A 124,281-nucleotide genomic window follows, 5' to 3' on the forward strand; every position below is an offset into this window, starting at 1 on the left:
TGAGCAGGATTTTGGTTCCCTGCAGTACTCACACAAGCTTGCCTTCCATTTAAGTGTAGCCTGTATTTATTTGTTTATGCTGGCAGCCACTGGACAGATTACGGTTATTTTATCACACAGAGCCTTGCTATGATTTTTACATTGTGAGTTCAGCAAAGCATTAAACATCTAATCAACTGCTATTGGCTTCAGGGAGAGGGAAGTACTTGTCTCCCATTGAGGAGTGAAGGGAGAAATCCAGAGGCAGGCACTCCCTCCCTCTGAGAGGATGAGTTTAAGCATATTACATGGAATGGATTTAAATACCTACTAAAGTTGTCACACGCTTTGCTGAATCAAGACTGAATATTATCAGAAGTATTTAAGTGGCTCTGGAATCTATATCTCCTTTTAAACACTTTCATAAACTCTGAGGACTTTGCATCTTGGGATTTCGACTTAAAGGTGCACAAGCTCTTCTAAAGGGTGCCCTCCAAAATCCCAGGCAATTTCCCAGCTGGGGAATTGGATATTCAATACTTGCTGGGTTGCAAGCATGAAGATTTCCATGTCTAGGACTGGATTGTTTGGGATTTAGCTCCTCTTTTTGTGCTGGCCATTTGGAAATCTGTTTCCAATGGCATTCCTGTAAACATCAGAAAGTCCTTTGCCTTCAGCAGAAGAAGAACTAAGTTCATCATCTGGCTCAGAATTCTGCCTGGAGCCACAGGCATACCTTTGAGCAGTGAGATTTTACCTGAACACAGCATGGGAGTGCTTTGCCTGCAATGAAGTTTAAGATTCAGAGAGACACTCACGTTTACGTTGACTTTCCAGGGCTTTGGACAACTTGAACTCCAAGTCCCGGTTCTGTTGATCCAGATCAGGGGATTTCTTTGTTTTCATCTTTGTCCATGATCTCTGTCACTCGAGACAGACCAAAAACTCCAACCTGGATTTTCTTCATGTCCCTTCTCAGGGTCTTTTGTTAAAAATATCCAACCTGTGTGAAAAAGAAAATTCTCGTAAAGGAGCAACTGGACAGTGCTTGTTACACTAGAAGGAAGGAACACGTTGGGAACTCTGGGTTATTTTGTGTTAGTTAGGAAGTGCACAAACTTTCTGTTCTAAAATCTGCATTTCAGCAGAGGTAAAGCATGTTTAAACATTCTTACACACGGAAATTTTTTGGAAGTTGCTGTTCATTAATTAACCCTCGTGTGGAGGGTGGGACATTGTGGTCCTTGGAGAAGCTCAGCTCCTGCTGACTTTGCCCAGGAAAGGGGCAGCCTCTCTGAGCAGGCATCTGTGTGCACGAGTGCTTGTTCCATATGCACACACATCCATTATGGATGAGACACAAATGCTGCTCCTGCTTCCCGAGCAGCCTCCCGTGGCAGGGCTCCCATCCCACTGATCTCACTGCAGGCCTTAGGAAGGGAAGCATTCAGAAGCCTCCCAAAATGTGTTACAAACAATGTATGGAGAAACAGCTTCCTCCAGCTCTGAAACAGAGCCATTGTCATGGCATGATGGAGGAGCTGTTAAACAGACACGGCAGCAGCACCGGAGCTGGACTCAAGCCAGGGCATTTCAGGCAACTTGTAAAAAGTTCACTGATTCTTTAATGACTCCACCTGGCCAGAGCAGGACCTCTGGTTTATGTGCCTTCCAGAAGATGTGCTGCAGGAGCAGTGTGTCTGAGCTGATATGAATCAAGCCAGTTCCTCCAGCATCGTGCTGGTCTGGAATAGCTGTTGACCTGATGGAGTGTTAATGGGAACATTTATTTGTTTCTTTATCACTACAAAGATGTCATATATACTTACCCTGCTGCTGCCACTGTTCCCAAAGGGCTGTCAGCACCAGAGCCATTATAACACAACTGCCAGAGGTAATTTTTTTTCCCCCTCACACATTATTTCTTCAAATGATTCTGCGAAGAGAGAAAGAACTCGGATACAAAAATTGCTGGTTAAAAGAACAGTACAGTGTGATGTGAGCCAGAGAAGCTTTCCTAAATGCCTGTCAGTCTCTGCCTTCATTGCTTACAGAGAGCAGCACAGGCACAGCCTGGATCTGTCCTGGCACAGGGGGTGTGTGCTGTGCCTGGCACTCCAAGGATGGGATTTGCCACTGGAGCTCTCCAGTTCTTGGGGACAGGTGACAACTGCACGGCCTGTGGGACCAGGAGCTGCCCTGTGCCCAGGGCACTGCACCCCACCTTCATATTTCTTCAAATTTCTCACGTGAGAGCACAAAGACTCTACCAGCCTGTTTTGGTGGCACAGATCAGTAAATGAAAATCAGGCAGAAGCCCACTGCCTTTACCTGGGGAAGAAAAACAATCCCATTGCATTTCATTTGTGTCATGCCACGACTTGACAGTTTAAGGAAATTGCTAATGGGACCTTTTACTGCGGGGTCACGAGTTCAGCCCTGGCTCTGTCGGTAATGACCAGCAGCATCTGATGAATGTTTGATGGCCTGAGATGAAAATATGGCTCTCAATCCATTTATCAGTAGGAAAACCCTTCAACAGCTCCAGCCCCTTAAAGCTAATCCCGACAGAAAAGGCAGCGAGGCTGGGCTGGGAAGGAGCCCCTCCACAGCCCCACGGTGGATCAGGGTCAGGATGGGGCCATGCAGATGGAACAGCTTAGAGCAGAGAGGGCTGGGCAGCACCTTCTGTGCACAAACAAATCCACTACTCAATGACTGCATCGCTCCCACCACGGCTCGGGAGGAGAGGGCCAGACCCGGGATTGCTCTCAGAGGGACAACGATCCCGGCATGAGGGGGAGATGCAAACACTGGGAGATCCGGGATCAAGAGCTGGCTGAAACTAGTGCCAAAATGCAGGAATTTGCAATTTTGCAAGCTGAGGAGTTCTATTTGAATTTCTCAATATTATAACACCAACATAAAATTGATACTCAAATATCAAGGTAACAGGTGAGAAGTTAGTAAATGGTAACGGGTGAGACATTAGTAAATGTCCTTTTAAAATGGTTTGTTGGTTTGTTGTTTTTTTTTTTCCCTGAGATCAACAGAAAAATAAATTATTGCCTGATTCGGTACTTCCCAGGCTGCTCCTTGCTCTCAAAGAGTGTAAAAGCACCGCTTTTACTGAATTTGGCAGGCGCTGAGCGGCACAGGCCGCCGTGAGAGGGAGGCACGGGCGGAGCCCTGCAGAGCCCAGGCGCAGGTTGGGGTCGGGTCCGTGGCCCACACGAGCGAGGTCCAGCCCAGCCTCCAGCACCGGCCCTGCAGCCGCTCCTGGGGCTGCTCCCGCGGGGCTCAGCCCAGGGAAGGGCGCTCGGAGATCGGGGGCGTCCGTCCGGCACCCCCGGCACCCCCGGCACCCCCGGCGCTCGCGGAGCCTTTCCGGAGGCTCGGAGGGAAATGGGAAAAGCGTGAGGGCCATCTGCTGGGAGCGGGGAGCGCGTTCCGCTCCGCCTCATTGTTCTCCGCAGCCTCGCCGGGGGCCGATTCCAGCTGCAGGGACCGCCGGCCGCACTCCGGGAATTCGGGCGGTGCCGGAGGGGCCGCGGCGGCGTCGCTGGCATCAGGGACACGCCTGGCACCCAAAAACACCCGTTTGAAGGGAATTCCAGCTCTGCCGACTGTGCCACCAGGAAACACAGCACGTGTGGGTGATGGAGGAGGCTGCTGGGGCAAAACCACACGGGAACAGAGGCTGCAGAGCAAACACCGCGCAGGGATGGGAAGTGTGGAGCCACAGGGGAAAAAGGGATCTCAGCAGCGTCTACAGGGTCAGAGCAGGAGTGGTTTTCTGCCCAGGAAAGCTCAGCACTGAAATCAGCAGCCTCCAAACCTTTGTAGCTGCGAGTGTAGAAAATAATTCTCTAATTTTAGTGTTTTCCCCCATCTGTATGACATTTCTACATAAGACTTTATTCCTGTTCATCTTTACACTTCCTGGGATTTGATCCATATTGATCCACGTGTGCTTCCTTCCAGGATTTTTTAAGGCTGCAGAAATGACAATTTCCACACCAGTTACAAAATAATTACCCATAATAATTTAATAATGAGCTTTCCCTTTAAATTATTAACATAGGTAGCCAAGAAAATCGTCAATTTTAACAAGTTTAAATTCAAATGATAAATGCCAAATCTGTGTTAAATGAGACCAGCAAATTAGTAATTAAAATATTTATGCAAGAAGGCAAAAGATATTGTATTCAAGGAGCTGCAGAGCAGCTCCCATCAGGGTATGTGACAGTGGCCTGTGCTTGCACATCCCAGTTTTAAAATCCTCTGCAAAGGGAAGAGGGGAAAATATCTGACCCCATAATTGCAGCTGGACTGTTGACTGGCATCCAGTGGGATTTCACCAGAACCCAAGCAGTTCTCAGAACACCCCTGGGTTTTACTGAGCAGAAATCCTGACCCAAATGAAATGATTTCTATCATACAAATCGTTATCTGTGGGAATCTCCAAAGGAAGGAATTGCCTTCGTGGCCCCTCAGAGCTTTGTCACTGAGAGCAGACTCAACTGTGCTGCTCTTTAAGAAAGGGGAGAAAAAAAAGGCCTTTCAAGCTGAAAGAAAAGTACCAGTGCCAAATCAGATTTCTGATGCCCTGTGAATGTAAATCCCAATTTTCCAGCAAACTCGGCAGCGGGTCAGCACTGTGGAATGTGCCAGAGCAGCTCTGCTGCCGATTTTGGTGGTGAAGAATAACAATAGAAATAGAAATAATAATAGAAATAATAATAGAAATAATAGTAACAATAATAGAATAACAATAATAGAAATAATAATAACAATAATTGAATAAAAATAATATAAATAAGAATAACAATAATAGAATAAAAATAATAGAAATAATAGATATAATAATAACAATAATAGAAATAATAGTAATGATAGTTATAGCAGTAGTAGCTACAATGGGAATAGCCATAGCAATATTCTGTTCTTCCCCCTGTGCAGCTCCCGGCCCCGTTTGAATCCGGAGCCGCTGCCGGCGCTGCCGGGGCCGGTCCCGCACTGCCCCGCCGCGGCAGCCGCCGGCACCGGCTCCCATCCGCCTCCCTCGGCCTCCTCCCGCTCACCTCTGGCACCGCAGACCGGATCCAGGCCTCCGGGAAGCGACCCCGGGCTCGCAGGAAAGCGAGAGCTCCGCTGCACGGGCCGTGCCTCCATCCAGATGTTGCTGCAAACATCTGCAGGGCAGGAGTTGCAGAGCTGCCGCCTCAGAAGGGATGCCCGGGGAAAAGTTTGATCCCACAGAGTGAGAGAACATCAGAGGAGCCAGAGGTGCTCGGCCAGCAGCGCCCGATGCCCCAGAGCACAGCTGGGTGTGGAGCACACCTGGGTCCAAAAGCAGAGGGAACAACCCCAGACCCATCAGGGCACCTGATAAAGCCCAGGAGAATGAACCTTGCGTTTCCTGCTGAGAACAGGCCCATTTTTGGTGAAAATGTCCCTGACAGCATCAGCGCACCCTCCCTGCCGTGTGAGAGAGCTGGGCACGGGGAAGGCACAGCCCAGAGCCCCCCAGCCCAACAAGGAGCTGACACACTCGCTTAAAATCAATATTGCAGCACATCAAAGCAGGATGAGGAATTCTAGCAATACTCCACCATTGTGTCTGAGGTTCTCCCCCACAGATTGTTTCCTTCCACCTGTGCTGGTGGAGATCATTACCAGCCTTTGACCAGATCAGCTGTACCTCAAACTCAGCCACAGCCATGCAAAGATTTTTATCTCAAAAACAAGATGTATTTTAGCAGGTTACAATTTTTCATTTTTCTTTACTTATCAACACGTACTTTCTAACACAGAGGACTTTTGAGAAATTAATTTCCATCTGAAAACAAACAAGGGCTGAAACAGTTTACAAAGGAACCCATCTTTCAAGGACATTTCCTTTTAAATTGCACAATGTGGCTCTTAGCAAGGAAAATAAATAAAACTTAATCTCTCTGCATTCCAGCTGGCATTTTTTCCCCAAGCTAGAAGGGAACAATCAATTTAAAGAAAACTCAGACTATGGTCAATTAAGAAACTATATATAATTCCATTTATAAATACCAGATACCTATTCAATTGATTATTTTAATCCAATTAAGTCAGTTTTTACATTTTAAAATTCCTAGGAATGAAGTAGTTTATCCACATTGCAGACCTGGGCTTTTCACATCTGTTGCTGCAAAATTCTGCAGCTCGCCTGGTCTTTGGCTGTGCTGTTAGCTGAGAGTGTTTGAGCTACCAGATTTATTTAAGGATGTGGATTGTAAGCCTCCAGGAAATGGCAACTACTGGGGAAATTTGTGTCTAATTACTTGTAACACAAAGAAATCTTTTTTTTTCTTTTCTTTTTTTTTTTTAATTTGGGTTGGTTATGTATTTAAATTATTTTTTTACTATGCCTTCTCTCTTTAACCAGGATGGTCTCCCTTAGGTTTGTGTGTCAGAAGTTCTCTGAGTGTTGTTTAATGAGCTGCCAGCACCCAGCCCCTGCTTCTCCCCTTCCCAACCTCCCTTTTCCTCTTGACTCTGTCATCTTCATCCTCCTCTTCTCTGCCAGGGAAAAGGAGAAGGAAAAGGAGAAGGAAAAACCCTCTGGAAAACAACCTTTGGGCTTCTGGGGAGGTTGTACAGAGCTCACCAAGTCTAGCAGACAAGCTTTTCTCTAAAAGTGGGGTTTTTTTGAGAGAGAATAACCAATACCTTAGAGCCACAGAATGCATTTGCTGTGTGGTTTATCAGCTGGATTACAACTTCCCTTATGAAAAGGGATGGAATTTCCCTGGCCAGGCTCTCCCCACTGGCACTCAGCATTCCCAGGCACAGCAGGGCTGCCCCAAGGAGAGGAGCCACCACACCTGGGTGTCCAGCAGGATCCAGGGAGTCAAAATAGCCAAAATTAACAGAAACAGGCATTGTCAAAAAGATAAGTGGCATCTTTGGGGTGTGGGGCTGTGAGCTGTGATCTTCAATGTGGCTGCACATGCATGTCACAAAAATGGGGACCAGCAATACTGCCACACTCAGCATTGTAACACTGAGAAAAATGGAGTTTGAGGTTGCATTTACTGACAACTTCATGCCAGCAAAGCCAAAGAGATTAGTGGGGAAATGTATTTGTCAATCTTTCCCACAAATGTTTTTGTGGGGCGACATCGCAGGCAAGGCTTAGAATGAGCAATCAGGGACAACAGCTCCAGGCACTGCAGAGAAGGAAAAGCTGAAAAATTAAAGGTCTCTTCATACAAATTTAACATGCAGGAGGAGAAAAGGCAGCACCAATCTCTGGCCACCTCCCCAGCCCTCCTGGGAGCAGCACAGACCTGCAGAGGGCCGTGGACTGTTCCTTCTTGAGTCCTTCCAGCCCTGCACTCTGCACCATCCTGCTGGCTCCAAGCCTGGGAGGCCTCCTGCCCTGACCCAAACAAAATCCAGTGACATCAGATCCACCCCCCATTGGTTCCTATCGTTCTGAATGTTTCCCAAAACCAGAAAATGCTTCAAAAGGCCAGTTCTCCCCAAAAGTGTGTGTGTGGGACAGGTGGAGCTTACACACTGATATCATTATTCTTGTATTTGTATTTTATTTGCCAGAGAAAATCTGAATTTTATACCAATTGAATTCAAACTCCATGCCTGTCCCTGCCAGTTAGGAAAAATGTACAAGTCTGTTCTCAAACATTCAGACAGTTTAAGCCCAATTATTTTCGTCTATATTAGAAAAGGATTGAGGCAACTTAGAAATTTAATTTAATCAGGAAAAAGGAGACTCCAAAAGAAGAGATTTTCCCATGGTGAAAAACCTTGTGCATTTCAAGAACTCTCAGCCTTGGCATAAATGAAGTGTTTCACTAGGAACAAGGAAGGAAATAGATTCCTCTGCTGCAAAACTGCCAAAAACCCAAGGAGCTGAGAGCAATGCAGCTCAAAGAGAGGCTTTCAAATCAAACCCTCACCACAAACTTGTTTCTCTCCTCATGGAGCCATCCCACCTTGTGTAAATCCATTTATTTCCCTGAGCCCAGGGCTGGGACAGTTGATAGGGCTGACTAGACACACACCACCACACCATGTGATCAGCACTCCTATTTCCAACAAAAAACCAACCAGCCATAAAATCCCCAACTGTTCCCATTATATCACCTAGCTGGAAGCATCTTTTTGAGTCCAAATGTTCATCAATCACACCACCATCATGAGTCCACATGAAAACCATTTCAAGCCTCAGCCTACAGTTACACCCTGACCATAAACACTCCAAAAGCATTTTTTTCCCATTTACTCATGCACAGCTGCAGAGAAATAGAAAATCAACTCAAAGCAGTGTCCAAGAGGGAGTTCTGCACCAGACAGAGCACAGAGGTCAGGAGTGTTCACCCAGATGCTCCACAGAGCACTGAGACAGACGGTTCATTTCATTCCTCCAGAGCAGCCTTCCTTTTTTTCCTCCTCTTCAAGTTTATTTCTCCTGCAAGATCTAAGCTGGCCTCAGTTTTGGCAGTTCTCACTTCATCCCTGAACTTCCTGACCTGCAAGATATGGCCTGCTTGGCTTATCAGTATTTATTTCCCACCCACCCCCATTCTTTGCAGGCATATTTTTAAGTTTCTCCTAGAGCTAGCTGTCCCTAGTTTTCAGAAAATGGTATCCTGCCAGCATTTCTGAGTTGCCAAAAACCAAAAATGAAGCAAAGAAAATGAACACACTCACCACTTCCTTTAAATTTTCCAGTCCAGCTTTTACCAACCAGTTTGCTGTGCCTCATCCACCGTGCAGCACTGGACATGCTCCACCTCACTTTGCTCTTACAGCTCTTTTCATAAAAGTGTTGGCAGCTCATGGAGGTAACTCACCTTTCAAGCTCTGTTCCTGTGAACTCTGTAAACCTCTCTCTGCTCCCCTTCCTCTCCCTTGCCTCTTTAAGTACCATTTTTTCAGCAGGAAGTGCATCAGAGTTGTTTCCATGCCCCTCTTTGCAGGGTGCAGGGCTCCCTGAGCCTCCGCGTCTTGCAGCACCTTCCCCAGCACAGAGCAGTCACCTTTGGGTCCCTCCAGTGGGAATCCTGCAGCATCGTTTTTCCTGAAAGATCACAAACCTTCCTGCTCTGCCAGGCTCCCCTCCAGGGCCACATCCACGTTTCCATCCTGTAATCCTGGCAGGCAGGTGTTTGTGGAACCTGCTGCTGCTGGCCTCGATTCCCAGGGAGCCTCCAGGTGCACTCACCCACATTGCTGGAAATCCACAGTCCTTTCCTGCAGCTCTGCCATTACCAATTAGCTATGAATAATTCAGGTTGTAAATTAAAAGGTCCATGGCCAAAAGGCTCCTTGGCATCAGCAGGGAAAGCAAACCTCAGGGGGTTGTTACCTTTTCCATGCCGCTTCCTGCATTTATGAAAATGATGTGACAGTGTGGGATGGGAATGGACCCCGTGGTTCCTTCCTGCCCTGCTGCCCCCAGATGATCCCACAGGTGAGTTCCTCTCCCTCCCTTCCCTGGGCTCACCTGTGTGTCCCACAGAGCCCTCCAGCCTCCCTCCCCAAGGCTGACCAAGCCTGGCTCTTCCCCTCTTCCCACGTGGGTAACACTTGCTCCTTACCATGGAACTGAGGGGATGCCATCCCAAGTTTCCCATTACTCAATTATTTTTCCACATCAGGGACAGCAAGCAGAGTTCAGGAGAGTATCCTTCAAACACATCCTGTGAATTAAGGGAAAGCCTTTTTCCCACCATACTAAGGAGAATACTGTAACAGCTCTGCCCTGAAAATCCCCATTTCCTGACTCCACAGACTTTTAAAGTGTGGCAAGAATGGAAACAGTCTAAATTATGTAGATGGAAAGCTTGGGCATGGAGAAAACATCCTTTTGAGAAAGATTCAATTCCACAGAAATGCATGCATGGAAGAGCAGGACCCAGACCATGGACTGACAGGAGAGAAGAGTTCAAGAAAATATTCTCAATTTTTCTTCCCCCTCCCCAAACACACCAAGCTGCTAATAAAAGTTTTGGGATGATCAGTGAAAGGACATGATAATTATTATTATTATAATTTCTGATTAATAGACAAGAAAACAAAATTGAGATACAGAATCAGAAGATGGTGTAACTGATGTTCCCATCCTGTCAGGGGGAAGAAATAGATTTGGGGTTTGTTTGGGGCTCAGTAGCAGCAGGTACAGCCTCCAGGAGCAAACGTGCATTTGCCAAGAGTTCTGCATTGGCCAAGATCTGCTGACAAGAACAGAGGAGAGCAAGAGGTACCACCAGGACACAGAGCACTGAAATGGAAATGGGGGAGAACACAGGCATAGGGTGTTTCACTCATCAGGGGGAACAGAGGGCTATTACTTGAGTCTCTCAACATGTACTTGTGGAGTTTCAGCACAAGAATCACATAACCAGGTGTAAAAATCTTCAAATGTAATTTATTAAGACATTCAGCTATGTCTGTCAGTCTACATCCAAATTTACTACTAAAAATAAAATAGTATCACATTTCACATTAGGAATACCGACTTTGAAAAACACTTGAGTCAAGCCTATCGTATAAATAAGTGACTAATTTCTCTTCATATCAAAATTCACATAAAAAAATTGCCTGCCCCCTACTCCCGCCTATTTCCCCACCCCAGTCCCTTGCTCTACTTGAAGCCATGATGAATGTAAAAATTTAAGTATGGACATGTCCTTGTCAAAGAAAAAAAGGTGCAAACCTATTAACAGCTTTTAAAAGTGGCATTTGCGGAGTCTGATCATACACAATAATGTACTCATTCCCAAAGTGCAAATATCGCCAGAGTTTAATACTGTTTTAATTCAGCTGCAAGGGTTAACATTACACAGCACAGTCCTGCAAGGCCTCTATCCGTGCCCTAAAGCTCATCCCACTTTCCTCCTGCAGAGGCAAAGTGTTCATGAGAGCTTTAGTTTACTTCATGCAGCCCACACTGTGCCCATTATGAGCAAAAGTTTCATATACATCAAAATATTGACGACTCTGTCATAAAAGTCAAGAGTCACTATAGATTACATAAATTCAAATGCAACTGCCCCAAGAACACCCAAAGCATACACACGACGTATTAAGAGTGCTTCCACCTCCTGGTACAATCACTGCTGTTACATCTTTGATTTTTGCTTACGTGCCGTAAAAAATGTCAGCAACCAGAGCAGCCCATCTGCCAGAGACGGGCCCCCAACGCCCCTCAGGAGCTGGGACATGGCTCTGTGCAACTCCTCTCCCTGACCACAACCAAGGCAGCCTCCTGTCCCTCTGGCCACAACGTCTCACAGCCCCCTCGCTCCTCTCACCCCTCAGCTACATCTTGAAAACACTCGAGTACTGCTACTTATTCCCAGACATCCTTCCTATGCCCACAGCTCAGAGAGCTTCTGGAGTCATTTCTACTACATCTCACTGGAGTTACCACTACCAAGCAGCCCATAAAAATCAACATGGGAGATTACATTTTGACCAGCATTAATAGCTACACTTCTTTCACAGCTGTGCAAGGATTGGTTTTCTTCTGAGTCAAACGTGGATCTCTGCAATGTGTTTGTTCCCACGTCATCCTCTGTAGCCTCAGAGCTGGACACAAACCCTCAGATCTCGAGCAGAGCCCCCCTGTGGGGCTGCAATGAGTTCTGCAGCACAGGCTGCTCCCTGGCTGGCCTCACAGGGGCTGCTGTCACTGTCCATGCTCTGAGGCCCCCCTGGGTGGGCAGAGGCCTCGGGGCTCTCGTGTCCATCGTGGCCCCTGCTCGGGCTGTCCTTCACGCTTGGCCTCTGGTCACATTCAGCACCGGGCTCAGCTGCATCTCCAGGCCTGGTGTTTTGCTCTGCACTAGGATTTGGCTGCTGCACTGGCTCTGGTCCCAGTCCTGGGTGCTGTGAAGGGCTCTTCAGTTGGCAGTGGCACAGAGGGCAGGTTTCTTGCACGTACAGCCATTTCTTAAGACAACCCGCATGAAAAAAATGGCTACATGGAGTGATTACAGCAGTTTTCATATCCTGAAAGACACACAAAAAAAGAGGAAAAAAAAAAGAAATACATTATTATTTGTAATCCCATTCCTCTCCTCTCACCTCACACATCTAATGGGTTCACCAGGTATGGAAGAGACAGAAGCAGTCCACAGACAAGAAAGGGAATGTTCCTTCCTTCACACCCATAATGTTTCATATGAGGAGCAGCTGAGGGAGCTGGGAGGGCTGAAAAAAGGAGGCTCAGGGGGGACCTTGGCTCTGCACAGCTCCCTGACAGGAGGGGACAGCCAGGTGGGCTGAGTCTCTTCTCTCAGTGATCAAGCAACAGGACAAGAGGAAATGGCCTCAAGCTGTGGCTGGGAGGTTTGTTCTGGGCATCAGCAAGAATTTCTTCACAGAAAAGGCTGTCAGGCATTGGAGAGGAGGTGGTGGAGTCACTGTCCCTGGAGGGGTCCAAGGAAGGCCTGGACATGGCACACAGTGCCATGGGGATCAGCCACAGGCTGGACTTGATCTTGGAGTCTTTTCCAACCTTAATGATTCTCTGATACACACACAGTTCAAATACAGGCCAGGCCTTGCTTTCTTTATCACAGGCATTAAAAATGAGTCAAAACCCCTTGGTTTGCAAGGTATTATTAAACAGGACCTTTTCAGGATGAGAATAACAGGATTGGTTGGCTCAAGAAACAATCATGCAACTCAAAACAGCCCAACGACAGATACAACATGTAACAACACCACAAATGAAGTGACATCATGAACTCTGCCAGCTGAGACCCACATAATACTAGTCTGGTGTTTTGAACACTGTCATTCAATCTGGCAGTTTTACTCTTCAAAGAATTTCTATCAAGTTTGGAGCCAATCCAAATCCACTCTTAACTGCACACTACTAATGTTAGGGTGATTCTTTCACTGTCACACATAACTACAATTTCTATTCAAGAGTAAGAGACTTTGGAGCTGGAAGTGTGATAAAGATATTACTTTCAGCATTAATGTCTAAGGTCCTTACATCTGCTGGCTTATGTTAGCAAGACCCTTAACCTTTTGCTAATTAGGTTTCTGCTGCAAAACTGACACTGCACATGAAGCAGCAATGTCTGTAGAGACTGAGCTGCTTCTACAGAATAGTAACAAATCAGCTACCAAGAACACTTTGTCTTTCACTAACAAAATCCTCCAGTAACGAAGAAAGGGAACATTTGCTGCTACTACTGAAACCAGCTCAACCCAAACATGAGAGGTGTCAAAGCAGCTTAGGGACAGAGTCTGCTGTGTAACTGGAGAAAAAAAAAAGGCAGTTTAAGCACATCCAAGCTCTTCATTCCTAAGAATTATCTTGGTGACAGCACTCCAAATCAATTTGCACAAAGCAGAAAACTGGGTGATTCCAGTAACTTACTGAGTTCAGTATTATTCACTACACATAATTCAAGGCACTTATTTTATTAGCTGAAGACTGAACTTAGTCTGGGGGTATTTCCACTCGAGCCAATCCTTTGACACTCCCATTCCTACCTGGTAGCAGATGGCACAGATGTCATTGTGCTGCTCCAGCTGCTCCTTCGTGGCCACGGGCAGAGATTTTATCTTATTCACAGCATCCCTGCGAAGAAGGAAACTCTTCCAGCCCAGCTGGGCCCGCAGCCACACGTTGTAGTAGGAGTGGATGAAGATGATGACAGAGCCCATGACAGTCCACTCTCCAAAGATGGTTTCTGAGACTCCATAGGCCACCACACACAGAGCCACCAGGAACTCCAGCAGCCGGTAGGTGCCGTTCACGTAGTAGATCACATCGTCCATGTTCTCCACTGGCTCCTTCCTGAATTCCTCCACCATGAACAGAACATAAATGAAGAGGGTCCCAAGCACCTGTAACACAGTGCAAGACCATGAGCTCAGCTTTGTGAACAGTGCTGGCCACCAAGCTCTGTCCACACAACGCTCCCAAGCTGGACGGAGGGCAAGCTCAAAATAGTGGAATTGTTGCTGAACTTCAAGGCAAATGAAAGTTGCTCTTTCTTGCAAAGCATTTAAGCTTGTTCCCAAGTACTTCCCCTTCTTCACCTTCCTGAGTCCAGAATACAGCTGAGTTGATTAAACAAGAGCACTGAGCATTTTAAGGGGCAATTAAAAAAAATAATAATAAAAAGCCCAAGTAATAACAAATACTTATAGCATGAAATATTTCCTCTGTTACACTACTGTGTTTTAAACATCAAATTGATTTCAAAGAGTTATAGCTAAGTAATGACACATAGATGAGTACTCTGGGAAAAAACCTTTTTACTATGATAGTTACACACCCTCAAAAGCCTTTTGGCTTTACAATTTGAAGCAGACTTCCATTCACCTCTGTTTTCAGCCCACCCAGGAGCTCCTCAGCCTCAGATACAGGACACAGAAAGAGATTTTTTTATCACCCCTTGTAAGTCTGCCCTTCTCTCATCCCTGTTCTTTTCTTATAATGTATTTTCCCCCTTAGAATAACAGGATCACAGTTAATGCAGGGCTTCACAGGGCTGATTTCTTACCTGAAGAGAGGTTAGAATACTGCTGGAGATAATGATCAACAGCCAGAAATCCATGTGGAAAAACTGACAAATCATGTAGGCCATGTACGCGGGGAACACGAGTAAGAACAGACAGAGGCTGACTGCTCGGAAGTGCTTCCACAGACTCCTGCAAAACAACACAATAGGTTTTTATTTTTCCAGTCAGATTTGAGTGTCAGAATAAGAATAGAATGACTGCTGGATGTAGGCACGTTAGATTAATTGCTCAAGGCTTTAGCTGGTTGAAAGGAGTTCCTATTTTACTTGGGCACAGTCTCACCCCCAGCTTGCACACATGCCTACAACTGTGGAAAGTTCTCTCACATCTGACCTTTGCTGTTTTCAATAGAAAGACAAAAATTATGGGCAAAATAAGTACTTGAGATACTGAACGTTACAGATGGAAGTCCATTAAAATAAATTATTAAATGTGTAACTGTTTGGACACTTCTCTAAACAAACAAGAGGTCTCCAAATTAAGTAATTCTTGCATCTATTCTTCATGTTTTTGCTAATATGTGTGGGGCAAAGCTACTTCCTTTCATCACCAGATTTAACCCTGCTGCCTTTAGAAGTATATTCCCCAATTCAGAGATCACTAAAGAAAAAATGTAGCAGGACTTGAGCATTTATCTCTGCTAGTCCTTATTTTGCTCCTATCACCTACTTCTTCCTAATCTTCTCCCCAGCCTAAACACACCATCAATCTTTTTACAGCCACCCATTTGTGAAGGCTTTCAGAATATCTCCAGTAATTTACTATACTACCTCTACTTGTTCCTCAGGTTGTATTTTAACCTCACTTAGCTCTGGAGATGAGGTACAGAAAAAGTCAAACCATTTTGGGGCACAGGACAGCAGCACAAACTGATTAATTCAATACAGTCTGAAGGAACATCAGAGTGACTTTGAGGTCTGCAGTTTTGTGTCTGTGGGTGAGGGAGGAAGAGAGAGCTGAAGTGGAATTTATCCTGTTTCTTGCTGATTTAGAACTCCCTGGGAGATTTGGCAGAGGAGTTAAAACTCAATATCCCCACAGTCTGCTTGTTTAAGCTGGGCAGATGCTCCTACCCTGGCTCTACTCCCCTTCCCTCTGTTTCTATCCTGGAAGTCAACTTGCTGCACACAGAACATCTCTAAGCTAAACAAACTCTACACATAAACAAACCTCCTCTGTTCATTTCTTCACTCACAGGTTACACAAAGGGAAAAGACAAATGCAATTGGCAAAGAACAGAACAGATTAATATGAGAACTCCACATAGCACCAATACAGCTCTGCAAAACACAAATGAAACTGAACAATCCCACACAATCCAAACATGTGGGACACTAAGGCAAACCTTACACCTCTCATTTTGTGCCAGTAAACCATATCATTTTGGGATCACAAAAAAAATAGGTTTTACAATATCTAACACAAGGTCACTCCTAGAAACTTCCCACTCTCAGTAGCTGTGTGAGATCACTGCTTTAGAGGGAAACTCACCCAACTGCAGAGGAGGTTAAGAAAAACCATTCTGCAAATCCACACAATAGAGTGTGGGTGGGGAGAGCACAGTCCTGGATTTGCTTAACTGGAACCACAAAACTAGAGAACTTGGACTAGAAAAGAAATCTGCACACAGAAAAAAAACCAAGGCAACTTTACAAGTACTAAAAGCCATCAATTACTAGTTTATCACCTCCTAAAAGAACATTGAGTAACTCTCAGTTTAGCAAACCAGTCTCTTACTTGTCCCTTGAGGCTCCCAGTGCCAAGACAATGGGATCAGCAATTTCCAGCATGGACTGAAGGATGGATGCCACCACAATGAAAAGAATAATACTGAGCAGGAACGCCCGATGCACAACTTGGAGCTCAATCAAACCTGTCTGCACAGCCAGGATCAGGAGTGTGACTCCTTCAGTCATCCCCCTGCAGATCAACACAGTCAAAAACCAAACAATCACATCTCAGTGTCAATGCTGGTTCAAAAGTACATCTAGAAACACCAGGAAATAAACTGCCTGTTTCTGTCACAACCTTTCATATGTCACTGGTTTTAGGTTTCACTGGTGGCCCTTGGAAGGCCTGAACCAGGGAGGGATGTTTTCAGAAATGCTGAAGTGCTGGGCTTATGAACCAGCAGATTTTGCTCCTGACAAGCAGCATTTGGGCTACATCCAGCTCAGACACCACCCAGCACAAAGCATTTTAAGGACCCAGTTTAGGCAAATTACCAATTTTGCCATTTTTCAGTTTATTCCTCCTGTACCTAAACCTATCCACTCCTTTCTGTCTTGGAACCTCAGAGTGACTTTAATTCCTCTGAGGATCACCACAACTATTTGATGCAATAAAGTACACACTTCACCAAAAGATGTTTTTATATAGATTACTCTTATGCAGCCCCAGTTTATACCCTTTTGCTTCTACATCTTGGAAACCAAAATCTAAAACATTCCTTTGCAAATGGTCTCAAATGTCTACAGAGAGTTATGGGCTGGAGTAACAGGAAAGGCAGTGTCAGGATCCCAATTTCACATTAGACAAGTTGAGACAAGCCTGAGAAAAAGCATTTTGGCTATTTCCCATAACAATTTACAAGCAATCCATACAATGCTGTGCTTTAAATCTCACAGATTAGTAATGTTTCATACATGATTAGAGGGGACATGAGGAAATGAAAATACAAAGTGTTTATATTATGCAAGCATGTGAAAGTTTTTCAGTGACTCATGAAAATACAAGTGATTGTAAATCCCAACAGCCCTGAATTTGTGCAGAAATGAACCATCTTCCCAAGAAGTCTATGACAAGTATTTTCACCTCATATCTTTTCAATGCATACACACTGACATACAAAAAACCTGTCAAAACCTATCCACTCCTTTCTGTCTTGGAACCTCAGAGTGACTTTAATCCCTCTGAGGATCACCTTGTCAAAAGGTCAAGAGTCAAAAAACTGCAATGCCAGCCCTTGATTTGTATATAAATCCCCTTTCTGTTTCCTTTCAGACCCTAGGCACAAGGAGGCACTCACCTGTTCATAGCAGGATCGTTCATGAACGCTCGGTAACCCTGCAGGTAAAACTTGCAGAGAGTCAGAACTCCCAGAGCAACAAAAGAGACCGTGAAAACCAATCCCAGCAGTGAGTACGGAGTGCTACAGCATTCGGCAATACTGCCAGGAGAGAGGGGAAAGGAAACAAAAAGAAAAGGTTAAAACTACTGGGATGAGCTCTCCCCTTGTCCTGTTAACTGTCAGGCTGGTTTTAAAGCAAATTTGGACTGGTTTAATGAAAATGTTAGAAGTTCTACACTGCCATTAAGTCTTCCAATAAAAGAAAAAGATGAGTGGATTTTATTGCTTCTTTCCAAGATGTAAGTTGATTGTAGCTCCCCCTTGGAGGCAGGGCTGTGCTGTGACATCCTGCAGTCCCCTCAGCACAGGGCCACGCGGTGGCACTGTCCTGCTGCCGCTGGGGCTCGGAGCCACAGCCCAGCCCAGAGCCGTTTGGCCACAAATAGGAAAAGTGTAACAACTCGATGTAGGAATAAACTCAACTTCAAGGAAAAGGACTGCTTCTCCTCTATTGTAACAAAACTTAAAACTGCAGAAGAAATGAACTGGAAGAAAAATTTCAGACTCCAGTGGTTTAGTTAATAAGCAGGAATATAGTCAGAGCTTCTGCATAATGCAGGGTGACACTATAAGCAATTTTAATGCTATATGCAGTATAAATCCTGGCATTTCTTCTTAATGATAATTAATTTTGACAGCTTATAGGATGGCACGAGAGGCAGATACAGCAAGGCAAGAAAAAGCCCAGCAACTGGAAAGTCTGATTGGAAAAGTTAGAATCAAACAGCAGAACTAATGATGTATGATCCCTAAAGACTCTGTCCTGTGCTAGCTGGCTGTGTTTAGACAACTATTACCCCTCTTTTCCCCATCCCACTAGGGCACTGCACCTAATCTGCCCAACCCAGCCTCTGCAGCACCCCCAGCTCCTCTCTGCCCTGCATTCCTGCTCCCTCTGCATGTACAAAAGCTGAAAAAGGCATGCAGGTTCCACCCAGGAGAATCCCTCAAATGCAGCCTTTCAGTGACAGCACCAACACAGATCTCTATCCTTTATATTACAACCTTTAAACTTTATAAAACTTTATGGCCTATAAAACCTTTTTATGTCTTTAGAAAGCTTTTACAAATCCAGTATCTTTCTGATCTTTACACCTCTGCCACATTAACCACTGGGCTCAAAAGTTGCTTTGGGAGTTGGGTGCTTTGGCTGCTTGGATGAACACAAGAATGTGTCCCACACAAGAATGATGAAAGCAAGACATGTAAAGCTCAGAAAGCAACACCATCATGAATAAGATATCAGATGGACTGAACTTCAGCTGAAATATCTCGGACTTAAAACCTATTTATATAGTGAAAACAACTTCTGGACCAAAGCTTTAATTATGGCTACTCTTTCCTCAAAGGAATCCTTTGCTTTATTTGGGAGCTCTCCCACAGTTCTATTAATGTCTGCCCTGAATGGGATCCATGCCTTTGCAGGACAAGCTTAACAGGGTTTATATGCATGGTCACTGCAGTAAGGACAAATACTTGTTGGGTATCCAAATACAATAAAGCCAATATCCACATCTCATCTCTAGAAGAGCACAGATACTCATTTCAGAAGACAGTTCAAACAGAAAACCAACTATCTGCAGGCTCCTGAATTACCTGGTCAAGAAGAGGAAGAGGAGCCTCTCTCTGGAGGCAGGCTGGTCCCGTGTACTGAAATAGGAATAGATCTGAAGAGCAAATAAGACGAGCCAGAAGACCATGAAAAGCACTGGGACTACCAGCTGGTTCCACAGAGACATTCCCAGTGCCAGGAGCCCATACACCTCCACCACCTGGCAAGACACAAAAAGACAATTTGTTATTGAGTCATGGCACCTGGGATTTGATAACAAAAGGGAAGACAACAACAGAGTCACAAGGAAGGCAAGGATGATCCACATGACATCAGCCATCCCACAGGAAGAGAGGAGGTACATCAAAGCACAGTTTGTGACAAAGGCAGAGCTCAGGTTCAGCAGTGACATTTCCAGTCTGTCTGGCAGGAGGCAGAAGTACCTGACTCCAGCAGCCAACCCTCAGACCAGCTCAATGTCCCTTCCTACAAACACCTGGCTTGGGGCTGCTCCCTGCAGCCCACTCACAGCTGGAGGGATGAGGACAAGTGGCTCTGGGTCATGCCAGCCCCTCAGATCCTCTTGCCCAGTTTAAGTCACAGGAATGCTGTTTTCTCTGTAGCTACTGCCGAGTCACTGCAGACATTAGACACTGAAATGAGTCATACCATTAAAAAAGTAGTAAATCTACTTTGCTGACCTGTTTTTAAGGAAAAACTTAAACCCTCCCACATTTTATGCTGAAGTATCTCAAAAGGATCACATACCTAATCCACCAAGTGTTTTGAAATTCATGCTTAAGACTTATATTGGAAGACTGAAGCTCAAAGTACTTCCTTTGCATTGCAAAGACCAAGTTGCAATCATTTCCAAGATGCTGGAACTTCATCTAGCTGGACTTAGGTCAAAAGGAAACTGCTCATAACTATTAATTCTTCATCACCTGCTTCCCACAATGCCATAGAATCCATCATGGCAAGGAAATGTTTGGAAATGCTAAAGAAGCTGACAAGCATGAGGGCTATGACACTCACGGGACCTGCTGCAGCACTGGGGCTGATGGACAAGCAATGCTGCTGGCAGGGACACAGTGCCAAGCTCCTGCTTTGCTCACAGACTTGTCAAGGAATTGCACCTGCCCTCAGACAAGCAATATGCTGCTGGCCTGGGAGCAAGGCAAGCAATCCTGTGCAGCTCCTGGCACAGTGCTCCACCACACTGGAAAAGGGTCACGCTACGCTCATAATGCAGATTCATAACCCTGAGACATTTCTGGCATCTTCTGCTGCAAACAGGCAGCCAAGGTTCTGGGCTTGCTTTTAAATTATACCCCTGGGCACAGCCTAACATACACACAAACACAAAAAGCTGCCCTTGTTCACCTGTTAGGGCTTTCAGGAAATGCTCCTGGTGTTTAACATCCCAATACTCACTAAGTTTTGATACTGATATCAAACCCACAATCAAATCCAGCCTAAAATAGCTGGACTTGTGTGTAATCTCACAAACACCACGACAGCACTGAAAACCAACAATTGCTCAGAGTTACAGCAATGGAAATACAAGCACAAAAATATTCCAGTTGGAATGGCAATATCCTTCTCTGGAATAAACATCCAAGCTTGATTTGTAGCAGTTACAACCAGGTACATGAACACACCATGAGCTGATGTTTATTTCTGCTGTTTCAGGAACACAAGTGAAGAGCAGCAAGTTCTTAAAAAACAAAAATCCCAGGTTTTGCCAGTACAATGTGAAAACCACTCCCAACTATTCACTGCAACTCTATTACATGTATTAAGAAAAGCACCATCCAACATTCTTACAAACCCAGTGCCACATTATAAATTTTCTGCCATTTTTTCTGTATTCCTAAGGGAAAAACACTTTATGCCCACTGCACAAGAAGCCAGGAGAAAGAGTATGATCAGTGTCCAAAGGCCAGGGATACAAGGAATTCTTCCTCAGGATTACTGTAACACAGCCTGGCATGGAAAGACTTGAAATACTGGGACGGAGCAGGAGGGACACAAGCAATTCTAGAGAGGAGGAGACTTGGGTAACAGCAATATTTAGAACTCAATTCTGACACACAAACAAAAAACCAGCAAAAAGCAACTATTTTCCCCCATCAACCTGGAATGTATTTGCAATTAAAACATTTGTAAGATTTTAAAGTGTTTTAAATGTTTCTAATAAAAAATAGATACAGGTCCCAAATCAACATCTAATCTGAATTTGACTTCAGGGAGCCAAACTGTGCATCCATTCATGTACATGGAAAATGGAAGTGAAGTGCTGGTTCCAACCTTTTGCAAGGCTTTGAGCTGTGCAGACATGCAACTGTTTTACCCCAAATGTTGCCACCCATGCACAGTAAGCATGGTATTTCTGTTCTCACTGGAAAACAGGATACTGAAGCTTTGCCAGTCAGCTCCCAAATTAATTTTTAAATCAGCAGATCTACAAGCCAGGGGAGGATTTGATTGGATATCAGGAAAAATTTCTTCACTTTGAAGGTGGTCAGGCATTGGAAGAGTCTGTCCAGGGCAGTGGTGGAGTCACCATCTCTGGATGGATTTAAAAGATATATAAATGTGGCACTAAGGGACATGTTTGAGTGGTTGGACTTGATGAGCTCAGAGTTCTTTTCCAACCTAAACAAATCTGTGATTCCATGGATGAGGCCAGACCAATGCTAGGTGCTGTACAAATACAGAAGGATAATCCTGCTCTAAAGACCAACTACATACAAAATAAATAACCAGACACCAATGATCAACATGACAGGCTGAGACCTTGGCACAGCACACACCTCCTGCTGCCAAGTTTTCGTTTGTGTATGACAGATATGACAGCAAACAAGAGCTTTAAAGAAGGTTTTGAAAGAACTTAACAAGTTAGTTTTCAGACTGCTTCTGGACTGAAGAGCAGAAGGCAAAAAACCCTGAGTGCCTTGGTTTGAAAAAAAATCCAGGCAGTGATAAAAGCTGAAACAGTGGCTCAGTCAAAAGCCAAGCAAGCATCAATCTTTTTCTACTGAAATATACAGAGGGATATATATATATATACACACACACATATTTTATATATAAAAATACAGGAAATGTGATGTTTCTGTACCACTGAGAAAGTGTCCTTTGAACTAAACATTTATCAGATGTCAAAGCATTAAGAAAATGGACACGTCAGATCAGTCTTCTTGTCGAGGTCTCAGTAATGTGTCTGCTCTAAAGAAAACACCACAGACTTTTCAAATCAGAGATTATTAGAGTCAAAATCAGCATCAGTGTCACTTACAATTTACCACTTCTATAATTACAAACACTTTTCATACAGAAAGTGTTTCTTGAAATGAACAGCTACCACAATGAATGCCCAGGGATTACCTTCCTCACCTACTAAGGCTGTAAATAAATTCCAGTGTGACACAATCTTGTCTTTTAGCCCGGATTTGGGAAGGAAGAAGCAAAGTCCAAGCAAAGTGGCCATGCTCAGCTGGCCAGCAGCATAATTCAGCTCGTGTCTTAACTGCTCACCCATCCAAAGCTATCATAAATTAAAGAAAGAAGATGCTATGGATAGGAGCTTATTCAGTGGCTAAGAAAGGATGAGTTAGCACACAAACACAGGTGCACAGAAGACAGCTGAAGTGGTTTGTGTTTTTTTTTTTACTTTTTTCCTGCATAAAAGGCTCAGAACACAGAACGGTTGCATCCAGCATCCTACCTGGACAAGCTCTCTGTAGGCAGACTTCGCCAGGTTATAGGGCACCAGAAGATTCGATGCCAGGAAGTAGAGAACTTCCAAACCGGTGAAAATCATGGCGAATTTGTTGATGATGACGATGGTCTCGAGCGGGACGAGGCAGAGCCGAGCCAGCAGAGGGAGCATGTGCGCGGAGAAGAGCCAGATCTGCTTGGTCTTCATGACGCAGGAGCAGAGCGTGCACACCACCAGCTGCCCTGGAAACGCGACACAGCAGTTCAGAACCAAGCTGATTATCCCCTTCAGGAAAAAGCGTATTTTTAATACGTTATCTTTCCAGAACACCGTTATCAACATCCAGCATATTATGATGGTTCTAACTAGGACATCTCTGTTACGAAACCAGGCTCCTCTCCGTGTCTTTTGCTAGGTCACTAAAGTTACCCTTTCCAAAATGCTTTCACTTCCCAGATTAGCCAGCTGTAAAGCCAAAACACATGCAGAATCAGATTAATAAAGCCCCAGGAATAAATCATACAGAGGATAACTCAACAAGCCAGCCCTCTTTTTCCTCACCACCCCCAGCTCAGCTGAAATCCCATCAGTATCTGTACACACAGCAGCTTTTCTGAAGCCCAGCTACACTATTTCATCCTGACCTACACAAAAAAGCAATCAGAGGTCCCAAATGGCATTTAGAGCAACAATATTTACACTGTCAAGAGGAATTACTGACCAAGAACAGCAACAGGAGAACAGCCAGGTCAGCAGCTGAGACTTCAATAATTTCATAATGCCCTGAGGCAGTTGCTCAGAATGATCACTGAAGCTTGCAAGTGACAGATAATTAACAACTAAATTCTCTTTAATAGCTGGTGGGGACACAAGCATGAGCACATCTCCCCCACACACCCACAGATTTGGAGGGTGGTATTTCTAAAGCACCAGGACCATTTCAGTACAACTGCTCCCATCAGAGACACTGAAGATGTACCCTCGATCCCAGAGGAAACTGAATGGGGTAAAATGCACATTGCCTGGATAAGAACAATCCTCACTCATCATTTTGCAGTAAGGAAGAAATTTATGACAAATTTGAAATTTGTGGCATATTATTTGAAAACAGACCCTTCTTCATCATCTATCTAAATTTATATCCAAATGCCACAAAATGTGGTACTAATTTCAAGTGCTAATGCCCTGGTTTGGAACTACTCATGTTTGCATTTTGTAACTTTCCCTGAAACCAGAAGCTGGCCTTAGGAAAAGAGAGGAACCTGACCAAGGCCAGTAACATCTCTAGGTCAGCATGAGCTCCATGTGCTCACATAAGCTCACTGACCTTGTAAGCCCTTCTGGATGGGCTGGGGAGAGAAGCTGCCAGAGGAGAAACAGCAGTGGGGTTGTGCTTTCATTCTGCCAAGCTTCCCTACCTAGGGAAGGACTTCTGCTTTCAAAATAACTGCAACTGAGCTGAAAGCAATCTCTAATCTCTACCCCTTAAGCATACGAAGTTCTCCCTCCTTCACACTGTCCCCTTTCAAGTTCAATTCCTACTGTCAATTTGATAGATGTATTTCTGAATTAGCAGATGTCTCTGCAGAACAAGCACCCTTGCTCTCAGCACGACACTATCAGCATACTGGGTCTTCTGAGCCTCCCAGAAAGTTACTCTACTCATCTCTTTAAATGTTCAGCAGACTCCAGCTCTGAAGCATTCTCCCTCTGCTTTGTTGTTCTCTGCCCACACACACGTTGCTACAAGCCTATTTCAGACACCAGCAGCTCACTGCTGTGCTGTCATATTCAGGAGCCTGGCAGGCAGCTTGTGAGGATTTCTGCGACTCACGGTAACTACGGCAACTCAGCCTCACACACAAAGGGACACAAACAGCAGCATCCAATGTGCTCTTCAGCATTTAATAAAAGTGTTGTCATCTGAAATCAAATACTGCAACAGCACCACATTCAACAATCCAGCGCTCTCTCTGGAGCTCTCAGATCACAAATTAGAGCCCGAGTTCAGTCTCAGTAAACAGCAGAACCTGCTTTCCCCCAACAGCCATGTGTGGAGTGTGCTGCTCATCCCTGCTCAGCTCTGGCCCTCCCACCCTTTTAATTTAAGCACTTGTCCAAAGTTACTTGTCATGGGAAGGAGAATTGTACACACCTCAAAGGAAATACATGGAGCAGTTTCTCTGGAGGCTCCAACCTCCTCCCTGAAGCGTGCACCTTGTCAATTCTCAACCCCTGCAGCAAAGGCATGAATGTCTCCAATGGAGCTTTGAGTGATGGTACTTCCCATTTTAAACTGAGGTAGCAGCACCTTAGTTCAGGACAGCCAATCTCTCTCTGCAGTAAATCACACTTTATCTGCAGGTGGGGCTGCACAGCATCAGTCATCAACATCACACAGCAGGATCAGCCAGAGAAAGTAACCTCACATCAAATCACAGATTTGAACACTTGAGGTATCTGCTATGGCTATCAAACCCAGGTGAATGTTTGCACCCTGAAAACTGAAACGCTGTGGCCTGAAAACTGACAGACACAGCTAATGAACCCAACAGCTGGAACAGCCCTGGAAGACACCAGCCAGGGTCCTCTGCTGGGGAATGAGGCAGTGAGGAAGAAATCCACTGTGTGAACTTCCTGCCCATTCTTTTCCCTTCCCCAAACCTCCACAGATATATTAAACATTGCTGACAGGGAGCCAGAGCCTCTCAGTGCATAAGCTAATGGAAAATGTTCAACAAGAAAGCTGACATGGTACAGCCACTTGGAGTAGAGAAGCATCTTTGTTTCATTCACAATTTTAGAAAGCTGATGTTAAACTCCCTGGCTACATCAGTGACTTACTCAAAAACAAGGTATCCTAAAGTTAATATAAAACCCCATTACTGTGCCATAAGAAAAAGCAAGTCTTCATGGTAGCATCACTTGCAAAACCACGAAGCAGCTTTGAGAAGCTGACAGCTGATGTGCTCCAAAGTGGCTCACTCATCCAAGGGGCCATCTCCAAAGAGATTTATTTGTCCCATCCAGCACTTAAGAACACATTATTATCCCTAGACAATAGTCATCAGACTGAGTTAAATGCAGGGGAAGAAATGACTGTGAGATCCCATTCAGAAAGTATTAATGAATAAAAGCATAAACAAAGGTTACTTTTGTGAACCAACTGATGCTGTACATCATTCCCTTAATTCTGACCAGAACTTCAGGAACCAGAGCTGTACCAGCAGCACCATTATTCCATTCCCTCATGCACCTGCTTTGGTGCCTGCCAGCAGTGCTGCAGCACAACACCCTGTCAAAATGTGTGAGAAAAAGATGGAGCAAAGCACCTGTACATTCATTTTGCTGTGAAGATGGCACCACTCAGTGCTGGGCATTCCTGAAACTCCACTGAATAAATAACCTTGTATACAACAAATCTTGTATACAAGAAATGAAAACATTTCATATTTATACAAAACACTGTCAAGCCTCACAGACCACTTTCACAAGTCTTCCCCAAAGATGACTGCTTGTCATCAAGACAAAATTACATTTTCAAGTTGGCTTAGAAAGAATAAGGAAAATTAAGAATGGGGATATTAAATATGTTAGCACATACACATATGCTAGTACAGTCACAAACACCTATTTCTGAAATACAATTAAAGTAAGGGGACACTTTAGTCTGATACCCACTATAACCCAAAACTGTACTGAATAAAACCATTATGTTTTTCTCATTTTAGTGCCTATTAAAACCCAGATGTGGCATGCTGGGTTTGACTCTTGGTTTAGTTTTGAAGTGTTACTGAATGACACAATGCCTCCTGATCTCTCCCTGCCCAGGCCTGCAGGATGCTTTCTGAGGGATTCTGCTTTACCATGGAACCCTGCACTGCACCTGGCAGAGATTCACAGGACTAATTACAAACATTTCTCATAAAAAACACTCCAGAAGCTTTAGCTTTACTTTGGCATCATTTGACAAGACAGGAAACTATACCTAGACATTCAGAAGAGAGAGGAAATTATATCTAAATAATCTTTCCTTGAAAATTACCTGCATTACTTCTATTAAAAATATTAAAATCAAAGACAAATGCCACATTTGAAAGTAAGGATGCAGGCAAATGGGAGATGGGTAAATTCTGTCAGACCTAACATGCTGTAAAGTGGTAAACCCATTTTTATCTGCCAGTAGCAGCTGCAAGTAAACAGAAAGCAGCTGAGTTTTGCCAACAGTAGTACATGGCTGACTAAATCTGTCAATAATCTGATGGAAACCATAGATCTTAGTGAAAGGAATTAAGGAAGATTTTTTTCTTGCAAGCTTGTCTCAGGCTTCATTTTAAAATACACATGGTGTGTGTGTTTATGTGTATGTGTATTCCAGTATTCTCTCAGGAGAACATGTGGTTTGGTATAGGAACCTTAACAGTGAATTTATTCTCTTCCAGTCAAAGTTCAAAGGGTAAGGAAAGACTCTGGGAAGTCCAATTCTTCATTATTTATTTGGGATTTTTAGGTAGGGAAGTCACCTCTGCCATTAATCAAACAATTTAAATATGTTTGACTTGTTATTCCTTAACTCTTTAATTAGAAATATCCTGACGACTCTGTAAGCAAACCACTAGCCTGCAGTCCCATGCTCACACCCATCAATGTATTTAATCAGATTTTGTAAGAGAATGACATTGTTTAGCTATAAAGCCAATGAAGAATTTATGTGTGCAACACCTGAACTGACAAAAACACTACAAATGCACATAACTATTGAAATTTCTACAGTACTTTCCACATAAAGGTTATTATAGACACTGCAGTTGTTGTGAATCAGACTGCATAGTCTGAGAATAACAGAGGCACAGCATAATAAACAGACCTGGAAAGTATTTCAGAGCTGCAAGTATGAGGGATTGGTAAATCAGTGGCATAGAAAAAGCCAGGCAGGATACAGCTGTCCTCCCATGCCTCTTGCATATTAATAAGAATCACAAGTTAAGTAATAAAAGAGATTTGAAACAAAGAGGTACAACATGCATGTGTTCCAATGCAGAGAATCAGAGCTCTCTCCTGTCAGTTATTTGAAGCACTTACCTACTAAAGCAGTCATGAAACGGTTCATGGAGAGAGGCTCCAAGTACATTGGTCCTTCATAGCCTGATTCCAGTTCGCTCCTCACATAATCCCTAAAAACACAAACCCACAAACTATTATGATCCATCTGATTCAGACAAGAAGCAATTTATTCATTCCACATATATGTAACTTCAGTGCACATCACAGCCAATTAACTAAACTGCAAAAAGCAATATTAACACTGCTGCTCCAGCAGCCAAGCTGATGGAAGGATCCAACTGAGGCATGACTTAAGGGAGAGCAGAATTATCTGTAATTAGACTCACTGGCAGAGCTGTAAAAATCCTTTGGGACATCTAAGCTGTTCTTCAGAGCGTGGCCTCAAAACTGCTTATTGACAAAGCCTCTTAGGCACCATTCCATTTTTAAGTATCCTTATTAAGTGTTTTTCTTCCTAACAATAATTTCTTTTCCCACCAGCAAAGTGTGAAAAAAAAAATTGAGAGCTTGACAGAGAGATCTTCCAATTCAATACTTACAGTATTTTGCACTTAAGAAGTTCTTTACATTCAATTAAAAGATAAGTATGAAGGAAAAGCAATAGGCATGGAGTAGAGTCAGGAACAGAGTTGCCACATCACCCTTTTGTCCAACACAATTTGAAAGTTTAGTTCATCCTACCAGATACCCACAAACTGATAAAACACTATGGATAGACACTGTAAGAGAGCTTGAAAATCTCTCAGAATTCTCCTCAGAACAGGTGGGCTGGGAGGGGGGGCTCTGGCAACCAAAGGGCAAGGTAAGAACCTGAGGACTCTGGGCAGTTTTCCATTGGTGGTTATCCACGGGCTCTGCCCTTGAGTAGGTTAACACATGAACAGAACTCAAATATGAACCTCAAACAAAGAGCAGGCATTTCACACCCTCAGAAGCTGATCCTGGACCAGCACAGCAGGAACTCTGGGGTGGCTCCTTAACCCCCTGCCCTCAGACAGCAGGCAATACCCCTGACCTTCCACATCCAGCCCTGTGACCTTTTCCTGCTCCTCTCCAGGGCAGCTGCAGCTCCACCCTCGTCAGGGCACCACCAGCTCTGGCATCAGCAGCACAAAACCCTGAGTTTGTTCCTGGCTGATCCTGTCCAGGACTCACATCTACCTGCATCACATCCCAGGAATAATGCCAGACACACACACTTGGTCTGACCCCGTGTGGAGCTCGCAGAGTCTGTTTGCTCCAGGGGCAATTCAGTTATTCTGTGTTTATTTTTATCACTGAGGCCAGCCACACTTGCTGGGAGCAGATGCAGACAAAGCACAGCAAAACAGGACTGGAAACCACACAGCCAATACAAGAACTGCTCTTTTTATTTTAGTGCAGAAATAGATGCAGTTTAGTGCTACTGGGAACATTCTCTTCTCCCCAGAAATGTGGGAATATACCTTGCTCCTAGGATTAACTTGCTACCCCAAGCAAAGGTATTCACATTTTCACTTGCAAAAAAAATCTCTGGAATTCAAGATATAAATCTCAAAGTACTAAAACAAACACTTCAAAGCCTGTTCTTCATAGCTGACAAGACTGCCTACTCAGAGCAGCTTTTCAAGTGTCATAGTATATGTGAGGTATGTTGAAATGAGTTCTTTAGACTGCAACCTACAATTAAAAGCACATGAGGACTGAAAAGGCACCTAAAATGACAATTCTAGACAGAAATCTTCCCTCTGTTCTCCAGGTATAGCTAAGCACAAGTGGTTTTTTTCCACCTTCCCAAATGCAAACAGTTGTAATCCTTTGGGCAAAGGAGTTATTATTTTCATCATATGGACCAGCAGAAAGCACTTTCTGAAAGCATCAGCAACACAAACAGGATAATCCATCAGTTACAGAAGAGAGAAAAAAAATAACAGCCCTTTCAAGATGCTGGAGATGGCTTTTTGTGTTAGCAAAATCATGCTCCATCCTCAAATTTTGGCTGGAAACACTGGCTATTTCTAAACTGCTGGAAGGAAAGCAGTGAAGACATCAAGTTTCTTCTATATTTGTTAGGAAACAGGTTATAAAATCATCCAGGATACCCAGTGCAGCAAGATGACCTTACACAACTTAGCCAAGAGACACGAACAAAGCTGCACTTACAGTTGCTTCTCCAACACCAGAACGTGCTTGGAGATGACCCAAATTTCCTCAAGCTGCATTTCTTGCTGTTGTCTGATTCAGTCATCTGCACAGAGGTCTGCACTTGGCTGAATTCTCTAAGTAACTCTCAATTATAACTGAGTTTTAGGCCCACCAGTTTGGAGAAGCAATGTTTTAAGATCTCCTAAATTTTTTAAACAGTATTTTTAGCTGATGGCTGAATGAGGAAAGTGAAAGCAATGATTCTCCTATTACCAGTACAAACACAAGGATCTTTTGGCACAGACACCAATCAGAAGATGCCTCAAACAGCTGCAGTGCCATACAAGATGCTGAAAAAAGCAAGTGCCTACACTCAATTTTGATCAATTAAAACTGTATTAATCTCCAGCTTTTACATTTGAGGATTGTTCACTTTACTGCAGCAGTGTAAGAAAACAAGAAGGCTAAAATAATTATTTACTAGTCAATGAAATGACTGAAACTACATTACTTTGGAAAATTAGGATTTAAGAATAAAGCTTAGATCAGATTCATTCTGCAGATGCATTCCCAGCCTCATTTAATCCAACTGCTGGCCTGTTAACAGGTACCCATGGACAGTCAGGACTAAATTGCTCCAAAGCTGATCATTTTTCACATGTGATCATTTCTTTGTTACTGAAGTACAGAAAGGTCCTCCATTACTAAAAATATACTTTATAATTGACTGACATAAGGTACAGTGGTTATCTGACCTAACTGACTCATATTGCTGACATTTACTTTGGGTGATTAATCTGCACTGTCAACATCAAACACACTCTCATAGGTTTCTAATGTCTACAGACAATCTTAAAATTAAGGGTATTTGAAGTTTGTCCAGAAGAAACAATTCAGTCTCTTGCTCCCACCCTTCTCATTTTAAGCTCTGTGAGGCTCAACACACCTGGGATACAACCATAATAAAACTGCAAAACATGAAATAAGATAATTATGTGAACTCCAGTTTTAGCATGAACAGTGTGTTTAATCTTATCACTTCTATTCTGCATCAGTTATTTTTCCCAAGCTGCTTTTTGCTGGAAATGGGTAAAAGAAATGTGATTCTTTTAAGTAAGACATTTATGCTACTACATATGAAATAAAACCAGCATCCACCTTCCTTGTCAGGAGCAACAGGACTGTGGTAAATTAATTTAGTTCACTGCATTCTTTCAAACTGCATTCTTTTGTCTGAGTAGTTCTCCTTAGCAAGAGTAGCTGAAGCTGCTGGAGTCCTCAGCCACAAGCTGCAAACTCCACCTAGGAAAGCTGAACTTATCTTGAACTCCTGCTCAGTTACATGAAGGAGTGTGAGCTCTGGGTCACAGCAGGAGCTGCAACCCAGCCAAATACCAGCAGCCAACACCCACCTGGAGACAGAGAAAGAATCCAACAGGGAGCAAGAAGGCCCCAGAGCAAAACCCACCACGGGACCAAGGGGTGTGTGCAAGGCACACCAAGAGTGGATGCAGGATGGGTGCATTGACTGTGAGGGTACAAAGGCTCAGTGATTTTTGTGTTCTGGGTCCCTGGGTGCAGGCACCCAGCTCAAGCTGTTCCTACTGCTGTGCCACTCCATTATTACACTAATTTTTCTTGGAATTGGACACTGCTGCAGGAAACCACTTGCACAACTTCTTGTCTCCCAATACCCAAGTACTGGCACTGGGTGAGTTCACCAGGTACCTCTGGAGCAGGAGGCATTGAAGGGTGAGTGTTGAAACTCTCCAGGCAGATTTGGAGAAGGTCCTGCAGTGGGTTTGAGTGCCTCTTAGAATTGGGGTGTGTTTGAGTCCCCCCTCTACTGCAGCTGCCAGCCTCATCAGACAGTAATGTGCACACAGAAAGGGGATTCAATTCCACATGTAAGAATAGAGTTCAAGTCCCTCATAGCAACAGGAAATCTAATTCTTCAGATACAGACTGTTGGCCAAATCTGACACCAAGACTGGATCCAGCTGCACCTACACTCCTCTCTGAACCTCGTGACTCCACAGGAGGGTCTCCCTGACAATCTTTTTTGCTGCTTTTCCTTTATTCTTTCTGGTAACAGGGAACAAACTCAGCGTAGAAAAGGGGATGCCCTTGGCCAAGGTATTGCAAAATTGAGAAAAGATTTATGGTACAGCTCAATTATCTAAAGAGCACACAGTGGCCTCGTGCCAGGAGGAATGGCCATATATTACTAGGACAGCTGGTGGGGGCCCCAGGAAATTTGGCCACTACATGGAACTCTCAATCAATTAAGACTCACTTATTTACGACTCCGCTTAGAGGATAAAAGCCCTGGACAAATGCATTGGTGCTTCAGGGAAAGAAAATTGGATACACCAGGCTCATGTCAAACAGGGGTGAGTAACCAGCCAGCTAATGAATGATGGCACTATGAAGAACTGATACTCTGAAGAGATGGAGTGGGACAGCTCACTCACCACTCCTGGTGCTGTTAACCCAGATGAGCACAGCTGCATGGCTAAGTACATAATCAATGCACAATTCAGTGTGGTATAAAGTTAACAGGACTAAAGAGCAGCTAATTCACACAGATTGTTAGGGGCTGGGTAACCCAGCCCCTAAAGCTCTGTAAAACCCAAAGAAGCAGCTCTCATTTTTTGTTGTGAATCCAGTACAGCTCATGATCCAACCACTGCCTCACTGCCCAGCACAATGAGCTCAGCCACCAGCCCTCCACAGGTAAGGAGGAAAAATTTCAATTTCAGAAATTTCATCATTTCTGAAATCAGCACTAGCTCTTAGCTGCGTCCAAGCATAACTGTAGATAAAATCTATGGCAGCCACAACCATATGAGAAGGGGAAGGGTGTATCTTATACAGTGAAATTAAAAAAAAATTGATAAAACGCAACTGATTTTGAGTGAGAATTCCAACGATGGTGGTATGCAGCCAATTTCCCATATAGCTCCAGAGGAATAATGGCACAGCTTTTGTCTCAGCAATATGCACCCCATTAATTCTAATGCACCCCTTAATTCTAACACCACAGACCCAATCCCTGTATTAGGATTGAATCATGATGGAACTGCTCTCTACCCACCAGAGCTGAGAATGGGCCCAACAAAACTGTATCAAATGGCAGAGTGTCAATGTTGATGTGTGTGTTGCTGGAGAACAACAGGGATTTATTTGTGAAAGTAAAACCATCAAAGCTCAATTCATTTGTTCTGACACTGAACAAAATGTCTGTCACTTGAAATACATTCCAAAGAAAGCCCTGAAACTGTACTTGCCTATGATGGAAAAGGATGTGTTTGTGTAAGAACTCTTTGTAATCTTATGTTTGTAAATAATATCACTATAGGGACAAATAATCACTCAATTACTTCTAACTGTAGAAACACTGTAGGATGCAATTTTAATTATTCAGCTTCTATTATATCCAATCAATGGTTACAGTCCAATTAAACTTAAGTTAAAATTTACTACCTATCCCCATCAGGAGAATCCTGTACTGGTGAGGAAGCCACTAAAACCTGATGACCTGTATCAACTGCTGGAACGTGGCCAAAATGATAGACAAAAATTCTAGTCACCATTCAATGCAGAAGAGATGCATCATGTCTTGGAAAAAGTGAAGAAGGAGGCACAATGGAGGGAAAAGTGAAGAAGGAGGCACCCACTGATGGTGGAAAACCTTTTTTGGGTTGGCATCAACAGCAATGTAATCCATATTAGGATGCTCCATCCAGTGGTAACCTTGTTCACTCTGCTTATATTGTGCCTGTTGCTTGTAATAATGCTGTATGTGAGACTAAGGGTTGTGTTTAAAGACTCTGAGTTCCTTCTGGCATGTGAGAAGGAATGCTTAATAAGAAAAGCAGGACTGTTGTACATCAGTTGTGTTCTTTTAGCTGTATTCTTTTGTCTGAGTGGCTTTGCTTAGCAAAAGTAGATAAAGCTGCTGGAGTTTTAGGCCATAAGCTCCACACTCTCACCAGCTCCAAGCTCCCACCTAGAAAAGTCAAATTTATCTTAAACTTCTGCTCAGTTACATGAAGGGAGGCCCTGAGACCAGTGTGAACTGGAAGATAAGGGGGCCATAACTCAGCAGGAGTTGCAACCCAGCCAGATAAAAGCAGCCAACACCCAACTGGAGACAGAAAGAATCCAACATGGAAAAAGAAGATCCTGTCCAAAACCCACCACTGGCCCAAGGGGTGTTTGCAAAGCACATGAGGGGTGGATGCAGGATGGGTGCCTTGTCTGGAAGGGTACAAAGGCCCAAGGATTTGTGTGCTCTGGGTCCCTGGCTGGAGGCACCCAGCTCAAGCTGTTCCTATTACTGTGCCTCTCACTTATTAAACTTATTTCTCCCGAAATAGGAGACTGCTGCAGGAAACCTAAGGCAAAGAGATTTCATTAAATTGGATTTTGGGTTTTTAAAGCTGACTTCTCTTCTTTCCAGAAACAGATGGTATGTTATTTCCACCCAAATTGCCAGGTTAGCATGCTACATACAAATGTAGCATCTTCTGGGGTGCTCCAAGCATTCACAAATATTACCTAAACCATCTTTACACATTAAGGTAATTCTCAGCTCAGCAGGTAAGGAAACAAAACATTTAAAAATTAAATAACTTGTCAAGGTCACATAAACCTGGAAGTCTGAAGTCAGAGCTTAACTATAAAATTCAGATGATCTTATTCCCAGACTTGCAGATGAAGTGCAAGCTATTTCTGGGGTGGAAAAAAAGCACTGAAAGCTGAAGTCTTTCAACAGCTCAGAATTTCCAGGACACTGCAGAGTCATAAGTGCCAGATGATTCTGGTCTTGTTCTATAATTTGCACTAACCAAACTGGCCTCAATATAAGACCTCTTCATTGGTCTTAAATAGCATCCCAACTGGTAGTGCATGCAAGCAAGTCCCTGGAAGTTTTCAGCTCTGAGCAGAATTACTAACAAAAAACACTGAAAAACAGTTTGCACATGTGACTACTGTATGTCTTGTAATGATCAGGCTGCTAAACAGAAACATAAGTTGGAACTGGATAGCTTTGGCAATAAGAGGAATGGCTCTGCCAACAGATATGTCTGTCACATTTTACTATTTTCAGTATGAAAACTAAAGGGATTCAAAACTTCTTTTGTAGGGTTAATTCAAGTGTCACTCCCCACATATGATTCCCTGACTGTACAAAGGCTTCAGCTGAGAGCCCCTTGCACCAAACCAGCCTAGGGAATGGGTGAACTCACTCAGAAGTGTCAGCAGCTACATTTGCCTTGCAAAATACCTTGGGAATACTGCTGGACTATTTGAATCCATGACATCTTTTAATTAAATATATTTTTGGTGCTAGTTGATGCAAGATTTAATTAAAGTCTTTATTAACTCGCTCCAGGAGCACCACATAGAGAAAGCTTAGTAGGAACACACAGAACAGTCCAAGCAGTATTTACTAAATATGTTACAATAAAGCCTATTAAGTCTCAAACCTCACAAAACAACAGAAGTCAGAATTCCTATTACACAGAAATACAAACAAGATATTAGAAGCAAACACAGTGATATCCCTTAATGTATCAACCAAATGCATAACATCTCCCTTTCTTCTAAAAAATTTAAAGACCTGGAGTGGCATAAACACCTCCAGCTGTAAATGTTCTGCACCAAAGCCCTCTGTCTGATGGGCATTTGTTACTAGATTTATTACTTCAACACTTAAATAATGTTTAGGTTGCTTTTTCTAATAAATAAGCTTTTAACCCTCTAAGAAACACCCACAAATCCCATCTATAACAAATCAGAACTCCCCTGAGGATGACAAATAAACCTTTTTTTCCTTCCAACCATGAGGCTATAACTCCTCTCTTGTACACTCATCCTTCCCAGGAAATCACCAACTGCAGCTCTGACAGCCACAACAGCAACATGTCAAATCAGCACAAAACCTTCACTAACACTCCCCTGAACTGCAACATACCAAGAACAACATTCCAGCAAATGCTCTGGAACAACAATTTTGATGTGGAAATAACAAAACTATCACTTCCATTAAATCAATTGAAAGCACATTTTTAAATGTTTCCCATCAGCAGGCACCAAAATAAGTCAGGTTCAAATCCATATTTTCAAAACTTCCCATGCAAAGCCTTTAATGTGCTGGCAGTGTCTTTGGTTCCAATTAAACATTTTGTCAGTGGGAAAGTTAACCCTGGCTTTCAACACACTTAGCTGGGGCCAAACAAAGACGGTTGATTCTGCCTTGTTTGACTCAGAGTTCTCCAGACTCCTGCTCTGAGTGTCAGATCCAAAACACCTGCATCCACTGTAAATTCAAATTTGTGTAATACATTTTAAGAATAAATTCCACTACTACTTTGCTTTTACTGGATTCCAGATCTCTATTTGCTCTCTCTCCTGAGGTGCCAGGAAACTAAAAGTAACATCCTGTCTGCTGTGTGAAACACCCCAGTGCTGAAAGCATTTCAGCTGAGCCACTGAGTAACTCAGATTACTGCATCAGAGGCCACATTTAGTCTTGTGGTAAGTGCTTTCTCTCCTTAGGTTGGTGGGGATTACACTCCCCAGCTCAAAATTCCTGGCGTTTTTTCAGTGACTTCAAAGAACTACTTGACTGCATATTTAATTCTGTAAACTTTTCCAAAGACAAAGAACAGCAAGATATATTTAGGTGTCTGACATAGAAAAAAGGCCTCCACAAAATCATTTATAGAAAATATTAACAGAATAACTGTTATTTTTCTAATGTCCAGACCAAGCTAAAAAAATTAATCCATTTATCCTTACCTGGAAATTTGGTGCCCAGCATAAAGCAGCAGTGCAGTCAAAAAGTACAGGTAAAGCTGAACCAGGTGTTGCCTTGGCAAAGTTAGGAGCACAACACTTAAGATGTAACCTGTAACAAAAAGCAGAAGCTGATATTTAAAAAAAAATGCTATCTAATACTGAATTAAAATAACATTTAGCATGTTCACAATTTAAGATGGGGACACAGAGGCTTTACTCCATATTAGTCATATTGAAGCCCACTCCAGCCATCAAGGTTGCATAAATCAAGGACAAGACCTGCCACAGCCTGGAATTTGTAGCTTTTTATCCCAGCAGTTCCTGCACTTCTCATTAGCATTTAGTGAGGCTGCTGAAAATGACCCAATCCAGCTTTACTCTTTAAGACCACAGCCTGGCTGCTCTGCAGCCTCTCCAACACGCAGAACCCTGACCCTTATTTTCAGAAGGATCTCACTCAGAGACCCACATAAAGCAGCACTTTGAAGTCCACTCCATAAGTGGGTGGTGCATGTCCAAACTCCTCCTTTCCAGACAGGCTGCAGGTCACAAACCCACTCATGGTGCCCTTACAAGTATTTATTTCCCAGCTCTCTCTCCATCACTGCAGTGCACTTGTGCTCCTTCTGAAGGTCAGCTCAAGTGCCTGGCACTGAAATCCATTTAGGAAAACAACCCAGCAACAGCCAACAACTCCCCTGAAGCTGAGAAAAAAATGCTAGAGAAGAATAGATCCTGACCCTCACAGCCACACCAGTCATGTCACATTTAAAGTTTCATACATTTATTCAGCAACATCAGGCACAGTCTTTTTAGCTAATTTATATTTTGAGCTTTTGAAATATATTTAATAATGCAACTCTAGATTAAGCAGTCATAAGCAATGGCACAACCAGGTATTATGAAACAGCTGGGGAACACAGCATGTTCCAGTATTTGAAAAAGATATTTCAGAGTCAGTATTTATGAAGAAGTATTTCAAGGCTGCTCAGTATCTGCCATGTTCAATAAGTCACCTCTGTAAAATTCTACCAACAGTTTGGTCTTCAAAATCTTGCAAGATGCTCCTAGAAAAGATAACAGACCCACAGTATGGCAAGCAGAGAGATCAATTCAGATAAGACAGATTATAGGATCAATGACAGACAAAGCCTATTTGCTTACCTTTTTAAAATACCAGTATATCATTTATGTATTTAACATTAAAGATAATTTTTCAATCACCTTCATGAAGCAGATGTGACAAGTTGCACATTTGTCTCAGGATGTGCTTTTTAAAAAGCTGAAATAATTGGTAGTATCTTTTATTAAAAATCAAGTGTCATACAAGTCACTAATTCTGTACAATATCACTTTGACCAGAGGGCTGGAGCACCTCTCCTGTGAGGACAGGCTGGGAGAGCTGGGGCTGTTCAGCCTGGAAAAGAGAATCATTTTTATTTTGAGCGTTTTTAAAGGGGCCTGAAACACCGCACTCCATCAGTCTCCTTCTAGCAACTCTTTTATACAGAATAACTTCCTTCTTCTTACAGCACATCAGATGTTCTACACCATCAGTTTTCTTCACAAACACCTGCATTTGCTGGAATTCCTGTTCACCACTTTCCTTCTACCAAACACACAAATGACAAGAGCAGGAACTCCTCAGCAGTCTCCACGAGGAGATTTCACCACCTTGCACCACAGCACAGCCTCAGGAGCCAGCTGCAGGGCTCTCAAACCATCTGCAGCCATTCCTACATCTCACCTCTGCTACATTCATCCCTGGATTCCTTTGGGAGGGACAATTCTCCCTGAGGAACAGCCCACAACCTCCTATCATTCCAGCACGAGTCAAATCTCTCTAAACCTCTCCTTCTCACTCTAGCCTGTGACTCACCTTCAGGTGGAGAACTAAATGGAGTTTATTATGCAGTCTTTTATTCCTCTATTACTCTATAAATAGTTTTAGAATGCCTGTTTACTGTATCTGTATTTAAGCTCTGTCATTTTTACCTTATTCTATCACAAGAAAGTCTGCTCCTTGGCCATGTGATGATGTACCTGAGCAATGGCAGATCATTTCTGTAAAAGTAACACGTTTTAGAGGGCAGTAACAAAGATGTGATACAAAGATGCAAGGATTTCAGCTATCGCTGAAGTTCATTCTTCTCTACATGATCACAAATTTAATCAAAATACTTAGGAACTTTCAGGATATAATGAAGAAGTGCAAAAAAAAAAATAAAAGGCTAAATTAAAAGATGAAGCAAGTGCTGTCACAGTGCCTTCTAACCAGCAGGCTTCCACAGTGCACAGATGCTCAGATCTGTGCAGGGAAGCAGCACGAGACAGCCAAGGTTACTGCAGAAGCTTCAGCAATGAACTCCACTGCTCAGGAGTTTGGGCTGGAATGTAAATGTTCACTTTGAAGCAGCCATTTGGTTTAATTGTTAGACTTTGAAGAGGGGGAGAGCAACAGACATTTAAAGTACTTCCCATTCAATCTTATTTACAATTTCCTCTTGTGACTCGGTAAGAGGGAGATTTCAGCACACTTCATACTGCAATATTTGCATTTTTGCTGCAGAGGCTCTATTCCCAAAGTGGTACCAACCTCATTTTTATCAACAAAGCTTCTGCCAAAAAAAAAAAGCCAAATAATTCTTTACCAACCCATCCAATTGCAGATGAAAAGGAAGACAAGCTCAAATTCAGACATACTTTCAATAATATTCTATTTCCTTTGTTCTCATACAGACAAATGAATTAATTAGTGTACGATGTAAATAAGATTCCACTTAAAAAAAAAAAAAAAAGACCAGGAAATGAAATTTCTCAGAGTAGCTTTCTCATCTAAATCATTACATTCTGTTTTCATTTGCACCTCCTCTGCCAGAAGAAAACACGATGCTGAGAACATTTATCCCTTTGGAGAGAGTCCCTACACACAAGGACTTAGAGTCTGAGAAACAATCATCTCACTGGGTAACCTCTGAGCAGGGGTTAACAATAACTAACCCTCACTTCCACCCAAATGCAGCTTTTGAGCTCTGTGTCAGCAGTGAGCACTCCCTTCCTTTGATTTGGGCTGTGCTATTTTTGCTCTTGGGACTTGGTGCATTGTCCCTTTTGACTCACCATGCACATTTCTGTATAAAGCAAGCAGCAGGCTCAGGGAAGCCCCCCAATTCCTGCCCCAGTAAAGGAATGGTTCTAAAACACATTAAAAACAATAAACAAAAAAAGATAAAGAAAAGACAGAATGATCTTTCCTGAATAGTCAGAGTGCTGTAGTGCCACAACACCAAGAGAGATACTTGCACCTTTATGCCTCCAGCTGTAAGGAGCATTACAGCAGACACATTCTGCCAACCTTAAAAATACACAGAACCCCACTCAGCTCCTATTCAGGAGCACAAGGAAGCAGAGAACTTCTACTGCCTCTCATGCAAGATGGTACAGATTCAGGCTCCACTGAAGAAAATAAACTGTGAAAATCATCCCAAGCAGAAAAGCAAAGTTGAGCACTGCTAGACAAGAACACTGGTGCATTAACCAGTTCATGACCTCATTTACAACCTGTTAATTCAGCTCAGTGAAAACCTCTGGCTGTGCAGGGCTCATTGCTTAGTGAGCAGCAGCTCACAGGCTGCCTTGCAGCAATCTCTCTCCATTTATGCACCACCAAGGTGTTCCCAGCTTCTCTCACCAGAATTACCTCTTTGCCAACTCAGGTGTCTGAGGTTTATTGACTGCACACCATGGAGGCTTCTGGAACATGATCAAAGTCACAACTCATCCTCTTTATGAAGCACTTTAGTGCTCATTTGCATGATTACAGATCCCTTGTGTCCATTTCATATTATCACTCACAGTTTCCTGCACATTGAGTCTAAAAGTGAGAACTTTGCACATCAAAGAGTTCATAACATTTCTTAATAAGGCCACACCAACTCTTGGAGTGCCAGAAAGTAGGAGCACAATTGCTTGGATTCTACCAGGAAATTAATTTAGGGGGCCCTGTTTTTCCATTTTCCCACATCCTGTGAGGGTAAAGGGTCCATGATTTGCAAAGCAACTTGCTGGGAAGCAGCAAGTCATGAGCCATCCCAACAGGCAGCTCTCCTGCCTCAGAGGGATCAGTGCACTCTGAGTCACTGCACTTCAGCCTAATCCTTGACTGTCCTCATTTCAGTTTGTTCAGACAAATATCTGGCCACTACATGCAAGTGCCAACAGAACAGGACATACCTCTGAAAGCCTGCTTTTGAGATGGTAGAAGTACTACAGAAACAACTGGCACCTTTATTTTCAGTGTGTCTAATTCTCAGGTTAACCAACCACCAGACTGGTTACACTGCAATTTACACACACATTTCATAAACTGTCAATGTCTAAATCATACATCTCAAGGCAAGATTTTTAAAAGATATACTTTTATATATCTGTCCTCCAGAAAATGCCAGAAAAGTAGTTCAAAACTGAGAAAGCACACATTTAAACATACTTGCACATATGGAAATTGGCATTTACTCAGTCATTGCTCAGAACAACTATAAACAGAGATCAGAAATCCTGTTATCAACATCTGCACATCTCAGTGAAAATAATGCCAACAAAACAATTTATTCATTACTGGGGTACTGCCATCAACAGCTGTTTCTTCAATTTTTAAATGCATAACAGATTGGGTACTTTAAGTATAAATAATCCAAGAAATTGTGTTCTTTACAGAGATTTGAAGTATTGTCTGAACGAATAAAATGGACTTTTGATTCTAGTTCTGCCACATGATTCAGAGGCTCTTTATAAATCACTAAGACAAGCTGCAATGCTGTCATGAGGCTGGTATTCAGAATCAAAAATTTTAAGCACCTCCTTTCAAAAACGCTGCTAGTGGCTCCTTTTCAAAAAAAAAAAAAAATAGCAATGTGGGTTTCCAAAAAAGAGACATCAGCTTTATATAGAAAAGCTACCTGAAAGTATCCATATGCTGAGAAAGCTGCTTAGGAAAAACCTACAACATTTAGGGAGCAGTAGAGGAATCTTCAGTCCTGAGTCAGAAAATAAAAAAGGCTGTGCTGGATTTTGAGCATGGCACACTCTCTACCTCCTCCTGTGTCCTACCAACTGCAGCACACACTGCATTTTATCCAAGAGAATGAGAAGATGTAACAAGTGATTATTTTAAGAAATAAAGACCAAGTCCATGTCATCAAATTGCACTTGATTAAAAATAGCTACAGTTTAAAATTAAATAGTAACACTCAGAAAATAGTTCTACTAGCCATTTATCTAAGTGCTGCTGGCAGGAGAAAGACAGGAGACATGAAGCAGCAAAGCCAGAGATGCTGATTCTAAGCAGGACCTCATCTTTGTATGCATTAACTGTGTTCACACATTTAAGTCATGCATCCTCTCTTGCAATTTTAGGGAATTTGTTTCTGTAATGAAACAACTAATTTCTTCTTACACTGAAGCTTCACTTGGCACTTCTTACAGTGCTTCTACCAGAGTAGGGTATCTTTCCCCTTAAAAGGCAACACAAAAAAAGAAATCTAAATAAAAGATCTCTTTAAGCTCTTGTGCTTTATGTAGAAGAAGTAGACAGACCAAAGGGTGCAATCAGCACACAAGGGCAGGAAGTCCAGCAGGTTTCTCCTCCCTCAAGCCCCCCTCATAAAAGCAGCATTCATAACAAGCAGCTTGCACCTAGCAAGTGATGTGACCAAGAGAATAAAGTATTAACCATGCAGTTCAAGAAACTGTCATTACCAACAGGCTTGTGAAGATGACACATCTCCCACCTATTCCAGAGATTCAAGCACCTTTTTTTTCCCTGAGAATTTCTTTTTATTTTTTGTAATAACAAAGAATACAGTTTAAGATAGAAAACTGCTCTATTTTTACTCTTGAGTAAGAAAACCCTGTATTTTGTGCAATTCTGTGCCTCACCCATGACAGTGACTTAAATTCCAAGCCTGACTCTGATTATAGGTTAAGCTCATGACTCTTTCCATCTAGCTCAGAGTATTTACCACTTGGCTCAAACAGCATTGCTTTGCTCTTCTTCACAGGAGGAAATTACGTGGTTTCAACTTTTTTCCACCTTCTCCACCAAAAGAATACAAAAAGAAGTGTCTGTTTTCTCACAGTTGCTCTACAGTCCAGAAGAAAATGGAGAAGTCTGGCAGTAAGTGCTAATCTACCCTGCACAGAGGTTTCACCAATTCTAGCCAGAAATTTATCTCTGCTGTTTGCACTGCTCTGTGCATATTTAGTTAAATTTCATGCAGGTGAACTTGTGGTTGAGTGGTTATCAGGACCAAGTATTTTCCTTTGCTCAAGCAGATAAGGGCTGTTTCATGGAAAGATATGAAAAGGAAAAGTTGTTTAAAAGAACAAAGTACATTTTAGAAGCTTTTATTATACTCACAGTACTGCTAACTGGAATGGGAATCACACAAGAACACACATCATTTCACTTGTTACATTTAAATAGAAAAGACATTCCTGGTAACCCCCAGTTCTGAACAAATTTCCAATTCTGTCTCCTTAGTTCCAGGAAAAGGTTCACTATATAAAGATTGGTAGAGTTTATTAATTTTTAGGGCTCTCTAATCAAATTGTTCCTTGAGCATCTGCCTGAGATAGATGCACCCAATTTCCTCAGCTGCTGGAAGCACTTATATAGCACTATATATAGCACTACAAGATACTGGCTTGTAGAAGAAATTCAGTGATTGTTTGATATTGCAAAGCTGTCACTGCATTTGCTGATAGTGTTTCCTAACTGCAAATATGAACAGAGGATTTTTCTTTTTCCTAAATAAAGCAGATTAGTATGTTGAAACACATCCACGGTGAATTGTTGCTTAAATTATATGCTGGCAGTTAATTTCCTCAAATGTATCTTCAAAGAAGCTCAATTCTCCAAACTGGTGGAAAAGTACTTTGTTTTCCCTACAAATCCAATTTATATATTTTGATACATCATCTTAATTAATGTTATACTCTAAAGCAGTGCAACTAAATCTATATAAAATGTCATGGAACCATGTAAATTGATTTAGCCCAGCTTTACCCTGACTCAGCTTAAATCCCCAACAACCAAGGAAATGAAACACAGCAACTTTATGTGTAAAGTTTTGTCACTAAAAATTGTCTGAAAATCTTTTAAAACAAGCACCTTGTTTGACGATTTAGAAGCCCTTCTTGCTCAGCAACCACCAGTTGGAGAAATAGAAGTGCATACACTCAATGTCATAAAAGCAAGAAAGAACTGCTGAGTGATTGTTCACCAGGACAAAAGTACCCCTTGTACAAGGAGCAAAAAGTCAGATTTCACTGATTAAGTACAAAAATAGCAACCAGATGGGAAATTCTTTGGTAACAATACCCACCCCCTCTGTAGTGTTTTTTATTGGGGTATCTCAACATACTTTAACAAGGAAATGATCATTAAATGCCTGTTAAAAGGGGCTTTGTCATAGCTGGAAATTACCCACTGCCATCTTGAAAATCTACTGCAAAGCTTTTAATTCTGCATTAGAACCTGATCTGATAAAGTGATCCCTAAAAGCTTTGTGTGTGCACACAAATGCAGGAGAAAGCCAGCTGTAGGTACAGGCCAAACAGTCCTGTGTCACATTCACCAGCTGCAAACAGAGCTGTCCTCTCCCACAGGCAGAGGAAAAGGCAACTGTGACACCAAGGTTTTGTACTGCAAGTACATTGTCATCCCAGCACCAGGACAGGGGAGCCATAACAAAGAAAGCTGCACACACTTTTAGTACAGTAAATGATTTCCAGACAACAGGCGTTACAAAAAAAGGGAAGCCTCATGCCAACACTTACACAGTCAGGATTAAAGTCAGGACATGCTCCTTCAAAAGCCCACAGTTTCCTAACTGCTTAAGTAAAGTGTGTTTCCTTTAGCTGACTGCAGTGCATCTTTATCTTCCAAAACCATCTACAAGGAAGAAACTCTGCAGAGTGGTTAAATTATATGCTAGCCCCTTCTCTCCAAGCCAGGCAGTGCTCAGGCAGATGCTTGCCAGAGATCAACCTCAACTGCCCAAATCCAATCCCTAATTTACCCCATGTGCAGATGAATCACACTCTCACCTGGAGAGCAGGTCCCAGAACCCCAATCCTTTCATCTCCCAAAAACAGACATCTGGCATTCCAGAGCTAGACTTGCAGGCCAAGGTTCACACCTCAGCTGCCTGAGCTGAGGCAGTAATTTTGTCCATTTATCTGCAACACAAGGGCTGGTTACCTGCTCGAATCCACTCACAGCACAGAGATGGTTCAAAGGGTGTAAACTGAAGAGCCAAAATGGTGCAGCAGAGAAAACTAAATTTCTAGTGCTGTGGTCAGTCCAAACCAGGCCACCTTTTCTCTAGCCTCTTCTTTAATGTTTTTATACTTCTTGTCTGCACAGCATTTCAGTCAGACACCTGCCAAAGTCCCTGTGCTCTTCTTTCAGGACATCAATTGTGTTTCCAAACACCAGGTTTACTTGTAAAAGCTTAATAACAACAATCAGTAAAAACCCTGGGCAGGATTTCTTTGCTGCTAACATAAACTGTCCCTTAGGCAGAATGTAATGAATGCATTGTCATGTTATTCTCTGTAATCAATATATTAACATGCTGTTACTAAATTCTTAAAATTCTTGTAGCAAGTCAAAAGGTGTTTAGTAGAGTACTATTTTCTCTTGAATAGATCTATACTTACCCACATAATGCATATTAAGGGCCAAGTACTTGTACTGGAAGAGAGGGTTGTTGTGCAGGCTACTTCTTTGGATCTGCTGGAAGAATGAGCTGACATCCCATCTGTACAAGACATCCAACAGCATGATGCTGGGGACCCTTAGGGCCACGTTTAATACTGCCTCCAACTTCTCCTTTGCAGCCATTCTCTTCCCTTTCTGTGAATTGGCAGCAGACTGTAAATAGCACAAGAGAGAGAAGAGTAATCAGATCAATCCCACTGTACAAACAGCCATTAGGCTTTGTGATCCCATGAATGGGGCTTCCTGTGTGGCCACAAACGGCTGAATGAATCAACTGAGTTAAACTCAAATCCAGACAGGACAGCTTCTATTTTGGCTATATAAAGGTCAATTTGCTAGCAGTTTTTTTCCATGGTGACACTGTAAAATGGGGGGAGGGCAAGTTAATGACATGAAAATGGTCTAAGGGGGTGTGCACCGTTCTTATTTACACTCATTGAGCAGCTGAGATCTCAGTGAAATGCCCCAGTGTGGTAGGTGCTACATAAACATTTACATGAACAGCATCAGAATGCAGGACTCTATGCTTTAGAAACCAAACACCAACAAAATTCAGACACTACATCCATCTAGCTTAGCACTATTTCTGTGTCTCTCAAATTAAATAATCACCAATTAAGGCAGATCTGTAAATATTTTGGATTCACTTCCTCAATGCAAATTGCAATAAATAATTTTCAAATACCAAAAAGCTTTAAAAAAATCATTTGCAGCCTTCATTAACTTCTACAAATTTATCTACTTATATAATTTGAGGGCTGTGTGTTTTGAAGATTGGGACCAATAATGCAACTAATTCTATTCATTTCTATATAACTCACAACGAATCATACAAACAAATGACCATATCCTCACTCCTGAATGCTAGAAGGTAATTTAAATTTGGAGTTTGCCATCAGGTAAGATGGATGATGCACAACAAAAAACGGCATTTTTGTTTTTTAAACAGCTGGTCCACAACAGCATCTCAAAAGTCACCAACAAAATAATTTGAAAGAATAAAAGGATCAGTTTGACATCCTGTCAGCAAAGACTGACAGTTGTTCCTAAGTGAAATGTGCTGGTTTTACCATTCACCACCTGCCCATCCCTTGAACATGATTCACTGCAGGCTGCATTAGAGAAGTGCAGTTGAGGATGGGGATGATCCAGCAAGTTTTTATCCACAAGAAGCCACTCAAAGTAAAATCACCAGCAGCACAATCAGCCCCCCATGAGGTCAGACTTAAGAAAGGACTCCCAATACCAATTATTAGGGGGACAATTGGAAAGAACTGCAGCCTGAGCAAAGATATGGAAAACCTGCACTTGAACTACACTTTTAAATAAAGTTTTACAGGACTTTATTCATATTGTCCTTGTGTAAATTATAAAAGCTTTTGCAGCTGTGCAAGTTCTTTACCTCAAGCCAGCACGGAAGTCCAGCATGAAGTGAAACCATGCAAATATACATTAAGAAAAAAAACACAGCCCAAATAACTAAAAAAACCCAAGACCTCTCACTTACACACAAGCCTCATGTGAGGTTTTATTTGTGTTGCCATGGCCTAGATGCCACTGCAAACTGTTGATGTCACACCTCTCAAGCCATGATGACATAAAATTAACTCAGCTCAAGAAGTCGGGACAGATCAAAACTGAGATGTGGCTCAATAAACCACAGGTTGCAGGGCTGCTGCCTGCCATTCTCTAGCCCACAGTCTGATTTTTCAAGTTATGTAAATGCTGGCACTTTTTACAGAGCTCTTGCACCAGCTCTACAAACCCCAAGGGGAGCGCATCCTTCCCCTCATGCAGGAAGTGCCTTCCAACCACAGCGGGCACCCCACACAACACCAGCATTTCACACAGCTGCCCTACACACATTAAAAGGTCAGCCAGAAGATTACAAATATTTAGATTATTTACAAAACTACCACCCAAGCAGCTACTACAGAATCAGAGCATTCAAGATTTTGTGTGAATAAAAGACTGAGTTTAAAGTGATGGTATTGTACAAACAGAAGTTGGGAGTTACACAGGTTATATACACAGAGATACAAAAATTACAAGCTTAAATAATTCATATCAAAATATTTTAAATGTCCCAGAATTCTCAAAAATCTGTGGGTTTGTTAAGTTCATAAATTTAATCAAAACTCAGAACTTAGAAAAATGCCTCCCCATTTTTTACTAGGTTCCTTTTCCAAGTAGATCAGGATGAGGGGAGGGATGAGCAGGGACTGACAGGTTTTCATTCTGCCATAAAAATATCCACAAGTAAAGTGACAACAAGTGCCTGGTATCAAATTACATTCTCAAAACTGTCAAACCTTTTTCAGTCATCTACAACAACCAAACATGCATGACAAGAAGGTAACTTTCACTTGTGCTTTCACTTTCCTTAATTAATCCAAAAAGAGAATTACATGGACAACTTAATACTGAAAATTAACTTGAGGATCAGCACATCCAAATTAAGCTGAAAAATTCTGCCTCTTAAACTCATGCACACATACTTGAGACACAGCAAATGAAATAGGGCAGCATTTAAATTATCTAAAAGAATAATTACATTTCAAATGCTGCTAAAACTAAAGCAACACAAACTTTGAAAACCACATCATGCCGCAACGGAAGTGCTGAGGAGCAGCCACTGCAACTCCACAGCATCTTCTGTCCCTGAGTGACAAAAAAACCCCAATACTAAGAAGAAACCCTTTAAAATTAACTCCACTAGAAATGCGGATGTGTTAAATAAAGGCTCAGTTGTAATGGCTGCCAAGTTCCAACAGAACGAAATAGAGACAAGCAAAGTCCATTGCTCTAAGCTCATTATATTGTAAAGAGCTCTCACAATACATTATTTTGATTGGTGAAAAACAAACAAAAAAACAACCACAACATTAAACCTCTAAAACCTTTAGATAAATGATGATGACAGGAGTTGCTGGATGTTCAGACGTTAGGAAAAAAAAAATAGGTCACTTGTTGTGCAAAGCCAAAACATGGACTAGGGAGCCACTTGTTTGTGTTTCAAAATTTTTTCCCATGATTTCAAACATCTCCCTGTTCCAAATTAGAGTAAGAAAAGGAACAATCTCAGGAAGACTGCCATGGTTTAACTCCTGCTGGGAATTAATATCACACAGCCACTTGATCACCATCACCCCTCCCAGTGGGATGGAGAGGAGAAGTGAAAAAAAGGGCAAAAACCTTGGGTTGTAATAAGAACACTTTAATAAATAAAATTATGATAGAATAGTGATAATGATGGCAACTGTGGTGAATGGCAGATAATAACAAATAAAAAAATAAAAAATAAAAAAAAAAACCCAAGAGAAACCAGTGCCACAATGCAGTTGCTCACCACCCACTGACCAATGCCCATCCAGTCCCTGAGCAGCAGTCGGTGTCTCCCAGCCAATTCCCCCCTGTTCATACTCTGGGCATGAGGTTCTGTGCTGTGGAATATCCCTTTGCCCACTTCCCCCAGCTCCTTGTGCACCTGCTCACTGTCAGAGCACAGGAAACTGAAAAGTCCTTGATTTAGAGCAAGCACTGCTTGGCAGCAACTAAACCATTGGTGTGCCATCAACATTATTCTTGTACTAAATCCAAAACACAGCACTACACCAGCTACTAAAATTAACTCAATTCCAGCAAAATCCAAGACCAAGAACTTCAGATTTCAGATCTTAAGCTGTGCTATTTGGCCAAAACAACCATTTAAAAAATTCCCTTTATAACTGATTGTTCAAGGAACATGGAGTGTTCATTTTTGTTTAATAACAATTATATTTCAAAAATGCCTCCCTCCCCAGCACACCCATTTTGTCAATAGCATATTCCTGATTAGCCTTAAAGAAAACAGTAGAATTGGCCAAAATCAATTAAAAGAAAAAGGGAAAAACTCCTTCAAGTTCGTCCCAGCTCATTCCATCAGCAGAACAGACCATCTTGAGTGTGATCACACAGCACATACCCTCTCAAAGATAACACACATTTTTCCTTTCACAGAATTTTTTTTCTGAAGTTTTATCACAACAAAATTTTGCCATTACAGCTGAAGCTGTGAATTCTGCCACTTAAACCAGTGTAACTGTTGCTTCTGCATCAACATAAATATAAATCCATCACATCACTGGCAGAAAATATGCCCTGGTAAAGCAGCACAAGGGGCAGCAAACAGGTACAAAATTACATTAACAGAGAAAAGTTTGTACATTTAGGTACTTAATTAATCATCAAGGTACTTAATAGTTACAGAAAGAAACTGGAATACCTGCAAATGTAAGTTATTCCAAGCCTATTGCCACCAAAAATCACCACAGAAAGTAATTCCAGTCAAATCAGAACCTCAAAACCAGACTTGATCCTGCAACATTCAGCCTCACATCTGTGAACAAGATGCTCATTCTGCTACAGCATCACAATCTAAAATACTTGGCAAGATTGACTAAAATCCAAAAGAGAGAATTTCAACTTCTGTTTCTCACATCCATGAAACTCTAGTTACTCTGGATACATCCGTTAACAAGCGGATTCTGGTCTGTAGTTTAGTTAGATTATTTTTCAGTAATAGGTTCTGAAACTAAAAATATCACCAGGAAAACCTTTTGTTTTCCTTTGAGGTAAACTTGGCTAGACAGGCTTTGAAAAAGGAAAAAATATTTAAAAAATGAACCCAAACAAAATATAAAACATACAACTCCAGTCTGTAGCTGTAGAAAAGTTCAGTGTCACAGTCCAACAACTAAAATTAGACCCATCAGCTGGGTTCTACCCACTCAGTCCCTTCTTTACACCTGTCCTGGTCTGAGAAGCAAAAAGAATTTGAATTTCAGAAGAATCCCATTCTTCAAAGACTTAGATCCTTCTATCATCAGTTTGGGAGGGAGAGAACAAAGGGAAGCAAAGGGAAGGAACAGGACTAAAAGGTTTATCAAATATGCACTTAGAAAAGAATCTCCCTGTGTGATTCTGTAGAAAAACAAAAACAAACCTAGAACTCGGAGTAGGTGAGTCACCAATCCATCAAAAGGGCTCTCTCCTTCACAGACAGTGCCAAGGAAAGGAAAAGACTGCCTTGCTCCCATACAATTGAAACTGGCTGACAAGGACAGCAATCAGATTTCTGCTGAGAAGGACGGATCCAGCGAGATCCTGGGAGCAGGAACAAAGCCCTGGAACGCTGCGGACGTGCACAGCAACAGCGGCACCGGCACCCAGGCACTGCTCCCAGTAATGCTCACCCTAGATCACTGGAGGTGTTCAGGAATTTCAAATAATAACCAGAGAGTATTCAGCCTTCCATTTAAAGGTTTAGAGAGTCAGTCAGCAAACAGACAGCTTGATCTTGCTGTGTAAGCAGTTAACAAGAACAAACAACATTTTCTTTCTCCTTATTTTCTTTCTTATTTTTTCCCTTTTCTTGCCTTCTGCTCTAACGATATGGATTGCTATACAACTGCTGCAGTGGTGTGCCTGAAGAACTGGTATTTCTACCTAGGAAACACAGTAATTCCTACATTCCTACTCATCCAAGACTCATTCAGCTGTGAACTGTAGCACAGCTAAGGTTAACCATTCCAAACAAATACAGCACGTGTTCTGCAAAAGCAAATGTTACTGCAAAATAAATTAGGTCAAACTCTTCTCTGTTCACAGGGACTTCAGTGAACATGAATTCACATTTTTAAATTCATATTAAAAATGGACAAAAGCAACTACGGAAGGTTAATTGCAAAGAATAAAAAAATAATCTACATTTCCAACTTTCATTAATTTGAGCAAATTTTATATGAGGGGAAAGAAAACCAATCCAGGAAATGAAGATACATATCACACAGCTGTGAAGATAAAGTTTTCCTTAAGGATTTATTTCTCAACTATATTTATACACTATTAACAGTTTCAGCCCACTCTCAATTATACAGCAAGTGCATTATATTATTTACTGGTAGCCTGTAAAACATCCTGTGGCTTTTATTTTTCATAATGAGCAGGTAAGACAAAGGAACTGAACTCAGGGACTAACATGTGTTAACAAAGGTTAACAAATCCACCAGGTATGCAGCAAAATCCTTCCTTCTGTGCATTCCTATGGGATCCACACCCTGCCTGCACATGATCAGTTCAAATCCACTCACACTAAGAGGGGCTGCATGGCTTTGAGATCACAGCTTAGCTGGGCACCTGAAAGACAGCCAGCTAATTCATTAAAATTAAAATATAATTAATAATATCTTTAATTAAAATCTTCAGAAGAAAGTCTAGGTTGACTCAACAAACCAAACTGCTCCAAGGTCCTCTCTGGCTCCCTGGCCTCTCACCAGTTCAAGGTTTGGTTTATTAACCAGTTATTCAGCAGTTTTTTTGCCATCACAGCCCATGTTTGCAAGCCCACACCTACAAGCCTGCCTAACCACATTTGTATCAGCACATTCTGAGAAAATCTGGGCAGCAATCCCAAAGTGCCTCTGCAGAGGAGAGAATACCCAGAGGAGCTGCACACGGAGCATTAATGAGAGCCCGAGATGATGCAGTGACATCCCACCCCAGAGAGCTGGATCCCAGGAACACCAGCCACAGGCAAAGCTCACAAAAAACCCTGCAACCCAAATGTGTTACCAGGATGAAGCCACACGACGAGATGAAATCTATTTCATCCTCCACAGTTGCTCAGGCAGTTTTTAGCCATTTCAGACACAGCCTATGTTTAGAACCTGCAATGACAATAACTAGCTACCAGACTGGTAAGAAGTTAAAATAGAAAATAAGACTTTCAAGATTTCTCTAGGTCAGCACTGATAAAGTTTCCATTGCTGCTGCTGCCTTATCTGTTTTCGGAATCATGTAAATAAAGCTTCGAGGCCTGTGAAATAGGCAGCTCAGCTTCCTGCAGCACCAGACTCGCCTGACAGAAATATCAAACACACAGTGGAAATACCCAGAAAAGTTCCCTTTAAAACATGCTCGAACTCAAGATACGCAACCAAAGAATTCTTCCAGAAAAGCTCCTCAAGATGAAGTGGCCACTTCTGAGTGCTGCTCCCAAGAATGCTACTAATTACAGAGCAGCAGGGCCTCTGAAACGAGAGATGCTGGAAGGGCAGGGAAACAGGTACAGATGCCTGAATCACAATGAAGGACTGGACTTGAATACACACTTAAAAAGCAAAGTGATGGTGAACTGTCCACTCTAACCACAGCAAACACTGCCAGGTGTATTTGGAGCTAAAAATGGATTCGGAAGAGTAAATCACCACATGGGTTCCCGAGGAGGGGAAGAGGAGCCATCTGCACCGTTCGAAGAGGAGGAAACCGGCCCAAGTTTAGCAAACAGCTCGGAGAAGGTTGGTGCGAGCCCAACACCAAACACCAAGCAGGCTCACAGAGTTTTCCAGGACACACCCATCGCTCAGAGCTCACGGGCATGATGCTCCTTTCTGCCTCTGCAGCTGCGGAACTGGACCGAGATACCGATCTCTGCCCATCCTCTCTCCCAAAGGAAGGAATTCCCCAGCAATTCTTCCAACGAACTTGCTCAGTTCATGTCTCTGTCAGAATCAAGTGGCTCTAACATCAGTAGCTCCTCAAGGCTGATGTAAACAAAGCGAATCCTTGCTCTGGAGGAGCAGCATTTTATATTGCTCTGTAAGATTGCTGATGAACCTTCTGTGTAATGGTGGTCGCAAAGACAACCATTTCCCAATGCTAATGAGTTCAGCAATTAATTAAATACTTTAGTGATATTATGACTCGAAAACCAGAGCTGATTACCAGTTATTAAAGCTAACTAGAAACAAAAAAGATACAGTTTCGCACGCACAGGCCCCCACCTATCTAAGATAACCAACAAAAAAAAGCCAAGGTTACAGAAAAACTGAAGTCATGGGGTGCAATAGCTTAGAGCGCCCACCTAACCAAAGTACTTTTTTCCATTTTTAAATCTATCTTCATTAGCGCTACAAGAATGATCAAAAGAATTATTTCCTTCTTCTCCTCTCCAGTTTTATCTCTACAGACACATTACAAGCCCAGACGAACCCTAACTGAAATATATGTGAAAGTATCCAAGTCTGAAACACAAGTTAACAGAAACTCCTGTACTAAAAACTGTATAAGAAATGAATACCGCAACACCTACAGATTTCAAAAGAAAAGTATTCTGAATGAGATCACAAATGGCTAATATTTATGAGTCAAACATATTACACTAATCTCACTTTTCTTTGGTATATTTCGCCCATAGCTTCTAACATTCTCCTTCATTCGCTGATGCTTGCAGCATTACACACACAAAAAAATTTCACATTTTCTTCCACTTTATTCCCCCAATCGCATTATTTTATGCACCAGGTCCCACACACACACCCCCAAAAAGGCAGCACAACCAGAAGGTAAGAATCCCTCTAAGAGCTCCATCTGTCACAAGTATACTTGGTACACAAAACTACTCCCGAGCACAGAAGAAAAATGAAAATTCTCATCACAAACCTTATTTTATAAGGCTACAGAAGGTCTCATAAAACCGACTGACATAAGTAGGGAAGATGCAAAGAGCCCTGTTCTCCACGCCACGGGCAGGCTGCTCCTTACATAAGCATGACCATATGCTCCAGGGCCCGTCTCCAGGAGAGGTGCCCGGCTCCGCTCCGTGTCCCAGCCGGGCCGGGGGATGCTCAGCCGGCTGCGGGCACCGGCGGGCACGGCCCGACCCCAGCCAGGGCACAGCCCGACCCCAGGCAGGGCGGGCAGCTCCGCAGCGCTCCGGCCAAGCTCTGTCAGGGCTGCGGGAGCCCGCAGCTCATCCCCGGCTCCAGCACGGGGATGCGAACCGCGGCCCCCTTACCCTTACCCCACTCCCCGACAGGACACTTATTCCCCGCCCGGCGCAACTCCCGCGCTCACCGCCGGCGCCGCGGGCAGCCCCGCGCATCCTGCCCGGCCCCGCTGAACTCCAGTAACCCCGGCGGCTCCCGGCGCCGGCGGAGGAGGGGAGCGGGGAGGGGAAGGGGGGCGGAGGGCGGGGAGGAGCGGGAGGGGGGCTGCGCGCAGGGAAGGCCGGGGAGGGAGCCCCGGCACCGGCGCGGACGCGCGCGGGAGCGGCGGGGGCGCAGAGGGGCGCGGGAGTGGCGGGCGGGGGGCGCCGCGGGGGCGCGCGCGCGCGCGCGTGCCTGAGGCGGCGCGTGCGGGAATCACCTGAACCCGCGGGGTCGCCGCCGCCTCCTCCTCCTCCTCCTCTCGCTCCTGCTCCCCGGTGGCGCGGCGGTGGCTCCGCGCTTCTCACACCGACGGCGGCGGTTCGGTGCCCGGCGGCAGAGCGGCTCCTCGAGGCTCCATGGCCGCGCCGCGCCGCCTCAGGGCGCCGCCGACTCCCCGCGGCCCCGCGGACGGGCGGCCATGGCCCCGCTGCCTGCGCGCGCGCGCCGCCCCTCTCCGCGCATGCGCACGCCCCGCCCGCGGAGCGGCTCCTCCGCTCCCCCCGGGCAGGTTCGGAGCGGGGGCGGAGGGAGCAGAGCCGCGTTTTGGGGGAAAAGAGCGGGGATTTGGGATGAAGAGCGCTCCCCGCCCTGAACGGGTTCTGTCCATAACGCCGGGACCCTTTCGCCCGCCCACACCCCTGAAAGGCAGAGACTGGGGTTTAAATTCTGATGGGAGCGCAGGGGTTTGGGTCCTCTCGGGACGTGCGGACTCGCCAGGGCAGCTGCGAGTCTGGGAGATGACTCAGAAAAGTCGGTCAGCAAAATTTCAGGTGGTGTCTGAGCAGATGTGTAAAAGGCAGCCCTGCTATTTTAATAATACTCCTTACTGGCCTTGTGGAACACAAAGTGCTGTATTACTTTCAAATACTAAGGCTGACTCTGGTTTTTCCAGTGTTGTACTGCAGAGCCTCCAGTCACCTTCGCTGCGAGTCCGACCAGAAAAGCACCAGATTTGCTGTATTATCGCACTGTCATTTTTCAGCTGGAGACCCGACCCAGGGGCTGCTCCCTCACAGCCCAGCCCAGCACGCTATAGTTTCATACTTTTCAGCTCACAGATAGTCTCACCAATATTTACTCATCCTGTCAGGGTTGCATGGCCAAGCCCTAGAACACATTCTTAAATGCTACGGAAAAAATTATGACAGAAAAGGAGTAATGCTTTTTACCTTAGTGTTTAAAAAAAATACAAAGCCACATTGTCTGGAACATGAAAAAAAAAAACCACTTTGCTGTGGTGAGGAATGAGGGAATACACTGAACTGGAAAATCCTGTAGTTCACAAGGGTTGGGCTGGCCAACTTAATAACTGCTTTTTTCCTTCCATCTCTAATGAACTGGAGCATTCACAGACATAGGTATTAACAATACCTCATCACAGCGTCTTTAACTCTGTGAAGCAGAGATATTAAAATAAAGGTTTGGGTGTCTGTCTGCATTATGCTTTGCAAAATTACTTTGTCTAAGTACCTGAAGGTTTTCTAAACTCCAGGAGAGAAGGGTAGTTTGAACACATCCATCCTCAGATGGTGCATTTGGTATTCACCCTGAGCCAGTCTTCTCCTAACTCCAGTCACTCCAGAATGCAGCAGGCAGGAGATCAAATGGCACAACTGACAGGAGCCTCCCAAACCTCTGCAGCTACCAAGGCACAGCTCAGCACCATTTTTTACAAGCTTCAGATTTTAATACAATTTAAATAAAACCAGCAGGTTTTGTATTGCAAAATGTTTATCTTGAGTCTATCAGTTTTTGCAAGGCTTCCTAAATTAAATTTAGAAAGAACAAAGCTGCAGACCCAGCCAAACAAAGGACACCCACATGTGGTTATTACTCATAAGCACTCTGTGCTCTGGTCAGGCTTAGGAGGTTCACTGAGCTCCTCCTGCACAGAGCTTCTCTGACCTGCTCAGTGTCCCCAGTGATTGCACTCTGGTTTTACATATCTGTTTATTAATCCAATGTTTTACATATCTGTTTGTTAATCATGCCACTGTCACCTAATCCTTTTCTTGTACCTGGGGTAAACACTGCTCCAAACCCTGGATTTCTGCAGAGGACATGGGAAAAGCTTCACCAGTCTCCAGCCACCCCATTCTTCTGGCTCAGCCCACTCACAACTGCATCCTGTTCCACACTTGCCAGCACCCCACTTCTTATCACAGGGAATATAAACCAGCTGTCATATAAGGCATAAGAATTTCAGCTCCATTTCTAGGGGCTGCTTGTCTACTCATGCCATACATGGAAAAAAAAAATCATGAGTCACTTCTTGTCTATTCTTTGTGGGCTTGGTTCAGTGCTGACTGAGGTTGGGGTGATCTCTAAGTCCTACCTCTGCAGTGCTGCTTGGGAGAGAAGACAGCAAGCAGCAGAGAGAGGCAGCTGCAGAAAACAACAGGAATTTATAGGAGTTGGAGTGGAAATATCTATTATTATTTTAGCAGTAATTATATAATGAAAGTATTGTAGAGTTCCCGCTTCAGTTTGCAAGCAAACAATAGGAGATGAACCCCACATTTATTTCATTCTGTCCTCTCTCAGCATATTCTGGAAATGTGCTACTTCACAAGAGCAAAGGTTTTCTAATGAGCAGATCAGGTAGGTGGGCATTACTACTGTCTTGTCAGGCATGGCTTTTTAAAAACACCTCAACTTTCTGCCTCATTTCTCCAGAATTTTGAAAGCTTCTCCTGCATCTAACACTGGGTGGCTGAGAATTCTGAACTCAATGATTATTCATCTCTCATTATCAACAAAGGCCTTTGGATTCCAGAATTTCAGTGATCAGCAACTGAGGACTGAAGGGCACCGCTATGGTGACATCTCATTAAAACTTTGAAAAGACTTTCTCAGAGTTCAGAAAATGTGGAAGCTTAATTTGTCCATGCAGATGGACACATGCCAGCACCCCAAACTGCTTACAAAGAAAATCCCTCATAAGAATTCTCAAAGAGCAGCAAAATATGCTGATGTGGAAGGTCACTGCATGCATAAGGTGGACAATAACATAGGCAGTTTCATTTGAAGCTTTTTATAAACCATTGATTCAAAAAATATTCATACATACATATGCAAAAGCAAAGGAATGTCCTAATGAGTAGGTTATTGGACAAAAAGTAAACCAATGCAAAAATTAAGATTGCCTGTGAAAGCTAATTTGGTACCTCATGTATAATACTGGTGGCAGCCAGTCCCCAAAGCCTTTGTGCTCATTCCCTTCTTGCAATTTTATCCCATTCACTAAACAAAGGAACAAATATGTTTAATTAAAAGTTTCATTCCTGCAGAAACCCATGCCCAGAAAGAGAACTTGGGAGCATTACTGGGCAATGGCAACAGAGTCAGTGCATCTATCTCTGATTTAACTACTCTCACTCTAGAATCCCATCTCAAAAATTCCTGGTTTTCACTATCTGTGACCCTATTTCCTAAATTTCTTGCCATCACTTAGCTTCTCATCATCTCCTAATTTTTCCTCTCGTTGCTGCTGCTTTTCAGAGCAGAATTCAGCTGTTTTCTCAATTTCCTATTTGTTTTTACACTTTTCAGAAAGCCATTCCTGCAGTATCACTGATAATTAAATCTCTCCTTTGATTAAATGTATCTTTACCCCTCTCATAACGCTGGACAGTGCTGACTCCAAACACATCAACAGCTGCTGTGATTTTCAACATACCTAAAGGAAAGCCAGAGCAATCTCTGTGTTGGGAAGCTGGAGAGCTGTGTGGTGATGTAAGGAAAAGGATGAATCAGGTTTTGTCCAGTGAACAAAAGCATCACAGTTCTTTCCCAAGATCCCTTGCCAGTGGGGCATAATCTAGAATACAAAGAATCGAAGTAAATAAAATAAAAATCATTGGGCTGAATAGTGGCAGAAGAATAACAGTTTCATTCAGGAGGTGGAAAATCATATGGTACAAGGGAACAAGCCTCTGGTATTTATATCATCTTGCAGTGCCAGCATTCACTAAATAATCCTGAAAAACCTCCTGTAAGGAAACTACATAAATAATATTCTAACTTCCCCTTTACTGATAAAGCAGCTGAGACAGAGACTGTATAACTAATAACCTGAAAATGTGCTTCACTTCAAACTGGAGACATTTCCAAGTCTCCAAGTGAGCTGCCAGCTCCTGGAGCATCCCTGAACTCTGGGAATGTGGTACTCAGAGCTGTGCCCAGAGTGGCAGTGACTCAGAATCACAGGGAGCCCTCAAATGCTGCATTTCTGGGGCACAGGGATGGCAGTGCCCAGCACACCCCACTGCCTGCTCTGCTGCAGGCACTGTGAGCAGCAGGGCAGGAGGCTGCAAACACTTGGCTGGTATTGGACTTGCAGAGTTTGACATTCTCAGACATCACTGCCTTTACCACCTGCTGAGAACAAATTATAAACCAGAGAAAGGGCACTGGGAAAAAGCAATAAAGTGTCATAGGATATCATAAAAAGAGGCGTTAGGGGAAAAGCAAAAAGCATAAAACAGACTAAGAATAAAATACACTGGTACAAAATGTATTTTAAGGATTATTCTATTCTTAGTGGAGAATTTGGGCTCTGCTCTAGATTTTTTCCAAACATGGGTTCAGTTTAGAAGTGGGGTATAAAGGCTGGTGCATATGTGAGTTTTCTGAACCAAAAAGAAATTTGGAAAATAAAAGAAAACAAAACTTTTAAGATCTTGAAATCTGTGCTGTTGGCCCCTTCATAGGCTGCAGCACATTAACATCTGCACTGACTCACCCCCATTAAAGTCACTGAATAAACAAATATTTAGCACCTCTCAGCCCTGCAATGTCATCACCTTTTGCTTTCCAACACCTTCTTATCACAGAGATGTGATCTAATCTCTTAATTCTCAAAGCAACCTTTTGAGGTTTCCAGAGTTTTCAGCTTTGAATGACAATTTATTTCAAAGGACTCTTACCCAACATCTCCCAGAGCTGCTAGTGAGAATTTTGCTCTCTTATATGCAGCATGAACAGCAATTTAGGCGTGAGCTCCTGGGCTTCAGTACTTATGCAGAGGAGCATATTGCACAAAAGGATCAGAAATGCGTGATGTGAACAGGAGGCACGGGAAGGGAGCCAGCAGGCATCAATCTGACATGCAGCCACTTCTTTTATTTCACCCTGGAGCATCCCAGGATGTAGCAGTGCACATCAAGGTGAAAGGGAACGTGCATTTGCTTTCAAATTTTCCCACTGCTCTTCTTTCCTCCTTGCCCTGCTAATTTACCACAGTGCAAACCCAGAGAGCCCCACCATGAAACACCTTCCTCAGTATGAAGATTGTGCTGTTTGGACTTTGAATTTTAATTACACGGTTTTAGTCAAATTACCACTTTGCATTTAGTAACATTAGGATTGAGCACCACCATGTGTTTCACAGATAAATAAAATGATGTATTTATCTGCACCACGTGAATCTTGTCAGGATCAGAGCATCTTTTGAGGATCCCAAAACACCAGCATCAGACCAGAAATTAAATATGCATTCTTGTACTTTTTCATATACCTCCTCAAACAAAAAACAAAACCAAACCCAAAATCCTACTGCGTCCTTTTCAAGAGAGCTTCCTAAAGGCCAACCAGAAAAGAACAAAATATATTTTTAACAGAATTGCAAATACAGAGATGATCACACTGGATGTCATCTTTGCAGCCTGAATTTTAAGCAGGCCTGGAGGGTGCATATTTTCATGACAGGGTGTGACTTTAATTACCAATTTCAGTTTTGGAAGCTTTCCAGCACTATTGTAACATGCTGCCTCTGTGCAGAGGACAACTGTGTGTCATTCAAGCAAAAAGCAAGCCCTTGGTGACTGGGATACAAGCAGAGTGACTGGTTTTATGTGGATTTAGGTGCAGTCAGAAACTAAACTTGACAAGAACAGTCCTTACAATGGTTTCTCATTTGTACCACTCTTCTAGAAACAAAAGTGGTGTTTTTATACTAAAACTTCAATACAGAACAAACTGAAAGTACATATCCAGGCAGGAAATACAATAAATTAATGTCCCCTCAGGAAAGAGATCAGGCTTCTACACAGTTTTTGCTTATACTGCCCTTCTCTGCTGAGATTCCCTTAGAGCAGGAATGGCTCTTGCAAGTTGCAGCAAGAAACTTCTACTCCCTGTATTGCTGTTTACCTCTGCTCTTTTGTTCCCTTCCCTACTTATTACCAAGTTAAACAGGAAAAAATATCTAACCTCTCAATACTGCAAGACATAAGGTACTGGAGGACTGCAACCTTCACTTCCTTCCTCAAATTTAACACCACCTCTACTGACACCAAGCTGAACCAGTCTCTGTCACCTCCACGTGATTTCACATAAGAAACCACACTTTACCACAGATAATGTTCTTCCCTATAAACTATTTCTGCAAAGCAGAACCGCTTTGCAGAAAAAGGTCACTTTGTGGCAAGTCTATTTTTTCCTTCTACATCTGTTGCCTGAGCACAGAACCACTGCAGTTGAAGGCAGTTCCCAAGAACCCCAACAGGAATCAAGAAGTGTCAACAGACACCAAATGTGCCTGTAGAGTCAGCTTTAGGAGCAAAGAGAGTTTTGAGTCATAGAATCACAGAATGGTTTGGCTTGGAAGGGACCTTAAGAATAATTTCCTTCCAAACCCCCAGATGTGGGAAGACACCTTCCCCCGGACCAGGCTGCTCAGAGCTCCATCCAGTCTGGTCCTGGACACTCCCAGCGATGGGACAGACACAGCTCCTCTGGAAAACCTGTTCCAGGGCCTCACTACCCTCACAGAAAATATTTTCTTGCTAATATCCAATCTAAACCCACTGTCTTTCAGTTTGAAACCAATCCCCCTTGTCCTATCTCTCCAGGCCACCATAAAGAGTCTCTCTCCAGCTTTCTTGTCATCTCCCTTCAGGTCCTGGAAGGCTGCAATTAGGTGGCCCTGAAACCTTCCCTTCTCCAAGCTGAACAAATCCCAACTCTCGCAGCCTTTCCTCCCAGCAGAGCTGCTCCATCCCTCTGATCATCCTGGTGCCTCCTCTGCACTCACTCAAGCAGCTCCACGTCCTTCCTGTGCTGGGACCCCAGAACTGGGGGCAGCTCCGCAGGGTCTCAGATCCCTGGGCACAGAACAATATGAATAAACAAAAGGTAACAGACAATAAACTCCTTTCACAGCCGGCAGTGTAAGACACACTCATGCCAGCAAGCTGCCCGTGCTAGAGCCGCCTCTCCGGCCTCCCCGGAGAGAGGCCTCAGGCGGGCGCTGAGGGGGCGAGGGCTCCGCAGTGCCGGCCGCGGCGTTCCCTGCCGGTCGGCTGCGTGAGCCCGCCGGAGCAGCCCCGCGGAGCTCCTGTTCCCCCGCCCGGGGCCCGACCCGCAGCGCTGCCCGCCCTCGCCCGGCGCTGCCCGGGCCCCGCTCGGGGCCGGCGGTTCCCCCGGGCCGGCCCCGCGCACATCCGGGCCCCTCCCGCTTCCGCCGCGCGCCAGTTCCGCTTCCTGCGCGGCGGAGCGGGGACGGAGCCGGTCCCGCTGCCGGGGTGAGCGCCCGCTCCGCGCTGCCAGGGCGGGGGCGGATCGGCGGCCCCGCACAGCCCGGTGGGTGCGGCGGGGGCCGGGGGGAGGCCGGGCAGGGCCGGGGGGCCGGGGGCGGGCGGGTGTCGCGGCCGGGCCGGTGCCCCCGCGGGGCGGGAGCGGCTCCGCAGCCCCGCGGCCGCCGCAGCCCCGAGCGGGCGCTCCCGGCCGGGCCGCGCCGCTGCCGGGGCAGCCTCGGCGGGGCAGGAGAGCCCCGCTGGCACCGAGCAGCTGCCGGCCCCGATCCCCGTCCCGCACCTGTCACGGTGCGGTGGGAAGGGCGGCCCGAGCGCTCCGCGGGCGCCTGGGGTGCTTTGGGGGGTTCGGGTTTATGGTGCTTAGCGGAACACAGAGATGTGGATGCCTGTCTTCGGAATAGTCCCAGGAAAGTGCTGTAGTGCTGCAATTTAACAGCAGAACTCGAATGCTTTCTCTGAGCCGTGGCTTTCCAGCCCATTGGGTCTTGGAGGCCCAAGGGTCTTGTAAAGGCTGGGAAGATTAAATTAACCAAAGGAAGCAAAATTGGCTTTAGGTCTGCACAGCACCCAGCCCCGATGGTGGAGCCCTTGGTAATCCCTGTGTCTTTTTCTGCTCCCAAATAATTTTCCCATTTTCCTTGATTCGGACCCCTGAGTGTTTTGGCAGTGAATAAAAGTGTCTTGTTTCCTATAGCATTTGTCGTGACAGAGCTATAGATCTGTAAGGAGTGAGAGTTGGTCAGGTGCTCAGCTTTGCAGGGATGATCTTTTAGTTTAGCCCTGGATAGAGACTGCAGAAGTTTTCTGACAGTTCTTGCCCTGTGCATGTCCTTGCAGAATGATTTGAGCTGTATGGTACAGGTAAGGAAACAGACAATAAACTCTCCTTTCTGACTTAGTCTAAAGATTATGGACAGGAATAATTCATGATAATAACACTGTGTGTAAACACCATACAGCCTTAGCCTCAGTAGAATTTCTTAGTGCTTCTTAGACCCCCTTTTCATGAGTCTTTTTCACTGTGTCATGCCAGGTCCCAGTCTGATTTGACAATTTTTGGGAAAAAAATAAATTCATTTCCCAGTGATACAAGTTTTCCTCTTCAATTTGTTTTCAGGGCTCTTAGAGGGAATAGTGTGGAGGTGAGGTTTGTAGTGTCCTTAGCAAGGAGGTTGTATCCAGACTAATTCTCATCTGCTCTGAGATTGGTGGCTATGCCTGAGCAATTACAGGATTGTTCCCCATAGCCTTTACTGTGGAAAAGAGAGATTTTTTTTCTGAGTGTGGGTAATCTCTGAGAATACAAAGCCAGAGAGGAAGAAGGATCAGAGTTTTGGCTTCTGAGATTTTTTAGAATTGCTAGACCTGCATTTCTTGAAGGTTGATAACCCTAGATTTTTCACAGATCTGCTCTCTTTTTGAATATCAGTCATTTGAGGACAATTTCACCATCAGTGGTGCAGAGGCCTTCTCTGCATCTCCTGACTATCTGTAGCAGCCTTTTCATACCTTTCTATCTCCTTGATTCTATTTCTAAGCCCTAACAGAGAAAAAACATGTTCTTCCTTTTGCATTAAGCTAAAAATCTTGTTTTTCTGCTGTGTTTAATGTAGGACTAAACTGTTAAATACAATTTGTATAAACGATGCTGTGTAAATTAAAGATAGTATAATTATGGTTATTTTGTCAGCACTGCAATGAAAGTGCAGCTCTCTGGGTGTAATTGCATTGTGTGGGTGTGTGTTTTGGCTTTGTTTTCAAATTCCTGCTTTGATATTGCTACAGTGAGATGTAACCTGGGGTGTGCATTGCTGCAGGTATTGCACAGTGGAAGGGATTAGAGAAATCCAGTGCCAAAAATGGACTGTTGGGCTCAGAACTATTTTTATGGGCTTATATATGCTAGGGATTTCATATTTGCTGTTGTGTTATTACATCTGTAAAGGCACCCATGGCTGGTTTGGTTGCATAAGTGTTGCAGAGGACATTTCTGAGCTTTGCAATGGCTTTTGTGGTGCTGCAGTGCTGTGCTTGAGTGTGCAGTGCACAGGCTGTACCTGCACAGAACACCCAGCAGATGTGAATGTGACATTGCTAAAAACATCAAAGTGGAACTCAGAGCCCCAGTTTTAACACTGTTCTTTCTCCCTTTGTTTCAGCGCTTTCTCAACACGTTTATCATCTGCTCAGGGGAAACAAACAGCTCTTTGATGTCCAATATAATAAAGAATCAAGAATGCTTTAAGTAGATGTGGTGGTTTGTCTTGTGGAAAGAGTGGTTCTCCTCTTTCTTCCTTACATGATCTTTGTGTTTCCCTCCTGCAGCAGATTTTTCAGACAGTAACACTGAACATATGCTTCAAGGATGTCTCTCTCTCTCATAATAAAATGGGGTGGCCAGGAGTACACGATAACCTCTCTGTCAGAAGAAGACACAGTGTTGGACCTGAAACAGTCTCTGAAGGGCCTCACTGGAGTGTTACCAGAGCGTCAGAAACTGCTTGGGCTTAAAATGAAGGGTAACTCTCCTTCTTTACTGCTCTTGGGGATGTGCCTGAGGTGTTTAAGGACAAACATCCCCTAATCCTAGGCAGGATGTGTGCACTAACAGAGCATCCACTTCCCACTTGTAGCTCTGGAATGAACATTAATACAGATACTTCCTACATCACTGAATATTGTTTATTATTAATAAACAATATTCATCTGTCTGGTCATTTTTTAGTGCTTCACACTGCCCTGTCTTAGTGGGGAGGAGAATTGGGGGCAAAAAAGTAAACCTCATGGGTTGAGAAAGAGTTCCATGACTGAAAGATAATAAAATAGTACATAATACTAATTATTATAATAACAGTAATGAAAAGAGGAGAAAGAGGCATAAAACCCAAGAGAAACCAGTGCCACAATGCAGTTGCTCACCACCCACTGACCAATGCCCATCCAGTCCCTGAGCAGCAGTCGGTGTCTCCCAGCCAATTCCCCCCTGTTCATACTCTGGGCATGAGGTTCTGTGCTGTGGAATATCCCTTTGCCCACTTCCCCCAGCTCCTTATGCACCTGCTCACTGTCAGAGCACAGGAAACTGAAAAGTCCTTGATTTAGAGCAAGCACTGCTTGGCACCAACTAAACCATTGGTGTGCCATCAACATTATTATCAAATCAAACCCAAAACACAGCACTGCAGCAGTTACCATGAAGAAAATCAACTCAGTCCCAGCCAAAACCAAGACACTGTATGTGGAAGATTATGATAACACAGCTTGGCATAGCTCATATTTTACAGGAAGCTTATTTCACATGGAATGTATTGACATTTTTCTGAAATCTTTACCTCAATTAAAAAAAAAAATTGCATTACAGGCAAACCTGCAGATGATGATGTTAAGCTTGGAGCCCTAAAGTTGAAACCAAATACTAAGATAATGATGATGGGCACTCGTGAAGAGAGTTTGGTAAATAATTTGCTTGTTTATTGGTTAAACAGGAAAAATGCTTTGTGTCTCCTAACTGTGATTTTAAATTTTGACTATTCCAGTCATCATTTTATAAAATGATAGTATAATAGATTTCTGTTGGCATTTTTAGTGTAAAATAAACTTTGCTGCAGACTCTCAGAGCAGTGTACTTATGAAACTCCTGTGGTGTTCTGTACTTGAAGTACAAACCTATTATTGTGATATTGACTTCTTAAATCTGAACAGTCATCAGTATACTTAAATAATGCTTTCCACTAGTAAAGTGAAACAATTTTGGTTAAATAGTATTCCTGCCTTGCAATGTGCAGTAACAGAAACTTGATATGCATTGTTATTTTTCCTCTCTGATCGTTGTTATCTTTTATTATTTTTATTCCTCTAGGAAGATGTCCTTGGGCCGCCTCCAGATAATGATGATGTGGTCAATGACTTTGATATTGAAGAGGAAGTTGTGGAAGTAGAAAACAGGTTAGGAGTTCAAGCTGTTAAAACAGTTTGTTATTGACTGTAGAAAGTACATTTTAATTAACTGTAACTTTTTGCACTGTTACATCAGGGAAGAAAATCTACTAAAAATTTCCCGTAGAGTTAAAGAATACAAAGTGGAAATTCTGAATCCTCCTAGAGAAGGAAAAAAGCTGCTGGTGCTAGATGTTGATTATACACTATTTGGTGAGTTTTTATGCAATTTTTGGGTTTTGTTTGTTTGACAACTCAATTTATTTGCCAGATCAGGTTTCTTGATTTCTGCTTTGTATGATTTTGTGGTCTTTTGTTCACATTTTAAAAAGCATTTTAAAATGTTGCATGTTGTTGATTTTAGTGCAGCAGTTCTTTAATTGCTGCAAAAAGCAGCAATTTAGTCTTCTCTGCTGATAGTCTTTCCCTTGACACCTTGTATCTTGACCATCACAGTAGCTTGGCAAGATGCTGTAAAATAATGATCCCATTCTGTACCTGATTGACTCTACTCTGGGGGGGGTGTGGGAGAACAGCTTCAAATTTTATTTACATACCATTCACAAAAACATGTTTTACTTGAAAATTCTGCCAAGCTGGTTTTTTTTGAAAGCCAGAATTTTCCTTCTAACTTAACTTTCTAGTTTGTAGGTGTGCCATGGCAGCATGACTGTGAGGAGTAAATAATACCTTCCCTTTTCCTTAGTTTTCCTTTTTGATGACTTTTGTTTCCAATCTGACTTTAAAATTCAGCCTATTTCTAAGCTTAAAATTTTTATTGAGAGGTCTTCTGCTGGCAGATTTTACAGCAGTTTTGGATTTGGAGCAGGAATGTTTGCATCTCTGAAATGAGCTTGATGTATGTTCATGCAATTAACTGGACTAGGGCTGAAGGAATCTGTTTCATATCTGGCCAGTTACTAATTTGTTAAGTGCACAGATGATTTGCCCTGACTCTTCAAAGATATTCCTACTCAGAGATCTCTTGATTTAATTATTGCTAAGCCCTCGAGTAGCTGTGAGACCAACAGATAAATATTCCCTCTGCTTTGTCTTTCCACCTTTAAAATGGGCATGGGAGTTTGATATCAAATCATTCATGACCTTAAAGTGCTTCAGTGCTCCCCTCATGAAACTCTTTGAGTCTCTGGATAGAAAGGAAAATCAGATGGGCTTTAATAGCTAATACTTTAATACTGAATTGTTTATATCTTATATTCTGTTTAGACCACAGGTCATGTGCTGAAACTGGGGTAGAGCTGATGAGGCCATACCTTCATGAATTCCTGACTTCTGCATATGAGGACTATGATATTGTAATTTGGTGTAAGTATTATACTCTGTGCCTAAGAATTTATTGTAAATTGTCATCCAGAGCAGGGACTCCAGGTGGGAGGTTTTCATATTGCTTTTTAGTGTGAGTCACAAGATCTAAAATGATACAGAAACGTTTGGCTGTAATTTGCACAACTATTAGAGATATTTTAGAAAAATACCAATTCTTATGTGAAAAAGCCCCACATACTGCTCACAAGAATGGGTCTAGTCACAAGATAAAGCTAGCATCACTTTACTGCTATTATTTTGTACAAAGAAACAGAACTCTATAATCAACATTAGAACAGTGCTTCATAGTGATTTTACAAATAATCTCAATGCAGACCACACATAGTGAGCTGCCAAATGACCCAAACTCTCCTGTCTGCAGGGGTGGTTGCTTGATTCTTTGCATTCTAGTTCAATTCCTGTCCAACAGCTGGAGAACAGACTTTAGCCAGTGCAGGGTTCAAACCATATTAAAATTGTGTGACAAAATTCCATTTTCATAGTCTTGAACAATGTTTCTCCATGTTCTTAGACCAGCAGGCAGTTTGATACTTTGTTCTTTCCAAATTTTATGTATTCCTATCATTGCTTCCAGGAGGAAATCCTGCACAGGCAGTGAGGTTGCTCAAGCCAGGTGTATCCATAGTCTTACAGGCTGTGGTTCAGTAACAACTGATCTAGAAAATGGTATAAATATTTGCAGTGCTTCATCTAGTTGTTCATTTGAAAAGTAAGCTTTTCCAAACAAAAATAGGCTTCCCTGATAAAAGACTTTCTTTAAGACCCTAAAAGTTGCAACAAAAGTGGATCTATCTAAAATTAAATTTTGTGTAAAAATTTGACATATTGAGTGAACAAGTTCTTAGCTTATTTCTTTTTTTTTTTTTGCCTGCCAATGACTTATTTTGATAAAGTATTCTTTCTGTTTTCTCCCTTTTGTTTCAGCTGCTACTAATATGAAGTGGATTGAAGCCAAAATGAAAGTAAGTTGCTCTGAAAACATCTGATTTGTTTCTGGTCTGGGTAACCATTCATGCACTTGTGCTTATGCTCAGCATTGTAGAGCAGGTTAGAAACAGGGGAGGTTGTATGAATCATAACCTGAGTTGTTTCAATTTCCATAGTCACTTGAAATTATCTTGATCACAAAACTAGATTGAATCTAATTTTAGAATTCCACACAAACTATCAGCAGTAGGTGTTAAATTTAGCAGAACTAAACACAAGTCAGTACCTGCTGAAACTTGGATTTGTCACGCAGCCCTGCACAGTTGCTTTCATCTTACCTCTAATTATAGAGCTCCAGTCTTTAAATGTGATTTTTTTTAAAGGAACAGACAGATGTGACATGCTGGAGTAGGTTATCAAGAGGAAACTCTTCTCATATTTATCTTTACCTCTTGCAGCTGGGGATTCTGTTGCTTCCTCTGCCTTATTAAACATCCCATAAGAGCTCTTTCATTTTCTGGTTTCTTCCCCACTGGAATCAGGCAGGAAGCCAGTTTTGAACAGCTGACCTCATGGTAAACATATTTACAGTCAGGCTTAGCTGTAAATCTAATGAGCTTACTAAGAATTGCTGTGTGTTTGGTTGGTGGGTTAGGGGTTTTTTTAGGCTTAAAAATCAAAAGTTGTTTCCATTCCAGGAAAAACCTTTCCAAATTTAAGCTTTTACTATGCACTGTTTTTCAGGCTTTCACAGAGCAAAACACATTTTTGCAGTGTTCTCTTCCTCAAAATAATTAATTCCCACCACCTTTTCTAAACAAAAATGCCTCTTAGAAATGAGACTCTTTAGTCAGAACTGTGAAGTGGAGTTAGTGCAAGTAAAATCAGTGCTGAGCCTTGCAAACATTGCATTCTTGTGTCACATATTTATCCTGTGTTGTCACAGTAGTGCTAGGACTCAGTCTTGTGAAAAATCATTGTTCAAAACTGGGTTCTTCCCCCTGCACTGGTCACCTTTCTGCATTTCCAGGTTGCTTTTCCAACCCTCCTCCTGAGCCCTGATCCACTGAGATTCCTGCCACTAGATGCCACTTTCTGTTTCTCCTTAAACTGATGGCACCAGGGGTGCTTCCCTACCAGAGTTTCACTTTTGGTCAGGGAGCTGTGATTCCAGCAATAGTTGGCATTACAGTTTCTGGTTTAAAATACAAAGCAGGAACAGCATTTAAAAGAAGGGAGTATCAGACAAGCAAATTTAATCTCTCAGTTACCACCCTTTTATGCCTGAAATTCAAACATTCTAGAACAGCTGGTTCTGTCAGTGTAACCGGATACTGACCCAGGGAGGTAGAGCATTTCATTTGCAAGATTGCATTTTTAAATAAAAGCAAATCAGGTAAGTGTGGCTGGATAGTTGCAGAAGAGCTGCTGCAGTGGGTATTTTCTCCCTGTTACACAGGTTTGCATATTGCTGCTGTTTCACACACCAGAACTTGTCAGCAATATCTGTGTTGCACCATATCAGCAGATTTTACTGGTACTTTTCAGCTTTGGAAAGGATTTGAAATGGAAATGATGCTCCCTGATCTAGTCTTAAGTTTTTTATTTCTAGAAAGGTTGTTTTACTTAGAGTGTTTCAGGAGTTACCAAATCTTAAAAGTGCAAATTGACACTAATACTGGTTATCTTGGACATGTGCAGGAGGGAGCAGTGACAGTGAGATGTTCCTGGGTATTCCATCTTGGATTAGGCTGTGATTTGTGCAAATCACTGTGAGGAACAAAGAGCAGCCAGAACACAATTGCTGGAAGGTTAAGTTGAGGTGTGGAGAACTTGTGAGTGGCTGTGCATGAAGGTTTGAGCAAAACCTCTCTCTATTTTGGCTTCTCTGCAAAGTTGCTTTGATTTTCTGCCAGCATCAGCTGTTAAGTTCCTGATATTAAACACTAAAAATAAATCCCTGTGTGCACTTTTATGATCCCCATTATGTAACAAATGCAAATTTCCCCAGGTATCTATTTTTAGTGTGTCTCTGATAAACCTCCACAGCTCACCCCGTGACAAACAATCTACTATAATTGTGGTTCCAGTTGTCGAGCAGTAAAACTGCCATAATTAGAAGCTTTAATCATAAATCTTTGTGATGCAGGAGCTTGGGGTGAGTACCAATGCAAACTACAAGATCACTTTCATGCTGGACAGTGCTGCCATGATAACAGTGCACACTCCTCGGAGAGGACTAATAGATGTAAGTACCAATTTTTATCCTAATCTTGTTCTACATTCAGCTGGCATTTTATCCCACCCCTTTAAATTACTCAACAAAAAAAAGTTGTTCAGGAATTTTCATGCAATAAAACTGCAAGAATCTTGGAACCACTTCTTTACTGGAAGTCTCTATTCATGTTTTGAGTGATATCTTTAGATTTCACAGCTTTCAAACCAAACAGTAGGTGAATGTTGCAAGAAAACTTAGTGCCAACAGAAGGGTATTTATATTATTTCACATCTTCCTTTGTTAAAGCCAAACTACTTGCTAATGGTAAAGCAAAAGAATACAAGTGTTCATTCAAGTTAGGGCTCAGGTTCCTGTAGATGGCATTTTCATGTCCTGCACGTGATCTGATTTACCTGAGATACCTTGTATTGTGTTGTGTTTGCAGGTGAAGCCTCTTGGTGTTATCTGGGGAAAGTTTTCAGAATATTACAGCAAAAAAAATACTATTATGTTTGATGATATTGGCCGAAACTTCCTGATGAACCCACAGAATGGACTCAAGGTAATGGAAACTGGAATTTTCATTTACTGCTACTTTTTCTTGATACTTCAAGTAGTACTTTCTCCTACTTCTTTGCTGCAGCATAAAGAAAGACTATTTTTAACTAGCAATGATGCATGTTTTGTTAAATCTGTTAATTCACAGTGCCATTTGTCTGGCTTAGTATTTCCCTAATAACAGTATTAAATAAACCTTGTGTCACTATTAAGCATTTAATAGATTACCAAAATCAATGAAATTCTTATTTCTGCCTAAGTTATAGCTGCAAGCTGTAATCAAGCTGGGCATTGCTGACAGGCACCATTGAAAATGTGTTGTTCAATCTCCAGAGTGGTCATATTCAAAAATAAGTCAAATAACAAATGGCTGTACTTCATGATAGTATGACAGGATAATCACAAGTATTCTATATGAGAAATAATTAGTACCTTGAGCCACTTTAACTATAGAACAGCAAATATTTCATTTTATATAACTGTCAACCAGTGTGTGCTGGTTCTGAATAAGAGTGCAGCTTAAATTTCTACATACAGTAGCAGTAAAACAACTTGCATAAATCTCTCTAAAAAAGAAAAGATGTTTTCAAATGCAGAAGTTCAAGATGGTATCTCTTTGAAAGTATCCACAATGTGAAGAGAAGAGCAGCTGATGAGATCTAACAAGATTATCTTAACTGGAAGGAGAATCAGGAATAGCAAAGATCTTGCTGGAAGGGGATTATCCAGAGGTCCCTCTAGCTCAGATTGGAAAAATGTTTGTCAAAGTGTTGTTAACAGCTGCAGACAAGAGCACTGAATCACTAAAACAAGGCCCAGGTATAATGTATTCCAAGCTTTGCTTCTGATACCTCATTTCACAACAGCTCTGGTTGTAGCCAAAGGCTTTTTGCTGAAAAAAATCTGGTTCCAATGATACCACACAACTCACAATGCTGAGCTGAAAACCCCTCCTGCAAAAATCTCTGTGAAATCAATTTTAAATGCGGCACTCCATTCCAGATCATTTTATCAGTGTGTCTGAGGGGGAAGGCTTGAAGAAGTGTAAGGGAAAATAATTTTTTTCTGGTTGGTGCAAGGTAAAAACTCCTCAGTCCCATTTGCATGAACAGGACAAATTGGATCTGACCACTACTGGAAAAGGGTTTTTTTCCTCTTCCCTGTTAAAAGGTATAACTTGTCATAGTACTGAAAATATATTTTAGTCAGGTGGTAAGTGATAGAGAATCTAAACCATTTTTTCCTTCTGTGAGCAAATGGTTATACCCAGTTTCTTTCTTTTGTATAGATAAGGCCTTTTATGAAAGCACATTTAAATCGGGATAAAGACAAGGAGCTTCTAAAGCTCACCCAGTACCTCAAAGAAATAGCAAAATTAGATGACTTTTTGGAGCTGAATCACAAACATTGGGAAAGGTAAGAAAAAAGGCAAAATTCTTGCTTCCTTCTGTCCCTGACCCCGGTGTTTTGTTTGAGGTTATCTCTACAAACATCAGAAACAGTGGAACTGATGAACTTTATAACTTACAGTTACAAAGGTCCTTTAGTTTGAGGAGAATTTTAATAGGGCTACATTTGTAGTGTTGGGATAGCTTCCCTAAAATGATAAGATTTTGACAGAATGCATCTGTGTTTTCCTACTACTCCAGTATTCAGCACTGCCAATTATGCATCCTGAAAGGAAGAGAATTTTGAAGGAACGTGGTCCCTGCAAACCTCTTTCTTTCCACCCCAGCAAAGTTAGACTGTGGGTTCAGATCCCAAATCCTTTGTTTTAAGGCAACTTTTCTAGAAGTTCCTTGAAAGCTTTGTTGTGGTAGTGTAGTTCTTAGGCACATCCAGGTGGGGTGGTATTGCAGGATTCATCAGCTCCAAGTAACTGTCTTACAAGCAAAAACAAACTTGGAGTTTTCCAAGTGCATCAGTTAGCATCCTAATTCTTGCTAGAAAGTGATTAACTGAAGGGCCTCAGCAAAATTATTCTTGGTTTTATGCAACAGCCAGAGGGTTCAATGCATGTGAAGAAAAACTGTTGGAAAACCACTCCTTTGGTGTTTAAAAAATGGAGCCTTACAGGCTTGATACAATTTTTCTTTTCTGAATAGAACAGAAAGTGAAATGTTAAACCTTAAAAGCAGTGAAATTCACTGGATATTTCACACTGTCAGTGAAATTGGTTGGATTCTTTCTCCTAGAGTATTTGCAAAGCCTTTCTCACACCATACAGGCAGATTGCTCCAGCTCTGGTGCCAAGAGAGCTGTGAGATCAGAATACAGAAAGCAGTTCAGAGTCACTCAGCTTCTCCAGAGAAGCTGCTGGAGGGCTGTTCTTTTCAGGTTGTGCTGCATCAGTTCATTAAAGTCCTGAATTTATTTGAAGGAGTGCCATTACTAATGGGCCTTTTCATCTTAAAGGATATAAAAGCCACTTCTGCAACTGATGTAATTTTCCATCCTCTTAGCATGAAACAGGTTTCCATTTCCTTCCTCCCTTTTGTTTAAAAAGCCTGATAGAGTCTAACTAGAACATGACTTTGAATTACCGCAAGATAACCTATCGTGGAATTGAAAGATGTTGAAATTAAATAAAAATCATAAGTGCTATTGATTGATTACATTTCTAATTTTTGGTTATCAGTAGAAGGATTGTTGGTGAGAAAAGAAAGCAGAGTCATACTTTGATCTTAAGATCTCAGGTATATTTGTGGCCACCTCTTACTTGGTGAAAAACTCTACTTTTGTTTCTTTCAGGTATCTCTCAAAGAAGCAAGGACAATAACACTAATAAAACTGTGTGGCACTGAATGGAAGGGAACATCACTAAGATCATTGGACTTTTCCTTGCTTTTGTGCTAGAGTATAATAGTGCTGGACACTGGACCCAATGCCAGAACGACTGCTAAACTTGGTCTTCCAGCTGGTTGGTTGTGGGTTTTTTAAAAGATCACAGCAATAAGCTCAAAGTGGGAGAAACAAGTCAGTTGCTTTTTCTTGCATTCAGTTCTGGTGTTACTTCTCAAAATACTTTCCTCTCCTTTGCTGCTGAAGTATAACCATAACCATCAAAGACCAAAACCATTCTGAGACTAGAAAAAAAAATATTTAGACCAAAAATGTTGATTAAAAAGCCAACCTTGGCAGTGTATGAATTGTATAAGTCCTCTATTCCCTCCATCTTTAGAAACAGTCTCCCTCTCCCATTCCAGTATTTAAGTCTATAAATTACAAGTTGTCTAAGTTTGGTATGTATTAGTATGTCAGTGTTTCTCTGTGCAAGACAGTAAGATGGGAAAGTACCACCTCTGTGGCCAGTTTACCCCAGTGTGTGAACTTGTACTATAAAGCAGTGTTTACTGGAAAACTAAGGATTGAAACTTGAGGGAGAGAAACCCACTGTTACTTGATCAGTGAAAAGCAGTCTGCCTGAAAAATCCCCATATCTCAGATAAAGGGTTTAAACCTCAGATGGGAAAGTCACATTCCTAACAAAGCATGAACAAAACCCTTGTTCTCTTCTAGCTAAATCTTGTCAAAGTGCAAACACTGTGTTTAAATACAATATTCAGCCATACTGTTCTTAAAATATCATTTACTTGCGCTGCTTATGCCTGCACTATAGAAGTGTGATGTGACTGCTGTTTGGCATTTCCAACACTTGTGCATTATGCAGTTCATGGATTTGAAAGAAGACTGACCCTTTCAAATAAAAAATGGTATATATTGTTCTTAAGGAACTATAGCAGTTGTGTAAATAATAAATACCTTTTTCATACTTTGCGTCCTGTGCTGCCTTCAGTATTTAGCTTGCATCAGGAACCATCAATAATATTAATTTGGGGGGATTGGAGGATTTGTTTGGATTTCAGAGACACCGGGTTTGCATCAGGAGTTGAGTAAGAGCCTGGTTTGTGCCTCTGTGGATTAGGGACGTGGTGTAGCACCAGGCTGGCCAGGAAAGGAGCCCTGACAGCTCATGTCAGGCTGCCAGGACAGCAGGCACAGATGAGCACGCAAGGCTCCAGCTCAGTGACCTGTCAGAAAACATCCAGGTCCTTGTTCTGTGTGCTTTAGTGCCAACCCCAGGTGCCTTTGACAGAGCAAACCAGAAACCTGATGCATAAAAGTGGTGCTGTAGGTAAGTGTGGAGGGGGAAGAGCTGCAGTTTTGTCTCTAGAGCTGATTTCTGATCAAGGAGCTGAGCCCTGTACAGACAGCACAGGGAGAATCCCTGAGCTTACACCAGTGATCCTTGCCTGGAAAAGCTGCAGCAGCAGAGATCATGGAACTGGGGTGTGGTGCACTGGAGTTCCTTTGACTTTGAACACTGGAAAGAAGTCAAGGCATTGCAGTTAAATCAGCTGTGGAGTTTGTGCTGGGCAAAGAGAGAAAACCAAAACAAGGGAATATATTTAAACATGTGCCTGCATTTTTTTCCTCAAAGTTGGCCTGCAAACAGAAGGTTACAGTGAATGAGCAATACTCATTTCTTTTGCTTTATACAAGCAAAGTTTAAAAAATCAATCTTGATTTTATTTCAGTGACATGAGGGTTCTGTCCCAGAATTTGAGAGCATTCCCTGATCTGAAGGTGATGTGCACTCCTCTTTCAAATATTTTATAAGCTGAGCTGGAACATGCAAGTGTGATCTCAAAGTGATGGTAACACAGAGCTCTTGCTGACAAGTTGTTAGGTGTTTTATGACTAATATGATTTCCCTTACTATATTTTCTGTTTGGGGACTAGCCTTGCAGTTTGGTTTGGTTATCTTCTAAAAATGCTGCTGGGATTTGCTTGGCTGAGATTTTTAAAATCGTGAAGCTGTGGATAAGGCAAGCACAAACCTGATGTTAAAATGACTACAAGAGTCAGGGGGCACCGATGGGAGAGTGGGTTAAAATGGTAAAAGCAGCAGGAATAAATCTGGATTTTGTTGCCATAGTTGGTTGTGGAGGCAGGAGGCATCAGCAGGTTCAGAAAAGAGTTCAGCACCTTCATAGAGAAGTCCACAAGTGGAAGCTAAAGGGAATAGCACTAAAGGGAATAGGAAGGGCTAATAGCCTGCAATAAAAGAATTGGAGGTGCTCAGGAAGATGGGAGTGGGTCACAGAGAGCAGCACCTAAAATGTGGCTGTGCCAAACTCCCACAGTACCTGCAGGGATAAATGGGTAGTTTAGCCCACAACAATGTATTTATTGCTCATAAATGCAGAGGAAAACACCTGTGCTGATTTTTTGTTTCTCCAATGGGGAAGGCAGTTTTGACCTACTTGTATTTCCAAAATGTAGTTAAGCCTGAGGAATAACTATGGACAGCAAAGTTTAAAGGTTTATTCCCTGCTAACATTTACTTTCCTTTTAGATGATGTTGAGGTGCCTGAGAAGTATTTGATTAATGGCTTTCACTATCTCTATTAAAAGAAACAGTATTAAAGTATAATTAAGGAGAAGGAGCGTACAACTTAATTACAGAGCTCATAATTTACCATTCTGCAAAACTCTGGAGAAGCATTAAATGGAGTCTGAACTATTCCAAATATTTTCACTTGTCAGAGACTGTCTCAGGCTCCCAGTACACGTCAAACATTTTGTATTGTTGTTCTGTCTGATTATTCAGACCAGAAGAGACAGTCCATTTCAAAATGAAGTTATTTCAGTAAGCCCTGGATATCTGACAACTCCAATGCCTCACTGTGGCATGAATGCTCATCACTGGAGGTGCATGGAATGACAGCTGAAGCCAGGAACTGAACTGCAAATTCAGCCCCACAAATCCTGCTGCATGACTGTGAAATCTACAGCTACTTGCCAATTTTTATTCCTGACTTGACATTCAACTGACAGCAAGTGGATGCCAAAGGGTTTAAGACAATTTTCCACTCTGTCTGTTCAGATGTATTTAAGGCTGATGTGAGAAGTGCTGAATTCTTGCTCCCAATTAGACCAAGGCCAGGTAAAAACTGTATTTCAGAGGGTGAAGAAAAGCACACAGTTTTGCCCATTCATTAAAGCTGCTTAAAACAAGAAATGCTGGATGAAGAGGCAGAACCCTTGGACATTTCACTGTTGTCACCACAGCAGTTGTGGCAGGTACTGGTGGATTTTGGCAACAGCTGCACACAGCAAAGGGTGCCTGATGGAGTGCTTAGGCTGAGGGGGATTCACAGAGAAAAAAATCAGTGAAAAGAAAATGCTGAGAAAGAGAATAACAGCAGTAGATGAAAAAAATACTGCTCTATCCTGGAGAAGACAAGGGACATCTTGCAGGCATTACAACTTTCTTGTGTGAGCAATATTGGCAATATCTTGTTAGCAGGGACTGGTGCTGATATCTGTGCTTTGAGTGGGCTCTGCACCAGCCAGGACATGCTCCAGATACAGCAGCCCCCAAGACTCAACAAGAGCTGCCTCATGATGGCAGGTGAACAGCTCTGCTTAGGTTTTCCTAAAAATGCTGGAAAACAGCTCTGAGGGCTCACAATGCCACCTTTGACTCTCCTGGCTTTATCTGCTGCACCACACCACTTTAGACATGTATTTCCAGCCCATCTCTATCATCCCCCATTATCCTTTGGATCACTGATAATCACACAAGGCCTCAATCTCATTCATGCATCAGCCCTTTTCTGATGGTGTTTTATAATAGAGAACTTCAAAATGAACTATTTATATACTGATGAGCTTCCTCATACAGCCCTGAGCTTCATTATTTATGCTTATTTAGGAAGTTTGCTCATCTCTGGAGATCCTTTGGTGCTGCTTTGAGCACTTGGATGCTCATTTAGCTCTCAGGAGTCTGTGCCCAGCTTGGCCTGTGTCCTTGCCACACACAGTCACATACAATGCCATGCCATTAATTTCTGTGTCTCTCCTGGCAAATGGTTTTCCCACCAATTCATTTTCTGTTAAGAATGGGTACAAGTCAAAGGGAGATTGTTCTCAAATTGCATAATGCTCAGAGCACTACAGCTGGGGTGCTGGGCACAGTAAAAAGTGCATCATTAACACCCCCTGAAAGTTTTTGTTGCATTGGTTTTTTATTCCTTTAAACTGCCTGGCTGGAATTGCACGCCCACTCTGCTCACACCCCACCATTTGTCAAGGTGTTTATACATCAGAAAAGAGCAGCTTTTATCATTTATCACAGCAGGGGCCAGCTTTGGCTGCAGCTCCTGCATGGAAGGGGACTGGGTGACCTGGAGCAGAGCCTGCATGGTCACTGCTGCTGAGTGATGTCCCCTCCTCCCCCTGCAACACCCCAGAAGACTTTGACCTTGGTGTTTTGAAACACTAAGATTGCATCAGATTTTTAGTGCTAAATATCTGTGGTGGTCAAGCATTTGGTATTCAACAGTGGCAGCCTTGTTCTTCACAATTTGTGCTGCTCTTGAGAGGAAAGCAAGTCAAACTCAGGACCAGGGCATCAAAGAAGTCAGAGTTTACTACAAATTCCTGAGTCAATTCTCTCAGCCTTCAGATCTGATTGGGCTTTTCCCCTCCAGCCTGTTCTGCTTGCTGCAAGATCAGCCCCTGGATTTTGAGTTGGGTCTGTCTCACTCCTCCCAGAGCACAGAGTGCAGGGCCAGACAGCTGGGCATGAATGATGCTTCACAGCCTGGTCCATAAACTTGTTTAAATTGCTTCACATTGGAGGAAAATGGTCACAGATGGATAAAAAAATGGGTGTCAGTGCTGAGCTCGTTCAACAGTTCTGCTTCTGAGCATGTTCTTATTACAGTAAAACTGTGGGGAAAATCCTCCTTCCCAGCTTTGCTTTTTTCCAATGCTCTATGATTTTTTTTCCCCTCACTTCTTAAAAGTTTATTGGAGTGGGTGTGTTGAATCTTTGCATCTCTGTTTCATTGGCCCAGTGGGCTCCTGCTCCATGGCAGGCACTGTGCTGTGGCATGGGAATGACTCAGGGGCTGGAGGAGCTTTGTACCTGATGGATGAGCTTCAAGCCCAGAGCTCCACTGGTGAACACCCAAATTCACCCCTCAGGTGTTTCCCACCCCCAGCTTGGGTCACACTCAAAAAACAAATGGTGGCACAGTAAGAATACTGTAAACGTGACAAATTCTAGTAAAACTTTCTAAGACACCCTGGTTCCTCGGGCAAGATGAGGTGGCTCTAGAATTCTATTCTGCAAAACTTACGATTGTTTATCCAATTTTCTATATTCAGTTCACATTTCATGACACACAGGGGTGTGTGTGTGACATTTGTGAGCAGTGAAAGCTGCATCAGTTTAGTGGAGGAACATGAGCAGAATTTCAAGCAGACACTTAAACTGCAACTGATGCACTTTTGGGTCCCTCTGCTGTCCTAATGATGGATATTTCTTGAATCAGGACCAAAATGAGCACATTTTTGGAAAAGTTAAGTGTATTAAAGTGCCTCAGAGGTGAAAATGATAAAGTGATGTGGGATTTTTTTTTAATGTGATTAATCCCTTACAGATGTGACTAGACAGAACAGGTATGTAGCAAAGTCTTTTTCCATAACAAATGGTACTAAATTAAAACCAAAATTATTTGTGTCTAACCCTTGAAGGAAATTCTGAGCTTCAGATACAGAGGGCTTGTAATTACACCTAGGCAATATCTCTACTCCCACAAATAGTAAATTAGCTGTGATAAACACATTCAGAAGCTGTTAAGCTATTTTGGTTTGATTTACTGAGTAGCTGCTGCTGGAAGACAGCAGGTAAACAATTGAAATTTCTGACTTCTTTAAACAGAATCAAAATATTGTGTTTTGTATGTGCATTTCCACTTTCAAAAAATTTAGGTATATATAGTTCAGCAAGTAGTAAATCACATAACATTCAGTTTTATGGAGCTGAGAGGACGCTGTAGTCACTGATAAATGAGTTTATCATAGCTTGTCCTTCACCCAGCCCAGCAATCCCTGACCAAGTTTATGACAGTTTGCCTGGATTCAAACAGAGATGCTACAAAATAGATGTCTATTTAAACTCAGATCACTGATGCAGAGATATTCATTGCCCTCTGATGCTTGGAAAGGTGCGTTGAGAACCCCACAGCTCCCTGCTGGTCCAGGAGCCTCAGCTGGGTGCTGGGATCAAGGAAAAGGATGAATTGGGGAGAAATGCCTGCCTGCCTCTCTGCTGGCCCTGCAGTTAACCCAGCACTTCACACTAAGAGGTTATGGGCAGCCAGCAAGATGAAAACCCCAAAATGAGCACTAAATCTTGTGAGATTAACATATAAAATCCCTTAATGGAAATGTAGGCACCACAGGTAATTACAGATCCACTGACTCAGTCAAGAACAGGGCACAATTCCAGAAACTGGGGAAGGAAAGGAAGTCACCCCCTACCAGGCCCTAAATTGCAAATTCTCTCATTTTAAACACAAATCCCCACAGGGAAAGAGTGGCTCTCACATCTCCATCACCTTGCCAGCATCCACAAAGCAGCAAAGCCATGGCACAGCCAGGAAGCTCAAGAGCTTTTCACTTCATTCTCACAAGAAAAGCACCATCAAGCCAAGGACCATCCATCTGCTAAGGGCAGGGCTTGAGGCTCATCTCTAATTACCCCTTGTCCTCCCTCCTGTCCCAGCAGCATGGGGCTGCTTCTGAGGGCAGGTGAGGCTTGGCTGCTCAAAGCTGAGTGTTTGGCCAGCACACCTGGAGTAGCTGAAGGAGAAGAGCCCTGTGAAAGCAGAAATAAGGGCTTTTATCTGAGCTTGGCAGGGAGGATCACAGAGCTGCTGCCCTAACAGCTGACACCTGCCAGGCTCCTGGAGCTACCAGGGCAGCATTTGCAGGACGTGTCCCAGGGCTGATCAGGCTGGGGCTTAGGCCACTGGAATTGTTTGCTCCCTCCCATACAACAACATCATGCTGGTTTTTCAAACAAGTTTGCTTTTCTATCACTGAGTTCTCTCAGCCTACTTCTTGAATCGTGATTTGACCTCAAATTAGAAGGGCTTAAACTTTATAAACACATATAGAAATATAGATCAATTTCAGCTCAAACTATATAAACTCTTATACAAATCCATGTCTATTACAGCTTGAACTATATAAACAATATAGAAATCTAGATCTATTTCAGTTTAAACTACATAGATCTATATTTCTATAAGTGTTTATGTAGTTTAAGGTGAAATAGAGCTGTATTTCTCTAAGTGTTTATTTCAGCTTAAACTATATAAACACATATACAAATATAGATCTGTTTCAGGAGGTAGAAGCTTAGGTCTCACCTAATCACCACAGCCCAGGAGCTGGGGCTTTACGAGAAAAAAACAAAAATAAAAACAAAAACATTTCAGGGATGACAGCCTGGCGCCAGAACTACTCTGAAGAGACGCGATGGAAGCACCCGGTCTGTGGCAGCATCCAGTGTCCACCGGCAGTACTGCACCCTGGGATTGACCATTCCAAGGGATCGGCCGGACCTGGGAATGCCACGAGGCTGGGCAGGGAGCAGCAGCACAGCCTCAGCTGCAGGAGCTCCTCTGAGACCGCACGGGGGTGCGGGGGATGCGGGGATGCTGCTGCTGTGCTGCCCCACGGCTGGTGGGCGCAGGAGCGGGCACTGCCTGGGTCTCCTTTCTCGGGGGGGAAATCCCTCACAGAGGCTGAGGCCAAGCCTCAGATGAGCTCAGTGAAAAGTGCAGAAGATGTGCCCTGCTCAGATCCCAGCACCGATGCTAAATCTCAGTGTTTGCACCTGGCACAGTAACCAAAAAGCATTGCCCAAATCACAGAGATATGAACCCAACTCACCCCAGCTGCGCTTTTCTGCCCCCAAACTTCATCCTCCAGGGTCTGCAGGAGAGGTGAGCCATGTCCTGTGGGAATAGAGCGGATGAGTACTCCCAGGCCAAGGAATTCATTCCCTTTTCCCCCTTACATGAAGGGGACTGCTCCCTGTGCCTGAGCTTCTGCATGGGAGGCGATGGAGCCTGCCCCAGCAGAGCCCTAGGACCCCTAAAGTTACATTTTGCTATTTTTCTCATTTTTGCGGGGCTGACCTCCTCCCAGAGGCCGGGCTTCGGGGCTGCTCTGCGGAAGGAGCCTGTGCAGCAGGAGCAGAGCCCGCTCCCGGTTCCCGGCGGTCACCAGAGGGAGCCCAATGCCCGGGAACGGCGCATCCTGCGGGACACGGAGGGCCGGGGGCCTCCTGTGCTCCCCTGGCTCCGTTCTAATGGGGAGCACCACGACCAGGCCAAAGCAGAGCCCCGCTGGCCCGGTGTAACTGTGCATGAGGATTTAGGGCATGGCTAGAAGGAGTTGAGATGAGTTTATCGCCTGGCTTTGTCACAGGTGACTGCCCAAAATCACCCTGCCACAGAAAGACACAACATTCCTTGGCAAGGCCAGAAGTGTCAGAGGCAGCCCCCGCCATGGCAGCAACGTTTCTGTTCGTTCACAATTAATTGAGCAATTTTAGCTTCAAAGGGTGGAGGGCATCCCTCTGCCCCTACAGAAACTCAGTTTTGACCTGATCCTTCAAGTCCTGATTGAAGCTGTGCCAAAGCCCTGCTGCCTCCAGAATCCTGAGGAAATTATCTTCTTCTTGAAGCCCTTGTCCCTCATTGCCCCACGAGTGACAAAGCCAAAGCTGTGCTTGAAGCACCACCTCACCTGGGGGTTTGAGACGAGCTTCTCTTCCTGTGACACCTGCATTTCCATAGGGGTAAAACCTTGTTCCTCCCCCATTCTTCCTTTCTGTTTTGGGGTAACCCTTGTCTTCCACATTTTCAAAGCCTTCTCCAGCATTTTCTGAGCTGCCTTATAGGACACCTAGACCACACACAATTACTGCAGCTGCTCCTGATAGAAGCTCTTAAACTACATTGTTAATTTCTGGGGGAAAAAACCCACAAACAACCCACCCACAAAAGCAGGCAAGAAACCCACAACACCCCCACCAGCTCCCAAAAAACAAACACCACCACTCACACCACTAAGCACACCCCTCACCTTCTCTTTGCTCTGTAGTCCATGCAAACAGGCAAATCCCTTCCCCAGGCTCCTATTTAAGCCCTCCAGCTGTGATGGAGGGAATTGTTGGCTGATTCCCAACATCTGGCAGCCCTTTCACCCCAGGGCAGGCTCAGCTGTTCTCTAATCCATGAGGGCCCCAATGCACTCTGACATCCTCCTGCTGCTCCCTGCAAATGTCACCATCTACATCTTTGCAGTGCTCTGAAACTCTTCTACAGCTCTCCCATCGTGAGCAATCATTCTCTCTGTCCCCATGGCTCAGGATCCCATCCACTGTTCAGTTTGGAGCCCTGCCCCAAAATAAGAAAAAAACCCAAAAAACTGAAGTGAGAAATCAGCAAGAGAGTCGAGGGCTGGAGCTCAGTGAGAGGAGGCAGAGGGAGGTGGGGTCACTCAGCCTGGTGAGAAGGAGATTTCAGAGGGAAGTAACATCAATGACCAGTAAAAAAGCAGGTTCCTGAGCAGGTGGATTCAGACTCTTCATGGTGGTGCATGGTTTGGAGATGAGACAGTTGGAAGAAAAGGTGTTGAAATTGGGTACACAAGGAAAAAATTCTTTGCCAAATCCTGGCACAGACAGCCCAAGGAGGAGGTTGCACATCCACCTTTGAGGGCTCTCAGCTGGGTAGAGCCCTGAGGGGCCTGATAAGATCTCAGCACTAACCCTGCCCTGAGCAGGAGGTTGGACCAGAGTCCTTCCCAAGCTGATCCAGCCTGCTCCTCTTTGGGAAAAGAAGATGAACCTGAACGATAACCAAGTCCAGAGCTTCCTCCCCAGCCAGGCTGTGGGAACCCTGCAGTCAGCACCACCACCACCCTTGGATCATCCCATGGCAGCTTGAAAAGCCCTGTCAAACACTGTGAATGTCAAGGGAAAAAAGTAGGGCAAAGGATCCCAGTGAGCTGTGCCAGTGCCACGTGCCTGTGCTGGGGAGGGGGAGGAGGAGGAGGAGGAGGAGGAGGAGGAGGAAGCACAGTTGAGCTCACAAGTTAAATGGGCCAAGAGCTGGACACAGTAAAGGATCAGCTGCAGCACCAGCAGAGTGAGGCTGTGAGAGGGAAATAACATCCTTCCCTTTGCCATGGGCATGGGCTGGTCACAGGAGGGTGCTCAGCTGTGAGCAGTGGCTGCCTTGCCCTCAGACCACGCACAGAATTCATTCTGGTTGCATTTTACCTGGTGAGGGGACTGAGTGAGGTGTGGGGAGAGCCTGGCCCTCATTCCACTGCCAGGGGTGGCTCCCACCCCAGCCTCTGCCCCTTCCTCCCAGGAGAAGAGCTGTGAAGATGCTCAGATGTTACCTAAGAGAGATCTCAAATGTATCATGACTCACTCACCTTCCAAAGCTGTCAAAAAACAAAACAAAACAAAAAACACAAAAAAACCCCACATAAACAACCCAAACCCAACACAATTTCAAAGGTGTAAGAAGAAAACCAAGGAAAAACAGTGGCTGAAGGTTTGAATTCTGTTTTGGTGTGTGTTTCTGGGGAGGAAGCCAGACACAGACGGGGGCTCAGGCTGGGCATCCTTTGGCCACTGCTGCCCTGTCCCAGGGATCCATCAGCCCCACTGGGAAGGTGAATCCAGCTTTCAAAACCCAAGGGTGAGCACACCTGGCACCAGCAAAGCATCCCTTCCATCCCAGTTAACTGGAACCATTCATGGAACCAGCCTGCTCAGATGGATCACAACTGAAGTGGCCTTTGTTGGAGCTCTGCCTCTCTTGGCCTCTCCTGGGGACAACATTTTGGGAAGTGTCCCCAAGTGAGGGAAGTCATTTCCTCAAAGCAGATTACTCCCACTCTCCACTTCCCTGGCACAGGTGGAGGAGATGGTAGTTGGGTCTGTGAGGTATGGAGGTGTTTTATTTGCTATTTTCTCTGAAAAAAAAACAAGATAAATGATGGTTATTTAACACTGAACTTCTGCAATTTCTGTTCTCTTGTGATCTGTCCTTGTTATCTCAGCCTCCAGATTTAAAAGGATTAGATATGGCAATATGCTGTGAGAAGTTTGGAGTCACTGATTGCCATCTCAGGCTTAAAGATGCCCCATGGCTCTTCTCTCATTAAAATGTCATTTTCCATGCTAAAATGGGGTCTTTTTGCCCTCGTCCTCTGAACATGGTGCTGGTCCAGTGCCTCACAATGTAACAGGATCATCACAGGATAACACAGTAGGAGAAGTGGTGGAGGCCATCCTGCTCCAAGCTGGAGGGTTGGAGAGGCACTTTCCCAATGTCTTCTTCAGGACCACTTGTGCCTCTTGCTCCCCTCAATCCCACCCATGCTCTGCATGTCCTGTGGAGTTTGCAAACATAACATCTGAATTTAAATCCAAACAAGGGCCCAGGCTGTACAACTGGGCCACAGAGAGGGTTGGTCTGCTTCAAAGAAGAGGTGGCAGATTTTGCAACAATCCAGTAGGCTGGGATGGGGAAAACATCAGGATCAAAGGCTGCTGGTCTGAGAGAAGCTCCAAAACAAAGCTTTGCCTGTGCAGCTCAGCCACTGGCTGCCTGGGAAGTTACCAAATGACAAAGCATTTCCCAGAACTGGGTTATGTGGATTACCAGAGAAGAAGCTGGTATTAGGTGTGCTGAGCACCTTGCTGAAGCCTCTCTTTTTAGGCATTGTGCCCCAGCTGAGTTCAAAGCTGGGATTGTGGCATGAGAGGCGAATGCTCAAGCTCTGTCCAAACAAGGTCCAAAGGTTTAGGTGCTCAGCATTTAGGTGCTTGCAAAAGATGTTGACCCCTGAGGCTCATGATAAATCTAAAGCTCCCTTTGAAAGTTAAGTGTTTAACATGAAGGTGCTACTGTCCCATTGATCTACTGCCAATGTTTTAACAAGAGAATGCCACAAGTATTTCCCTGTGAGAGTTTTGCACAGTAAAAGGGGAGAGACCGTAAAATTACTTTTCTTGTGTTTGCACAAAGAGGGATTTGTCAGCCAGAGTGAAGAAGAGAGAGGGCAGCAGTGTGAAAAGTGAAGAAAGGAATGAAGTCTGTGTATTAAAAATTGTAAATAAATGCAAACATGTGTGCCTAGAAAATCAAGGTCTGTGTATAATTCAGAGAGAATTTATCCTAGAGAAGGGGCGAGTAAGCCCACAGCTCTTCTGCTCCAGGGAATATTTTTTTAAAATTATTGACAATTTATACAATCTGGCTCTCTTCTAAATATAATTTTATTAGCATGAGAAGCCACTTGGCAGCAGGAAAGCAACGCTGGTGAGTTCACAGTTTCCAAGACAAAGCGTTCTCTAAGAGGAAAGAAGGGAAAAGGCTCATTTGGGAAGAAGATCCTTGCAGCTTCTGCCTAAAACCAGCCTCCACCTGCCATCTTCTGGGTGCAGGCTTAAATGGAGCAATATTTCCCTACCCTCAGCTTGCTTGTCTCTGCTTTCCAAAGGAGATGAGGCATATGCAGTCACGCTGCTCATCAGCTCTCCCATCACCCTCCCACAATAACCCCTGAGAGAAGGAACAGGGCTATGGAGGCTGGGAAGGGAACCAAGGCTCCTGCTGGCACCCACCCCCTGGCATGGGCAGAGTCGGGCAGGAGCAGTTTTTGGCTGCCCAGCATGTGCCAGTTTGCCAGGCAGGACAGGACAGAGGAGCTGTGGCTGGAAGGGGCAGGAGGGCACAGCCCACGGAGCCGTGGGAATCGCGTTCCTTGCCCAGAGCAGGTGATGCAACAGCACAGGGGAGCAGAGCCAGCATCAGGCTCCAGCATAGCTGGATCAAAGCGTTTTTCTGGGTCTTATGGAAGAAAGAATCCAGTCAAGGAATGGTGCTGAGTGTTATTTTATTGAGCAGAGGCAGCAGAGGGAGGACGGGCTGCTCCTGTCCATGGCCGAGGGCAGCTCAGCTCCTGCTGCTCAGTCCAGGGAGGACTCAGCATTTCCCCAGGTGCTTCAATCTTATTTTCCCTCCACTCCTCCTGTAAAAGGAGGGAGAGAGACTTAGACCAAGCAGCAAATGACAGACACAGCAGTGTGGGACAGAGCTCACCCACCCCAACAGGCCTGACTGGTGCCAGTGTATCTCCCTGGTACCTCACAAGGAGCACCCAGCCATTTTCCCCTCTCCTCATTCTTCTCTGATTTGCATTCTCTGATTTGCCCCAGGATAAGGCAGCCTTGACTGCACACTAAATGTAGGGATTGCTAAGGAAAAACATTTTTCAAGCACATTCCATCCATCAGGGATGGCTCCTATTACATCTCCTCTAAAAGGTGACAGAGCACAGGAAAAGGAGAGACATCCTGTTCTTCCTCTGAGATCTTGTGTCTTGTTCCACAAAGTTCATTCAGACTTTTCAGGAATAACTTGGCATGGCTCAGCTCCCACATTCCTCCAGCACTTCTCAGTACCCAGGAGTGTGGGCAGTGAGAGCTGCAGCCTGTGGCACATAGTGGGAATTGTGCATCAATTTAGTGCTTGTGGAAGGTACAGGCAGGATGCATTCGCTTCTCAGGCCCTGTGCTGCCTCTCAGCATGGCAACCAGCATCCTGCAACGCCCAGAAATGAATTAAAATTAACTCATAGCACACAGCTCTGCTCCAAGGAGGAAATGTTCCGCTTGGCACGGTTCAGAGGCCGGTCCATACAAGAGGAGCAGCCTGGATGCAGGGCTTCCCCTCCGTGAAGAACACCCCTAGATCCATGGCAATGAAGGCAAAGTCTGCTGTGTCAGTGCCCCCAGTGTCACTTACAGCACTGCCTTGCAGAAGGCACACTTGTTCCCATAGGTGACGCCATCCGTGCCGCAGTGAGGGTTGGACTCCCTCGTGCAGTACACGCTTCTGTTTAGGAACTCTCTACAGATCTAGGAATAATAATTAAAAAAAGAACCCTTTCAGGACCCCCATACTCTTTGTTTCACTTTCCAAACTGGACCCAAGGTCATTAATGTAAGGCTTTTTCTGAAAAGCGCTGACACTGCCTGTTATCTGACAGAAAAGGCCCTCCCAGAAATGAACAGAAGCAACATTTCAGGGGAAATTTGGCCCCGTGTTTGAGGAAGGAAATTGTAGTCACCTGGGAGAAGTCTTGACCTCCCAACAACAGGAGTGGATTAGCCTAGGCATGCATGAGGAGAGTCAGCAGTGATGCTCTGTCAGGCACTTGGAGCTGAGCTACCTCCCTGCTGCATGACTTCAGGTGTCTTGAGAAACCCTGCACTCAGTTTGGTGCTTGCTAAGCTCCTGCTTTCCCAGAGGAAGGAGGGAGAAACCATAAGGAAATTCCCAAGGGAATTAAAAGTTATGCCCAGGAAGTGTACAGGTATTTTGTCTCTCTACAAATCCCAGGGATTAACTAAATTTAGGGAAATAGGACACTCAATAATCCATTTGCTTCATGAGAACATTGGATAGTGAAGCCAAGTCAAAAGTGGTGCAAGCACATAAGCATTTGCTAAACCAACCATTTACTTCCCTGCTCTACCTGCTAACGTGGCCACACAACATTCCCCAGGTAGCAGTGAACTCCCCAGCTCTGGGAATACTTGGAAGGACCCACCTGCTCCCAGCAGACATTAAAAACTGTTTACCCAGCACCAAGATTTTGGTTATAAAAACATTCCTCCAAAGTGAAATGCCATGACTGGATGTGGCACTCGGTGCTATGGTTTAGTTGACAGGGTGGTGATCAGTCAAAGGTTGGATTCGATGATCTTGGAGGTCTTTTCCACCAGTAATGATTCCTTGGTTCTATTTAATGCAGATTCAGCAAGCAGAAACTGCAGCACTAACCTCTTCAATCTCCTGACCTGCTACATCTCGAACTAAAAGGGAAAAAAAAAAAAAGCAAATAAAAACCAGACAGGTTTTACACGTCAGCATTACTTTCTGATAAAGCCTGAGCTAAATCCACAAACCTTTTATGCAAACCACAGTGAAACACACTCCAGGCTTTTCCTACTCCGTCATCCCTCACGGGGGAAGAGGGGGCAGGAAATACATTATCTGAATTGCTTTTTAGTATTTTCCTATTTTGAAAAATGCTACTAAAATACCATGCAATCATTCATTCAGCTGCTAGCTACACCTCAGACACATAACCCAATCTCCTGGAAGGCAGCCACTCCTGGGGAAGCAAGCTGCCATATCAGATGTGGAGCTGTGCTCCCAGAGACTTTAAACCCATGGTGGCTTTTTAGGCTTTGAGGCTCCTGCACCTCTGAACCACCAGCAAGCGGCTGGTGCTGCTGACAGGAGGGGACTGTGGAGCAGGAGATCCTGAGGTTGGGTTCCAGCCATGCTCAGCACAGCCCAGACACCCTCCCAGGATGGGCTCAGCCCAGGTGAGACACAAAGAGATGTCACGGGGTGACAGAGAGCAGAACAGGCAGCACTGGTCAGAACCAGCACCAAAATCCCCTCTGTAACCACGGGCTCTGGGCTCTGAGCTCATCAGTCCATGCTCTTCATGTTTCTTCCCATCAAAGGCAGCAGGCAGGAGTGTAGGTTGAGTCAGAGCTGTGAAATGGGGCGACCCTGTCACGTCTCTAAGGGGGAGCCTGGCACTCCAGGGTGGGTTGAATGCAGATCTGCAGAATCTGGGTCACAGCTGAGTGGGATGAACACCCAGCACTTGGTGAGGCTGTACCTGCTGGTCAGCAAGGTCACTGCCAGCTGTGGGGTGGCTCTGGGCAGGAGGGGGAAGGACCCTGTCCTACACTCATCCCTCCCCAGTGGAAATCCCACCCAACCCTCAGTCAGCTCAACCCTCATCCATCAAGCCTTCCTACTTCTTTTGCTATTTCTGTTGTCCTTTGGTGGTTTTTTTCCTGGTGCTGGCACATTTACCCTGTCCTCAGGTTTGGCTAGGCTGCTGTAATGTTGAAGGCACTGGTATGGCTATCTGCATATTATTTACAAAACAGCTCATTAAATAGGTTTTATAAATATTACATGCAGCTACAGAAGAATTTGTGATGATGGCTCTTGACATCTGTTTATTTTACAGGAGATCACAGGGTTTGCTGCTATTCTGCCCGGCCTTGGAAGGAAGAATCAGCCTTCTGACGGAACCCAGGCCCAATTAAGACTCAATTAGAGACAGATGAATATTTCATAACGAATAATGTGTACAAAGCAATTCACCTCTTCTCCATGCACAGCTTGCCATTTTCTCAAGTGACTTCTTTATTCAAATTACTCAAAGAAAAACAAGTGTAAATAATTCTTGTTCCACATTTTCTTCAGTAACTGTTGCCACACACCTTGCAGAGCTGGGGCAGCTGGACTCAAGCAAGTAATAACACTGACATGATCTACAGGTTCAAAAATCATCACTCAGCTTCCCCACATGATCACAGAGATGGGTAAATCTCCAGATAAATAGCTGCTGGATCCTTTTAATTTGCCCTCTTTGTTCTGACTCCTTGAGGACATTTGAATTTAATTTTCAGGCTTTTCTCTGCAACATCAACGAAAGCTGAAACTTTCATCTAATTACGTCTCCACATCTCCAAGGAAAACACCAAATACCAAGATGCTCAGGATCAAAACAAGAGCAGATGACCTGGAGGTGAGCGAGTTTCTTCTCTAACTGGTTCAGCAAAACTCTCCAGTGAACGCTTGTACCAAAAATTCATAATTACACTCTGCTTTGGTATATTTGCTGAAGAAATGCTCAGAATTTGCTCGCTCTGTCTCCCAGTGACACGTCCACTACATTATCCACTGCAGAGGCACACGAGGAGTGGAAATATGTCATATGAGCGAGCAAGTCCTGCAGATATTTTCTACTTGCTCAGCTTTATCTTCAAGCCTGTCAGCCAGTGATCAAGACTTTCCAAAATTTGTTGTCAGGAGAGGTTTTGGTGTTTGTTTTTCTTTTCTAGGCTAGGGAAAAGATGACTTACCCGAGAAGAAAGAGAGCAGCAGCAGGCTGAGAAGCACCAAGGCACCTGTAGCCCTCATGCTGCAGGAAGCTCTTTAGTCCAAGGTCAGAGCAGGAGGTGCTGTCCCAGTCCCAGAGCCCACAGTGTGCACACAGAGCTGCCTTTCTGTGTATTTATGTGCCTGTCCATAGCTGTCCTCATTCCCCACCTTAATTGTGAGAACTTCTCCACTTGGTTTCTAAAGCCATTATTGGTCCTGGCCGGTTTATGGTGCTTTAAGGAATGCTGCCCTGTCCACATCAAACCTAGAAAGGGATAATTACATGAGTGATAGAAGTGCTTGTAACGTAATTATATTTTATTTTTTTTTCTAAATAGTCACAGGATTCTCACAAGGGTGAATTTTCAAAGCAGTGATTCATCAGGGAAGCTGGTAATTTTCATTCTCTGGGCCCTCTCCGAATGCCAGCACCGAGTGATGACACTCACTAGACGTTACGAAATAAATCACAGCATGAGAATGTGTTGTCTGTGAAACCAATTATACGTTGTTCCCTGGCTATTTTTGAGGATGGTTCTAAATTTGTGGAGTTGGGGTGGAGAAGAGCTGGGCTGTGACATGCTCTCCTCGCTGTGTGCACAGTCCCAGATAGGACTGCTGACTCTCCTCCCTGAACTATTTAAACTCTAGCTGTCAATGTTTTCCCAGTTTTTCACATTCACAAACATATGTTAGGGCTCTGCTCCCACCGCAAGTGGCAGTGGTGGGAATTTGATGGGGAATTGGCAGATCCAAGCTCTATTTCCAGCTGAGGCTGTGCAAGGATTTGTGTTCAGGCACACCATTCGCCAAACACCTCTCCAGATAAGAATAAGCCTAAATTTTAGTATGTTTTCCAAAGGAGGCAAGGCTTAGGAGAGGAATGTGTGTAGATATATCTGGGTTTCAGTTCCCCCACTGAATTTTGAATACACAACTAGTTGCAGCCAAATTTTACACAGGAGTGAAAAAAAAAAAAAATTATAAATAAAGATCACATTTCTATACATTTTTTCTAGCAACAGAGGAAAGATGCTACCAGCATGCCCAGCCAGTTTCTGCAGGAGAGCAATGCCATGGGTGCCCTACACCTGGGGAAGCAAACTGAAATCAGTTTGCAGCTTGTCAGACATCTTAAAATCCACACAGTGGCAGGGAAACCATGACTGACAGGCGAATCCTGGGCTGTCTATTAAGGGTGATCTCACGACGCAGCCTCTCTTGTAATTTAGTTATCAAACCCGTCAGCCGCAGCGCCATTCCCAGCCACGCTCAGTTCTGCCACTCACAGCACTCCTTGTTTGCCTTTTCTGCTCTCAGACGTCACCACAGCCTCGATGCCTCAGTCCCTTATCTGCCCAAACAATGTTTTGGTTGCTGCAGCACAGCTGGGCTGGCTCCAGCCTCAGCAAACACAGGCAGGGACCAACCCCTTCTGGGCTGAGCCGAGGAAAAGGCTGAATTTCCAGCCAGGTGGAAATTGTTATTGCCCCTTTCCACTTCTTGGTGACACCTGAGCAGGGAATTGGCAGCAAAGGTGGGGGAATTCTGTCCCCCTCAGGGGTAGGAGAAGGGCACTTGGACCTTGCTGTGCAGCCTCAGGGGCAGCTGGGCAGAATCTTGCTGGTGTCAACCTGACTGTGCTGGCCAATTTTTAGATTTAAATGCTACAAAACCTTTCATCTTCTAAAGTCCTTGCTAGAGGCTTGTGAGACAGCCACATATTCACCACTTGCCCCCCATTTTGCTGCAGGTGAGCAGCTCTTCTTTGGGCTTTTCCAAAGCCTTCTGAGCAGCTATCTGACTTCCTCAGCCACAAACTACCTCTGAAGAGGAGGCTCACCATAAGACCTTGCCACTGAAGACCATTTCCTGCTATGGCCAGAACTCCACTGCTCTGTGGCCACTATGTGAGCCTCTTGTCCAACAAGGAATTATAAAACAATTCAACAAACACATCCAAACTGGCTACTTTTACTGTTCCTTAACTATTTTCTCAGACACACAAGCAGGTAATTAGTGAGGACTCTTGTGACTCTCCAATTTCTCTCTCTTTTCTTAGGAGCAGGCACAAAGGTATGATGTAATTTATCTTACCTGTAGTAACACCAAAAGAACCCATGAAAATAAGAATTCCCATTCTTCTTTCTGCTCTCTATGCTGGCTCTAGGGAAGGATAAGTCTCTCACATTCTGGTGGGGAGCACCTACAAAATTCTTGGTCAAGAAATTATCTAGTTCAGGAGAAAAGACCAAAAAAAGTGTCTTGAAAGTCACAGATTTTGTCCTAAATATCAGCCTTAGCAGCAGGTGTTCTTTTACATAACAAGAGAATGGGAGGTGGAGAAAGGATGAGGAAGGGAGTGTGTTAGCCATGGCACTTGGGATTTTTTTTGCTTGTGTTGTTTGCATATTAACTCCTTGACTCACCCAAAAAGATGGCACATCATCACCAACAGTCATAGATGTCATTTTTCCTGCAGTGCACGCTTCAGGCTCCCACAAAGATGTTATCTTCACACCTTTTTTCCCCAGATAGAAAACACATTTGAGCTGCTAGCACATCTTCTTGCCCTTCTTTCCTGGAGTTAGAAAACCTAAAACCTTTTCCTGAAGGGCCCTCTGCCTCAAATACCACCAGTACAGCTTTTTAGATCTCTTCTCCAAGAAGCTGAAAGCCTGAGCCCAGTCTAATTTCTCCTCAGGTTCTCATTAGGCTCATTACAGCCTTGCCTAGCTTGCTGCAATTTTCTGCTGATGGGCACAATCTCAATGGACACACCCTTCAAGGAAGCAGCAGTTCCTAAGTTTCTTCCCTATGAGATACCTCCTCCCTTTGCCATGAGCCTCCTTTTTATAATGCACCACCAGACCTGCCCCTTGCCCAGGTGGGACCAGGTAAAGCTGATCACACCCCCTTTCACACTCCCCCAGAACCATCCCACCAGGCCAAGGCCCCTAAAAGGAACAGTTCCTCCAAGTTCCAGTGCTGTGACAAAGGCAAATCCATTTACACACTGCAAGACTTCAAAATTAGATTCAAAGTTGTGCTATTTTATAGCATTTTCTGATGGTTTGCATACAGAATGACCTTCTCTCTTGAGGGCTTGGGCTGGTGTTTTGCTCTTTACTGCGGTTCATTTCACCACTTTTCCTGCCTGGCAGAAAAGTACCCAAAAGCCTGAAGACCATTACCCCGCCTGGAAAACAAAACCAAAATCAAAAACCACTCCATGGCCAAGATTGTGGCTGCATTTAATTTATTGATCAATCAAAGCAGAGACTGATGCATAACAGTTGAGGGAGCAAGGAAGAGCATGTTTGATCGAAGAATTTGTGAGGGAAGTGTCATGTTGAAGGGTCCAGCTCCAGCGCTTAGCATTCTCCCTGGTGCCTGATGAACAGAGACCCAAGGCTGCGTCTGAAGAGCGAGAGGGAGACCAAAATTAGAGACATGGATCTCATTTTCATAGCCTAACTTTGCCCAAATAACACAAATGCCATTGTGCTCTCCAAGTCATAGAGTACTTCGCTTAATGTGCCACCTCTTTTCAGATTCCTCAAGTTACACTCTTTCATAGGTTGAGGAGATTTGGGACAAACCCCATCATTCTGGACACCTCCTACGGTCACACTTTCAATCACCCTGACAGGGAGGCAGCCAGCAATGCTGTGAGCCTGCAAGCGGGGATCTGCTTTTAATTGCAAGGGGAGGAGGAGAAAACTCACTCAGGCTTAGGATCTGTGGTGCCTGGGGGGGAAGGGGGGTGGCAGAGGAGAGAGCGCTGGGAGAGGAGCACGGGGCAGGGATGGGAGCTAACGGGAGCTCTGGGGCTCCCACCAGCTGCATGTGAGCTGCTCTGGTTCCCTGGGCACGTGGTGAGCCCTGCACTTACGAGACAGCATTGCAGAACTGGCACTTGTTTGAGTAGGTCCTGCCGTCGGAGCCGCAGATGGGGCTGTACTCGGAGGTGCACACCATGTTGCCGCCCTTCTGCTGGAAGCTGCCGCAGTCGATGTTGACATTTTGCTAATGGAACAAAAAACAGGGCTTAAAACGCCTGGTGCCTGTATTTTCCTACACAAGTGCTCTATGTTTGTTTAGTATTTGTGATGTGGCAAAGCATGAAAGCACTTTTCAGGAGCTCTGAAAACTCTGCTGTTCCAGCAATCCTGCAGACTCAGAGAATGTGCTTGCCTGGAACAGCCTTGGAGTAGGGAGATGGTGGAGGCAAAAAAATGGGAAGGAATATTTACTTATAATAAATATTATTATAAGTAGTGGAACGACCATGCTGGTATTTCCAGGATGGCTCTCCCACTGTCTGCTCTGGTTCAGCAGGCAAGCAGAGGCAAGTGGACAGAAAGGGGGTGGTCACAAGCCCCAGTGCACCAAGTTCTCCCACCCAGGGAATCACTGCTGCTAATACTGCAGCTGCATCAGTGATGCACCATCCCTTGCTCATCCAGTTTCACAGCAAATGAAGGTCTCAGCACCTTCTGCCTGCTGTTCCCAGATTAGAGAGGGACCAAATATCTCAGCCATGGATTAGGTTTCATACCTGTTGACCCTGGCATAAGTATTTTCCTCAAGTCCTATCTCCAGGCCAAATGCACCAGGACAGTGGAGGCATTTCTATTATTCAGCCATGAATTTGTGTTGCAAAATGTAAGAGCAGTTAAGAGTGCGGATTTCTGGCTTTACCTGGAAGCACTCTCCGTAGGTCTGCAGGTTCACGTCCAGGCCGCTCCTTTGGGGGGAAACAAGTGGAGAATGAATGAGAACAGTGCAGCTGCTTCATGAACCAAGCTACCCCTTTACGCTCCAAATACCAAAAAGAGAAATACTGATCCAAAAACCCTGCCCTGCCCTGGGCCCTTCACTTACGCCACAGCAGTACAGAATTGGCACTTGTTCCTGTAGGTGATGCCATTGGTGCCGCAGATGGGGGAGTACTCCATGGTGCAGGGGATGTTGAAACCACTGCCAGGCTTCAGGAAGCCAGTACAGTCGACCTGAAACAGTCCCAGAGCAGCATTTGAATCTCTGCTCCCCTCTGCAGCAGCCCTGTGTAATGGAGACATCCTCCCCTCTACCCAGAGCTGCAAGATGAAAGGGGCTTCCAGCCACAGTGTGGTGGATTTGGGGAGCACAGATGAAATCCTGCCTGTGGGTACAGCATCAGTATCTGTTCTGAGGTGGGCTTCATCCCTGTCATCTTGGGCAATTTCCCCCTGAATGCCACAGTGAAGGATCTTTGCCTAAAATACCTCACACCTTTCAAAAGTGGAGTTTACACTCAGCTCACTGCTCCTGCAATTACTCTGAGTGTATTGAAATGGGAGTCATTGTATTATGTGAAACTGCACAGCCAGAATGTTTCTTTACTCTCTCTCTCTCTAAACTAAAAATAGACATTCTTTGTCACTTCATGGTAGCTCCCTATACTGATACTAACTTTAACTTAACTTTGTGATAAACATTCTGATAGAATCAGGGTTTTTTCTGTTACAAAAGTATAGTTTAGTTGAAATTCAAACTTCTTCTGGGAATTTCTTAGCCACAACAAGCCTCTGAATGTAAATGTAAAGGGAAGTGTTTTCATAACACTGAATGAAACACTCTTGAAATCAATAAGCTTCCTTTCTAAACTCCGGTGTTACACAGAAGATCTTTTGCCTTTTAAAACTCACTGATTTTGGCAGTCCAAACAAAATGCAAATTAAATTTCCTGCCAATCTGAAATTCTTCATTTTCACCCCATTTCTGGGAGCTAGCAATTGTGTGGGTTCAGTACAGAAGGAATCCTAGGCTAGGTTTGTGTCTGGCTGTCATCCAGCAGGGGAAGGAACCAATCTCTGGCCATACCCTAACGCATCTTCCATCGTGTTTCTTGTCAAGGGCACGGTTGCGGCTGGAGGGAGAGAGGGAGAAGAAAAGCAGGGATTAATCTTTTCATGCCATGTTATCATCTCAATCATCAAGTCCCTCCACCCGTAAAGCCCCAGTAATTAATCAGATTCGGGAGCTTTGACACAGAAGATCCCGCGCATTAAGGAAGACAGAAACTTAAGAAAATTCCAGTCCACCCCATGATTAGTCACAACCCCAAGGGCTTCTGCCTGCTGCTTGAAGTGGCACTGTGGGTGATCAGGGGACTTTCTACTCACAAGAAGTCCCTGCAGAGAGAGCACTCGTTGGGGTAGGTGCGGCCATTGGTGCCACACACGGGGTCGTAGTTGCGGGGACAGACGACGCTCATGGTTTTTCCGCCCGTCATGTAGGCAGCGCAGTTGGCCTGGGAAAGGGGACTCGTCATGTCTCCAAACAGACAGAAGGGTGCCCTTGCCCTAATCCTGGTTTTGCTGCACTGGGAGGCTACTGTGAGGAATCTCTATGGCTCCTCCATGGTGAAAGAAAATTTATATCGAGTATCTTACAGCATAATGAAAGCACCTCTCTGCTGTTAAAACTTAAAGTAATTTTGGCAAGAATTATGGGCAAAAATGATCATTCCTTGGGGAATCAAGACAGGGAAGATATTAGGCAGATATTCAATAGTCATATAGATTTTCTACTGGCACTCTGTGCTGTGCTGACTCGCATTCTACATTACTAATCGCTGTCTTTTTAATCATCAAAGTGCTAAATTATCTCTCTCTGACAAAGGTGTTTTCTTATGCTGGGAAAAGAGGTGCACTTAGGGGCACTTCTTTCCTATTCATTCTCTCTTTTTTTTTTTCCCTCAAGCATTCCCTGACATATAGCGTGAGTATGAATTATTCATCTAGACTTAGAAATCAAGACTAAATGACAAAGATCTAATACTCACCCGTCTTTGAGCAACAGCAAGATCTACAATAAAAATAGAAATTACAAAATGTAAAAATTGTATTATGTCCTTCACTAAAATTCCGTTGGAATCATCAATTTCCCTACAGATCAGCCAAATACACCTTCTCATTACCAAGAAGTGATTATCCTCCCAAATGTTTCATCTACTCCAAGTAAATGCAAAGCGATACACCAAGATTAAAAAAAAAATCACTTATTTGTGAAACCAGAAATTTTGACTCACTAAACAAGAAACAGGACCCAAAATTTTATCCTTCTTCAGCTCCATAATCCCCACTAAGGCTCAAAAGCTTAAAGCATAGATCCCATGTGTTTGTCAGCACAAGGGCGAAGCTCATTGGAAAGAGAGGCCGCGTATTCCCAAACCATCGCATCCCCAGGAGGCTGCGCCCTCCTTCAGGATGCACAGAGACAGGGAAAGGATCAGGAGGTCCAGACCAGCATGGAGTGTAGCAAAAATGACAGAAATGACTTACCAGAAAGGCAGGCAAGAAGGACCAGCCCCAGGAGGGCAGCACAGTTGGCCATCTTCATGCTGGCGGCGGTGGTGGCGGCTGTTCCGTGTGGGTCGGTTGCCGGAGAGTCCGTGGATGGTTCTCAGCCTTCTCCCTCCCCAGTATTTATATGCATCTCCCCGACCTTGTGAAGTCATCACCAGAAAGTAATTATTTGCTCTGTAAACTAAGAAAATTGTATCGATTACCAAGTTGAGCTCCAAAGAATACTTGTTTGTTAGAGAGATGCCCAGAAGAATTAAACAAAAATGTGAGCTACACCCAGCTTGTTAACAAAGGCGTCTTGCTATACAATGAGTGATTTGTACTTTCCAAACAGGAGCACTGTCTCAATAGCGGATGTTATGAAATGGAATATGGAAGTTGGGGAAGAGAAAAAAGAGCCCATTTGTTGGAAGTGTTTGACTTGTGCTCCCCATATCACATATACTAGACAGGAACTGGGCTCTGGGAGACTTTCACGGTACAGCAGAGTGGGATGACAGGAGCATGGGACATTTTACTGACATCATATCTGGGGTCTTGCAAGCATCAGTGCACTTTAAAGATGCTGAAGTCTCAGCAAATCCCTCTCCACTCTCTCCTGTAATTTCCTGGTGCACTGGATTTCTCACCCACAGAAAGTCATCACAAGATAAAAGCATTACAAAAACCCCCAGAAGTTTATTAGACATTTCTGTGTAGGAGCAAGAGTTATTCATCTGCTGGCAGTGAGCACGAGTCTGATTAAGAAATTATGAGAATAAGTAGCCTTAAATCTGTACTGGGATAATGTTTCCTATTAATGGCAAGCAACTGGTATTCTGTGCAGGTGAAATGGGCTTGTTAATACCAAAGGCATTCCAGAAAAAATTCCAGTAACTGCAAACAGAAGGAAAGCCGTTAGGCTTTCCCCTTCTCCCTCAATTATATGGCATTAAATTTAGAGTGTCAGCTGAGAGTCGTGTTTTAGGGAAGATAAGTGATAAATAATGTGCTGGGCTCTGCTAGGTGGCTCGACTCTATCGCAAGTGTATGGAAAAACAAATAGGGGATATTGCATAAAATAATAAATTTTTGATTTAAGGTAGTCACGGAAGGAAGTGACGGATGGAACTTGTTTGTGCTTCAGAAGAAGCCTAATTCATAAATGTGGCTTAAAGGCAGCCTGAGTTTTAAATAGAAAATCAGAATTGGTTTTCTTATTATCCTGGGAGATGTTCAACACTTGGCATGAGCAGATAAATCATAAAAATGTAGCTGAAAGTGTAAGGGAACCATAGTCACAGAATGGAGCTTGTGGGATTTGGCCTGTTTATATCAATGAAATCATTTTCCTGAAAAATAAATGAATAATGCTATTTGGATCTCTTTCACAAATATCACAAGTTGAAGGGTTCCTTTGAAAGTTGTTTCTGTCGCATTCTTAGCATCCTGAGCGTGTTGACTTTCAGATTCCTTGAACTGATTGTGAGCACATTTGGAAAGGAAGCGGTAGTCACGGAAGCATTAATATTGATTAATCTCCAGGGGCAGGAATGCCAAAGTCTGGAAACAAAGCTTCCTCAGAACTTGCACCAGCCACCAGTGGAGGTGCTGCTTGCCAGCCCCGTGGCTGGGGGGGCTCCAGGAGCAGAGTCTGCCTCCTCTTCAGCCCTGCCACCCAAACTCCCCCATACCCGCCTCCAGATCCGAGATCCCCATTAGCAGAACTCTGCTGCTTCTCCTGCTGTTTTTCCTGCCAGGCTGGAGCCAGCAGGAGCTGTTGTGCCTGGCAGGTGTCTGCCAGGGAGCGGCATCGCTCTCATGTTGAGCCAGCACCTGCCCTTTCATTAGCCAGATCCTCTGGGAGATCCGCTCTGCCTCACGTGCTGCCCCGAGGGTCTTGGTGGCCATCCAAAAAGCTCTTCTCCTCCAGCAGCCCCTGCCACTTCCCAGGGTAGCAGGGAGAAAAAGAGAAACGAGAAAAGAGCCTTGCTGCAGGGTCTGGGAGAAGGGATGGGAGACAAAGGGCAGCGTGCAGGGCAGGGCAGGAGAGCTGCTGGGACAGGTGTGACAGGGGATTGCACAAGGAGCAGCAGGAAACAGGGGGAATGGGGCAGCAGTAATCACAGGAAAGCAGATGGACTGAAAGCAGGCATTAGGAGCAGTGAAAAACAGCAGTGCTCACAACAGTGAGCTTTGGGAAAGGTCATACACCTGTTGCAAATGGGAAGGGCAAAGTGAACCCACCTGCCCAATCCCCTGGGATGTGTGTGATGGTGCCAGACTGTTCTCAGTGGTGCCCAGTCACAGGACAAGGAGCAGTGCCCGTAACCTAAAACACAGCAAGTTCCACCTCAACAGGAAGAGAAAATTCTTTCCATTGAGAGCTGCAGAGCACTGGAACAGCTGCCCAGGGAGGTGGTGGAGTCTCCCTGGAGTCATCCCAAACCCACTTGGCCATGCTCCTATGTCACCTGCTCCAGGTGTCCCTGCTTTGGCAGGGGGTTTGGACTGGAGGATCTCCAGAGATCACTTCCAACCCAAACTATCCTGTGATTCTGAGGTTCAGAAATACCATGATGAAGGGCTCAGTAAAGTGACTTTGAGATTATTTTAATGTTTCTACAGATTTGAGATCCATACAAAAGCTTAAATAAGACTCTGAAATAAAATGCTTCCTTCTATTTCAGACTCCTAGAGGGCAAACATTCAGGAGGGTTATGGCCACATAAATGGGATAAATGTTGGCCATTATATAATGAGTCCTCTTGTACTAAGGTAAATTTCCAATAACTCTGGGTTTCTAATCCAGCAGCATTTCTTCCCATAGCAGTGATAATTTCCTGGGAAGATTTTCCTCTGATCTTGAGACTTCCTACCTCAAGTAAGTCCATAGCCTACCACAACCTAAAAAATTCTTCACTGATGATGCTCCCTGCTTTGGTTTAAAACTTGCCGTAGGCTTCATCTGGCTACAAAGAGCAACAACAGGTTTTTTTTTTTTTTCCTTATTATTATTATTATAATTATTATTAAACACGAGGGTGGATGCGTGCACGCAGGCTTTGCTGTCATGCCAGCAGCGGCATCCCTGCGCTCGCTCCGCTCTGCGGCCGCCGCGGGCAGCGAGAACAAAGGGGCTGCAGGAGGGAGCTCCCTGCGGCTCCCGGGGCTGAGGAACGACCGCAGGAGATCCCGGCCGAGCTGCTGTTCCCAGACCTCTGCACACGGGGGCAGAGCTGGATCTTCTATGAGAACAGAAATTCAATTTACAGCTCGCAAAGCCCCTGCCCTAAGCCGCACTCACCTATTATTTCTCCTTGTAGTTCAGCTATCTGATTGCTGCCTGAATATCTCCAGTCTTTTAAGCATAGATGACATCACGGGCAAGGGTGTCTGGAATAATTTGACTGTCTGGAAGCTGCATGCTAACAGCAGAAGGCTGAGGAGCCCAATCCCTCAGTGAACCTCAGCTCTGCCTCGCTGCAATAGCTCTGACACAGCCAGCCCCCCAAAACACCCACAATTAATTCACTTTTCAAACATAATTTTATTTTTCTCCACATCAAGTAAGAATGCAGTAATAAACCATTTCTCCTGACAGAAGCCACAGAAACTGCATTAACAGAAAGGTCTAGACTGGCCTGAGGTATATTTTGGCCAGCAACAAGTCAAACAATGCACAAAAATAGAAGGAATTATATGAAATAAAGCAGAACAAAATAAGTACATGCAATGTGTTAATCAGGTTGTGGGGTAATTGAATGGCATTTCCTGAATCCAAAACATCAGATAATAACATAAAGTGCTGAGGTACTGCTCAAAGAATTGTACCATAAAATACCTTGGCAGGCAGACAATGTTTCCTGCCTTGAATTTCCTGGAGGGAGAGTTAGATTAGTAATGGTGAGAGGATTTGTGCTGTTGTGGCAGGATTTTATTGAGAAGCAATAAAAAAAATTATTTCCAACGAGGTGCTCATAAAGGAGAATTCTCTTCCTCTCCATCTTAAGGAGCATCCAGGATGAGCTGCTGGGGCAGGAGGCTGCACTGGGGTCCTGCTCTGCCCTTGGTCACTCCTGAGCAATCACAGAGGATTTATCATTTCTGCTCACAGGAATTGCCCTTCATTGCCTGCTGGATTTTCCTGTTTAGCAGACATGCCCCTGCAAGAGGCCCCCTGAGCATCACAGGGATCTCCAGCAGGATCAGGAGCTCTGCTTGTCTCCAAGGCATCGCGGGCCATCCTCATCCTCCCTGCTGCTGCCCAAGGAAAAAATAACTGCTGCAGCTGCTGCTCTCCTACCCTGACTCCCACGCTCTGCAGAGGGGGAGAAGAAGGAGACTGAATGTGCCCCACACCCCCAGCACTGCCTCCCAGAGCCTCAATTTATCCTGGTCCCCAGAAATCACATCTGACACCGAAAAGCCTTCCTGCACACAGACAGGAGGGACATCCCAGCCCCAGGAAGGGACTTGGCACTAAATGGTTGCAGAGAATCATGTCTTTTGGAAATAAATTGTCTCCTTTTAGAGAGCTGCTCTCTGCAGTCTCTGGGAAGTGACACATTGTCACTTAAGATCATTAACTATTTGACTGTGAGGCTGCTGCCTCTGCAGCACACGGCACTGGCAGCGCCTGGCTGTTAATGAATAATAAATTAACACCACGACTCTGAGCCCTTCCTCTCATCAGCCGAGGTTTCCAGAGGCCGGAGAATCTGAAAGGATCCTCTACAAGCGACAGTCAAGGTAATTACCTTCAACCAGCAGCTTAGTGATGGGTGAGGTGCCCAGATGGGCTCGGTGCTTGCCAGCGTCCCCTGGACACCAGCTCTGTTGGCACTGGCTGCCCACGGGTTTTCTGCAGTGCCCCTCAGCAATGAACCAGCATGGGCAGCCCAGAGGAAACCCCTGTGACATTGCTCTGGGGAGCAGAGCTGATTGCAAAAGGCTTTTTCTACAGGTGAGTTTTCAATCCTGCTCGCGAGGTGGAGGCAGCTTGGAATGTGACCTTCCTCACATGTTCTCCTGCAGGTGTAAGAAATTAGGGGTAACCCTGGAAGCTGAAACAGGGATGAGCAGCTCGTTGTGCCACCAAGACCCCTTCTGTGTGGCAGAACAGTGCCAGAACACCCCAGTTACAAGTCTTGGGACTGTCTCTAATTATGGTTATGTTTAGGTTTGCCCGGGGCCTCTTGGTGCTGCCAGGCTACAGAGTGAGGCTGGGTGAGGCTGCAGGTATTTGACAGCAGCAGCTGGGGAGGGAGGCAGCTCCTCTCAGCCAGGCTCCTCTCAGTGTCTGTCAGGTCCCCTCAGAGCAGGAAATGGGCAGCAGCACCAGGATGCATCTCCAGCCCAGGTTTCCTTTTGGAAAGCTGGATGAAGGCAGATGCCCACCAGAGCTGCCCATTGCCCTTGCAGCTGGGGTTGGTGTTTTTGTAGATCAGAACACCCCTCTCCCTCTCCCCTGCAATTTTCCCATTAATTCCCACACCCCAGGGTTGTTGCAGTGGTAAAATCATGCAACCTGCTAGGTAAAGCCAGAATGAGACCAAAGGACGACATAAATGCTGGGTCTTTTTTTTTATTATCAGAGGTTTCAGGGTTGATAAGAGGTTTTCAAGGGTCAGGGGTTTAGGAAGTCATCTGCCATGGGGAACATTGTCAGGGAGGGATGCTCTTTCTCAGCTGAATCCTGTCAAGAGCTTAACAGGCTTCAAGAGACCTCAAGGCAAGAGCTCCACGGCTTCTCCTGCAGAGAAAGAAATCAGTAAGAAATCAGTACCTCAGAGACAGAACATCTGGGCTTTTACTGTTGGTCTGTCCCTCTGCACCACAGAGGAATTTCTGAACCCTATTCCACATATTTCCTTTTATTATTGCCATATAAAGACAAGAAAAGTTCTTAATTTAAAAGACCACATAGTCTGTAGGAAACAGACTTTGCTGAGAGAAAGCTCTTTTGCAAATCACTTAAGAGGAAAACATAGAACACTATGTTGTCTCTTTATATCTGAAAGAAAGCAGTTCCTAGCAAACTCTCCAAAAAAAAAAAAAAATTACCATTGCTGGTGAGAGAAAAAACAAATCGAATAAAAGCACTTTACTTCTCCAGCCAGTGTCCAAGACTGATTAGCCAGTTTAAGCTAAATTAATTCACCACTGAGTAGGTGAAGGGATTTATTCCATACGTACAGGAAGGCATTGCAGAACGTGCATTTGTTGGGGTAGGTGACACCATCAGACCCACAGTGGGGGACATACTCCATGGTACACATATTCCTGATGGTCCTCTGGTTCCTGCAGTAGACAGGTGCAGCCTGTATTCACAAAAAAAAAAAAAAAAAAAAAAAAAAAAAAAAAAAAAAAGAGCTCTTAACCAAAGCTGGGTGAGAAAAGTGACATCAGGAGGCCCCACACACCCCTTGAGCTGCCCCCTTGCTGCCCAGATGCTGAGGAAAAGCCCAGGGACAGGGCAGGAGGCAGTGGAGTGCTGCCTCCAGCCATGCAGAGCCTGGGTAACCACTGCAAATGATGCTGCAGTAACTTTGACAACAACTTGGACATGAGCTGAATGCTGCCCTACTCGTTGAAGCTATCACCAGATGAAAATGGCAATTTCACCCGATAATATCTGTGGCAAATATTGCTCAGGCAGCTGGGTGTCTCTGGATTTTGAAAGGCTCCATCATGATGTGATTAGTAAAGATTTATACAGAAACTGCTTTAAGGAAAGAAAGGATGGAGAAGAGAAAAATCTGTCCCTTACCTGCAGCGCATCAGTAGCTGGAACTAAAAAAAAAAAAAAGAAGAACAAATGAAATATGTTACAAATGCAATTCATAGATTCTGCTAAAATCTGAGAATGCATGCCCTGAATACATATCTTCCAACTCCCTGTGTGCTAGCAAATTATTCTTAGACAAAAGGAATTTCAGGCAAAATGTTGTGCCATACTGTATGTTGATTCTGTAGTATTTTTATTTAATATAAATAAAGGGTTACAGTCAAAATGGAAAAAGCTGTGTAAAATAAAAGAAGAGAAAGGCATTTTCTATGGTTCAAAGGATGGAACAGGACATGAACTCAAAGCAAAGCAAATTATTGAGGTAAAGAGGGACATAAAGCTGACAAGTACACAGAGGCAGCATCTTATATGCATTGCCAATATTATTTTTAAATAAGAATAGTATTTAGTGAGAAGTGAATTTATAAAGCTCCTACACCAATTCAGGCTCTCAAACTACACCTCGGTTCAGGATGACTACAAGAAATGTTCGCTTTCATTCAGTAAAATTATTTGTGTTTCTGCAAGATTTCAGAGGTTAAGTACTGGTTGTCTGAGTCCCCGGGTTGCACCACGTTCATGTCACTTCTTTCATTATGCATAAACTAGCACTGAGAGTAGAGCTGTTCCCACAGTTGTTCTTACCCACTCAGTTCTGTTGCTAAAATATTACCCCATAAGTGATAGTCTCTGATGTCAAGTCTTTTCAACACTATCTTTCTAGGAGTAAATAAGTCCTTGCAGAACGGAGCTCTTTCCAGTCTGAGGATGTTTTTTTGTGGTTTTGAAGACAGCCAGCGCTTACTCCAAGGCACAGCCACTCACCTGAGATGCAGAAAAGGGCCAGAGAGAGCAGAAGCAGCACCCCCGTGATCTTCATGGTGGCTGGATGAGCTGTGAGCAGCAGGGCTTGGCTTTTGCTCAGGAAACTCAACCTGGATTCTGTCCTCAGGTGCCAACCACGCTTATATGTATGCCTGCACCACTGGGGGGGTGTGTGTGTTTGTGCATGTTCATATTTGCCTTATCCACCCTTATCCTGGAGCAACATTTCCAGCCTTTTGTCTCAGTGGTAATAACAGTAGAGGTAAGCTGTGCTGGAAGCCAAGAGTGGTGTTTCTTCATCAACGGGAGTCACGCGAAGTTTAGATGTGTGAGATACACCCTCTGAGTCCTTATTTTAAGTGAAATATGTGACAGTTTCCTTCTGAAGGACCACAGAAAATTCCTGCAGGCAAAAGAGCCACTGTACAAACTGCTGTCAGATTTTCTGTGTGTTCACCTATCACTGCTTATTTTTGTGCAGTGCTTTTTCATGAGAAAAACATTGAATGAAATGCTTCCACAGCAGAAAGGTTCTCCTTTTATTTTTGTGCTTCACACAAGTAAAACATCACTAAGTTATAGTGAAAGCAGGAAAACAATGAACCAGGAAGGCAAGCAAGAGGGCATCCCAGACACTGAAAGGAGTCCTGGAAAATGACAAGGGATGGAGAAACTTTTATGGGACTATGCAAAAAAAAATTTACAATTGTTATTTCCCCTAAAAGCCATTAGCTTTGCAGTAATAGACTTTTAGTATGATGATGACAGAATGATTTGAGACCCTAGCATGGATCCTAGAAAAGCTGAACCCAATCTGGATATCACTGCTTCATCCATCTGCCCATCTCTACATAAATCCTTTGTTTTACCACCAAAGCATTGCTTTTTGGGACAACCTCCATCAAGGAGAACAAGCACCCCTCTCCCTTTGATTCCCAGAAGAAATGCATGTGGGAGATATTACATTTTAGGAGGGATAAGCCCAATTTATTTATGCCTCTCTTGTGTGGATTAAAAAAAAAAAAAACAAAACCCAATTCAATACTCAAACAGAACACAAAAGCAAAATAAATTTCAAGCACAATACGCCAATGACAAGTCACACTCTCAAGAAACAGAAGGATACTTTGTCCTTGGATTTTGAAACACTGCTGAAATACTCCTTGGGCTGGGAGAGAACATTGTGTAATTGAAGACTGAGAGAAGACAAGTAGGCAGGAGTAGGCACCACACCTAGGAAGGCATTAATCTCAAAACGTTTGAAGGGTGTTAAAGGACAACTCCAGGATGAGAAAAATCTGGTCAGTTGGAGGACTTGGACAAATAGACAGAGACAATGCCCGTGTCTGAGCAATCTGGGCTGTGCCAGCAGGGTGCCCTTGAGAGAGCAGCACTTCAGGTGAGCACAGAGCCAGGGATCAGCTCTGGGCAGTGACACCAAGGGGTGACCGGACTTTGCTGGCAAGGAAAATGCACCAGGAACACCTGGGGAGGGACCCTCCTGTGTCACCACTTCAGCCCTGCCCAGTGTCAAACATTAAAGGGTCTGAGCACTAATGCAGGGACATTATTGTCATTTATGTGCAAAGACACACAGCTCTGGGGTTGGAGCATCTGTATTTAATTTTCTGCCCTTTTAGGAGAGGGAGGGGAGCAAGATTATGTTCTTGTTCTATCCCAGAGCTTTGAGCACGTAACTTATTCTGCCCAGTATCATCATCCAACAAATCAAGGCAATGTTTCATGAGACAACACATGAAAGAAGACAGGGAAATGTTGCTGATTTAGTTTATTGAGAAAGAAAATCAGGAGTGAGCTGAGTTTCCCAGAAGGTGAGGTGAACTGAGGTCAGATCTTTATCTGGGATTTTCCAGTGGGGATCCTGTGGTGAATTCTCTTGGCACGATACTCAGCACTTCCCAAAATGGCTTAAAGTGATTGTCCCATTGCTGTCCCTGAAAGTAAGGAGAGGAAAGAATGAATTAAACACAGAGTCCTGCCTGCTATAATCTGTCTTTTTGATGGCTCCTAGAGATGGTGTCAGATGGGATCCTGCCCCAGAGCCAAGGAACTTGCAGACTCATAACCCCATTTGCTATTTGATTATTAAGACATGAGTGAAATAATTTAACCCATTCTTAAGACTGAAAATATCTGTGGGGAAACTATAGTGGAATTTCAAAAGGAAAGGAATTTAATTTCCTTTGCAACATGCAAGAAGAATTCCATTTAGGTTAAATGCTCTTCAAACCATTCACACTAAGAAAGCAGCCGTAGCATTTTTTATGCTCTAATGAAAAAAATAAATGAATGCTTGACACGGTGGCTGGCATTCCCTCCTGCCCCAAATCCCTAATCAACAGTATCCAGCAAACAAAAAAAGCAGTAACTGTGCAAACTTGTGCCCACATGAGGCAACTGATAAAACAGACATCACTGATATTTGTACATACACGACTGCGTTGCAGAAGATACACTTATTGTTGTATGTTGTGTTGTCAGAGCCACAGAGAGGCATGTAGTCCAGTGAGCAGACAGGTTTGGGGTAGTCACTGCAGTCAACCTGTAAAAAATAAATAAAAATAAAAGGCTCTGATGTGGAGGAGTCAGTAGCACAAGAGCTTGAACCCTGAGCTAGAGCTGCAGTGCTGGTGATACCAATCTCACCAAAAGTAATTAACTTCCTTGCACATCTGATATAAACTGAGGTGTCAGTTTCTCCCATGCCAGGAGAATTTAATAATATAAAAATAGATCATAATTTCCTGTTTGAAGAGATGCATATCATAACCTGGTCATGGCATTTCCAAGCAGCAGCAGTTCACTCGGTGAAGGTGCCGTGCTCTGTGTTCCCAAGCTGGCCAGGAAATTAAATGGAGAAACACTGGTGTCTGGGGAAATGGAGTGCTGATCCTCTATAAACTTCCACCATCCCTCCTGGAGTTTTAAAACTGGAAGATCAGCACGTGGCTGGATACTGCAAGAGTGGGATTCTGTTTCCTGGAGCAATGAGTGCTGCACTTGCTGAGGAGCATTGTAGGGATAAAAATGTGTCTGGGTGCAGGAAGAGGCTGAGGAATTTTATGGAGGAGAAATCTATAAAGGCTGAGTGACTGCACAGAAATCACTCCCAGCTGAGCTCCTCCACCTGAAAACAGCTGGAGTTTGGAAGGGAGAAGTCACTTTTCTCTACATTCTGCACTCTCACTCTGTCCTACACAATGCTCACACCCCCTGCCAACAGCAGGCTCTGTACCAAGTTACCAGGGGCTAGATGGAGCATTGGTCTGACCCCAAAAGCCATTCTCTCTTCCTATTCACAGTTCTGCCCTGATGGATTATTTCTACTATTTTTTTACTCATCCCTTCCTGAGCAGTAACCTGCTCCTTTCCTGGCATTCACACAAATAACATTTATTATGTGTAGAGAAAGCAAAATCTCTCCTGTTCTGCAGCACAGCAGCTGTTTCACTTCTGCAGGACACTGCTGGTCTGGGGGCTGCTGCAGACACTGGGAGTGCTTCCCCTGACAGCAGCAGGACCAAAACCCAGCCCCTGATCACCCAATTCACTTACTGTGACAATTTCCTTCTTACATTCACCATCAGCCTTCTTGCCAATGCTGGTTCCAGCCTCCCTGGGAAGGGAAGAGACCTGCATTAGGGAGCTCTGCAAGCAACCTGTTCTGAGCCCCATCACCCAGCAATGCTGAGCAGCCTCAGGCACAACATGTGGGATACAGGAGGCACCGGCTGAGGTTGTGCCCATGTGGCTCCAGGGACCAGCTCAGGTGGTGCCACTGCCTGCCAGAGAGCTGGTTTATAGCAAGATGTGAGGGACAGGGGTCAGGATGGATGAGGAGACAGGCTGTGTGACAATGCCAATGCCCCCTGGGTGAGTTGTTGTCCTCTGCAAGGCAGCATCTGCCACAGACCCTTTTAACTTAGTTAAGAGCAGCATCCTGTCCTGTGTGAGATCCCCACCCAGCCCTCCCCTTCTCTGCCTAGACCAAAGGCACGGCTCTCCTTCTAATGACAGAGGACAACCAGGTTTAGTCAGGAGGAGAAGAGGAGGTCTTGGTAGAAGTCCTGCTGTCCAAAAGAGCAGTTCCAGGAGCAGCAGCCCCCAGTCCCTGTGCTCAGCACTCACAGGCTCCGGGCGCAGAGCAGGCACTCGTTGTCGTAGGTGACCCAGTCGGTCCCGCAGACGGGGCTGATGTCTTTGCTGCAGATCAGCACCACTTTGCCCTCCTCACTGGTTGAGTTGGGGTACCTGCTGCAGTCCACCTGGTGAGGGAGCAAACAAAGCCCTGGTGAAGGCCTTGCTGACAGCACACAAGTGGATCTGGTGTGTCTGCCTGGCCACACAGGACAGCACCACAGTGGGAGAAAAGCTTTTCTGTCAGTCACCGTGATGACATTTCACTTGGAGGTGACCACTGCAAGATTCTGGCAGCTCATCTGTGTTCTTGTTTAGGGTTTGAATTATTTCAATTAGCCACTCAGAAGCAGGACACACCCCTTGTTTTGCCCTTGGTTTAACTTACAGGGGCAACTTCCTTGCACTCTCCATCGTGGTCTTTGCTGACATTGGTTCCATATTCTCTGCAGAGGGAAAGACAAATGTTAGGAAGTTCAGTAAAGATGTCTTGCTACATCCTAAGTGCTAGAATTAATACAAGGGAAAACTGACTCTCCCAGTCAGTTTATATCTGTATTTTTTTTAATATCTGTATTTGAGAAGGTAGAGCCACCCTCCCTCATCAGCTGAGTAGCTGGCAGGGATGTAAAACCCTGGGAAGCTTTAGGACCATTTTGGGCAGCTCTGAGCAGAGCATCTCTGTCCTTTTGCTGTGATGAGATGTGCTCTCAGAGCCATCACCTGGCCATTCCTTGAGACAGAGAAGAAAAAACCTGAATAAATTACAGAAGCGAAAGAAAGACACAGTGACTAAAGCTCTGCCTGAGCGCCGTGCCGCGATAGCCACGCTCATTTTGAAGGAATTGACACAGGTGACGTGTGACAGATTGGTGAGCTGTGGTGCTGCCAGGAGCTCTGAGCTGCGCTGCCTGGGGTCCTCATGCTGTCCCCAAGCTGTCCCCACGCTGTCCCCAAGCAGAACGTACACGTTGTAGGCACAGAGCTGGCACTCGTTGCCGTAGGTGACGCCGTCGGAGCCGCAGATGGGGCTGACGGCCTCGCTGCAGACCAGCACCTCTTTGCCCTCCTCGTTTGTGGTGTTGGGATAGGTACTGCAGTCCACCTGCCACAGGAATCACAGCAACAGGATGAGAAGACCTGAGACATTCAAAACTCTCATTTTTGTGTGGGACACTGAGCTGGTACAACCAGTCCTCGCTGCCACAGCACAAACTTCTGCTGTGGGTCCCTCAGGAGAATCCTTCCTGCAGAGATGTCCCCAAAGAGCAGAAGAAGAGGAGGAGGAGGGAACAGCTATAACCATGCAGCCCCTTGGATGGGATAAACCAGTGCTGGTCTCTTGTGCTCACTTGACAGACATGATTTTATAAAGGCTCTCCATTGGTCCCTAGATCTTCTATTCTTGTGGCCCCTCCACTGCACTTCTGGTCTTTTTCAATCTTAATACACTGATCATGGGTTTTTTTCAGAGGACCAAGACTAATGACCTGTGAGGAAGCTGATCAGCTCAGAGTATTTTAGTATTTCAGTAGGTTGCCCTCAGGTAGGTTCTGATACCAGTCTATTGCTTTAATTTAGAACCAGCTATATATTTTCAGCTTAAAGCTTAGACCAGTCTAAAGTTGCTGAAAAATTAATTAATCCAAAAACATTGTATCATTACTACTAAAACATTATTAACATACAGCATAGATGTACAGCCAAGGGCAGTATAATTTAATGTTTTACACTGTAGGATCTGATTACAGTGACCCGAGTGTGACACTCGGGTGAAAAACAGCTGAGCACCTACAGGCTGGAGGTTTTTCCCATTCCTTTGGCTATATCTTTTTTAGGCCACATACTTACAGAAAGAAATCTTCCACTTACCTCAATCCCAAAGACAGTATCTGGAAAAGAAAAGAGAGGTAGAAAGTATGAACAAAAGCCAATGTGATAAGACCTCAATTAAAGCTGGAAATATGGATATAAAATTCCTGTGTGCAGGACCAAGCTGAATGATTTCCAGTGATTGTTTTTTGAACTAAATAAACTATGTATGATTTTTTTTTCTATGTTGATAAGCATAATAGCATTGCTTATTGCTGGCTATGATGAAACACCTTTTTGAATAGCTTTGTTCTTTTTTTTGTTCTGAGACATGTAGATTTATTAATTGAAAACAGAAGAGCTTTTCCTTCCTTATCTTTTTACATATCCGTTTTGACCCTAAAGCGCTGCTGTTATGTATCTGGAAATACACCTGAATCAACAGAGACAAATGCAAATAGTCACCTACAGGATAAGCAAATACATACAGCATCTGTTGACAGAAATATGCATTTGAAAGAAGGAGAGTGTGAAAAAAATATCTTTGGCTTTGTAGTTTCATCAGCTGTGAATATGCAGTGAGAACATCAGAGTCTGGCTTGTTTTCATCTCTTGCTGTTCCATTAGCAGAAAGAGCATTGCAGGAAATTTGCCAGGGCCTTGCAGAGAACTTGCTTGTGCCATTACAATATTTTCCTTACTAGTTACCAGAGGTCTGACCCCCTTCTCATGGCCTTACTTCAAGTATTCATCCATTTGCTGTAATTGTACAAGTCTAAGCAGTGTAATGGTGTGAGAACACCAGTGTACAAAGTGTAACAGCACAAGTTGCCAGCACAGAACTCCACTTGCTGTTATTTATATTTATGACAAACCATCAGCTACAGCAGCGAGCCACCGAGGACTATCCTGAAATACACTCCTGCAACCTGCACCATGCCAGCCGAGGCAGCAGAGCCCTCTGAAGGAGATTTTCCCTCTTTGAATCCTCTGCCTTACCCTTTTGAGGACAGCCAGGGCTCAGCAGCCTGGAGAGTCACTCACCTGGGGCGCAGCAAAGCGCGAAGGAGAGGAGCACCAGAATTCCTGCCCTGGTCATGCTGGAGGTGCTGGAGTCTGCAAGCTGCTGCTCCCACTCTGCTCAGAGATGGTCCCTCCAGGGCTGCCTGCAAATATATACAAATGCAATGTCTAAACTGTTCAACTGTAACATAAAACAACCTGCAGAATCTGTCACCAGCACAATGAGGCCGGGAATATTTATGGAGGTCTTGACTTTTTGGGTAATGGTCTGAGCCTGACAGGCAATTGATTTTGGCTGGACACCTGGTTAATAGATCAAGACAAGTATCACAAGTTCTGAGTGGTCAAAAGAAAACAAACAGCCTTTTGGACAAAAGAAACCTCTTTGGGATTCTGGTGGAAATGTAAGGAGCACAAGATATTGAGGGGAGTAAAGAGCAGGCCACTGATTTGTCTCTTGCAGAGCAACATCTCCCATCAGGGAGCAGCTTCTGCAGTACCACCCTGCCTGCACACCAGGCTGAGTCTCTGCTTTCCTTTCTGGTTTTCAGTGGGTTTTTCTCCCCAGATTCCCAGATAATCACTTCTAGCTACAAACACAGGTCAGGTGTGGCTTTGCCATCAGCAGCACCAGTTAAGCTTTGTCAGGCAAGTCTGTGTCCAACCTATGAATCCAAAGATTTTTAGCACCAGTTTGAGTAAAGCCAAGGCTTCATGACAGGTTCACTGCCTGGGTATAGAAGAGCTCAGTAGAAGACTTGAAAGCAGCTTAAAAATCTGTCAAATGCCACTAAAAATGTCACTTGAACCTTAGCAACAGGGAGCACTTATTTACAGACCCAGTCCCAGTTAAACACATGGATTCAGGGTGTTCTGCCAAGCCAGCTGAAGAACAAAAGACACTGAGGGTTTGGGAACCTATTTACATTGCACCAGCTACACCTGAAAGTACAGTAGGTCCTTTCCTCTTGCAGATATTTTAGAAAATGATACTTAAAAGATAGAATCTGTCCCCATTTCCCTGTCTGTCTCACACCACCAGCCTTTGTGTCATCTCCAAATTGCTCCTGCCTTGGAACAGGTCTGCACCTCTGCTGTTTTAGTAGCTGTAATTCTACAGGAGTGGGTTCTGCCTGTAGCCTGTTCCCCATCCCTTTCACAGGTTCAAAATGACAAGGGTACTTGGGGGTTTTGGGGGGTCATGGGAGCTAAGCATTGTGCTTAGGGTAGACTTCACAGCTATGGGAGGTGCAGAGCAAAAGGTGCTTTACAGGTGCTGCCTTTAATGAACCAGGCACCACGCATAAGACAAATGAAATTCATCTGAAATCATTGAAATTCACCCCAAGCAAATGTGCTGTTGTCTGATCCACCACAGTAGTCTAAAGGGCATATTTTGATGCTCACATGGATATATTGGATAGTGCATGGAATCACCTCTCCTGGCATGCCCAGAAGGCCACAGCAAGGCTGTGTGGATATGCAGGTCACATTTTCACATCCAAGAGATGAGATTGTTCACAGGGAGAAGCATCAAAATAATTATGCTGCTGTGATTGTTTCTATAAATTACAAGGAGCATGCATGAATATTTCAGACAGATTTGGCACATCTTCAGGATATATTGCCCTGATGTGTCTTGTGAGCAGCATCTCTGGAAGCCAAACACTTTTCCCTGAGCATGTGCAGGAGTTACTGAAGCTGCTCCCTACATGTCACAGTTGCTGATTTTTCCTGTGCAGAGTTGGAGGGGGCCACATCTTTCTGGGTTAAATATGGACTTTGCCTCCTCCAGCCAAGACCTCTCCAAACCACCCTCACCAGCCTTCACAGCCCCAGCCCTGGACAGTGCTGTCCTTTGGGCAAGCCCAGCCTCTCCTGATGAGTGGAGAGCATTTTCCTGCCAAAGTCTGGCACTTGTTACACCACAGAAAAATTTTCCACTTCAACTCCTGGGTTCAGCTCTAGGTCTGGCACTGGCCCCAGGCAACTCAGATTTTCTCTGACCACCACAATGCCTGTTGGATGTCCAGCAGATCCTTTCTTTCTCTCCCTCACCTACAGACACTTCAGGGAGACTCAAGCTGCAACAATTAAACGGTGACTGGGGAACACCTGAGCCTCACAGGTACCCCCTAGGCAAGCCACAAAAGTGACACCCAGAAATCCCCAGCTTTTAGGCACTTGCCCAGCCTGCAGCCATTCAGCATCCACAGCCTCCCCACCCAGGGTTACAGCTCCAGATTATCCCACCTCTGATAACAGCATGGAAAAATCCCACGGCTGGCTGAGCTCATGCTGCAGGACAGCTCGCTCAGGCCTTAGCTGCCCCTGGAAGAACAGTTAGAAAAGGATTTGGTCTGCAATCCTGCCACTGATCTGCTGTAATCCACTTCATTATGGTCTTCTAATCCTCAAAGCCAGATGCAGCATATGGCTAATGACCATTTGGCTAAAGGAAAATCCTCTGTGTGCAGCAGCCAGCACGGGGGCAGAGATCCTACAAGAGAGCTGGAGATGGACTTTGGACAAGAGCATGGAGTGATAGGACAAGGGGGAATGGAAAGGCTTTAAGCAGAAAGAGAGCAGGCTTAGATTAAGCATTAGGGAGAAATTCTTTAGTGGGAAGCCCTGGCACAGGGTGCCCAGAGCAGCTGTGGCTGCCCCTGGATCCCTGGCAGTGCCCAAGGCCAGGCTGGACAGGGACTGGAGCAGCCTGGGACAGTGGAAAATGTCCCTTCCTATGGCAGAGGGGATGGATCAAAATTATCCTTAAGGTCTCTTCCAAGCCCAAAAATTCTACGGTTCTGTAATCTGCAGGTAAGCAAAGGCAGTGCCACACCTGAGGGTGCTGCCTGTTATGGTCCTGAGCACCATGAGGCCTGTGTGCTGACACCAGGGCAGGATTTGGCCATTATACAGCATCCTCTCTGACTTACTCATGTAATTTCTTCTTTTACATTTCCCATTTCAGTTTTTTTTTCAGTATCAATTTCCTATTGTCTGAAAGAATCAAAACTGAAGTTGAAGAATTTCCTTAGCAGATATGCAACTCCTCAGCATAAATAACACATTGATAAATTAATGGCAAATCATTTAATACACTTTTCAAAACACTCCTGGGGTTTGTCACATTATTTAATTAACAAATAACTGCTGCAAAGGTGGGAAATACCAATTGGCTGCAGCTCTTTCATGAAAATGCCTCTAAATCACTCCAAAATTCCTGCTAAACACAATTCAGGCTACAGTTTTCATCTCTGGCTTTCTTTTGGCCACAGTGTGGCAAATAACTGCACTGAGCCACATGCCTGGAGAAACCAATGCAGCACAAATGGAAGCTCTGTCTCTTACCCAGTGCTTGAAGGCCTCATTTGAACTGAGCAATAAAGCAAACAAAGTCACTGATATGATTAAAAACATCTCACTATCAAAACATATCCATGTGTTTATGAACTTATTAAATAGAACTTGATCCAGGTAATGCCAGTGGATGTTTTCCTGAACTAATAAGACCATGGGCAGAACTTTGTACCCTGCAGGTGAAGGCTAACATGGTTTCACGTTACTTTTGCAATGAATTGAATGAATCTGGCCCCACAACAAGGGCAGATGTTGACACATGGGAACGAGTCCAGCAGAGGCAGGCAGGCTGCCCAGGGCCAGGGGCACAGGGCATTCCAGGAAAGCTGAAGGAGCTGGGCTCCTTCATCCTGCAGAATAGATGGCTGCTGGGATCACATTGCTGTCTGCAGCTCCCTGATGGGGTTAGAGATAAGGCAGAGCCAGAGTCTTCTCTAAGCTGCATGGCAAAAGGATTAAATTCTGAATGAATGTGAGGAATTATTCCTTGTCATGAATAGGATCAAGCACAGAAAGCAGAGAGGCCATGCATGCCCTTCCTCAGTGCTATTGAGAACCCAACTGAAAAAGAAAGGCCTTGGGCACCCTGACCTGCCTCTGACTTTGGCCTTGCTTTGATCAGGGTTTGAGCCAGAGACCTCTGGAGAGCTCTTACAACTTGAATTATTTTATTTATGTTGTACTTATATAATCCTCTCTCCTATAAATAGCTGTTATTAATAAAAAAATCATAATATTTCTCTGTGACCCAGGAGAGTCTTCTCAGAATTTTCCTCCAGCCTTTACTAAAGAGTCACAGCTCTACAAAGAGCTCCCAGAATGTTTTATACAGGGGGTGACCAGAAACATGCACAACAGAAAGAGTGGATTGTAATCATTGTTAAAATAAAACCACACACTAAACCATGCACATTTCAAGACATTATTAGCTCTCAATGATTTCAAAGTCTCCTCACTTCTGCAGGAGCCCAGCACTTTGCCACCACAACCCTCCTCCAGAAGAGCATTTGAATCTTAAGAAAAGTCATCTGCACCAGGGAAAATCAGGTGCCAAAATATCATCCACCTCCCTGCTGTGCTGCAGCCTGGACAAGAGAAGGGTCTCAGCAGCAGCTCTGAGGACACATCCCCATCCCTCACCTGCCCAGCTCGGGCTGTGCTCCAGCTCTGAGATGTTTCTGGATGATGAGGATGTCAGGTCAGGGCTCCACTGCAGAAGACAGGAGTAACTCATGGGGAAGCAGGACAATGCTACAATGAGCACCAGAAAAAGGAGGCAGCAACCCACACAATTTGGCTGGACACTGACCCAGGTTATTGCTCTTTGAAGTGAATGTACTGCAGGGAAGGTGGGCTGGAGGTAACACTGAGGTATTAACCTGCAGCTGATCAGAAGAACAGGAAATCATTGGTTTAATCAGTTTCCCTAACACTTCAGTGATCTCAGCTCTGCATCACTGAGCACTCATCTCATCTTTGCCAGAGCCCAAGCAGGAACAATGAGGAGGTGGCTGCAGGGAAGTGGCAGCTGACCTGAGACTGACACCATTCATGGCTGCCTGGCAGGACAGAGTCAATCAGGCAACTTCACTGCTAGGGCTGGGAAAGTCTCCTTCAGGAGAAAATCATCTTCCCAAGGTAGAAAAACAAATAATAAAATTCAATAGATTCTTATCTGCAATGAGACAATATTTATAGCTCAATGCACAGTTAAAATAGAATGAATAAGCATGTTCGGCTATGAAAGCAAATTGCTTTGAGGTTATATAAACCAGGGGAATAGTTGAACACATTTTCGAGCTACCAGTCATGTAGCAGCACTCCCATCACCAGAATAGCACACAGCAGGGGGACTGTGTCCCTCGGATTTCAGGCAGCTCTGTGACCCACCAAGGAGTGCCACTGCTGAGAGAGGCAGAAGTCAGATATTTTAACTGACTGGCAGGCAAAAGTGATCTGGGAAAAATGGGTTGGGAAAAGTGATCTGGGGTGTTTGGGATGAGCACTTGCTGCACATGCAGCAGCAAAGTGAAGGCTCAAGGAAGATGGTTTGATCCCTGGACAGCTGCATTGCAGGGTTTGTTTACAGAGGGATCACCACCCCGGATGTGACTGCAGCACAAAATCTGTGGCCAGGCTGGCTGGGGAGCCAGGTTATTGTCTCACTGGAAGCACAGGGATCATCTCTTCACAGTGAGCTGCCAAGTCTCATTAATTTATCATGGGGACATGCCTCCAGTGCTCACTCCCCTCAGTTCTCTTTTGTAAGATTGACAGATATGTCTATAGATCACAAAGTGTTCTTGACAAAAGGATAATTAACCTTCAATGCTTACATCTCCTTCCTTTTGGTAAGTACCACACAATTTGGGGATTTGGGCAGGTCTGGCTGTACATGAGTTACAGTTTCCTTTCATGCTCTTGATCAGAGCCCAAAAGGAGTGACTTTCCTAAGCTCTACATGGAGCAGTGTGTAACCAAGGGAGAATTTCCCTGGGTAAATGGCCAAAGCCTTGGACTCAGGGCTTTTGGACCAGCACGGGGTCTGCAATCATCCATAAATCTGTAACTGAGCCCTTTGGGTCTGGGATTTGCTTCATTGAGCTCAGAACAGGGTGAGCTGAGGATCTGCCCAACTTGGGGGAACCAGGGGGAAGAAGTTTATACACAGACAGTGACATGTAGCAGAGGAATTGCTGTAAAGGGGGGGTTAAGTTAGATAAACATTTCAAGGGTATGTCCCCCTGCAAAAATCCCATATGGGAGGAAGCAACCAGGAGGGCCACTATTACCTGCAGGCATCACTCTGTCCCAGGAAAAATCAGGGGATCACATCCCGATGCAAAGCTTTTTTTCCATGTGAAACCACAGGATGGGATGATGCAGAACAGAAGCAAGCAGAGCACCAAACCATCCACATCCAAACCATCCACAAAAAAACATGGCCCCAGGTCTCACCTTATCAGCCAACAAACCAGCAAAAAGACATATGAGGAACAATGTTTGGAAAAGACAAGTGAAGGTGCTTGCTTTCCTGTGTGGGAACAAAACCAGGAGCCCCTGGGATATGGGATGAATGAGGGTTTGGTTTTTAAGAATGCTCTTGTAAATAAAGCAGCAACAAGAGAGAGGTGCAATAGGCTAAGAATGGAAATTCACTGCTCTTCCTGGCAGGAACAGCAGGGAGGAGAGGGGGAGAGGCAGGATATATCATGGTGCTATAGCTTCAACACTTGGCTGGGAGAGGCTGAACTGGATGGAAAGAACTTGTATAGCTGAAGAACTATTAGCATCATAACCACTGAACACATCTTCATTATTAACATCAGAAGAAAGGGCAACAATTTCATTTATTCTGCAGAGCTGAGCTTTAATGAGACCACTGGCTGATTCTTTGCATCTGGACATGGGTGAAGCACAGTTGGTGCTGACAGAAAGGCACAGGATGCCAAATTACAGGATTTTACCATTTTACAGTAAAACTGAGGTAGACAGCAGGAATTCTACCCTCTCTGAACTATTGCAGCAGCAAAGCAACCCAAAATAACCAGGTATTTACTTAGTAAGTTATATATGCTTGACAACTGCTATATTATACGTGATCATAGGGCCCCTACCTCCCCTGGTTTCGGCACTGCCCCATTTGCAATCTGACAAAACATTCTTATCTCAGGAGAACTGAATGCACTGATCTCTGCAGAGGCTTTGTGTGCCTCCTTTTCTGGTCTTGAAACGTGTTATTCTGCACTTTCCTGCTGCTGTCAGTGGAGGCTGTTTGCGAACGCTCCTAAAGCAAAGAAATATTTCTCCTACTTGTCTCATATTTTGCATCATTTTGCACTCCTTCCCTTCCTACTTTGGAATGCAGCCTGTGGAGAACAGCAATATTAGAAAGCTCGTGTTAAATCACTGCCAAATAAAATGTCAACAGAAGGTATCTGCATCACTGACGTCCAATCCTGCGCTGCCTGCTCAGCACCCGGCTGACACCGTTGGGATGCTGCCACCGAGAGCAATGGGAGTTCAGGCTGCTGCTTCCTTTGCCTTCCTTCTTAGGCACTGGAAGCACTGCTGCTCCCAAGGCCCTGAGTGCCCTATGTTTTTTCAAAGTCTGCCATTAGAGGCTCAGTATGACCGCTTTCCCAAAGGGACACGAGTGCTGAATGTACATAAAAGTCCCAAATGATGCAAGTGATGGGGAGTTCACCCGAGTTAACCACCAACAATGAAGTGGTTTTACTGTCTCTGACTATTATAAACCTATCAGTCAACAAACCTCTGCCATCTGAATGTGCTGCATCATTTGAATTTCCACCCCAGATACTTTCTTCAGCTTTTTTTTTTTTTTCTCAGCTAAATCTTCGTGATTTACCCCCAAGCACAAACAGCAAGTGGAGATGGAGAAAAGGAGGATAAATTAGAAAAGCACAGGGAGAGGCTAGGGGCTAGGGAACTGTCACTCAGAAAGCATGTTCTTTCCTTCAGAATGACACTTTATAGGCACAGATCCCACATTCACTGGTGTAAGTGGAACCATCTGTGCCACGGATCTGCTCCAGCACTTGGTCAGGGGGCCCTGACTGGCCATCCCCAGCAATGGCCCTGGGGCATGGGCTGCAGCCCAGCTTTAAAGGGAATGCAAGAAAGAGCCCACAGCAATTCATCCAAACATTCCTCATCCTTCAGGGGGCTTGAACAAAATTAACGTTTTACTTCTATGCATGAAAAATAGGCAGGAAGCAGCACACTGTGTGAACACTCATTCTTTGCAGTTTCATGTTATGTTTAAAATCATGGGGCCTCACCTCAGCTGGTGAAATTGTGGAAAGCCCTCCTGGGCTGTGTGGATGTCTGCCAGCTGGAGACAGGCTCCTTCCACTGCTGCTCTCTGCTTTGTGCCTCCCTACTCGCTGATCCGCGGAGAGCACGCAACCAGAGCCCAGGGCATGGCAAAGAATCAAATAAAACTGTATCAAACATTAAATTACAGCAAGAGAATGAACATTTCTGAGTGTGAACATATTGATGGATGAAATGGGTGCATAACAGGGCTATATATTTCTTTAAACACAGAGGTCCAAGGAAATGTTTTAAGTTCCCAAACTATTCTCTTTGCCAACTGTCAGTTAAATAGGATGGTGCAATTGATACAATGAGTTTGAATAATTATTTCTGGATTTTTTTTTTTTTTTTTGAGGAACATATGGTTATAAAAATGCTTTAAAAATAATTTAAATATTCTTCTGAAATGAATATTTAAAAATCAGTGGGATGAGCCTTGTCACTCTCCAGCATCCCTCAAGAGAGTGACAGAGTGTCTGAGCCCATCCACATGCCTCACTAACAAATGCAGCACATGAAAAAATAGCTAAACCAAGGCAAATTATCAGCAGACATAATTTTGAAAGGCATAGATTTTTAGATAACGGGTTTGAAGGAAGTTTAGGTACAGCCACACTCAAGGAAAAGTTGTGGGGCTTTTTTTTTTTACAAGTTGCAGATGTGTGAGTGCTGATAAAAGGTGAAAAAAAAATTCCCAGCTCAATATGAAAGGACTAAGTACTGTTTTCTACATTCCACTTATCAATCAAAATTTAAATGATTCGCCTCATTCTTCCCCCTCTTTGTGTTGCAAGAAAAATGACTGTAGACTCAAAAAACATTGATAACACTATAAAGATAACTCAGACAAACACGGAAAGAGAGAGGACATTTATATTTTTAAAACATGGCCTCTGTGATATGTTCTGGTACACTTACAGGTCACAGATCCTGAGGCTGGATGGTCACCAGTGTGAAACACGTCAGAGTTGGTCCAGCCTTGGAGCTCCATCCCCCTCGCCTCTGGAGTGGCACCAGCTGTATTTCTCATGCCTCCTGCTGCAGCCTCTGCAGGCTCTGCAAAGTCATTTTTTTCCTTCACTTCATATAAGGCCGATTCTGTTCATGGCAAGAGAGCAAAAATAAAAGTCCACCAAAGCAGGACTAAGTCTGTGCTTGCACCTGATCCTTTCAGTGCCTCTTTCCAGGTTAAAAACCAAGCTTTCCCAGCATGACTGTGGAATGATTTTTGAGACAAACCTGATTATTTTGAAGCTGCTCAGGCAGCTCAAGGTGAGTAAGAAAGCCCCAGTGCTCTGCAGCATCCTGCACCTGAGCAGGGATGGAGCAGCAGGCTGGGCAGCACGAAAACATCTGTCACCCACACAGCCATGGCTGCTGTTTGCAGTTTGGCAAACACTGAGCTCATAAGGTGACTGGGGACTTCTTGACAGGAGGATGGACCAGATGCCCTCCAGGGGTCCCTTCCAACTTCAACTATTCTGTCACCTCTTTCTGTTTCCCACCACAGTAACACCCACCCCATCCAGCCACTCCTGTCTGTGCCCAAGCAGGCTCCCAGCTCAGTCCACTGTGCCTTGACACCACCTTTCAAGTCTCTTAGTGGCACTTGAAACCTGGTATTGCTCTACTTCTCTCCTAAGCCACGAAAATTTAATTTTCTCTCTGGAATGTGCTTGTCTTTGCCTCATCATAGAATTGTTTAGGTTGGAAAAGACCTTTAAGATCATCAAGTCCAACCATTACCATTGCCAAGGCCACCACTAAACCATGTCCTGAAGCACCACATCTATACATCTTTTAAATCTCCCTAGGGTCAGTGACTCAATCACTTCCCTGAGCAGCCTCTTCCAGTGCTTGACAACCCTTTCCATGAATAAATTTTTCCTAACATCTGATCTAAAGCTCCCCTGGTGCAACTTGAGGCCATTTCCAATACAAAGCAGAAAGAAATCATCTAAGTAACATACACTCAGTCAGTAACCATGGAACAGCTGAAAAACAACTCCAAGGCACAGCAAACCACGCTGTCCCTGAGAAGGCTGCCCTATTTTTATAGTTATATTGCTTCATAAAACACCCCCTGAGCCTGGGGGATATTTAAACTCCAATGTCAGGCTTTTCCCATTTCCTGGCCCAGTTTTAGTGATTTATTCCATTATGTACTTCGACATGAAACCTACTGGTGAGTTCTGTGTGGAAACCTCTGTCCTCTAACCCCTTTGGCTGCTTCCTTGGATGGCTCTGACTTAATCTCAACTTCGTGCCTCCTTGAATTCTTGTTTGCCTTTGGTGTCACCAGACAATGAGCCCCACAGAGGAGGCTTTGGCTGTGCCAAGATAATGCCATCGAGTTGGCTCTTGACAGTTTACTGCAAAGGCTTGCAAAAGCCAGCGGTCAGAGCACAGTCCAAGTGAAAGGCTGCCAAAGTCCACAAGAAGAAAAAAATTATCCAGGTCTTATCCCTGAGGATAACCAAGTAACACTTAAACAAGAGTAAAACAGCATGTTCTGCAAAAACACCTGAGCAGAAAATGGCAAAAAGGTTATATAAACCAAAAGAACGTTTGCTTTAGGACACGGACCCAAGAGAAGCACAATAGGCCATTGTTAGTTACAAATCATCCTGAAAATGGACACTAATGGCACAGAGGTACTGTGGCCTCATTCCGTGGTACAATACCCCCAATACCTCCAAATCAGGAACATTTGCCTTCAGCCTATTCTTCTAGCCTGACAATTCAAAGAGTGACTTTCCAAGTTGATCCAAATAATTGTGTTATTCTCTGGTGAACTACAATGGGACATTGAATCAGGGAGGCACCAACTGCAGTCCAGAAGAATCCCTGAAACATTAGACTTGCAATAGCTTTGGTGACCTCGTGTGGAGGCAATGGCACAGCCAAGAGATGAAGGGCAGCCCCAAGGTCCCCCTGCCTCCCTGCCACCCGTACCACCTCAATGACAATAATTATATCACCAGGTCCTGAGCAACTTGGCCTCAAAAAAGTAGGCAAAATGACAATCAGGCAG

The 124,281-nt window shown here is 44.1% G+C and overlaps 6 protein-coding genes across 11 annotated transcripts; 1 reads left to right on the top strand and 5 right to left on the bottom strand.

The window, feature by feature from the left end:
* Positions 1-10,391: 10,391 nt before the first annotated feature.
* On the bottom strand, positions 10,392-55,158 carry RNF145 (ring finger protein 145). 3 transcript variants are annotated; one of them, XM_071443459.1, is made up of 11 exons: positions 54,911-55,158; positions 45,664-45,877; positions 36,940-37,048; positions 28,024-28,115; positions 22,948-23,183; positions 19,262-19,437; positions 17,564-17,704; positions 16,273-16,455; positions 14,517-14,664; positions 13,498-13,854; positions 10,392-11,997 (listed from the first exon to the last, which is right to left on the bottom strand). In XM_071443459.1, the coding sequence occupies exons 2-11, from the start codon at positions 45,845-45,847 to the stop codon at positions 11,569-11,571; spliced, it is 2,055 nt and encodes a 684-aa protein (XP_071299560.1). In that variant the 5' UTR covers positions 45,848-45,877; positions 54,911-55,158; the 3' UTR covers positions 10,392-11,568. The 3 variants fall into 3 exon arrangements, with proteins under 3 accessions (XP_071299560.1, XP_071299562.1, XP_071299561.1); XM_071443461.1 differs by lacking the exon at positions 54,911-55,158 and adding an exon at positions 54,620-54,757; XM_071443460.1 differs by lacking the exon at positions 54,911-55,158 and adding an exon at positions 54,206-54,538.
* Positions 55,159-62,158: 7,000 nt separating this feature from the next.
* UBLCP1 (ubiquitin like domain containing CTD phosphatase 1) lies at positions 62,159-74,989 on the top strand. Of its 3 annotated transcripts, none has more exons than XM_071443466.1 (11): positions 62,159-62,219; positions 64,557-64,750; positions 65,593-65,684; positions 66,091-66,176; positions 66,265-66,380; positions 67,395-67,493; positions 68,439-68,476; positions 70,591-70,689; positions 71,105-71,221; positions 72,506-72,633; positions 73,969-74,989. In XM_071443466.1, the coding sequence occupies exons 2-11, from the start codon at positions 64,597-64,599 to the stop codon at positions 73,994-73,996; spliced, it is 957 nt and encodes a 318-aa protein (XP_071299567.1). In that variant the 5' UTR covers positions 62,159-62,219; positions 64,557-64,596; the 3' UTR covers positions 73,997-74,989. The 3 variants fall into 3 exon arrangements, with proteins under 3 accessions (XP_071299567.1, XP_071299566.1, XP_071299565.1); XM_071443465.1 differs by having other exon boundaries at positions 62,164-62,277; positions 64,560-64,750; XM_071443464.1 differs by having other exon boundaries at positions 62,165-62,277.
* Positions 74,990-86,995: 12,006 nt separating this feature from the next.
* LOC139597922 (serine protease inhibitor Kazal-type 6-like) lies at positions 86,996-91,406 on the bottom strand. The gene is made up of 4 exons (XM_071443748.1): positions 91,082-91,406; positions 88,965-88,996; positions 87,924-88,036; positions 86,996-87,147 (listed from the first exon to the last, which is right to left on the bottom strand). Exons 1-4 carry the CDS (start codon positions 91,137-91,139, stop codon positions 87,102-87,104), a joined length of 249 nt encoding a protein of 82 aa, XP_071299849.1. The 5' UTR covers positions 91,140-91,406; the 3' UTR covers positions 86,996-87,101.
* Positions 91,407-94,342: 2,936 nt separating this feature from the next.
* Positions 94,343-99,082, bottom strand: LOC139597783 (double-headed protease inhibitor, submandibular gland-like). Of its 2 annotated transcripts, none has more exons than XM_071443477.1 (9): positions 98,978-99,082; positions 98,432-98,636; positions 97,933-97,955; positions 97,271-97,398; positions 96,969-97,014; positions 95,988-96,115; positions 95,805-95,850; positions 94,996-95,129; positions 94,343-94,520 (listed from the first exon to the last, which is right to left on the bottom strand). In XM_071443477.1, the coding sequence occupies exons 2-9, from the start codon at positions 98,487-98,489 to the stop codon at positions 94,475-94,477; spliced, it is 609 nt and encodes a 202-aa protein (XP_071299578.1). In that variant the 5' UTR covers positions 98,490-98,636; positions 98,978-99,082; the 3' UTR covers positions 94,343-94,474. The 2 variants fall into 2 exon arrangements, with proteins under 2 accessions (XP_071299578.1, XP_071299579.1); XM_071443478.1 differs by having other exon boundaries at positions 98,432-98,594; positions 98,978-99,061.
* Positions 99,083-104,017: 4,935 nt separating this feature from the next.
* LOC139597784 (ovomucoid-like) lies at positions 104,018-106,166 on the bottom strand. The gene is made up of 4 exons (XM_071443479.1): positions 106,050-106,166; positions 105,207-105,229; positions 104,633-104,757; positions 104,018-104,189 (listed from the first exon to the last, which is right to left on the bottom strand). The coding sequence occupies exons 1-4, from the start codon at positions 106,102-106,104 to the stop codon at positions 104,144-104,146; spliced, it is 249 nt and encodes an 82-aa protein (XP_071299580.1). The 5' UTR covers positions 106,105-106,166; the 3' UTR covers positions 104,018-104,143.
* Positions 106,167-107,890: 1,724 nt separating this feature from the next.
* On the bottom strand, positions 107,891-113,268 carry LOC139597782 (ovomucoid-like). Its single transcript, XM_071443476.1, has 8 exons — positions 113,064-113,268; positions 112,080-112,099; positions 111,176-111,312; positions 110,596-110,653; positions 110,199-110,335; positions 109,626-109,686; positions 108,503-108,612; positions 107,891-108,004 (listed from the first exon to the last, which is right to left on the bottom strand). The coding sequence occupies exons 1-8, from the start codon at positions 113,116-113,118 to the stop codon at positions 107,959-107,961; spliced, it is 624 nt and encodes a 207-aa protein (XP_071299577.1). The 5' UTR covers positions 113,119-113,268; the 3' UTR covers positions 107,891-107,958.
* Between the last annotated feature and the right edge of the window lie 11,013 nt (positions 113,269-124,281).

The sequence above is a fragment of the Agelaius tricolor genome, unplaced genomic scaffold (assembly GCF_023055355.1).
Source record: "Agelaius tricolor isolate 1412-34295 unplaced genomic scaffold, bAgeTri1.0.p SCAF_18, whole genome shotgun sequence".
Classification (NCBI taxonomy): Eukaryota; Metazoa; Chordata; class Aves; order Passeriformes; family Icteridae; genus Agelaius; species Agelaius tricolor.

Bases quoted from the DNA above. Each gene is read 5' to 3' on its own strand.
- RNF145 (XM_071443459.1), bottom strand. From the start codon at position 45,847: ATGGCTGCAAAGGAGAAGTTGGAGGCAGTATTAAACGTGGCCCTAAGG. The intron at 23,184-28,023 runs GTAAGTGCTTCA...TCGCGTTTCCAG, and splicing joins TTTCATGACTGCTTTAGTAG to GGCAGCTGGTGGTGTGCACG. The intron at 19,438-22,947 runs GTAGGATGCTGG...GTGTCTTGCCAG, and splicing joins CCTACAGAGAGCTTGTCCAG to GTGGTGGAGGTGTATGGGCT.
- UBLCP1 (XM_071443466.1), top strand. From the start codon at position 64,597: ATGTCTCTCTCTCTCATAATAAAATGGGGTGGCCAGGAGTACACGATA. The intron at 71,222-72,505 runs GTAATGGAAACT...TCTTTTGTATAG, and splicing joins ACCCACAGAATGGACTCAAG to ATAAGGCCTTTTATGAAAGC. The intron at 72,634-73,968 runs GTAAGAAAAAAG...TGTTTCTTTCAG, and splicing joins AATCACAAACATTGGGAAAG to GTATCTCTCAAAGAAGCAAG.
- LOC139597922 (XM_071443748.1), bottom strand. From the start codon at position 91,139: ATGAGGGCTACAGGTGCCTTGGTGCTTCTCAGCCTGCTGCTGCTCTCT. The intron at 88,037-88,964 runs GTTAGTGCTGCA...TATTATTCCTAG, and splicing joins CAGGTCAGGAGATTGAAGAG to ATCTGTAGAGAGTTCCTAAA. The intron at 87,148-87,923 runs GTAAGTGACACT...CTCCTTTTACAG, and splicing joins GCCTTCTGCAAGGCAGTGCT to GAGGAGTGGAGGGAAAATAA.
- LOC139597783 (XM_071443477.1), bottom strand. From the start codon at position 98,489: ATGAAGATGGCCAACTGTGCTGCCCTCCTGGGGCTGGTCCTTCTTGCC. The intron at 96,116-96,968 runs GTATGGCCAGAG...GGACTGTTTCAG, and splicing joins ACGATGGAAGATGCGTTAGG to GTCGACTGTACTGGCTTCCT. The intron at 95,130-95,804 runs GTAAAGCCAGAA...TTGTTCCATTAG, and splicing joins CCTACGGAGAGTGCTTCCAG to CAAAATGTCAACATCGACTG.
- LOC139597784 (XM_071443479.1), bottom strand. From the start codon at position 106,104: ATGAAGATCACGGGGGTGCTGCTTCTGCTCTCTCTGGCCCTTTTCTGC. The intron at 104,758-105,206 runs GTAAGGGACAGA...TTGTGAATACAG, and splicing joins CAGCTACTGATGCGCTGCAG to GCTGCACCTGTCTACTGCAG. The intron at 104,190-104,632 runs GTACGTATGGAA...CTTTCTCTGCAG, and splicing joins ACGTTCTGCAATGCCTTCCT to GAGAAGCCGTGGAGCTCTTG.
- LOC139597782 (XM_071443476.1), bottom strand. From the start codon at position 113,118: ATGACCAGGGCAGGAATTCTGGTGCTCCTCTCCTTCGCGCTTTGCTGC. The intron at 111,313-112,079 runs GTAAGTGGAAGA...TTCCTGTGGCAG, and splicing joins ATACTGTCTTTGGGATTGAG to GTGGACTGCAGTACCTATCC. The intron at 110,336-110,595 runs GTAAGTTAAACC...CTCCCTCACCAG, and splicing joins AGTGCAAGGAAGTTGCCCCT to GTGGACTGCAGCAGGTACCC.